General features: G+C 48.5%; 7 protein-coding genes and 13 non-coding genes across 24 annotated transcripts; 12 read left to right on the top strand and 8 right to left on the bottom strand.

Annotated features, from left to right (window-relative positions):
• Positions 1 to 1,437: 1,437 nt before the first annotated feature.
• Borcs6 (BLOC-1 related complex subunit 6) lies at positions 1,438 to 3,422 on the top strand. Its single transcript, XM_076869850.1, has one exon. The coding sequence runs from the start codon at positions 1,634 to 1,636 to the stop codon at positions 2,708 to 2,710; it is 1,077 nt and encodes a 358-aa protein (XP_076725965.1). The 5' UTR covers positions 1,438 to 1,633; the 3' UTR covers positions 2,711 to 3,422.
• A 642-nt stretch (positions 3,423 to 4,064) lies between these two features.
• Positions 4,065 to 4,138, bottom strand: Trnai-aau (transfer RNA isoleucine (anticodon AAU)). Its single transcript has one exon. It is a non-coding gene; the product is annotated as a tRNA-Ile (tRNA).
• A 363-nt stretch (positions 4,139 to 4,501) lies between these two features.
• On the bottom strand, positions 4,502 to 4,575 carry Trnat-agu (transfer RNA threonine (anticodon AGU)). The gene has a single exon. It is a non-coding gene; the product is annotated as a tRNA-Thr (tRNA).
• A 270-nt stretch (positions 4,576 to 4,845) lies between these two features.
• Positions 4,846 to 4,927, bottom strand: Trnas-gcu (transfer RNA serine (anticodon GCU)). The gene has a single exon. It is a non-coding gene; the product is annotated as a tRNA-Ser (tRNA).
• A 426-nt stretch (positions 4,928 to 5,353) lies between these two features.
• On the bottom strand, positions 5,354 to 5,425 carry Trnaw-cca (transfer RNA tryptophan (anticodon CCA)). Its single transcript has one exon. It is a non-coding gene; the product is annotated as a tRNA-Trp (tRNA).
• Positions 5,426 to 13,935: 8,510 nt separating this feature from the next.
• On the top strand, positions 13,936 to 17,053 carry Tmem107 (transmembrane protein 107). Of its 3 annotated transcripts, XM_076870381.1 has the most exons (6): positions 13,936 to 13,976; positions 14,571 to 14,660; positions 14,824 to 14,891; positions 14,991 to 15,091; positions 15,881 to 15,977; positions 16,219 to 17,053. In XM_076870381.1, the coding sequence occupies exons 2-6, from the start codon at positions 14,574 to 14,576 to the stop codon at positions 16,286 to 16,288; spliced, it is 423 nt and encodes a 140-aa protein (XP_076726496.1). In that variant the 5' UTR covers positions 13,936 to 13,976; positions 14,571 to 14,573; the 3' UTR covers positions 16,289 to 17,053. The 3 variants fall into 3 exon arrangements, with proteins under 3 accessions (XP_076726496.1, XP_076726497.1, XP_076726495.1); XM_076870382.1 differs by lacking the exon at positions 13,936 to 13,976 and having other exon boundaries at positions 14,475 to 14,660; positions 15,881 to 15,956; XM_076870380.1 differs by lacking the exon at positions 13,936 to 13,976 and having other exon boundaries at positions 14,475 to 14,660.
• LOC143411063 (U8 small nucleolar RNA) lies at positions 16,900 to 17,034 on the top strand. Its single transcript, XR_013092785.1, has one exon. It is a non-coding gene; the product is annotated as a U8 small nucleolar RNA (small nucleolar RNA).
• A 9,414-nt stretch (positions 17,054 to 26,467) lies between the features above and the next one.
• Trnal-uag (transfer RNA leucine (anticodon UAG)) lies at positions 26,468 to 26,538 on the top strand. Its single transcript has one exon. It is a non-coding gene; the product is annotated as a tRNA-Leu (tRNA).
• A 4,868-nt stretch (positions 26,539 to 31,406) lies between these two features.
• Vamp2 (vesicle associated membrane protein 2) lies at positions 31,407 to 35,207 on the top strand. Its single transcript, XM_076870721.1, has 5 exons — positions 31,407 to 31,528; positions 32,045 to 32,165; positions 32,638 to 32,796; positions 32,876 to 32,927; positions 33,546 to 35,207. Coding segments are annotated over exons 1-5 (351 nt in total). The 5' UTR covers positions 31,407 to 31,526; the 3' UTR covers positions 33,563 to 35,207.
• A 3,534-nt stretch (positions 35,208 to 38,741) lies between these two features.
• Positions 38,742 to 53,862, top strand: Per1 (period circadian regulator 1). 3 transcript variants are annotated; one of them, XM_076871273.1, is made up of 23 exons: positions 38,742 to 38,821; positions 44,244 to 44,657; positions 44,780 to 44,878; positions 44,973 to 45,127; positions 45,222 to 45,343; positions 45,432 to 45,633; positions 45,822 to 45,873; positions 46,002 to 46,144; positions 46,529 to 46,607; positions 46,685 to 46,791; positions 46,966 to 47,119; positions 47,227 to 47,335; positions 47,423 to 47,554; positions 47,793 to 47,898; positions 47,997 to 48,168; positions 48,257 to 48,387; positions 48,623 to 48,802; positions 49,427 to 49,669; positions 50,559 to 51,169; positions 51,591 to 51,777; positions 51,967 to 52,162; positions 52,472 to 52,622; positions 52,996 to 53,862. In XM_076871273.1, exons 2-23 carry the CDS (start codon positions 44,383 to 44,385, stop codon positions 53,284 to 53,286), a joined length of 3,897 nt encoding a protein of 1,298 aa, XP_076727388.1. In that variant the 5' UTR covers positions 38,742 to 38,821; positions 44,244 to 44,382; the 3' UTR covers positions 53,287 to 53,862. The 3 variants fall into 3 exon arrangements, with proteins under 3 accessions (XP_076727388.1, XP_076727387.1, XP_076727389.1); XM_076871272.1 differs by lacking the exon at positions 38,742 to 38,821 and adding an exon at positions 41,347 to 42,791; XM_076871274.1 differs by lacking the exons at positions 38,742 to 38,821; positions 48,623 to 48,802 and adding an exon at positions 41,347 to 42,791.
• A 556-nt stretch (positions 53,863 to 54,418) lies between these two features.
• On the top strand, positions 54,419 to 54,492 carry Trnat-agu (transfer RNA threonine (anticodon AGU)). Its single transcript has one exon. It is a non-coding gene; the product is annotated as a tRNA-Thr (tRNA).
• Positions 54,493 to 54,954: 462 nt separating this feature from the next.
• Positions 54,955 to 55,036, top strand: Trnas-cga (transfer RNA serine (anticodon CGA)). The gene has a single exon. It is a non-coding gene; the product is annotated as a tRNA-Ser (tRNA).
• Positions 55,037 to 62,554: 7,518 nt separating this feature from the next.
• Positions 62,555 to 62,625, bottom strand: Trnag-gcc (transfer RNA glycine (anticodon GCC)). The gene has a single exon. It is a non-coding gene; the product is annotated as a tRNA-Gly (tRNA).
• Positions 62,626 to 65,205: 2,580 nt separating this feature from the next.
• Positions 65,206 to 66,766, top strand: Hes7 (hes family bHLH transcription factor 7). The gene is made up of 3 exons (XM_076871016.1): positions 65,206 to 65,301; positions 65,908 to 65,995; positions 66,315 to 66,766. The coding sequence occupies exons 1-3, from the start codon at positions 65,206 to 65,208 to the stop codon at positions 66,764 to 66,766; spliced, it is 636 nt and encodes a 211-aa protein (XP_076727131.1).
• A 532-nt stretch (positions 66,767 to 67,298) lies between these two features.
• On the bottom strand, positions 67,299 to 67,385 carry Trnar-ucu (transfer RNA arginine (anticodon UCU)). Its single transcript is given in 2 exon segments — positions 67,299 to 67,334; positions 67,349 to 67,385. It is a non-coding gene; the product is annotated as a tRNA-Arg (tRNA).
• Positions 67,386 to 67,898: 513 nt separating this feature from the next.
• Positions 67,899 to 67,980, top strand: Trnal-uag (transfer RNA leucine (anticodon UAG)). The gene has a single exon. It is a non-coding gene; the product is annotated as a tRNA-Leu (tRNA).
• A 434-nt stretch (positions 67,981 to 68,414) lies between these two features.
• Trnaq-cug (transfer RNA glutamine (anticodon CUG)) lies at positions 68,415 to 68,486 on the bottom strand. Its single transcript has one exon. It is a non-coding gene; the product is annotated as a tRNA-Gln (tRNA).
• A 491-nt stretch (positions 68,487 to 68,977) lies between these two features.
• Trnak-uuu (transfer RNA lysine (anticodon UUU)) lies at positions 68,978 to 69,050 on the bottom strand. The gene has a single exon. It is a non-coding gene; the product is annotated as a tRNA-Lys (tRNA).
• A 1,141-nt stretch (positions 69,051 to 70,191) lies between these two features.
• Positions 70,192 to 90,382, top strand: Aloxe3 (arachidonate epidermal lipoxygenase 3). Its single transcript, XM_076870055.1, has 15 exons — positions 70,192 to 70,353; positions 70,921 to 71,125; positions 72,148 to 72,229; positions 72,764 to 72,883; positions 73,165 to 73,290; positions 76,096 to 76,199; positions 76,728 to 76,900; positions 77,666 to 77,809; positions 77,893 to 78,096; positions 78,190 to 78,276; positions 78,855 to 79,024; positions 79,608 to 79,729; positions 84,440 to 84,540; positions 85,088 to 85,258; positions 90,203 to 90,382. Exons 1-15 carry the CDS (start codon positions 70,207 to 70,209, stop codon positions 90,380 to 90,382), a joined length of 2,136 nt encoding a protein of 711 aa, XP_076726170.1. The 5' UTR covers positions 70,192 to 70,206.
• Positions 90,383 to 98,455: 8,073 nt separating this feature from the next.
• Alox12b (arachidonate 12-lipoxygenase, 12R type) lies at positions 98,456 to 109,921 on the top strand. The gene is made up of 15 exons (XM_076870846.1): positions 98,456 to 98,602; positions 99,578 to 99,782; positions 102,881 to 102,962; positions 103,099 to 103,191; positions 103,294 to 103,416; positions 103,714 to 103,817; positions 104,116 to 104,288; positions 104,514 to 104,657; positions 105,689 to 105,892; positions 106,084 to 106,170; positions 106,420 to 106,589; positions 107,033 to 107,154; positions 108,940 to 109,040; positions 109,387 to 109,557; positions 109,742 to 109,921. Exons 1-15 carry the CDS (start codon positions 98,456 to 98,458, stop codon positions 109,919 to 109,921), a joined length of 2,106 nt encoding a protein of 701 aa, XP_076726961.1.
• Positions 109,922 to 121,896: the final 11,975 nt, after the last annotated feature.

The raw sequence follows: 121,896 nt of genomic DNA, 5'->3' as shown, positions 1-121,896 counted from the left end.
ATGAAAGGTCGGCTATAGGGGTAGGAAGAATAGTAGAATGAAGTGGACATTATGACCCTATGTGCATTTATGAATAAATGACCAGTGTGATTCTACATCATGTACAACCAGAAGAATGAGAAGTTATACTCCATTTATGTATGACTTGTCAAAGTGCATTCTACTGTCATGTTATCTAATTAGAACAAATAAAGAAAAAATGAAAGGAATACAAGAACAGAATAAAGAAATTCAGGGGACTGCAAACTGCAAAGGACAATGTTGGTGCTGGCAAAAAGCAGGAGTAAAGATTCTATAGTGACATTATCTGAGGAGATTGTGTGAAATTTTCACAAAAGGATTAGTAAACCATAAAAAATATATTTTTGAAAAAAGGAACATTCATATCCATTATCAACTAAGGAGTGTTAGTGAGATGTTTTTAATAAACACCAGTGTCTCAGGGTCTTAGTTATATTTTCCAATGTCTGCTGTACTATTGCACTTGAAAGAAATCTCTGTTTCCTAACAGGAACTACAGGGCCCCTCCCTGCATGAGGTAGCCTGTGCCTGTTTCTTCGGTTTGTGGTTCTAAATCCTTCCCCTTGATCTTTTTTTTTTTTTCCCCCAAATGTCTCCTGCCCACTCCATCCCCATTTCCTTGAATATGTCAATCTTCCTCCGACCCCCTGAGATTTAGCACAACTCTTCCTTTTGCCGGGAAGGTGGCTTGCTCTTTGCGTTTCTTTTCAGTCAAATGTCTTCTCATCAAAGAGGTCTTGCTTTACTCCTTATCTAAACTAGTGCCTGTCCAGTCATCACAACCCTTTATATCCTAAAAAAAAGTACCTAGGGAGGGGTTTGGACGTGTATGTGTAGCTCAGTGACAGAACATGCTTATCATGCACAAGGCTCTGGATTTGATCTCCACACCAAAGCAAAATAAGTGCTTATCAGAATTTGTGATATTCTCGTTTGAATTTTACCTTGGGACAAAATCACACATCATCGTCCAGTGGGAGAGACAGAAAACACAGGAATGCCAAAAGTACGGGAAAGCCCATGGGCCCCTGAATCGCTGTCCACAATGAGTTGCTCTGGGCAGTTCATCAGCTAGGTCTGTCAACCCAGGACAATAGAACCAATTATTCATACTCTGCTGAGAATTCTGGTTGTATTTTTCTTGGTCAGGTGGGTACGATTCAATCCCTAGGATCCAAGCAAGATATACTGTTTCCATTCCAAGGGTCTCGGGGAACCCCGAGTCTGGTCCTTACTTGGTGAGTTTGCTAAGTAATAATTATAAACGGGACAATTATGGGCGGAAAGAGAGCTGCACTCCTTCAGGGCTCCGGTATTTCGGAACCTTAATCTTGAAGACCTGCCCCTTCAACTTTCTGAAAGGGCGGGGCAACGAGAGCAGCTGTCACCTCCTTCCCTACACCCGTCTGGCTCTCGTGTGTGTTCAGATGTTCAATAACAGCTCTTCTTCCGGGACTTCCTGGTCACCACAACCAATCAAAGTGTTCTTCCTGTCCAACCATTGTCAGTTTGGGGCCAATCAGCGCGGCTCTACTAACGCCCCTTAAAGGCGCCGCGGCTGCCTCCTGAGCCCCGGCGGACCAATTCCTCCGTTCCGGCCCCCACCCGCAGTATGGAGTCGTCTCGGGGGCGGCCCGGGTCGGAGGCGGACCTTCTAGCTCTAGCGGAACAGCAGGCCGCGATTTTCTGCGGTGGGCCGGGTGGAACGCCCTCTAAGCCACCCTCAGGCCTGAGGGTGTCTGGGGAGGAAGAGGCCAAGAACGTTGGGGGCGCGAGCCGCCAACCCAGGTCGTCCCCGAAGACTTCGAGCAGCAGCATAGTCCGCCGGCTGGAACCGGAGGCTTGGAAAAACGAGCCCGGCCCCCGAGCGACGCGGTCTGGGAGCCGGAGCCGCCGCGGGGAGCCAGGTCCCGAGTACGACCCGAACCTGTCCTCCCGACCCAAGGATCCTAAGCCGTCCGAGGACAAGCCTGCATCCGAGAGGATCGACCGTCGAGGGAGCCCGGGAGGCGTCGAAATGAATATGGAACAGCCGCAGCAGGAAGAGGAAGACATTGACGAGGAGGCGGCAGCGGCCGGCAGGGCTAGCCGCTCGTTCTCCAGCCGCCTTCAGGACAGCCGCAGTCTGGACGGGCTCAGTGGGGCGTGCGGAGGCGCGGGGTCCGCAGGGGGTGCGGAGTCCGGCGCGGGCGGCGGACGCCGTGCCACTATTTCCAGTCCCCTGGAGCTCGAGGGCACTGTGAGCCGCCACGGAGACCTCACTCACTTTGTCGCTAACAACCTGCAACTCAAGATCCGTCTGAGCGGCGTCGCTCCGCCCCTTCCCCCTGCTCCAGTGCGTCCCTGCCTAGCACCGGCACCCACTCCTACCATCCCGCCCATCGACCCTGACGTGCTGCGGGATCTGGAACGGCTGAGTCGCGATCTGGGCAGCCGGGTGGACCGCCTGCTTCGCGGGCTGGGTGGTGCGGTGCAGGAGCTGACAGCGCTGAGCGTGGGCTGCATTCAGACCTACCGCGATGCGGTGGACTCCTTAGGCGAAGCCGTGGACATGAGTATTAAGGGCATGTACACCCTGCTGGCGCGTTGCGAGGAGCTGGAGAGGGCTCTGCAGCCGGTTCAGGGGCTGGCGCGCCAAGTCCGAGACATCCGACGCACTCTGGAGGTGTTGGAGGCCCTGTGCAAGTGACCTGGAGAGATGAAGAGGCGGGGCCTAGCCCTGGCAGGGCCCAGCTGGATCCTAAGGACTCTTCCAGGAGCCTTGGTGGGAACTGCCCGCTGTGGGAAGACCTGGGTGTTGGAGGTTCTTCCAAATGCGTTTAGCTGGCCCGTGCCCTCTCGAAGGGTCTTAGGGAGGTGTATAAGGGGGAAGTTCTCCTGGTGGGATGGGATGTTGCCTTGCTTCTATTCAGTTGGCCATCTGTAGCTACCCTGTTCTTTCCAACTCTCCTCCCTAGCTAGAACACCAAGCCTGGGAACCCAGAGTCTTAGTCTCGGTTTGAGAGTGGGAACATGATTCCCATACAAGATCACAAAAAGGGAACAGAGGAGACCCAGCCCCATTGTGGCCATCCTGACTCCGGTGGCCACATCTCAGGTTTCAGGGGTTTTGGGAGCTTGAGTGGCCCCTGGCCACACACCATGCAGGCAAGAATGGATACCTGCAGATGTTTAACCAGCTGCTTCTGCCCTTTGGTTCCCTACAAAACCACTTCCCCAGCCAGAACTGGGGTGGTGTGAAGAGGAATACATTGCATGGTGGAGGGTAAAGTGGGAGGTGTCTCACTGCTCTCAGGGTTCAGGTTCAATTGTTGCTGGTATTGAAGTCCACCTGTTGTGGAATGTTCTGATCCGTTTTGGCTTTCTGAGTTTTTGTGGAATTAAAGTGCTGCTGCTGCTAAGGCTGAGGCTGCATCTCTGTGGGGTGGAAGGATTCCATTATCCAAAGGAATGGGAATATGAGGGTCATGGAGCTACCCTTGGAGTGGGGGCTGAGAATGGGGTGTGGGTCCCAGATTGGATGGGAAAGGATATGGGGGTTCCTGCTATAGGCAGCAGATCTGCGGGGAAATGTGAAACAGATAATCACACACAGGGGGCCAGAGAATGCAAGCAAGATTCTCTTGAAGAGGGGAAGCAATTATCTTCTTAGGTCTTAATGGACAGGCAGGGGCTGGCTGCTGGACATCTTGCCTGTGGAGTAACATGGGGAATACTTGACAGCGCTATTCCTGACCATTTGCCATACTCTGCTGATCGTGTCCAAATGTAATTATTTGAGACAATTTTGTCCCAATTCTTGGCAGTCTTCTGTTTACAGAACACAAACTAAGGTCGCCGTACACATTATAGGGATGAAATTTAGGTATAACAGAAAGAACTCATTTTCTCTGTATGTTCAAATTATCCAAAATGAACTAAACTAGAGTAGGTTTTGGGTATGAAATAGTCCCAGGTCCACGACATCGCTTTCCTTGTTTACCATTTCCCTCTTAGAAAATATTAAGCACAGTGATTGCCTTCCTGGCAAAACTATACCAACCTGGCCCGTACGGGGATCGAACCCGCGACCTTGGCGTTATTAGCACCACGCTCTAACCAACTGAGCTAACCGGCCACTTGACAAGCAGCTGAGAAAGTAAAGTTACATGAAGAGTTATTACTGGTCATTTGTTCTAGGAAACTTTCAGGATACAACTGCTTTATAAAACAAAAAAGTTGACCAGCTGAGCACTTATGCAAGTTAACAGCCAAACTGCTATACTGACAAACACAGGTGATACGACTACTGAAGCAACGGCTTCAGGATCAGGCATAAATGTGATGGGCACCAGGAGGAGCCTCAAAATAGAATTTGCCTGGTAGCGCCTAGAAGAAGGGGCTCAATGAACGTAGAGGAAATGAATATGGAGAGCTAGTCCATAAGGGACCATAACTCTTGCAAGGTCTGATATTTGTTTCAAAATACAAGAGACTAGGGAGGCACCGCTGGGATTCGAACCCAGGATCTCCTGTTTACTAGACAGGCGCTTTAACCAACTAAGCCACGGCGCCGGCCGAAGGTATGCATAGCCTTACTTTCCTGGCCAGGTCAATTCTGTACCAGGTAAATATAATGGTTTAATAATTTTTACAGTGCAGGAAATTGTAGTACAGAAGTTTATAATTTTTACAGTGCAGGAAATTGTAGTACAGAAGTTTCTCCGGGGAGAGAAAGAATGCAGGGGTGGTGCTGAAACATTGAATCTAGGCCGATGAAAGGAGGTAAGGGAAATTCTTACCTACACATTACAAAATTAAACGCAGATCTTGATAATCGCGAACCGACGAGGATGGGATTCGAACCCACGCGTGCAGAGCACAATGGATTAGCAGTCCATCGCCTTAACCACTCGGCCACCTCGTCTGTGTAGAAAGTCACTGCCTTCTTCTCTCTGGGAACTGAACTCTCTCCTGTTTTTACTCCTGCTGCTGGATTATGGTTGTTACAAAGAGAACACATTTACAGGAATCCTGCCCATCCCCACCAACAGATTTCACAAAGACCCAGCCATACCCTCAGGTACGCGAGTGCTCACCTTTCTTCCTTCTAGGCTGAGTAGTCGAGAGCTGAATCTGTCTCTGGGAGCCCCCTTGTCACAGAATTTTCTGGATCGACTGCAAAAAAAAAAATCCCAGCGAAATCACAAGGGTCCTTGGACGGGTTGGCCACGGAATTTCTTACCAGAAGCCTTCTCCTTCCCTCTCCTTTAAGAGAAGTTTCTTCTCCGAGTACTGTAATTGGATCAAAATTGAAAGCAGGGTTAAACCAAAGCAACTTTAGAAAAGCAACTGACCCCGACGTGATTTGAACACGCAACCTTCTGATCTGGAGTCAGACGCGCTACCGTTGCGCCACGAGGCCGGTCGGCCACAACGCTGGACAGGTCCTTTCATGACCATTGTACAGCTGGGCAGCCGACAAATGGAGATTGATAGACTGGAGTCGAAAAGCTTTACTGCGTTTCTAAAAACCCTAGGACTGGAACAAAGCTTCTTGAGCAGAACCGCGCCGGCAGCACCCAACAGAACAATAGACTCGGCCTCATGACCGAGTCCGAGGTGAAGATCTCCGAGCTCATCAAATGGGATATCAGAGCTCATAGTCCAACGGGGACGGAACTAAGTAGAACAAATTAAAGGAACGAGATGGAGCCGTGCCAGAAAAGGTGGGCGATCAATTCCTTCAGCAAGACTCAGATTCCCCATTAACAGTGTTTGGAGGCTTCCAAAATACCGAGCCCAGTCCATGGGTTCAGAGATTTTAACTTAACTCATGCAGAAAAGAACCATGGTATTTAATACTTTTGCAAAAATTGGTGCTCAAAATGTTTGAGGCATAGTTTATAATGAGAAGATCTTAAGTGTGTATTTTGATAAGTGTAGAGACATAAATTCACCCAATGCAACCCGAAATCCTTTTAAAATTGAGGGCATTTCCATCAGTCCAGAAGGTTATCCCATAAACGTTTCTTCTCAGTGGATCCACAACCCTCCTTCCCGGGGAACCACTGTTCCGGTTTCCATCACCATAAACATCTGTATTTTTTAAAGCTCCCCAAGTGAGACAGGGCTGAGAACTTCTAAAGAGGGATACCCCAAACTGGAAGAGACCCCGTTTGCTTCCTGAAGGAAGAGTTCAACAGGCCAAATGGGGAAGGAGGTCATACTGTATCTCACCTCTGCCCTTCTGACCCTCATTCCTGCACAGCAGCTCTCTAAAAAATTATCAAGGACACAGAGGTGTCAAAGCCCACAGATGCTTCCCCAGCCTGGCCTTACCTGATTTCCAACAACTTCTCTAAGAGCACACTTCTTTGATTGTCTTGGCACTGGGCTATTGGTCTTGACCTCCCCAACCAGTCTCTCTTTTTCTGTTCTTAAGTCCTTGTTTTTGTCAGGGTTTAGTCTTCTGTCCTCATGCTACAAATGTTCCCTAGCTTTTGCTGTCACTTCTATGTTCAGGGCTCTTGAATCCCACCTCCACCTCTGGATCCAAATGTCTAGTGCTTACTGGATACCTCCAGTTGATTGTGTCATCTCTCCTTCTCAGTCCTTCTGCACTTTCTCTGAGTGGCCAATATGAGGCAGAAAAACTCATCTTTGACTCTTCCTTCTCCCACATATCCCATTTCTAGTCACCAAGTCCTGCCATTTCCTTAGTAATTCTCATGTCAGTCCCCTTTTCCCATTCCCATTGACCCCTTGGCCAGTCTTGCTGGCTTATAGTTACACACTCCTCTCTGACCACTTTGCCTCCAGAATAGTCAAAGATTATCATCTTTTAAAAATGCAAACATGGCGGTTGGGGTTGTAGCTTAGTGGTAAAGTGCTTACCTAGCGTGGGTGTGGCACTGGATTCCAGTTTAGCACCACATAAAAATAAATAAAATAAAGGCATTTTGTCCCATCTACAACTTTAATTTTTTTTTTTTTTTAATGCAAACATGCTTCTGTCTCTCATTGGCTTAAAATCAGTCTCAGCTGGGGAGGTGGCACATGCTTGCAATCTCAACAATTTGGGAGGCTACAGCAGGGATGATTGCAAATTCAAAAACAGCCTGAGCAATTTAGGAACGCCCTAAGCAATTTAGTGAGACCCTATCTAAAAATAAAAAAAGGGCTGTAATTGTGGCTCAGTGGTTAAGTCTTCCTGGGTTCAATCCCAGGTACAAAAAAAAAAAAAAAAAAAAAAAAAAAAAATCAAGAGTCTCATCACCTTTGGGATTAAGTCTTACTTTCTTGTGTGGACCCACAGAGTCAAACAACAGAGTCCTACTGTTTGGGCTCTGGAACCTGGATGCCAGGGCTTATACATAGGTTTTACTACTTGTAGCTGTGTAGTTTGTGCTGCTTTTTTAGCCTCCCTGAGTCTATCTAGAAAGTGGTAAGATTCAAATATAATGCTACTAGTCTATTTGCTACTCAGTATTCAGATCCTGGCTGGTAATAATCCTTCAATTATTATTGTTAGTAGTAGTAGTAATATCTAATCTTTGCTTGATTTTTCAGCCACACATCCCTCACCTCCAATATTACAACTATACTGAATCTTTTTTTTTTTTTTTTTAACATGTGGAACCCCAGTGCATCACACATGCAAGGCTGACGCTGTACCGCTGAGGTACAGCCCCAGCCCAAGCAATTAATTTTTGTAGGTTGGTCTTACATCCGCTGACTTTTGTATTCATTTATTTATTCCAGGAGCTTTTTGATAGGTTCTTTTGAAATTTTCACATGGACAATAAAAGTAATCCATAAAAGTTAAAAGTGGGGCTGGAGTTGTAGCTCAGTGGTAGAGCACGTGCCCAGCACATGTGAGACACTAGGCTCCATCCTAGCAACACATAAAAACAAATAAATGGGGCTGGGGTTATGGCTCAGTGGTATTGCAGTCCTCTGGCATATGTAAGCCCTGGGTTTGATCCTGATCCTCAGCGCCACATAAAAATAAATAAATAAAATAAAGGTATTGTGGCCAACTATAACTAAAAAATAAAATTAAAAAAAAAATAACACAGAACCACTGAATTCAATGATATAAAAAGGTTTGTGGGATAACTATCAGAAGAATTATTTAAAGCAGTTGTTTTGATTGTTCATTCCTGTTAAAATAGACTTTAAGGATAAGACAAATCAAAAAATAATAACAGCTCTGTGGCACACTCCTGTAATCCCAGTAACCTGGGAGGCTGAGGCGGAGGATCAAGGTTCAAAGACAGCCTCAGCAACAGTGAGGATCTAAGCAATTTGGTGAGACCCTGTCTCTAAATAAAACACAAAATAGGGCTGTGATATGAAAGTGTCCCTAAATTCAATCCCTAGGGAAAAAAAAAATTGTAAGTATGAACTCAAGATGTATTTTCTCTTTAAAAAAGATAAAAAAGCATTTCTTAATGTTGTTTTAAAAAATGACCTAGAGACAATCATCAATCCAGCAGCAAAGAGCACCCCTACTGCTCAAATACTATTTCCTGTCCCTGAAATGAATCATTCCAGATGTGGGAAAGGTAAAGGGCTATAGATAGAATGTCTTGTCATATCAGATAGCAAGGAAACTATTGAACATGGTAATGTCATGACAATAATTCAGGGACCTGCAACAGAGGACATTTTCAAGAAACTAAAAAAGCAAAACAAAAAAGGCAAACAACTCAGTTTAAAAATGGTCAGAGAGGTGGGGGGGAATTGGGGTTGGGGTTGTGGCTAAGTAGTGGAGCGCTTTAGCACTCACCCAGGCACATAAAAATAAAGGTATTGTGTACAACTACAATTAAAAAATAAATAATTTTTTAAAAATGGTCAGAGGACTTGAATACACATTCCTCCAAAACCAACAACAAAAACCCCACAAATGGCCAATAACCACATGCAAAGATGCTCAACATCATCCATCACTAATGAAATAAAATTAAAACCACACTGTACAATATAACCAGGACCTGGTGGTTTAGGCCTTTAATCCCAGCTACCTGGGAGGCTGAGGCAGGAGATAGAAAGTTCAAGGTCAGCCTCAGCAACTTATCCAGACCCTGTCTCAAAATAAAAAGCTAAGAACCTCTGGAGGTAGACTCAGTGATACAGCATCCCTGGGCTCAATTCCCAGTACAGTAAAAAAAAAAAAAAAAAAAAAAGCCACAATGTGCTGGATTACAGATGGTGCACATCTGTAATCCCAGCTCCTGGGGAAACTGAGGCAGGAGGATTGTGAGTTTGAAGGTTCAACTTAATGAGACCCTGTCTTTAAAGAAAATAAAAAGAACTGGGAATGAAGCTCAGCACTAGAGCACTAGCATGCAAGAGAATTTTCAATTCCCAGTACTACAAAAAAAAAAAAAAAATAGGGGCTGGGGTTGGGGCTCAGTGGTAGAGCACTTGCCTGGCACCTGTAAGGCACTGGGTTCTATCTTTAGCAACACATAAAAAATAAATAAATAGATAGATAAATAAATAAATAAACTCACAATGTTAGCACTTCACACCCACTAGGATGGCTAGAATTTAAGAAGGAAAGGAAGAAGAAAAAAGAAAGAAGGTAAGTCTTAATAAATATGTGGAGAAACTTAAACCTTCACATATTGCTGGTGGAAATGTAAAATGGTACAATCACTGTGGAAAACAATTTGCCAGTTACTCAAAAAGTTAAACAGAGTTGCCATGTGACCTAGAAATTCTACTCTGATGTTTATTCCTCAAAGAACTAAAAACAGGTACTCAAATACCTGTACATGATCACAGTAGCACTATTCACAGTAGCCTAAAGGCAGAAACAAATCCAACATCCAACTGATGAATGGCTTAAATAAATAAAGTGTGATCACATGCATGCATAGAATGTTATTCAGCCATCAAGAGGAATGAAATACTGACACACTATGTGTATGAATCTTAAAAACAACACGCTGGGTGGTGTGCAGGGGCTCATGCCTGCAAGCCCAGCTACTCCTATAGTCCCGGAGACTCCAGAGGCTAAGGCAGGAGGATCACAAGTTTGAGGACAATTTGGGCAATTTAGTGAGACCCTATCTCAAGATAAAAAAATAAAAAGGGGGGGGGATTAAGGGATTTTGGATTGTGCAGAGGGGAGTGAGGGGAGGGAAGCAGGCTATGGAGATGGGCTATGGAGATGGGAAGGAGAGAGCAATGATGGACATGATTACCCTATATACACGTATGACTACACTGATTCCCCCTACTTCACTGTAAGTTCTTAGCTCCAATCTGGTCTAAGCCTCAACCTGTCCTTTCTAGATAATTCTGGGTGTTTCTCATTCATCTTCTGCTTCAAATCTTAAAATCTATTCTCCACTGGGTATGGTGGTGCATGTCTGTAATCCCAGCAAATCAGGAGGCTGAGACAGGAGGATCCTGAGTCCAAAGCCAGTCTCAGCAAAAGCAAGGCACTAAGCAACTCAGTGAGACCCACTCTCTAAATAAAATTCAAAAATAGAATAGAGCTGGGGATGTGGCTCAGTGGTCTAGTGTCTCTGAGTTCAGATACCCAAATAAAATAAAATATAAAAAAGAAATAAAAAATTAAATAAAAATAAAAATTAAAAGGAGCTGGGATATAGCTCAGTATTTCAGTACCCCTGGGTTTTCTTCCTCTTTCATCACTAGGCTTCAGAAACACTAGTTTCCTTTCTGTTTAACAAACACACTTGGCTCATTCCCACCACCTTTGCACTTGTTGTTCTCTCTGACTAAAATGCTCTTTCCCCAGATATTCACATAGCTGGCTGTCTTCATTTTATTCAGGGACCTTGGAAAATTTTGCAAAAGCAAGTCTAAAATTTTCTTCACTCTTGCCCTATGACACAGCCTCCTTCTTTTGATAAACTGTGACCAGGGGAACTCAGCCTGGGTTTTTTATTCCTAGGAGAAAATGCGTATATGTTTCTGACAAAGGGAAAAAAAACACAAACTCTTCAGTTTTTATATCTTTTCTATATCCTAAGAAAGTTTGCATATTTTCTATACTGTTAATTTCTGTGATGGAAGATAAGAGACATGCATGGCTCATTGTAAATTAGGTGTATCAGTGTCACTCATTTTTGGAGTCAAATGGCAACAAGGTCAATGCAAAAGAGAAAAGCAATTTTGTCCACTGTAGGAGATGAGGGCAATTTGAAATTATTTTCAGAACTTTGAATGGGATCCACAGTCAAGAAGAGAAATTTCTTAACACACTAAAGTTGAAGAACCTGTGTGGGTAATATTCGATTTTCACAGTTTTTATTTTATAGGATAAAGATAATTTTGGTGATCACACTGCCTCCATTATAAGGGAAAGGTTGTGCTGCCTTCTAAAGAGGTGGTTTTATATGAAAATGTCTTTAAATAATTTCAATATACAGGAATTTGGGGTAAGTTCAATGGAAGAGCACTTGCTTAGCGTGTTTGAGGCCCTGGATTTTACCCTCAGTATTGCAAGGAAAAAGAGTTTCAATATACAAGAGTTGAAAATATAGGGTCCCTCAATGCTAGAAATCATTCCTTTGTTTTATAATGTTATTTCGTGTCTCAATAATGATACTACATAAGACTCAGAAGGGAGGCTGAGATGTACCTCAATGTTAGGTTGCATCATGTGCAAGGCCCTAGATTTAATTCTCAGCACCAAGGGGGGCAAAAAGAATAAAACATTTTTAAATTTTATTTTTAAATTTATGTATTTATGTATTTATTTATATTACTGGGGATTGAACCAAGGATTGCTCTGCCACTGAGCTACATTTATTATTTTTTGAGACAAAGTCTCACTAAGTTGTCCAGGCTAGCCCCACACTTGGGATGTCCTGCCTCAGCCTTCTGAGTTGCTGAGATTACATTTGTGAGCCACTGCACCCAACCTCAATTTTTTAGAAAAGTAATTCAATTTACAGAAAAACTGCAAAAATAATACAAAGATTTTCTTCACTCTTGCCCTATGACACAGCCTCCTTCTTTTGATAAACTGTGACCAGGGGAGCTCACTCAGACCATGTTTTTTTCATCATTGTCTTTCCATCTCATTATATTTTTTTCTGAGCCATTTGAGAGTAATTTTTTCTGAGCCCATTTGCTCCTTAAGTACTTTAGTGTTTATGTTCTAAAGCCAGTGCAATAATCAAAAATCAGGAAACTGCAACTGAGGGAGCTCAGTGATACCGTACTTGCCTAGCAAGGATACAAGGATACAAGAGGGGTTTGATCCTCAGCACCACAAAACAAATAAGTGAGGAAAGTAACACTAATGCAATACTATATTGTAAGCTACAAACCTTATTGAAAAATTGTCAATTGTTCCAATAGTGTCCTTTATAATAAAAGAAAAAAAATTTTTTTTCCCTAATTCAGGATCTCATGTTAAAGTTGTGATGTCAAATTTGACATTTCTTTTTAGATTCCCTTGACTTGGAAGAGCTCCTCAGTCTTTTCATTCATGACCTTCACCAAAAGGCTTTGATCTTTTTTCTGGGGGTTGAACTCAGGGGCACTCAATCACTGAGCCACATCCCAGCCCGCTTTTGTATTTTATTTAAAGACAGGGTCTCTATGAGTTGCTTAGCACCTCACTGTTGCTGAGACTTGGCTTTGAACTTGTGACCCTCCTGCCTCAGTCTCCTGAGCTGCTGGGATTACAGGCCTATGTGTCCAGCAAAAGCTTTGAATTTTTTAGAAATTCTAATTTTTTTCACCCTTATTATTTTTGGGGGGTCTTGAGAGTCAGAAACACATTTCTTCTCATTTTTGGCCTGATTCCCTAAAACACAGTTTAAGGACAAATCTCCATTTTCAAAGAACCTTGCTTGGATCATATTATTCTAATATTTTCCTTTAACATTTTATTTATAGCACCTTTTACCTTGTGGGTTTGCTATTTGCATACATGTTTGTGGTTTACCTCTCTGCCTAGAATATAAACTAAAGGAAAGTAGGAACTTTTGTCTTGTTTGCCAATGAACTTCAAGAGCCCAGCACAGTGCCTGGCACTTATTAGATAGTCAATAAATATTTGTTGAATAAATGAATCAGAATGTCTCTTGGGTTTGTCATTTAGTCTGGTTTAAAGGCACTGAAAGGGAGTGGGGAGGTGAGCGATTGTTCTCCCGAAATAGGCTCAGAGGTCCCTTAAGGATGGGGCTCTAATGTGAACAAAGAACGTGGTGTGTCCCAATCCAGGACTAAAACACCCAGGTCACCCCGGGTGAACTAGGCTACACGAAATAATCACACAGAGACCTTTTTCTTTGGGTCCTGTGATGGCTCCTCTGATCTTAGGGGTCCATGGAAAGAGCGAGAGGAGCGGGTGCTGAACACTTACGGGGAAGAAGCCATTCAAATGAGGCAAGGGGTAGGATTACAAGGGAACTGGTGAGTGTAGCTCAACCCCTCAGGGTGCCGCCTACTCCTAGGGCCACGCTTTGTTATCCCTGCGAAGGAAAAGACCCCAGTCATGGCACTACCGCGCCGGAATACAGTGATCTTTCAGATGCCCCTGGTGCATCAGAATTTAAAGGTGCCTGCGTTTGGAGTGGCTCCCTACAGTGGTGAGAACTTTCCAATCCGCAGGGATTCCCCTTGAAGCCCAAAGGTTACTCTGGTCGTCCTTAGTAAGAGGTTCTTGGACAGTAGCTGGGCAACGCCGGGCATCCAACACCTCCAAGCGACAATGAAATCCGAGTTGGGTCTGAAGTAGACTTCTATTCCCTTCCTCCACTCCCCCACTCCCTTTTTGGTCCTGGTGATCCTCTCCGCTCCCGAAATTCGAACCTCATTCACACTCTAAATCCAAGATATTGGCTGTCTCCTGCATCCCGGCAAAAATCCCTCCTCAAACTAAGCCAAGTTATCTGGGGTGAAAGCAGAGCCTTCTTTAAGGAAGGCTCAGGTCTGGGGTCATCGACAACGAAGAGCTCCGTGACAACAGATGAGTACGGACAATCTAGGGACACCAGACTCCCCACGTTGAGTTTCCTTGCTTTCTCGGGCCCAGGGCAGTGGAAAGCCAAAGGGATGCAGAGGAGGGAAGGGGAGAGTATCCATATTTTGGCATGGTGGTAACCCAAGCCTGCGTGGAGGTGCAGCGGTCTCGGGCTACTCTTAGGTGAAGGGTCATCCTGGGCTAGGTAAGGAGACCGCACGGGTATCAGGGTAGGCCGGCCGGGTGTTCCCGGGCGGGGTAAGGGCGGGTCTCCATTTGCCGGCCCTAAGAGGGCAAATTCGGTGATGCGGGGCTTGCCACAGCGTCCACTCTCTGCCTCAGACCGCAGAACCGACGCCGGAGGGCAGCTGTAGCTGCGAACCACTGACATCCAGGTTCCCCTCCGCAGCGCGTGAGTTTGCTCCTCTCGCGAGGTTTTCGGAGAAAGAGGCGTGGCGCCGGCCTACGTAGTTACCAAGACAACTGGGTGGCGCTAGAGCGCGCGGGAAGTAGGCGTAAGCGGAGATTTTGCCCGCTAGCAGAGACTCTAGGAGTGATCTTCTTTATACTCCCATCCTCTGAGGCTGTGCCCCTGTCCCCAAAGGCCATGGGTCGGATCTCGGGGCTCGTGCCCTCTCGCTTCCTGACACTTCTGGCGCATCTAGTGGTCGTCATCACCTTATTCTGGTCCCGGGTAAGACACACAGCTGCCCTCCCTCCTTTCGCTCCCTTTCCCATCTCTGAGTCGCCCCACCCCAATCCTGCCTCACCCCTTTGGGGCCTTGCCCCTTTGTATCCTTCCATTCCCCGCAGTCCACCCATCATTCATTTCTCTTCCTTTCTTCCCTGCTTCCCAGGACAGCAACATCCAAGCTTGCCTGCCTCTCAGGTTCACTCCCGAGGAATATGAGAAGCAAGACATTCAGTGAGCTCTTGGGGCCGGGTGGTTTGACCCGAGTTGGTGGGAATGAAAGGGTCTTGAAGAAGTCCAGAAGTTCTGAGCCAATCCCTTTTCTCTTTGCAGGCTGGTGATAGCACTGTCTGTCACCCTGGCCCTCTTTGCAGTGGAGCTGGCCGGTTTCTTCTCAGGAGTTTCCATGTTCAACAGCACTCAGGGTCTCATCTGTATCCTTTCTGCTTTCGCGATTTCTTTCATCCATGTAACAAGTCCTTTTTAGCAAGCACAATGGTCTCTGCCCAAGCCAGCACAAAGAATCCAGTTGAAATCTTCTAAGGCAGTGTAGAGGATTTAATACAATTTTCAAACATTTGTTGGGGCTGGGGTTGTGGCTCAGAGGTAGAGCGCTCACCTAGCGTGCGTGAGGCACTGGGTTCGATCTTCACAATAAAGATATTGTGTCCACCTAAAACTAAAAAAATAAATTATTAAAAAACTTTGTTAAGCCCTGTTATGCACTGGGCACTGAAGATTCCCACATGGAAGGAGGCAGACACACAGACATGCATCTGTAAGAGTGATAAACAATTCCAAAGGAGGGTGTAAAGATATAAAGCCCTATGAGAATTCAGAAGAGACCAAGGAATTGAGGCACATGGATTAGGAAAGGCTCTTACTTTTGAAATGTAGACTAGGAGGACCAAGGCTCTGGAGGGTGATGCCAGCAGAGTGTGGCCTGGGGTAGGTAAAGAACCTACCTACCTTACCTCACCTGAAGGGTCTAGGCTGATCCCGAGGTATGCAATGGTGGCCATATCTGGCCAAGCTCAGCTCTGGCCTCTACTCACATGACTGTCTTAAAATTCAGAGACAGGGCTGCTGACTGTGGTCCTTGCAATATGATGAGGAAAGTGAGAGTTAACACCGGTTCAGGTGCCAGCCTCACTGATAGCCATTTCCGGTCCATTACTGCCTGTGGATCCAAAGACTTTCCTTGACCCTGGTGCATTTCCAAGCTATTGGGGCCCATTGTAGTGCATCTGTGGCTCTATCCTTCTTCATATTCGAGCGCTGGGAGTGTACCACATACTGGTACATTTTTGTCTTCTGCAGGTGTGATAGCATTCAATATTTGGGAATGGGGGAAGAAAGATTACCCCCAATCTGAAGGTTTCCCCTATATGGGGCTTTCCTCATGTATGATATACCATTTCCACTCAACATATTGTAGTCTTTTGAAATTGCATTCCTCACTCTCATCCCACTTCCTTAGACCTAAGGGGTGGAGTTTCTGGTTTGAAGATTTGAGTGTTATATCGGAAGGGACCCTGACCTCATTTCTTACCTTCCACAGTGTCCTCCCAGCTGTCACTGAAGTGGCTTTATTCGTCGCTGTCCTTGGTCTAAAAAAGAAACCTTTCTGATCACCTTCATGACTGGAAAGAAAGTAGGGACGAAGGATGCAGGAGAAAGAAGCTGCTAACCATTCCTGGAAGAAGGAAAGCATAGGCTTCAGTTTCTTCTCCCTCTCTCCTCAAACTATTTCTGGTAAAGGATGGCAGTGGGATAATTATCTCCCGAATACGAGATTAGCGTTTTCCTTAGTGCCTTGTAATAAAATATATTTTATAGTAAGAGCAAGACTTATGCAATTTGCAGGAGACAATTGGGGTAGTTAAACTGCTGGAGAAAAGAAAGGCTGTTTTTCAGCCTTAGGGTAAGATAACCAGTATCGCTTCTACTTTGATTTTTACGGTAGATGTCAGGCGGAAGGAAGTGGGCGGGGATATGTAAATAACTATGCGCTCAGAGCTCCGCACACGTATGTGAGCAGAGCATTATGGGAGAAATTAATTTCTCCCTTTTTGGCGCGGAAGGAAAAAAATTACTTTAAAATATTTTCGAATAAATTCAGTGTTAGCATTAAAAGACCCTTAAGTAGCTGAGTTGATCAGGTTGTCTTGTTATATATACTCACCGTAGTTTACAGCGGAATCTATTCTACTGAGTATGGACTAGGCAACGGGACTATGTATCGTCAGGTGGGATAATCCTTACCTGTTCCTCCTTTTGGAGGGCAGATAGAACATGATGATTGGAGTTTGCATGATACGTGATTAACGTCTCTGCGTAATCAGGACTTGCAACACCCTGATTGCTCCTATCTGATTCTTCCTGGCGATCTGATACCTTTTAATTTACAGTGATTGAGAGAGTAAACTTGTGTGTCAGTTTCAGTCTTCCAACGGGACAGTATGTCGATTGGGCTTGTTGTTCAGGGTTTTTTTTTTTTTCTCCTGATTTAAGATAATGCTTTCTTATTTTTTTATTGTCATGTACTGGGAAGTTTGCTGTATTGTTTTTTAAGTGCTGTATTGTCACTTTTTCTATAAAGTTTCAGTCATACTTACTGTTGCAAGTGGTATGTTGTCAAACGTTCAACATTAGAGGACTACTTGCTCAGTATAAGAGCCCGTTAGACATTGGAGTTACCACTCAGAAACCTAGTAAAATCCTTGTTAAGTCTGTAGTCTGATGAGAACACCCACACACCTTCGTACCTTTGCTGATAACAACATAGAAACACACAAATTACAGAAGTCAAGTGTTCTGTCATGTCACAAAATGAATATTCTTAAATTCAGTGTAGGTTGGGAAGGTTCTCTGTACACTTTTCAGTCCTTAATGGCAGAGACCACACCATTACAAAAATAAGCAAAACTCATACAAGGAGATACTCTCTAATGATGCCTTACACACTCATAACTTTTCTGTCTATCCTTATAGCAGGCCTTCATCCTTAGCATTCATTCAATACTTACTTATTGAGCTCTTACTGTATGCAAAGTGATGCAACTAGGACTAAGGGAATAGATGTGAAAAAGACCCATACTCAGCATTGACCATTACAAATCTTACGGCTAATACAGAAAAGAAACAATTTCTAGTTCACCCAGAGTGATTTAATTCTGCAAATTGTGAAAAATCCTATAAAATATATTTAAAGGTGCTATGGAGTGGAGATTAATTTGCCCAAGGTGTGGCAAAAAAGATTGCTTCTTAAACTCCTGGAGCTTAGCTGGAGCAAAGAGGGAAAGCCAGGAAGATGTGCCTTGCTGGCCATGGTTAATGCCTTGGTAGGAAAAGTCTATTTCATCCCCTTACAGTCTTCTCTGTTGTCCCCTAGTGGAGTGTTCCTACTGACTTAGGAAAGCTGATTATCAGCTTACTATTATTAAAAGTCATGTAAATTTACAATTAAATAACCTATAGTTAGGCTGAGGCATAACTCAGTGGAAGAGTGCATACTCAGAGACCTTGAGGCCCTGGGTTCAACCTCTGGCACCAAAAAAATTAAATAATTTAAAAAAAGTAATATAAAAAGAGATAATAAGTACCAAGTGCTTTCCACCCCGGTGATTTTATTATTATACATTCCTGTGATTATTTGTGTTTATCATATCTGTACGGTAGAAATAATATATAGTGATGTTCTAGCATGCATCTGTTCCCAACTAATTTATTGACTTTTAGCTGGTTTGAAATAGACATTAGCAGGAATTTTTACACTATGGAAACTGGCAAATGCTACAAATCAGGCTTTTTTATTTGTCTACATTTAAGAAAGTGATACAGAAAATGTTAATGGGGATTAAATTTAAAAGTGTTATGTCTGTAATTGTTACATTGTGAATAGCACAATCCAGATATTCTCAGGATGTAAACTGGGTGCTATGCACACCTGTAACCCTAGCAATTTGGGAGATTGAGGCAGGAGGATTGCAAATTCAAGCCAGCCTTGGGCAACTTAGTGAGATCCTGTCTCAAAAAAAAAAAAAAAATGGTGTGGGTGAGTGGCTGGGGATGTAGCTTAGTGGTATAGCACCCCTGTCTAATCCCTAGTACTGCAAATATTCATAGGATTTGAAAACTATTATCTGATTCAACAAAGAAGTCACTCAAGTCATTGACAAACCAGTGGGGTTTCAACATGTATCTTTATTTTATGTTGGAACTATACTTGTAGTTAGGCTACAATTCCATTTATAAAATCACAAATACAGGAATAGAATTTATAGTAAATAATATTGTATATTTTATTATTATCTATAAATTTTGTGCTATAATACAGTAAAGTTTATTTAAAAACTTGTCTATATACATGAATGCATATTTTAAAAAACAAACAAAAAATGCATACTCTTTGGCGGGAGAGTTGGTTGTTGAGCATTTACCAGACCACACCTGTTCTGCCATCCCAACAGATTGCTTAACACCAATGACTTCCTTGTTTGGGAAATGATCCAGGATCACTTCTTGGGCTTCAGTTTGACTTCTTTTCAATATGTAGTATACTGACTGCTCCCTTCTTCTTTTTTTGGTACCAGGGATTGAACCCAGGGGTGCTTAACCACTGAACCACATCTCTAGCCCCCCCCTTTTTAATAATATCTTCATTTGTTTATTTATTTATTTTTAGGTGGTGCTGAGAATCAAACCCAGTGCCTTATACATGCAAGGCTACCATTGAGCTACAACCCCAGCCCCCAGCCCTTTTTATTGATTATTTTGAGATAAGATCTCACTAAATTGCTTAGGAACTACTCAGGTTGCTAAGACTGGCTTTGAACTTGCAATCCTTCTGCCTCATCCTCCCAAGATGTTGGGATTATAGGCATGCACCACCATGCCAGGCCTCCTAGCACCTAACTTTTTACCAGGCAGTAGGGTTGTAGTGTAGTGTACTACTGATCTACCAAAGGAACCAAATTGTCTCAGCTCAGTTCACAGAAGTATTTCATGGGATTGTTAAGAAATTAATTGAGATAATCCAGAGGTTAGGCTGGAGTGTTAGTAGGGTGTTGGACCTCTGATAACTGGTAGGTGCCTGTTCCCTAAGTTGACTTAGATTTTGAGACTTTCCCATCATGGTGGACATCTGTTATTTTTGCCTGTTCAGTATCCATCCTTTTTACTGGTAATAGCACCCTTATTTTCCTTTGGGAGGCCTTCCCCCATTCTTAGTCCTCAGGGTTAGTAAGAGGCTGACAGCCATGCCCTCCCATCCCTCTCTCTGCTTCAGGGGTGGCTTTGAGGTCCAAGCCTGGCCAATAAAAGCATTCCATTTTTCTAGGCCACAGTGTTTGATTCAGACATACCTGATAAACCAGGACTTTTAATTTAATTTATTTTTTTCTATCTGTCAGTACTAGGTATTAAACCTAGGGGCACTCTACCACTGAGCCACATCCTCAACCATTTTTACTTTTTATTTTTGAGACAGGGTCTCACTGAATTGCCCAGGCTGGCCTCAAACTTGCAATCTTCCTTGCCTAAGCTCCTGAGTTTCTGAGATTACAGATGTGTGCCACTATACATAGGCAACCAGGAAAAGAGAAGCCTGGTCTCTGAGAAATAAAAGCCTGCTATAAAATACAATGACTAATCCAGTGTAGTACTGTTGCATAATTAGATAGGCCAATGGAACATACCAGAGAGTTCAGAAATAGGCCTAAATACATAGAATTCAGTGGATGATAAGGATATCATTTTACAACAAATAGGGAACTTTTATATATACTCAGAAGAATTGAAAGCAGGGACTTGAACAGATTATTTGCACAAATATGTTTATAGCAGCATTATTATAAGACTTCAAAACAGAAGCAATCCAAGTGTTCATCAATGGAGGAATAGATCAACAAAATGTGGTATGTACCTACAGTGGGATATTATTCAGCTTCAAAAGGAAGGAAATTCTATGGGGTACAGGGGGTGGAGAGAATGAATACAGAGATAGATAGACAACAGCAATAACTTATTTATTTATTTATTTATTTATTTATTTTTGATACCAGGGATTGAACTCGGAGGCACTCAACCACTGAGCCACATCCCCAGGCCCCTTTTGTATTTTATTTGAAGAGAGGGTCTCACTGAGTTGCTTAGGCCTCACTAAATTGCTTAGGCTGGGTTTGAACTTGTGATCTTCCTGCTTTAGCTGCTGGGATTATATGCATGTGCTACCATGCCCAGCCATGAGCAATAATTTCTAATGTTCCATAGCACAGTAGGATAATTGTGGTGAACAACAATGCATTGACTTTCTTTCTTTCTTCTTTTATAATATTTTTTGTTGCAGGTGGACATAATAACTGTATTTTATTTATGTGTTGCCAAGAATCAAACCCAGTGCCTGACACGTGCTAGGCAAGTGCTCTACCACTGAACCACAACCCAGCCCTACACTGACTTTCAAAACAGCTATTAGAGAGGATTTGGAATGTTCCCAACACAAAGAAAGTAGAGCTGGGCACAGTGACACACGCCTGTAATCCCAGAGGCTCGGGAGGCTGAGGCAGGAGGATTACAAGTTCAAAGCCAACCTCAGCAATTTATCGAGGCTGCTAAACAACTCAGTGAGACCCTGTCTCTAAATAAAATACAGAAGAGGACTAGGGGTGTGGCTCAGTGGTTAAATGTCCCTAGGTTCAATGTCCAGTACCAAAAAACAAAATACCTAAAGCAACAGATATGCCAGTTACACTGATCTGCTTATTACACATTGTAAGCATGTATTGTAATGTCATACTGGATCCCATAAGTATGTATAATTACTATGTGTCAATTAAAAGAAAAAAAAATTTTAAAAAGGGCCAGATGTAGTGGTGCATGCCTGTAATCCCAAGGATTTAGAAGGCGGAGGCAGGAGAATTGCAAGAAAGAGACCATCCTCAGCAACCTAGCAAGGTCCTAAGCAACTTACAGAGACCCTGTCTCAAAATTAAAAAAAAAAAACCTCAATGCCTCTGAGTTCAATCTCCAGTAACTGCCCCACCCCTGCAAAAAAAAAAAAAAAAAGAAGGGAATTCTGATATATGCTACAGCATAGATGAACCTTGAGGACATTATGCTAAGTGAAATAAGCCAGTCACAAAAAGACAAATACTGTATGATCCCACTAGCATGAGGTATCTAGAGTAGTTAAATTCATAGAAACAGAATGGTGAGTAGGGGAGATAAATAGTGTATAGAGTTTCAATTTTGCAAGATGAAAACAGTTTTGGAGATTACACAAGAATATTAACATACTTATTACTGAGCTGTGCACTTAAAAATGGTTAAGATGGTGAATTTTTTGTATTTTTACCACAATTTAAAAAAGAGATCATTTAAAAATAAGTCAATGGGAAAAAAGGATCAGTCAACAAAAGTTATTAGAACAACTGAGTAGCCATCAGTTAGGGAATAATAGGGATCAATACCTTGCACCAGTATTATTTATAGATCAGAGCTGGCGGTATGGGGTTAGGTTTGCAGCTCAGCAGTGAAGGATTTGCCTTGCATGTATGAGGCACTGGATTCAATTCTCAGCACTATGTAAAAGGTAAATAAAAAAAATAAAAGGTATTGTGTGTGTGCATGTGTGTGTATAAAGATTGCAATGTGAAAAATAAAAAGCAATCCAGATGCTTAAAATCCCAGTGACTCAGTAACTGGAGGCTGAGGCAGGAGGGTTACAATTCAGGGAGGCCCTAAGCAGTTTAGCAAGACCCTGTCTCCAAAAAAAAAAAAAAAAAAAAAAAAAAAAGCTGGGGGGTGATGGTGGGGTTCTGGCTCAGAAGTAGAGCATTCTCCTAGCAAGTGTGGGACCCTAGGTTCAATCCTCAGCATCACATAAAAATAAATAAATAAAATAAATAAAGGTATTTTGTTCAACTAAAAAATAAATATTAAAAAAAAAAAGCTGGGGCTATAGCTCAGTGGACAAGCACTTCTGTGTTCAATCCCCTGCCCTCCCCCCCCAAAAAAGTAAATGGTACTCAGAGAAACCTTAGAATTTTTAATCTTATTTTGGATAATTTTAGACCTATAAAAAAGTTGCAAAAATAGTGCAACATGTAACTTCTTCACTCAGTTCCCCAAATGTTAACATCTTTCATAACCGTGATTTATTGGTGGAAACCAAGAAATTTGCCTTGATACCACACTATTAAATAATCTACAATTTTTATTTGGATTTTTCTGTTTTTTCCCATTAATGCTCTTTTGCTGGTTTCAGATCTAATCCTGAATCTCATTGCATTAGTTGTCATTTCACATATTTTCCCAGTCTGAGACTGTTCCTCAGTCTGTGTGTGTATGTATGATTTCTTGAACATATTTGAAGAAAAATGGTAAGTTATTTCTCCTTCTCCTTCAGAAACCGTCCCTCCATTTGGATTTGTTCAATGCTTTCTCATCAGTATACGGAGATTATGCATTTGGATTTGTTGTGTGCTTTCTCATGAGTAGAAATGGGGTTATGCATTTTTGGCAAAAATACATAGAAGTAATGTGCCCTCAAAGAGAATTTTTAAAAATAAATTTGGGATGGGGAAGATATTTTTATATATGATAACAAAACACAAAGTCTGGGCTGGGGATTTAGCTTAGTTGGTAAGAGTGCCTGCCTCACATGTACAAGGCCCTGGGTTCAATCCCCAGCACTGCAGATAAATAAACCACAGAATCCATAAAAGGAAAATACTGGTATATTTAAAAGTATATTAAAAGTGTGGAAAGTTGGGGTTGTGGCTCAGTAGTAGAGTGCTTGCCTAGCATGTATGAGGTACTTGGTTTAACTTTCAGCATCACATATAAATAAATGAATAAAATAAAGGTCCATCAACATTTAAAAATATATTTTTTAAAGAAATGTGGGATCTGGGTACAGTGGGGCATGCCTTTAATCTCAGTGACTGGGGAGCCTCTGAGGCAGGGGGATCCTAAGTTTGAGGCTTGTCTTAACAAATTAGTGAGTCCTTAAGCAACTTGGTAAACCCTGTCTCAAAAAAAGTTAAAATAAATATAGAGGACTGGAGATATGGCTCAGTGGTTCAGCCCCCATGGGTTCAATCCCCAGTACCAAAATTAATTAATTAATTAATTAATTGGGGACTGTGGGTGTAGCTCAGTGATAGAAGTATGAACTTAGCATACATAAAGCCCTGTGATCAATTCTCAGGAAGGAAAAAAAAATATATATATATATATATATATATATGAATAGCCTGAACAGTCCAATAAAAATGTACAAAAATTTTCACAGACATTTCACAGATAAGAAAATACAAAGAGGGGCTGAAGTTGTGACTCAATGGTAGAGCACTTGCCTAGCTCCCATGAGGTGCTGGGTTTGATCCTCAGCACCACATAAAAATAAATAAATAAATAAATAAAAATCATGTCCATCCACATTAATATTTAAAAAGAAAAGAAAAGAAAAGAAAAAAATACAAAGAGCAAGGTGTGGTGGCGCACACCCATAATCCCAGCAGCTTGGGAGACTCAGGCAGGAGCATCACAAGTTCAAAGCCAGCCTCAACAATTTAAGCAATTCAGTGAGACTGACTCTAAATAATACACAAAATGGGGTAGGGGATGTGGCTTAGTGAGTGCCCTTGAGTTCAGTCCCCGGTACCCTCTCCCCTCGGAAAAAAAGAAAATACAAAGAACTGTCACACATGAAAAGTTGCCTTACATTCACAATATGAGAAATACAAGTCATGTCTAATTTTGTGTGTGTGTATGACCTAAAAGTTTCATAGGTAAACAGGCCTCACCTGTTTGTTGGTGGGACTAAAAATTGGTATCACATTCGTAGAGAGCAATTTGGCAAAGTCCATCAAAATCAAATCAGTCAAAATTACTAACACTCATATCTTTTGACTTAGGATTTTCATGTCTAGGAATTAACCCAACATTTTCACAGGGGTGAAATGGAAATGTGTAGATTAATCTTTGCCTTCACTTGTGTTGGCAAAAGGTTAGAAGCATCCTAAATGAGTGTCTACAGGAGATTTGTTGAATTATGATACATCCGTGCCATGGAATAGTATGCATCCAGAAACTAATTTGTGCACTGTGATGTAAAACTCTCCAAGATATATTAAGTGATAAAAGCAAGGTGCAGGGCTGGGGTTGTGGTTCAGTGGCAGTGCACTTGCTTGGCATGCGTGAAGCACTGGGTTCGATCCTCAGCACCACATAAAAATAAACAATAAAAATAAAGGCATTTTGTCCTTCTACAACTACACAGACACACACACACAAAACAAAACAAAACAAAACAAAACAAAACAAAAAAACCCAAGGTGCAGCTGAGAATGAGGGCTACCTGGGCAGATTAGCCAAATCCTGTCTCAAAATCAAATGATCAAATGTTAGCTGGGAATGGTGCCTCACACCTGTAATCCCAGTGGCTCAGGAAGCTGAAGCAGAAGGGTCACAATTTCCAGGCCAGCCTCAGCAATTTAGTGAGGCACTGAGTTAGTGAGAGCCTGTCTCAAATGAAGCAGGAAGGATCGAAAGTTCAAAGCTAGCCTCAGCAATTTAAAAAGGCCCTAAGCAAATTAGTGAGACCCTGCCTCAAAAAATAAATAAATAAATAAAATAAAGAAATAAAATAAAATAAAATGGGCTGGTAAAGTGCCCCTGGGTTCCATCCCCAATACAAAAACAAAAACAAAAATCAAATGTTAAAAGGAATTGGGGATGTAGCATATAGCTCAGTGGTAGAGCATTTGCCTAGCATGTCTGAAGTCCTGGTTTCAATCTTCAGAAAAACAAAATATTGTAGGGACAGATGAGGCAAGACACTGAAGATAGCAGGAAATAGTTTTATTTGGCTGCAGCCAGGCTCAGAGGGCCACAGCTTTTGCTGTAATCAATCAATCCCTTGAACTCCAAGTTCAGGTAGCTTCAGAATTTTATAGCTAGAATGTAAGGGGAGGGGCTCAGAAGTTCACAATCTGCAGAAGTGCACATAAAAGAAGCTTTTTCTTTCACTGTTCTGGGCATGTTAACCCTTCAAGGACAGCACCCGAGAAGGGGAGAGCTTCTCCCCTTTCTTTCCTTCCCTTGCCAGCTGTTACCATGGAGCCCAACTGGTAACTTCTCTTATCTTAGAAATGTAGACATCTCTGTGAACATCTCATGCTCAAGGCCAGAGGCCTTGTTTATATATCTCTACAATCTACTATACTGGATAAATGTTTGTGAAAAACTTCTAAGGGGGTGTCCAGCACCTGGAGTGGTGGTTTCTTCAGGCTAATGGCCAAATAAAACAGGGCAACGTGAAAATAGGAAGTTTATCTACATTGAACTCTTTTGTAGAGACTCTTTCGCTGACAGTCCTAAAATCAGCCATGGTGAACATTTCTGAAGAAGCCCAGTTAAGATTTTTGTGGAGGAGGGGGTACCACTACAGAAAAGCAAGATACAAGGAGTCAGCTGGCATTAGAATTAAAAGGTGGAAGCTAGGGCTGGGGCTATGGCTCAGTGGTAGAGCACTTACCTAGCACACGTGAAGCACTGGATTAGGTCTTTAGTGCCACATAAAAATAAATAAATAAATAAAATAAAGGTATTGTGTTCATCTATAACTAATAATACTTTTCACTTTTTGAAAAAGTGGAAATTATAAATATGATTGTATATACCAAGAACATTTTTGGTCGGGCACAGTGGTGCACACCTGTAATCCCAGTAACTTGGGAAACATCACAAACTCAAGGCCAGTTTCAGCAACTAGAGACCCTGTCTTAAACAAAACCAGGGGCTGGGGTGTAGCTCAGTTGGTAGAGTGCTTGTCTTAGAAACAAGATTCTGGGTTCAATTCCCAGCACCAAAAAACACATAAAAAACAAGTGAAATTCCTGGAAGGAGGCACAAGCAATGAGAGAACTGGTTGTTGTGAGGAAAAAGATGTTGCTGGATACAGGAGAAGACTTCTTCCTTCTTCTGTTTTGAACTATATGCCATTTTTTTTTTTTTTTTTTTTTTTTTTTTTTTTGGTGGTGGTGGGTTGGAACCCAGGGCCTCCAGCATGTTAGGCAAGTGCTCTACCAGTGAGCTGCATCCCCCAATCCCCTATATGCTCTATTGAACTTTTGAACATAACTTGTTTTTCTTTAAAAAAAATATACAAACAAGCTACAACATTTTTATCAAATGTGAGCCTGCAGCTGCTTATGTTGCCTATCTAGAAATGAAGCTAAGTCAGAGGAAAGCAGAGCTGAGGAACAGAGAAACATCTTTGATGACATCATTCCAGTACCCAGATCCTACTGTTTCTAGTTATGTGAGCAGCCACCACCAGATTCTACTCTTTCCTTCCTTCCTTCCTCCCTCCCTCCCACCCACCCATCCACCCTCTCTTCCTTCCTTCCTTTTTCTTTTCCCATTTTGGTGCTGAGGATGGAACTCAGGGTCTTGTACATGCTAGGCAAGCACTCTACTATTGAACTACATCCCTAGCCCCAGATTCCACTTTTTATTATTTTTAAGTGTAAAAAGAAAAAAAAAAAAAAACAGAGATTGAACGGAGGGTTGCTTAATCACTGAGCCACATCCCCAGGCCTTTTTATTTTTTTAGCGGGTACTGGGGATTGAACTCAGGGGCACTCAACCACAGAGCCACATCCCCAGCCCTACTTTTTTTTTTTTTTTTGTACTAGGGATTGAACCCAGGGGCGCTTAACCACTGAGCCACATTCCCAGCCCTTTTTTGTATTTTATTTTAGAGTCAGGCTGAGGCTAGCTTTGAACTCAGGATCCTCCTGCCTTAGCCTTCCAAGCTGCTGGGATTATAGGTGTGCACCACCATGCCCAGCTCAGATTCTACTTTTTAATTTTAACAATGTTTGAGTCATGATCATTAAGTCCATCACAACAAGGGCCACACAGTTGTTCCTGGCACTTATCTGATACTTGTGCAGGGAGAACCACACAGATTAATATAATTCCATTTTATGTGTGTATGTTATGGTTTAATACAAAGATTAAACCTATAATTGGAAAATTAAACAAAACAAACCAAAACCCTAAGGTACAAATCAATGTGCATAGTCTGTTAGCATTTTTATTTATTATTGTTATTATTTTGGTATTGGGGATTAAATTCAGGGGCATTCAACCACTGGGTCACATCCAGTTCCAGAGGCAGGGTCTCACTGAGTTGCTTAGCACCTAGATAAGTTGCTGAGGCTGGCTTTGAACTCATGATCCTCCTACCTCAGCCTCTCAAACTGCTGGAATTACAGGCACCACTGTGCCCAGTTTACCATTTGTATTTATAAAAAGAGAACCCCCTGCCTGTAATCCCAGCAACTCAGGAGGCTGAGACAGGAAGATGGAAAGTTCAAAGTTAGCCTCCAACCTCAGCAATTTAGAGAGGCCCTTAAAATATCAAATAGAAAACCTGGGGATGTAGCTTAGTGGTAAAGGGTCCCTGGGTTTAATCCTCAGTCCAAAATAAATAAATAAATGAAGATTAATAGATAAATAAAATAAATAAAGAGGGGGAAAAGAAGTATCTAGGTATATACTGTGTCTGCAACAACTATCCCCTGAGGATTTACACACCTTTAGACAGCAGCTGTTTAGGATGGGCCTGGGATGGCTCAGATCTTCTGATGGTTCACTACCTTCTTTGTATCTTTTGGATTGTTTACTATGGTTGAGTTACCTATTTAAAAAAACTGATATTGAAATTTTTAAATATAATTATCAGAGAGAAGATATTGCATTCTGGATTGAGAAAAATAGGTAAATGAACAAAAAGCTTTTATTTAGTTTTTCAAAGACAAGGACATCCAAAATCTTCTAGAAAGTAAAACAAAAGGATGTGGTGGCCAAGGGAACTTCAATGTTATGCTTAATGTCACATTATCTGTGTGATGAAAAACGAATCCACTCTGGGTTCCATCCCCAGTACCCAGGGCTTAAGGTACTCCGGTAGAATTGAGCGCTCCTGGAAATTCACCTAAAGCATCTGACACAGGAGCCTTTGGAGCTTCCCTCTCCTCCTGGAGCTGGGAGCTTGACAAGGTGTCCCCTGGAAACCATTAGGGCCAGAGGGCACCTTAGAGGTTACAGGATTTCTGCTGATCTCAGGCGGCTCCCCTCCCAGCCTGGGTCCCAACCACAATTCATCTGTTCTTAATTAAAAGACCTTTGCTGTACAAGCTGCGTGGAGGGTCACAAGAGGTCCCTGAAATTAATTACTAGTTTGGTCAGGTTTGACTCATGAGGATAGAGAAGTTTATGAGTAAGTGTGGCAAATGGCACAGCCCCCTTCCACCTCAACTTCGAAACCAGCAGTTATTTCAAGAGGGAAAAACGGTACGATCTCTATATCGCCCACGTCGGAATCCCAGGAAAGTTCTCCTTAGAAATGAACAAGAACGTCAGGCCCCCAGCCCACATCCTTAGAAGGATCCTTAGGGGCGGGGCCTAGAAATCCAGCCTTCAATCCCCCAGTAGGGAAAAGTGGAAACCACCATCTCAGTTTTGCAAATACTTTATTTATTTATTTTTATAATCGACTCCCTCTTTCGTGGATCTCCATTCTAACTGCTTGCAGAAAACATTCTCTTATTCATTTCCAGGTGAATTCAGTCATCCTACCTCATTCCTCCCGCCCCCCACCACCGATCTAATTTTGGAGTTTCTTGGCACCACAGCCTAGGTCGGGTGTGTTGGGGAGGGGTTGTGCAGTGAGTCCTCACTCTGAGGTCAGTCCTCCTGGGTTCCCCATCTCCATGGCTCATATGTGCTCTCATTTCTACTCTGCTGCTGCTGCCCCCCGCACCCCCATCCACATTGCAAAAGCAATGTATTAGCTTTCTAAGCCACAAACAATGGGCTCTCCCCAAATTTATGTGGGCTTCTGTCTTCCACATCCCCTGTACTTGGCCAGGGAAAATGGGGATCACCCCATTTCCTTGAACTAGTATTCAACATTATGCCAGGCTGTCCCCAGCTAGTGCAGGGTGTTGGGGAGGGTAGAGGGCTCTGCCTGTTTGTACCTACCTCCTCCTAACTCTCCCTGTCTTATACCCACACTTTGAAGCTTTTGAACTTGAAAATCTAGAATTTGGCATCTTTATTCTCTGACTAGAAAGGAAAGTGGTCTCAGGGCCAAAAAAAAAAAAAGTCATTTTTTTTTACAGCAAGATCTGAGACCCTATGGAAGATGCACCTTTCTTTCTTTCACATAAGCTGAGACAGCCCAAAATTATGTCAGTGCAAAAGGACCACGGACATGGCTGCTCCTGGGAGGCGGAAGGAGCAGACAGCATTTTAGATTTGGCTGAGTCCCGGCACCCAGCACATACACTAGCTGCTCACTCACCTCCCCCAGACAGCTGGGAAATGACACCTCTGGTGACAGAGCCAGTCCCTGGGCTTCTGCTAGGAGGGGGTGGGGCACTGCAGTGGAAGAAGATCACAGATTCTGAAGCCCTGGAAAGCCTGGGTGGGGGTGGGAAGAAGCCAGCTCCTGTTTGGCTCAGAGATCAAGGCCACCAATCTTCCTCCCCAAGCCTCCAGGGATGTAGTGAGTACCCCCCAAGGCAGGGACACTAGGCCTCCTCTAAAATGCCTCCTTCTCCCTGGCTTTGACCCACCAGTAACTCACTGGTTCAATCTTCTTTGAGAAGCTGGATGGGAGTGTGTACAGCTGCTGGGTCAGTTTAGAGGACCCAGATGGATGTCAGGGATGGACCAGGCCTGAAATAATCTCTTCCCATTACCCAGGTCAAATCATTGAACAAAGTTGATGTCTACACACGTAGTTGCTCCAGAGAGAGGATGTCCAAGGTCACATCTGTGATTGGAATCCCCATGTAAAGTAGGATGTATAATCTGAGTACTGCAGGTGTTGCCCTTGCCCTCTCCTGCCTGGACAGTCTGGGAAAGAACTAGGTGTTGGCTAGCCTGCAACCACTATGTGAAGCAGCCCTACGGGGCAGTCTCTGCCCTCCTCTCCGGATTCTTTAGCTTGCTGTACCTCAGTCACGCTTGCTCCAGCTTTGCTTACAGAATACCCTGGGCCTGAACTTCAACTGTGAGGATCCGCAGCTTTCAAGGGCCTGCAGGCTCTCCTAGGACTTGGTTGGGGATAGGGTTTTAGTTCATACCCTTTAGTGGCAGAGTATCCCATACCTCCCTTGAGACATCTACTTGTCCTATGATGGGGTAGGATCAACTCCCACCACTCCACTCTACCCCAGCAACAGGGTCCCAGCTACACACATTTCCGGGCCACCTGTACTGGCCCTTTCTTATTTCCCATCCTCAGCCCATTCCAGGTGCTTGAAGTTGGTTGTCAGGTGTTGGGAGACTTTGTGCTGTGAAGGGTGCGTGCAGACTCGTATACTGGATTCGCAGATGAGGGACGAAGTAGTTTAGGTGGAGTGGGACCCGTGGTATGCGAGGAGTGTGGTATGCCATACAGAAGACACAGGTGGCAGAGGGCTTGGGAGCGGTTGAACCAGTGGTTAGACAAGGTGTGGCGGTGGGTTTAGGGGAGCCGCAACAGTCACCTGGGGGCTCTCGGCGGTGCTGAGGCAGGTGCGGGAGCCCCAGCAACACAAGACCCCCGCCCGCCGCGCCCTGCCCCGCCCCGCCCCGCCCCCGCTCCCGCCCCGCCCCCGCTCCCGCTCCCGAGGTGTCTCCTGCCTAGCCCCGCCCCCTCCCGCAGTGCCCGGATGCGGGTGACGCGCGGCCGCCATCTTCCCGTCCCGGGCAGCCAGCGCCAGTCCGAGCCAGCGCGAGCCGCTGCCGCTGCTGCTGCCATCACTGCCGCTGCCAAGTCCTCCGCCCGCTGCCCCCGCCATGTGAGTCGGCCGCTCGCCGCCCGCACCGCGCTGCCCGTGCCGGCCGCTGCCTTTGGAAACCGGCCGCGGGTAGTGCCGGGGTCCCACCCGCACTCTCCGCGCCCGGGGGCCCGGCTGGCTCCATGACTGCGCGCGGGCGGCCGGGGAGACAAGCGTCCCCGGTAGGCCCGCGCGGGCGATGGCCGCGGGAGGCAGCGGATCCCGCGTCCTCCCGCCCTGCCCCACCCCTGTCACCGCGGCCTTCAGTCATTTCTGGTGGACCCCGGACTGTGACCGTGAGGTCGCCCTCATGTGACGGGCGGGGAAACTGAGGCCCGGAAGGGGGAGGGGGGGCTCGTTCAAGGTCACGCAGCTCTTCCGCGGCAGGGCGGGATAGAGACCGGTGATCCCATCGGGTGGCCTTCCTTCCGAAAAGGAGGACTGGAGGGACGATCCGTGGACAGGTGGATGGGCGGAGCCCTGACCATGGTGCTAGCGGCCTCAGGCCCTGGGTCTTAATCCGTTCCTGCTCCTCAGGTCGGCTACTGCTGCCACCGCCCCCCCTGCCGCTCCAGCTGGGGAGGGTGGACCCCCTGCGCCCCCTCCAAACCTCACCAGTAACAGGAGACTGCAGCAGACCCAGGCCCAGGTGGATGAGGTGAGTGTGGGGGACGGGTGTCAAAGACAGTGGGTAAGACTGGGATTGGCAAACAGTTGTGGAGGGCCAATCTTGGTTTGAGAGCGATGACAGTCTATGGCCTGTGGTTTTTGAGTCAAAAGACATGCCATGCCCAATCCCTATCTCCCTTTCAGCACACACTTGGAAGGGTGCTAGCCTGGGGTGTGCCTGCCTGGGCAGGTGTGTTCTGATGATGGATAGCCTGCTTGAGGCTTCATAGATATAGGGTGTTGCTTTGACATCTGAGATGTCTGGCTACCAGCAAACCCCTGATGTATGCTCCTTGCATGTCCCCAGGTGTGCTAGGCATGTTCTGTGTGTGTCCTTGGCATGTTAGCCTGGCAGCATCGGGGTGCATGTACCATGTGTGGCACAGTGGGCACATGTTCGAGGAATGCCCTTGTTCAGGCGGGACTTGGCACACTCCCTGCCTCCTGGACCCCTCCCCCAGGTGGTGGACATTATGAGGGTGAATGTGGACAAGGTCCTGGAGCGGGACCAGAAGCTATCGGAACTGGATGACCGTGCAGATGCACTCCAGGCAGGGGCCTCCCAGTTTGAAACAAGTGCAGCCAAGCTCAAGCGCAAATACTGGTGGAAAAACCTCAAGGTAAACGAGGGGCAGGTAGGAGGACTGGGTATATGGGGGTATCATGGTTTATCTTACTGACATCCCTTCTTACCCCCAGATGATGATAATCTTGGGAGTGATTTGCGCCATCATCCTCATCATCATCATCGGTGAGTGGGGCAGGAGTGGCCAGGGCCCTTTCTCTGGAGCGATTTCCCCTGTGGATTCTGGGTTTTGAAGGTCATTAACCTAGTTTTGACTTTTCAACAAAAGACATATGTAGCTGCTAATTGCAGTTCTGGTTCATCTAGAGCTGAAAACCTTTGTGTTGTTTAGCCTTCACTTTGCCTGTATATGGGCAATTTCTATTATGATTTTGAAAATAGGAAATCCGGTGGGTCCCCAGTATTCTATTGAGGACCCTTTGGGCCTAAGAGCCCAGTCTGGGAACTCTAGAACTGGGGAGAAGGAGATGGGAAAGGCCCAGAGACTTAAGATATGACCAGGAAGCCAGCTACCCCACTGTTTGAGAGCTTGTAGTTTCAGAGGCCCACAGAATTAGGGGTCTTTGATTATAAGACCATGCTATAGAGTTAAAGGGACTTTGGAACCCACCATCCAGAGCTTTTGCTTTATAGATGGAGATACTGAGGCCAAGAGAGGGGAAGGGACACCAAGCAGCTGGGGAGTGGAGTGGGGACGATTGGAACAGGGCCAGGCCTGACACACTGCTTTCTTTCTCTTTCTCCCCTCTCCCTCTTCCTCCTTCTCTTACCCTCTCTCCACAGTTTACTTCAGCACTTAAATCCCTGAGGAGTCTGCCCTGCCTAGAGAAGGGCCTCTCCCCCACCCCCAGCCGTTCCTTCACCTCTCAGCCATATCTTTCAGCACCCTTCCCCTGGATCCGTGTGTGTGTGTGTCCGTGTGTGTGCCCCCTTGTAAATAGCCAGCTGTTATTTATACATATATAATATTATATATATTTGGTCTGTTTGTAGTTTTATTACTAGAAGATTTTTCCGGTTGTCCTTAACACCCCTTCCTGAGGTTCCCATCTCCTCTCTCTTCCTCTTCCCTTTCCCTCTCTTCCTGAACAGTCCCAAGTCCCTACATTTGCATCTGCTATGCAATATTCCCTCTCTCCTTCTCCTTCCCTTGGATTTAACTGACCCTCTCCCCTCACCAGTCCCCCATGCAACACCCCAAAAGATAAAAAAGTACCTGTCCAGTCCTCCCTAGGTGCATCTTTGCACCCTTTGGGAGGTTCTGAGACTGGCCCTACTCGGTCCTAAGAATCCCAAGGTCTTCTGGGAGCTTCCAGCATGTTATTTAGCATATCATTTGCATACTGACATCTCTTTAGGTTTCCTTCTTCCATTTTTCTCTTCTCTCAACCTGTGTTTCTTTTTTACTGAGGAGTTAGTCCCCATTGGTCCTTGTATCACACTTTCATTTGCACGACATTACATGCAGGTGGTGGGGAGTCTGGGCTTTTGGGGAACCAGGCGGCCCTGGTCCCCAGTATTGCCCCCTCCTAGCCCCTCTAGTCCAGTTTGCCTTCCCTATCCTAATTTTCCAATCCTCTTGTACCCTCCTCTCCCTCCCCCCAGCTGGTGTGTAAGTGTCTTGGAGTTCAGTGTGTTATGATGGACCAATAACTCTGCCACTTGGGGTCTCTCCCTACATTCCTGCTCCCCAATTTTCATGTGGGGCACGCAACTGACATTCCCAGGGGTCTCCCTCCTTCCCATCTGCCTGATCTGCCTCCTCCTCCCACCAGGAGAGTTGGGGGTTGGCAACAATCTGATCTCTTTTGGGAGGAGTGGCTACCAGTGTGTGTGGGGGGTCATCACTGCCTTGGGGAGGAGTGGGACAGGGCAGAGAATCCCCCCAATTCCTGCCTGAAATCTCTGGCCTCACCCCTGCTGGAGGTTGGACTGAAACCTTCCTCCCCTGTTTGGGGGGTGTTGCCCCCATCACTGCCCAGCTCCTCTGACTGCCCCCCTGTATTCAGGGTGGGGGTATTAGTCACTGCCAATGTGTGTATGGGACTTGCTGGATGATGGGGAATCCTTGCCCTTTTCTGGTGCTGTTGAGCCCCAGAGAGAGCTATCCCCTCATTGGGTGAAGTGATAGAGGATGGGTCTAATGTCTTTTTAAATGGCACAATTTTAGGGGTCTGAGGGTGCAGTCCCTTAGCCTGCCACTGGAGGGGGCCCCCAAACTCCCCATGCCCCCACCACCACTCCAGGTTTTCTGTGTGGAGGGGGAGCAGGGAGATCTAAATTGTGGTGTGAAAGGGTAGGAGAGATGCTGGGGGTGGGGGTGCTGTGTTCTAGACCCCCCATATTATCCCAGTGTCCCCTGCCTTCCCTCTTCCCCCATCCCGTGCCCCCAATTCTGTGGCGCATCCAGATTGTGAAAATGTACAATAAATGTGTAATGAGTAACCAGGTAGTGTCTGTATTTTTGTGTGTGTGTGTGTGTGTGTGTGTGTTTTCTCTGCTAAGGATTGAACCTAGGGCCTAGCACATGCTAGGCAAGTGCTCCAGTATTGAGCTGCATCTCCAGTCCTTTTTATTTTATTTCCAGACAGTCTGGGTAAATCGCCCAGGCTGGCTTTGAACTCAAGGTCCCCTGTTGCAGATTCCGCAGATTACCACAGACTCCGGAGTTACTGGGATTAATCCTTTGTTAACAAGTGAGAAGGATGTTGGATCTACAGGTATAACTGGAGGTTGGGAAGCAGCTGGGCTTTGCAGGAGGCCCTGATCTTTAGCAAAGCAAATTGTGATTCCTCAGGTGGCCAACAGAGGGGCACCAGGAATTGGTAATGGCTGCTGAACTTCGAAGTTCTGGGGTTCCCAGCTTACCCCCTCCCTTGCCTGGGGCGAGCTTTTGATGTTGGACTCCTTTGCCCCCTCCTAGATTTAGGTGCTCTGTAGTTGCTCCCAGTGGTTATTCACTCCTAGGTCTGAGTAGATGGTCATGTCGTAAATGATCTCTTTCCCCTTTGTGCTCAGCAGTATGCCAGTGTCAAAGGGATTAATAAATACTTGATTTTGTTTGGTACTAGATATTGAACCCAGGGGTGCTTTACCACAGAGCTGCATTTCAGCCTTTTTTATATTTTGCAGGGACCAGGGATTAAACCCAGGGGTACTTAACCACCGAGTAACTCCAGCCCTTTTTCTTATTTTGACACAGGTTCTTGCTAAGTTGCTTAGGGCCTAAATTGCAAGGCTGGCCTTGAACTTTCAGTCCTCCTGCTGTAGCCTTCTGAGTTGCTGGGATTACAGACATGCCAGTGCTCCCTGCTGTAGTTTTTTGAAACAGGGTCTAAATTGCTTAGGACCTCGCTAAGTTGGTGAGGGTAGTCTCAAACTTTGGATCTACTGCCTGAGCCTCCCAATGCTAAATACTTGTTGAATCAGCTCAGGAAGACCCAGATTTATTACACACAGCAAACTGTAGTATTGACACAGTACATAGTATTGACATACTACATAGAATAGATGATGTATAGCTCTTGAGCGATATCCCCAGCTCTTTTTTATTTTGAGATATGTTGTCGATAAATTTCTTTTTTCAAATATATATATATTTTAGCTATACATGGACACAATATCTGTATTTTGTTTATTTTTATGTGGTGCTGACGCTTGAACCCAGTACCTCACATGCGAGGGGCAAGCACTCTGCCACTGAGCCACACTCCAGCCCCTGTTGTCGATAAATTTCTGAGGCTGGCTTTAAACTTGATTCTCCTACCTCCTTAGCTGCTGGGATTATAGGCATGGGCTACCATATCTGGCTCATGGATGCTTTTAAAGCCTCATGATCTACTGGCTGAGCTGGCTGGCCATCTTTAGAGCTGCTTTCAAAAACAAATTTTTAGAAGACACAAATTGGTGTGAACATACTTTATATACAACCAGAGATATGAAAAATTGTGCTATATATGTATAATAAGAATTGTAATGTATTCTGCTGTCATTTATTTTAAAAAAACAATAAAAATAGATTTTTAGGCCCCTTCTCTAGAGATTCTCATTGTCACATGTTTTCTTAATTTTTTATTTGTTGATGGACCTTTATTTTTATTTATTTGTATGCGGTGCTGAGAATCGAACCCAGCGCCTCACGCATGCTAGGCAAGTGCACTACCGCTGAGCCACAACCCCAGCCCCTAGGTGGTTTAAAAAAAAAAAAAATATTTTTTCCTGTACTGGGGAATGAACCCAGGGATGCTTAACCAGTGAGCCATGTCCCCAGCCCTATTATATATTTTTATTTTAGAGAGAAGAGTCTCACTGAGTTGCTAAGTGCCTCGCTAATCTGCTGAGGCTGGCTTTGAACTCAAGATCTCCTGCTTCAACTTCCCAAATTGTTGGGATTACAAGTGTGTACCACTGTGCTTGTTTGATAAGGTGGTTCTAAAAGGCTCAGGTAATTCTTGTAACCAGGTATACAGTCTATCTAAACTTCCACATTACAATATGCTAAGATTTTGTGTATGTTAAAAGCATCTCCTTTGACCCAGTCATCCCATTCCTTGGTATATGCCCAAAAAAGTTTAAATCCGCATACTACGTGAAGCAGCCACATCCCTGTTTATAGCAGCTCAACGCACAATAGCTACGCTATGGAACCAACCTAGGTGCCCTTCAAAAGATGAACGGATAAGAAAATGTACATATATACAATAGAATATTACTCAGCCATAAAGAAGAATGAAATTATGTATTTGCCAATAAATGGTTGGAACCAGAGACTATCATGTTAAGTGAAATAAGCCAATCCCTCCCCCCAAAAAGCTGAATGTTCTCTCTTGATATGTGGTTGCTAACATACAATGGTGCGGTAGGGTGGAGAATAGAAGTTCATTGGATTAGACAAAAGAGAATGAAGGGAAGAGAGGGAAAATGGGAATAGGAAAAACAATAGAATCAGACATAACTTTCTTAGGTTCATATATGAATACACATCCAGTGAGACTTCATATAACGTGCAACCACAGAATGGGATTCTAATTACAATAAGTTATACTCCACGTATGTATAATATGTCAAAACACTCTACTGTCATATATATAAAGAACAACAAAAGTCCTCCTGAATCCCTTGTAGATTTGTTTCCCTGGGCCCTAGAATATTCTTTCTTTGTGGTTTCAGGGGCCTGACTTCAAATTTTAGCTCCACTGTTGGCTATCGAATTACTTCGTACAGATTATGTAACCTCTGAATCAGTCTTATATGTGAGGAAGTGGGTAGCAAGCGTGTCGGCCTCCTTGGCGTTTTTGAGAAGCGCTTGGCCTGGCTCACAGAAAATAATCAAGAGGCATCTGTAATGTTATTCGTTATCGCCATGATGCGGCGGTGAGATCTAAAGACCGCTTCATCCTAGGGCTCGCGTCTTCCAATTTTGGGTAGTACCAGGGACATACAACCGCAGCTAAGCCCCAGTCACGCCAGGGTCTCTGTACAGACTGTCCCCACCTACGCCATCACCGCTTACATCTGCGCCTGCGTGCAGGTCACGCTCGATGCGCCTGCGCACACACTCTTGGGTAAATGTCGTCAAGGAAAATCCCCAGCTTCTGGGTAAACAAGTTGCCGCGTGAGATCTCCAGCACGTGTCACCTACATCTCCACGACCTCAGCCTATGAGAAAGTTTGGAGGGCCGGACTGGCGTTTGCGTCAACCGATATGGGTAGGTCGCGGGTTGTTGTTACAGCCAATAGAAATTCCGGAAATGGATGGAGGTGTGGCTTCCGGTAAGTCTCCCAATCAACGCACAGAGGCTGTCCCTCCCGCACGTGGATCTATCACTACCGGTTGTCACGCTGACCAATGGGAAGACGACGGCAACTGAAAATTCCAATGGAGGCTTTGCGAGGGCGGGGCGGCTGCACGCGGCGCGGGGCATGGGTCGGTGTCTCTAAGCCAATAAGATGGGGAGGGCGTGGCATCCTGGGCGGTGGGCGGGCCTGGTGAAGCCAGTGTAATCGCTACCTTACGTCCCACTGGTGAAGAAATTTGGATTCTGCGTGCGCTTCGAGCGGTGAGTACCCCGGGGGTGGAGAGAAATGAGGAACGGGCTATATGTGTTTTTCCGGAATGGTGTGTTCGGTCAGAAGGGGTATAGTGGAGTGGAGGGATCTTGCAAATGCATGACTGTCGCTCTGGGAGGTCTGATGGTTGTGGACAATAGAGACCGCGAACTCGGCTTAGGACATGGGTGGGAGTTACTAACATCAGTTCCCTCCACTACCCTAGGGTACCTAGACTCGAATGTCAGGGAAGGGTGTCCAGAAGCTCTCAGCGACTCGATGGAAAGGAAGCCCCTGTTCCGGGGGAGGTTCGGGGATGGTACCCCTGAGAATTGATGGGGAATGTTCCAGTGCATGACTGCGGTTTGGATAGGTGCCTTCAGCACTTGAAAGAGGCAGAGAAGAGGTTTTGAGGCTGGAGGGAGGTCCTGATAGGGCGGATGGGAGGGTACCCAAGGGCTGGCCTGGGATTTGAGAAAGGGTGCTGTACTGATTAGTGTGACCTAGAGCCAGTCTCATCATGCTGTGGTTCTTTCTCATGTGTCGAGGGGAGAATTTGGGTCTAGGAGCCATCCCTGGGAACAGAGGTGGGGCAGCAATTGTTGGGTTATGAGAGGAGGACAAATTAGGGGTTTGTGCAGATTGGCTGTGCACAGATCCTCCTGAGCCGCCTGAAGTGGGGAGGCACCAAGAGCTTGCTCTAGTTAGTGTCTGTACAAATAGCAAGGCCTATGGTAATGTGGCCTGGAGTAAGGTGAAAAAATGAGGAAGTGAGGTTCCTAGGAAACCTTTGAGGGGGGACTACTGGCGTGATCTCAGCATGGGAAAATGGGATACAAAAAGTGTGTGGGGAGTGTAAACAACGTTTGGCGATTGAACCTAAGGGGAAGAAGGGGTTAGATGGAATCTGTGTTCCAGGCACCAAACTTAGCTGGATATTTGAGAGGCCCAGGTTTGTCATTTTTTTTTGCTGTAATGCAGCTTAGAGGTTGAATAACACCTCACAGGTTCAGAGGGTTAAGAAGTCAGAATGACCAGCCATCATTTAGAGCTCACACTTGAACCCTGAGCTCCATTTGTTAAGAGGCTGAGACCATGTTATAAGGCAGAAAATTAGACAAGTTTAATAAATTATTAGTAGTCCCCCCATAAAGTGGAGGTAATAATGCCTAATTTTTTACAAGACTTTAATTAAAAAAAAACTCAACAAAAATATATAACCAAGCATTTTATATAATGCATAATAATACCTATTTCACAGGTTTTTTTTGGGGGGGGGATTAAATGAGATTAATGCATGTATAGTGCTCAGTACAAGGCCTGGGTTATTATTTTTTTTTTTTTAATGTAGCTTAAAAAATGGCTGTAGGGTGACAAAACAACTGTGACAGGGTGAGAGATTTATGTGAATGTTGTGACTGGGAATTATTCTCACATTCTCATGTTTTTCTGCAAGTTTTGATGACTCCCCATTTCCCTTCTTCCTGGTTCTTCTGGTCTTCAGGCACCAGCCCAAATTTCTTCATTCCTCCCTGTCCTTCTTCCAGGATCCAGGCCCCAGACTGGGCTACTTGCTCTGTCCCAGTTTGATTTCCTCATCCTAGACCCATTCACCTCCTTGCCCCTCCTCCCTCTCCTTCTCCCCGCCCCTACCCTGCTGTCATAGTAACAAGAGATTTGGGCTCCGAAGGGGGCCTCTGGGAGGGAGCAAAGGTGCGTCTTCTCTCGCAGAACTTGGGCCTCCACTTCTCCGCCCTGGCTCTTTAGTACTGGGTCAGCAGCAGTGTGCAGTTTGGGAGAGGGGGAAAGCCAGTGCCAGGAGCTGCTAGGAGCGAGCTGAGGGGCCAGCAGATGCGAGTTCCAAAAGGAGAGCCAGGCCTGGGGGCGGGGAAGGGGGACCCCCTCCTCCTAAAGCTCTCTCCAGGAATCCCTGGCTTTGGGACAGGACCGCTGTCGTTGGGTTGGGGGAGGCGTCCAGGCTGAGTGTATGTCCTGGGCCAACAGCCAAGAGAACACGATGTTCCCAAGTGCGCTAGCCGCCGCCCTCTTGGGCTGGCCGCCTCCCAAACCGCTGCCTTTCCAGCCTCCCTGCCCCACATTCCCCGGCTGCTTCGCCCCGCCCCCTTCCTCCGCTTTGACGTCACCACTGTCTCCCGCCCCCTCTTCTCCATTGACGGCAGCAGAGCCTGGTTGCTGTGGGGACCGCGAGGCAGGACAACCGGGGCCTTGGGAGCAGGTGGGGGCTGCTGGAGCGCTGGATCCTTTCGTCTATGCAAAATACAGATGTGGAGGTGGAGGTGGGCGAGCAAGAACTGCCTGGGTCTGGGGAGATCATACCTAAATCCCTGAAGAGAGCTGGAGAGGGAGAAAATCGTTTTCATAGAAGAGGATCTGAAAATGAGACAAGGGCAGGGACACAGTAGGGGTGGGTGTGTTGGGGGGGGGGGGACCATTTTCAAGAAGAGGAGGCTGAGAATCCAGGTTCCTGTATCCTTTGTTTTCTGTGTTTTCCTGTCTTGGTTTTTCTGGGTTATTTTATAACAGCCCTGTGTCCCAGCTTTCCCTCAGAGGCCTTGCCCTCACCCCTCAATGGGAAACACCATTGTTAAGAAAAGCTTAGGCCACGTGACAGTGAGGGGTGTGCATCTACAGCTGATTATGTCAGCAGTTGCGTGGGGGCCTCTTCACTTGCTACCCACGTTTCCAGGGAGTTCTAAGAGGGACTACTCATCACAGTGCTGGATGGAGGGGCTGTGTAAGAACAGCTTTCCTGGACCCAGACTGGCGCTTTATTTCCCCAATCAAGTCCCTGTTCTCTTTTTTAGCACTCAGTACTCTGCTCTTTCCTTCTTTAAAAAAAAAAAAGTAGTTCCACTTCTCAGGTTCCTTCACCACCTCCCACATTTATATCCTTAGAAACAAAAATTATCATATTTATTGATCACCTACCATGTGTCAAATCCTTTCCTGGGTGATGGAGGATACAGCAATTGAGATGGATGAGATCCCTGTTAGGCCCCTGTATCTTGGCTTTCTCTTTTTCAAGTAGTGGGGATATGAATTGATTGCCACCCCACCTTTCTCTATCGAGGGCTCTAGCTATCCTCTTTTAACCTCTACTCCCCCTTCATCTCTCTGTTGCCCTGGCTTCCTGGCCCTCCACTTTGGGGGCAGCCCTAAATGTGGGTGGCTGTATCCTCTGAAGAAGCACTAGTCACCATGTAGGCTGCCTGGAGACCTTTTCTCTGATTGGTTATGAAAACACCTGGCATTGTTTCCATTCACAACTCCTATTGGCTCTGGCTGTCCCTTGCATTGTCGGCATCTTCCCTCCACCTACTCATCCCCCAGTCACACGTGGACCCTCAATTGACCTCCTCCCAGGATTTGAGTGTCAGAGGAAGGCGTTGGTTCATTATGTATGGTGACAAGATTGAGGAGGAGAACCCAGGAAAGGCCAAGCGAGGTTTCTGTCTCCCCTTCCTCCCAGGGTCCATCCAGCTCATCTAGCTTCATCCAGGTCCCAGGGTCTACATTCTCACCTCGGGGCAGGCCAAGATGTTTTGCTGGTTAATCCCGGAAGTAGACATCTCTTGGAGTACCTACTGTGGCTTGGAGGCATTTTCCCTAAAGAGGGACAGCTTACTTCCTCTTATTTCCTTCCTTTATTCACTGTGCAAAGCGTCCTGCATCCATTGGCTGGGCGGTGTCTGGGGCCCTTCAGCCCAGCTCCAGCACCCAGGTCCACGTGCGCCGGTGTGTGTGACACAGCCCTGACCTCAGTGGGGGCCAGTAGCCAATCAGGGGCCGGGAAGAGATCCCCAGCCAATCGGGGGCGGGGCCGACAGCTCTGCGGGCAGGGGGCCAATGAGGGGCAGTGCCTGGCATTATGCAACCCGCCTCCTAGCCTAGCGGAGGTTCTACTCCGCAGAGGGCTGAAACAGCAGCGGGCAGGCAGCTGGAAGGCGCTCGCACCGCCAGGTAGGAATCTCCGTCGCCACCCTGGTCAGTCTCTGTTCTCGAGTCAGGCCGCCGCCACTTCCAATCTGATAGGACACTCAACCCGGGCACTCAGCACAACAGCAGTCCGCCTTCCTTGTGGCTGTTCGCCGGGACCTAGGTGCTCCTCTCAACCTGCACCGGGTGTCCACACTCCTGACCCTTTCATATTATCTCCACCTTTGCTCCCCGGTTCCAGCCACCCCGACCCCACAACAGAACCTCAATGGGCATGTCCCATGTCTCTTTTCTTATCATACAGGGCTCCCCAGGTTTGCCTTGGCCCCAGGACCTCTTCAGGCTTTTGGAGCTCCTTGCCCTCCCCCTTCCAATCCCTGGCCTCGAGCCGGCCGTGATGTCAGCCCGCTTCAGGCTGGAACATCCCGTTCCCGGTGCTAGTTCCTGCTGTTAGCCAAAGCCTTCCCTTTTCTTCTGGCGCTCAGAAAATGCTCGGGATGGGGGTGTGGTTGGACGGGGAGCAGAGGAAGAACTATCTGTTGGCTGTTTAGCGTCCCCTGCTCCAGGCTTGGAATGCGGGGAGGGGGAGGGGCGGCTGGAAAAGTAGGAAACTGAGGGGAGAGGATTCCTTGGTCCTTGATAATGGCAGGTGCCAGCTTCAGTCCGTTGGTCCGGAGGGGGGTCAGGAGCCAGAGAAAGAAAGGATGTACCGTAGTGACCATAGTGACTGGGATCCAGGCGCTAGCCAGGTTGGGGGGCTTTTTCGCGAAGGGGCGGAGGCGGTTGTGTTTGATTCTAGGGAGGCCTGGACCAGCCCCTGGAATCTCTCTAGGCCATTCCTCTTCATAGGGCTGTCCGGGGACTTGGGTTATTTTAGGGTGGGCGACCCCGGGCTGTGACCGCCAGTGGGGGAGTGGGTCGTTCCCTCACTTCTGCGGGGGGGTGGGGGAGATATGGGGGAGGGTCGCCCCTCCCTTGCTCCCTTGGTCCCTCCAGCAACCGCTGAGCTCAGCGGCTGACGTCGGTTTCCCTGGCGACCGAGGTGGCGGAAGCGCGTGGTGGGGCCGCGCGCACTTCGTTGCGCATGTGCAGCGGGAGTAGTGCCGCCCCCGGATAAAATTAGCCCGGAAGCCTAAATTTAGGAGGCGTTCAGCTAGTTTTCTGGCTCTGCGGTCTTGGAGTCCCAGACCGACTTGGAACTTGATGGGAACTTGGGAATGGGAAAGGTCCAGGTATTGGTCCATAGCCATAGGTCTAGTCGACTGCTCAGGCTCTATTTACCCACGCCATAATGGCTAGGGAAGTGGAGAATAGTCTTGACTCTTTCCACCTGTAGCACCCGTATGGGGATAGGAAACAGAAATATCTTGGCCCCCCATTGGGAGCCCCAGGCAGGGGAGAGTCGCATAATGTCGGAATTCTATGATGTTAATAGTCCAGCTTTCTCCAAACCTTCCTTCCTGTTCTCCCCCTTAGGTACTGGCTGTGAACGAACTTCTCAAACTTCAGAAACACTTCTTCCACCTCACTCACAAGCCAGGCCTCAAGGCCACCTTGTTCAACCGTTGTGGCCTCTGCACCTTCCCTGTTCTCCTGTCCTTCCCATGGCCCAGACATGAGTGATCCCCTAGAAGAGGCTGATGGGGGAAGGGACCCCAGGCCCGGTGAATCCTTTTGTCCTGGGGGAGTCCCATCCCCTGGACCCCCACAGCACCGGCCTTGCCCAGGCCCCAATCTGGCTGATGATACTGATGCCAATAGCAATGGCTCAAGTGGCAATGAGTCCAATGGGCATGAATCCAGGGGTGCATCTCAACGGAGTTCACATAGCTCCTCCTCTGGCAATGGCAAGGACTCGGCCCTTCTGGAGACCACTGAGAGCAGCAAGAGGTATGTATGTATTTTTGTGTGCTGCAAAATCTGGGAGTATTTTGTGAATGAACTGAGGTAGGTAATAGGCTTCATGCTGCTAGTCACCTGCCCCTCATTTTGGGCTGTTGCTTCTCCTCCAGCACAAACTCTCAGAGCCCATCCCCACCCAGCAGTTCCATTGCCTACAGCCTCCTCAGTGCCAGCTCAGAGCAGGACAACCCATCTACCAGTGGCTGCAGGTTTGTGGGGGTGAAGGCTGGGGGAGAGATCTGGAGGCCTGGGCCACACTCTTGGACTAATGTCTTTCCCACTCCTTTCCCATGGGCCCTGTAGCAGTGAACAGTCAGCTCGGGCAAGGACTCAGAAGGAACTCATGACTGCACTTCGGGAGCTCAAGCTTCGACTGCCACCAGAGCGTAGGGGCAAAGGCCGTTCTGGGACCCTGGCCACACTACAGTATGCACTGGCTTGTGTCAAGCAGGTGCAGGGTGAGTGATGTTTCTTAGGAGGAAATGCCAGGGCTTAGGTCATTGTGGGGGATCAGTCTTCTTACTGAACCACACATGTGCTCTCACCTTGCAGCCAACCAGGAATACTACCAGCAGTGGAGCCTGGAGGAGGGTGAGCCATGTGCCATGGACATGTCCACTTACACCCTGGAGGAGCTGGAGCACATCACATCTGAGTATACACTTCGCAACCAGGTCTGTAGTAGCCTGGCTCGTCTATCCAGTGCACTCCCATCCCGCTCCCACAGCTCCTAATCCGTTCTTATTCTTACCCTCCTGCTAGGATACCTTCTCGGTGGCTGTCTCCTTCCTGACAGGCCGAATTGTATACATTTCGGAGCAGGCAGGAGTTCTGCTGCGTTGCAAGCGGGATGTATTTCGGGGTGCCCGCTTCTCAGAGCTCCTGGCTCCCCAGGATGTGGGTGTCTTCTATGGCTCCACGGCCCCATCTCGTCTACCCACTTGGGGCACTGGGGCCTCTGCAGGTGAGATGCCCATGTGCTTGTGGGGAGGGATGAGCAGCCCCAGGATGCTTTTGCTGGGAGGGTCAGGGGAACAGCCCCAGGATACTTTTGCTGGGAGGGTCAGGGGACCCAAGCTTTCCCATGATGGGTTCTTCTTAGCCCAGGTAAGAGATAGGAAATGTGCTCACTGCTTTTCTCATCTGTCCCAGGTTCAGGCGTTAAGGATTTTACCCAGGAGAAGTCTGTTTTCTGCCGTATCAGGTACGTGGGGCAAGTAGTAGTAGGCCTCTCTTTCTTAATCCTCCCCATATTTTGCTTTGTGGGCCATGACCTTGAGGGACCAGTGACTTTCCATTGCAAGTCCCTAAAACTTTTCTCTACTTTGCTAGAGGAGGTCCTGACAGAGATCCAGGGCCTCGGTATCAACCATTCCGCCTAACTCCATATGTGACCAAGATCCGGGTCTCAGATGGGGCCCCTGCGCAGCCGTGCTGCTTGCTCATTGCAGAACGCATCCACTCGGGTTATGAAGGTAGGTGGGCCAGGTCCCTGGCCTGGTGGGGAGTAGGAGGAAGGGTTTTTCTCTAGGCTGTGGGTAGGGTACAGGATGTAGGACTGGGAGGCACCAGCCAGGTCTTTAGAAATTTGGAACAGAAGGTGGTGTTATTAGAGAGGGGTTGACTCTTTTTTGGGTGTTGGGTTGGATAAGGGCTTTGAGCCGGGACAGAGTGAAGAAGCTTTGGTGGTTTTCAGTGTTATTACTAGTACAAGGCACAAGAATGGCCCAGAGCCTTTTAATGGGCCATAGCCCCTGGAGCTAACTGCCAGGAGGCCATCCTGGCCCCAGGTAGAGAGGAGGGCTGAGGAGCTGGACCATTCTGGATGAAGCCCAACAGCAACACATTCTGTGCCACAGCTCCCCGTATCCCCCCTGACAAGAGGATTTTCACCACACGTCACACACCAAGCTGCCTCTTCCAGGATGTGGATGAAAGGTAGGGTCAGCACCTGGATGGAAGGGAGTGGCTAGGTCTGAGGTTCATAGCTATTCTGACACCTCTTCCCATTGCAGGGCTGCTCCGCTGCTGGGCTACCTACCCCAGGACCTCCTGGGGGCCCCAGTGCTTTTGTTCCTGCATCCCGAGGACAGACCACTCATGCTGGCCATCCATAAGAAGAGTAAGTTTCTCTCAGCTTGTTCTCCTTTCCTGGCTATCTCCTGGGCTTTTTCACTGCTCTCATGGTGATATCTCATGGGTGCCTTGGTCTCTTGGATCTCCAGTGGGGTGGCCCATTACCTTGCTCATCTCTCCCTCCCACTAACCACCCCACCTTATTTGTCACTCCTATTAGTCCTACAGCTGGCAGGCCAACCCTTTGACCACTCCCCTATTCGCTTCTGTGCCCGTAATGGGGAGTACGTCACCATGGACACCAGCTGGGCTGGCTTCGTGCACCCCTGGAGCCGTAAGGTGGCCTTTGTGTTGGGCCGCCATAAAGTACGCACGTGAGTGGTCATTTAGATAACTTTGGGGATGGGGAAGTGTGGGAGGGGGCAGGGCTGAAGACTGGACTGGGGACACACGACTGGACTCAACTTTCTGAATTCCGCAGGGGACCCCTGAATGAGGATGTGTTCACTCCTCCGGCTCCCAGTCCAACTCTGTCCCTGGACTCTGATATCCAGGAGCTCTCAGAGCAGATCCATCGGCTACTGTTGCAGGTAAGAGCTGAAGAGAGGAGCTTGAGAGGCATGAAGAGGGTGGGAAGCAGACTGTAGATATCTAACCTGTCCTTCTCTCTGCCATAGCCTGTGCACAGCTCCAGCCCCACAGGACTCTGTGGAGTTGGCCCCTTGATGTCCCCAGGCCCTCTCCACAGCCCTGGCTCTTCCAGTGATAGCAATGGCGGTGATGCTGAGGGGCCTGGACCACCTGTTCCAGTGAGTGACCCTCTCCAGTTTACCTAATTGCCTGATCTCCTGTCCTTCTTGGAGTCAGCACTGCCGTACCCAGAGCTTTTCCTTGTGCCCCACTCCCTCTTCCTTCCTTCCTTCCTTTCTTTGTCTGTTCCTGTCCAGGCCTCATGCTTTTTTACTGATACCTTTTATTTTATTTCATCCTTGGCTTCTGGCACTAGGCAGGTACCCTAGTATGCCCACTGCTCTGCTGTGCCCACAGGTGACTTTCCAGCAGATCTGTAAGGATGTGCATCTGGTGAAGCACCAGGGGCAGCAGCTTTTCATTGAGTCCCGGGCCCGGCCTCCACCCCAGCCTCGCCTCCCTGGTGAGTTGGTGATACTGTGGGTAGGGGTGAGGAGTGAGACCTGAGGATCCCCTCTCCCTCACCGCAGACCCATTTACCTTTTTCTCTCCTTGTGCCAGCTACAGGCACATTCAAGACCAAGGCCCTTCCTTGCCAGTCCCCAGACCCAGAGCTGGAGGCAGCCCCTGCTCTGACCCAGGCTCCACTACCCTTGGTCCCTGAGGAGGCTGAGAGGAAAGAAGCCTCCAGCTGTTCCTACCAGCAGATCAACTGCCTGGACAGCATCCTCAGGTAAGGCCTGTCTGGCACCTTCCCCCTCAGCCCTTGGTCTGCCCCACCCCAGGCCTTGCCCTGATGTCCCTGCTGCATCCATCCGCAGGTACCTGGAAAGCTGCAACATCCCCAGCACAACCAAGCGTAAATGCGCTTCCTCCTCCTCCTATACTGCCTCCTCAGCCTCTGATGATGACAAGCAGAGGACAGGTCCAGTCCCCATAGGGACCAAGAAAGGTAAAGATCCAGTACATGCCCAGCTCCCATTGCCCTGTCCTGGCCCAGTGGTCCTGGGTGTCTACACTTCTGCCTTGGAGGCCCCCACCTCGCTCTGCCCTGCCCTGCCCTCTTTCTTTGCCTCCTGATCTTCAAACTCCTCCCTATTGTCCCTCTGTCTCCCTCCTCCCTGGGAACCCCTCTTCTGACCTCCCAGTGGGGTGGGGGTGGTAACCAGTGCCATCTCTCTGCACAGATCCATCATCAGCAGTGCTGTCTGGGGAGGGGGCCGCTCCACGGAAGGAGCCAGTGGTGGGAAGCACCTTGAGCCCGCTCGCCCTGGCCAATAAGGCGGAGAGCGTGGTGTCCGTGACCAGTCAGTGTAGCTTCAGCTCCACCATCGTCCATGTGGGAGACAAGAAGCCCCCGGAGTCGGGTATGGGCGTGGAGTGAGGGGGGCATTGCCTGATCCCCCAGCCAGAGTTCCTTCTTACCTTCCTTTTCCCTGCCCTTCTCCCTCCATCCCCAGTGGAGAGAAGAAGGTTCCCTCTTAGCTTGGGGCTACTGCTGCTTATTTTCCACCAGCCCCTGCTACTTGCCCCTCCTTTATTCTGCTTTCTTTTTTTACTGTCAGTTGAAATAAAAATATGGAATGTGGAAGGGGGTTCAGCCCCAGGGTACTGACCACAGAGGTCTGAGGCAAGGAATGTTGAAGTTCCTTAAAGGGCCTTTAAGTATTGACTTCAAAAATGTATGAATAAAGGGCAAGGGGTAGGTTTCATTTCCAATAAGCTGTGATGGTGTCATCCCTAGGGGTTCCTGGCACAGTAGTGGCCACTGGAAGGGATTGAGTATCTCTCTGTCCTGGAACAACTTTGCATGGAGAGGTGGGCCTTGGGCCAGCCCTCAGCAGAGAGGTGGCCAGGAGATGCACATGGGCCCAGGTTTGGCTAGGGTAGAAGGCCGGGGTGGGTGGGGTCATTGCACAGGGAGGGTGTGATGTGGATGTGTTGCCCCCTGAGATGGTTCTGATGTCCCTTCTCCATCTCACTTTCCTTAGACATCATCATGATGGAGGAACTGCCTGGCCTAGCTCCAGGCCCAACCCCCAGCCCGGCCCCCAGCCCCACAGTAGCCCCTGACCCAGCCCCAGATGCCTACCGCCCAGTGGGCCTGACCAAGGCCGTGCTGTCCCTGCACACACAGAAGGAAGAGCAAGCCTTCCTCAACCGCTTCCGAGACCTTGGCAGGCTGCGTGGACTTGACAACTCTTCCACGGCCCCCTCGGCCCCTGGCGAGCGAGGTAGTCACCTGGGGCTTCCCTGAGCTGCCTTCTGCCCAGACTAGGGCCAGATGGTTGCATGGTGGGCATTGAGGGAGATGTGCCTGCTCCAGGGACCCAGGCTGGTGCTGCCTTTACCACCAGGGACCTGTCTAGGGACAGGCCCCTTGCTAGCCTCTCCCCCTTAGGCTGGGGTTCCGGGCTGCAGCCAGAGGAGGGCAACCTGGGGGGCTGGCACTGAGACAGGAGGGCAGAGGTGCTCTGTTCCAGGTAAGCTACTTTAGGCCTAACCTGGGGGCAGGGGCAGGAAGTATGCTCACCTAGGTCTCAGATGTTGCTGATCAAGAGATCTGCGTAGACTCTGGGCCAACTCCCAGTGGGGTTGGAGCTTCAAGGGCAGATGAAGGGCAGCCCCTCCAGGGGCCTGAGGGAGGTCCTGTGCAGATGGATACAGGACTGAGGGCTCAGTCCTGGGGTTTCCCACCCATCTCTTCACTCCACTGCAAGCCAGACAGCACAGCCTCGACTGGCAGGAGGAGGACCTAGGCTGGCAGTGCCTGCAGGATTTTGGCAAATGGACTGGAGCTGCCTTCCTTTTCGTCTGTGGACCTACTCTGCCTCCTCCCATCTGCCAGTGTGCCTCTGTCCTTTGCACATCCCCATCTTGACCCCTCATGTAACCTTGCCTTTCCCTGGCTCCTTTCTCAATAAACCCCCCTCTCCCTGGCTCCTGTGATTCTTCCCTGAAGGTGCCCCTACCTCCTGAGTCCCTTCTGTTCTGTCATGCCTGAGAAGCTCTTTCTGGGGCCTTTCCCTGCCCTCTCCCTGGTCAATGTGTCAGAGCAGTGGGAGTGGCAGGGGCACTAACTGCCAGGCTGAGGCCCTCACTAACCCTAGTCTTTCCCCACAGGCTGCCACCATGGCCCAGCACCCCCCAGCCGCCGACACCACTGCCGATCCAAAGCCAAGCGCTCACGCCACCACCAGACCCCACGGGCCGAAGCCCCCTGCTATGTCTCCCACCCCTCACCTGTGCCCCCCTCTGGCCCTTGGCCCCCTCCTCCAGCCACCACTCCCTTCCCAGCAGTGGTCCAGCCTTACCCACTCCCAGTGTTCTCCCCACGGGAAAGTCCCCAGCCTATTCCTCCTGCTCCCACATCTGTGCCCTCTGCCACTTTCCCTACCCCCTTAGTAACTCCAATGGTGGCCTTGGTGCTCCCTAACTATCTGTTCCCGACTACATCTAGCTATCCCTTTGGGGTACCTCAGACACCAGCTGAGGGGCCTCCCACCCCTGCCTCCCACTCACCCTCCCCATCCCTGCCCCCACTTCCTCCCAGTCCCCCACGCCGCCCAGACTCCCCACTGTTCAACTCAAGATGCAGTTCCCCACTCCAGCTCAATCTGCTGCAACTTGAGGAGCCCCCCCGTCCTGAGGGGGGCACTGTTGCAGGGGGTCCTGGGAGCAGTGCTGGGCTCCCACCTCCTAGTGAGGAGGCCGCTGAGCCTGAAGCCAGATTGGTGAGCTTTCACCCCATATGCCCTGCTACCAGTCCCCGACCCTTAGCCCTTGTCCCTCTTCCCCCTGGTGCTACTTCCTGCCCTAGTGGGCTGGTGTCTCGGCTTCTTGGAAATGGGAGACGGGGCAGGAAATCCTAGCTGAATTTCTGAATGAGGCAGAAATGGGCTGCCACCCCCATGAAGGGACAGTCTTGTCTCTCTGACAGGTGGTGAGGACATCTCAATAAGTGCTGAAAGGGCATTTGCCACTTGGAAAGGGTCTGGTGTCACATCCCTACTCTTTGTTAGCTTTCCTGTCTCAGTTTGGCCCTGTGTCATGGAATGGGGAGCAGAACTCTTGGTTGGATGTTCCTCCTCTGGCCCCTCCAGTAGAAGCAGTTGAAGGGAAGCCCAGGTGCTAACCCCTTAACCCCTCCTTCAGGTGGAGGTAACTGAATCCTCCAATCAGGATGCACTCTCTGGCTCCAGTGATCTGTTGGAACTGCTACTGCAAGAGGACTCGCGTTCTGGTACAGGCTCTGCAGCCTCAGGCTCCCTTGGCTCTGGCTTGGGCTCTGGATCAGGTTCAGGCTCCCATGAGGGTGGCAGCACCTCAGCCAGCATCACCCGTGAGTGCCCACCTTCCAACACCTCTGGGATTAGGACAGTAACTGGGGAGTTGGTAAACCAGGCCTCATCTAGGCTGAGCTTGCCAAGGACAGTGGGCTGAGTGTGTGACCTTCGAGGGTGGTTTGATGAGGCCCTGGGTTGGACATGCTGACTAGACTGGCTCCACTGGCCTGCCCCCTACTCCATAGGCAGCAGTCAGAGCAGCCACACGAGCAAGTACTTTGGCAGCATTGACTCTTCAGAAGCTGAAGCTGGAGCTGGAGCTGCTCAGGCCAGGGCTGAGCCTGGGGACCAGGTCATTAAGTATGTGCTCCAGGATCCCATCTGGCTGCTTATGGCCAATGCTGACCAACGTGTTATGATGACCTACCAGGTGCCCTCCAGGTGAGTTTCAGAGGCCACTTCAGCCTCCTCTCAGAGGTAGTAGGGAGACTGGCTTTCCTTCATTGCCCAGAAAAATTTGGGTTCCCTTTTCTGGTATGGCTCCGACCTGGATGTTCCCACACTACCCTCAATCCCTTGGAGCCTTACCGTAGTTCTTTCAACCTGAGAGCAGGTTGACTGAACTTGAAAGGTACCTATGGTTCAGGAGAGGACCAGAAAACCGTGGGTGGGGGCTTTGGTAGAGGAAAAACATTAACTGGTCCTGGTCTGGATCCCAGCGTCTGCCTTCTGAAACCTTTCCTTGTGCAGGGACATGGCATCTGTGCTAAAGCAGGACCGAGAGCGGCTCCGAGCCATGCAGAAGCAGCAGCCTCGGTTCTCAGAGGACCAGCGGCGGGAACTGGGTGCTGTGCACTCCTGGGTCCGCAAGGGACAGTTGCCTCGGGCCCTTGATGTGATGGTGAGAGAAAAAAAATGAGCTCATGTTCAAGGGATAGAGGCTAAGGGCTATCCTTAGTGTCCTTGGATCGTTGATTCTGAAGGATGTTAATGCCACTAAATTTGCTGCCAAGTTATATGGTTATATTAGACCACATGAGCTTTTGCAGAACCTTTCCGAACCCCTCCCATGCTAACATACATTGTAACTGTCCCATGGGGAGTCTGGGTGGAACTCAAAAGGCATTTTCCAAGCTTGTTGGATCCCAGGTGCATCCCAGGACTGGTTTCTTGGGAGCACATTTTGGGAAGTACCACAGGGTTGCGTGGGAAATTGGGCTGTTGATTAGCAATGAGGATTCTGCCTAACTCAATTATCCCTTTCTCCTTCTAAGGCCTGTGTGGACTGTGGTAGCAGCTCCCAAGACCCTGGCCACTCTGATGACCCGCTTTTCTCGGAGCTGGATGGACTGGGGCTGGAGCCCATGGAGGAGGGTGGAGGCGAGGGTGGCAGCAGCGGTGGTGGTGGTGATGGTGAGGGTGGCATTGGTGAGGGTGGTGAGGAGGCCCAGGCCCAAGTTGAGGCCAAGGTCTCAAGCTCTCAGGACTCTGCCATGGAGGAGGAGGAACAAGGTGGGAGCTCGTCCAGTCCAGCCTTATGTGCAGCAGAAAATGGCACCAGCTAAACTCCATTTTGGGGCCACTTCCTGGAGTCCATGCAAGGCATCCTTCTTCAATGTTTCAATTCTCAGAACTCAGATGTGGCTGGACCAACCAATAGAAAACTGCCCCAGCTTCTCCCACCTTAGGGAGTGGGACCCCCATCACCAGCCTGGGATCCAAAGGCTGCCTCTGGCTTCTTAGTGAACAGAGGGTGGAACTTTTCAGGCCAGCCAAGAGGAGGGTCACCTCCCACCCCTGGTGGAGGCCCTTCTTCTGGATAAGGTTGCTGACCCGCTGCTGAAATGGGCTCGCCAAATCCCAGCTGAGCCTGAGTCCCAGTCCCGAGGTTTGGGGCTGCACTTATTTATTGGGGGAGACAGCTCTCTCTCCCACCTCCTCCCTAAGTGGGGGGAGGGGAGCCTGGGGCCCAAGGAGGACCCAGGGGTTTGAACCCCTAGCTGCTCCAGGGTGGGGGAGGTTGGTGGACCATGGAGTCCCTGGTGCTGCCCCTCAGGTGGGACCCAGGCGTTCTCAGCTCTTCCCTCTACCAATGGCATTTGTGTTTTTGATATTGTGTCTGTTATTATTTTTTTAATACAAAAAGAAAGAAAACAAAAACCCAGGACTTTGTGAAATGAAGTTTGGGATTTGGGTGAGGGGAGGAATGGCTCTGCTTCCAGGAGGGTTGTAGTGAGGGTGGCCACTTCCATCTCACGCCACTGCATGAACCTGTTCCTCTCTCCTGCACATACCTTCATTTGAAGGGCTCTACTGAGACAACTAAATCTGCACCTAACTCAGAACCCTCCACTCACCTCTACCATTACTTCTGCTGGGTTTGTCCTGGGAGGGGGAGAGAGAGGTAAAAGGATCTGGCCAAGCTTCAACCATGGGTCACTGTGTTAGGGGCAGGAGGAAGCCCTCTTAACCCCGCGATGCCCTGAGGCAGTAGAGAGTTTAACTTTTATTTTAGTATCTTGGTCATCACACAGGAGATTAGATAACTAAGGCACATGGAGTAAGGTACCCATTTAAGGAGGGTGGAGCAGGGCTGAAAAGGAAATCACTGGAATTCCATTAAATTTGGGAATGGTTCACCACGTGCTGGATCCCACTAACACCTGATCTACCGCGAGGCACAACCCACGGCTTGGCGGCGCCGTGGCTTAGCTGGTTAAAGCGCCTGTCTAGTAAACAGGAGATCCTGGGTTCGAATCCCAGCGGTGCCTGACCTAGTGAATGTATGGTATATTATTGCTGCGATGAGAATGAATAACCCCGGTCTTGCAAACACCTTGTCAAGAGATTCTTATTCTTACCAAGTCAATACCTCTTTGGGATTCTGTTCCCGTGCACTTTTAGTGTGTATTTGGAAGCTAAGACACACTTCGCCTTCGAAAGCCATAATCCCGTGGCCCTCTCCTTCCGTTATCTTCCCCCAAGGACGTGGGGGAACAACTCTGACTTGAGCTTGTTTTGTTGAGAATTACTGTGACTGCAGGAGGGGAGGCAGGTCAAAGGAAGCTACCGCTCCAACCCCGATGCTAACTTGAACTTGGTCAAGGCGGGAATCCGCGCCTCATCCTGGGCGGGCGCACGCGCGCAGTAATCTCCAGCCAGAAGGATGGGGCTGGCAGGAGGCAGGCACGTTGATAGGCAGCTATAGTTGCGCAGGCCCGAGGCCGCACGCGGCTGTGATGGCCGAGTGGTTAAGGCGTTGGACTCGAAATCCAATGGGGTCTCCCCGCGCAGGTTCGAATCCTGCTCACAGCGTTGGAAGTTTTGGCGGTGGGTATTGCCTCCTCTAAAGGAGGTCACTAGTTTGTTTTCTAGACCTTTCCTTCCCTTGAAGAACCTTACCAAAGTCTTGAGAAGGTCACAGGTAATCAACCCCGGACCAGCCTTCCAGCGCCCTCTTCCGAGGCTCAGCCTCCTACCGACCTGCAAAAGCCTTTTTATGGCCAATTTCGATTCATAATTCAATTTTCGATTTCTTGCTGCTACTAAGCAATTAGATTACATTTCCCTAATCCGTTCAGCCTCCTTCTGATCTATACGACTATCTCATTTCTTCTCTCACCACAGCCACGATTCTCTTCATCTCTCTTCGGCTTTACCTCCCGTGTCACTAGGAAAATAAAGCATTCTGAACGGTTTCCCACGGACATCCTCAACCCCGCTACTTACCTACCCACCTGCCTAAGTCTGACCACAGACTTCCTTTCCCTCTCGGACCTCCTGAACCCTTCCACTGAACTAACCTCTAGACCTATTAGATTTCCCATCCTCTTGGGCCCACCCAAGAGCATTGCTTTTTTCCTATACCATCAAATTTCCCTCTCTCCTGGATTTTCCTACCAGACATTGTAATTTCTCTCATTTAGAACAAGCAAGACAACAAAAACCATCTACTGAGACTTAAACGCGTCCCCCAGAAATGCACGTGTTGGAACCTCAATCCCCAATTTCACATGTTGATTGGAGGAGGGGTCTTTGGGAGGTAATTAGGATTAGAGAAGGTCATGAGATTGGGGTCCCAACAGTGACATTAGTAGCTTTATAAAAAGAGGAAGAGAACCATCGCTGCCTAGGAGCACACTTGCTCACTTGCTGTCTCACCATATGATGGCCCTCATCAGATTGCCCAGGAAGATGCCAATGCCACACTCTTGCACTTCCCAGCCTCCAAAACCATGAGCTAAATAAAACTTTATAAACTATCCAGTCCGTGTTATTGAGGGATAGTAACAGAAAACAGACTCTATCTTGTTGCCACAGGCTCCTCCAACTACCACTTAATTTCTCTACTCCTCTCTACAACAAGCATAATAAGACATACTGTCTCCAGCCTCCCATTCTACTGTGAGCCCTCTCCAACCAGGTGTTCTTTCCTACACCAAGGCTTCCCTGGTTAGGGTTACTTACCAAATGACCATCACATTGCTAAATCCACCCATCTCTAAACTAGTTAGCAACACTTGACACAGATGCCTCTCTCTTTTCTCGGGGTGCTAGTAACTGAAGCCAACCCTTGTACACACTAGGGGAGTGCTCTACCACTGAGCTATAGCTACAGCCCCCGTCCTGTACTCTCTTTTATAATACCCTCTTCTCTGGCCTTGTAGGCCGCCACACCCCTCTGACATTCCTTCTTCACTAGCAGCTTGATCACAGACTCCTTTGCTGGTTTCTCATCATCTACATCTCTAAATGTTTGGTTCCAAGCCTCAATCTTTCAACTGCATCTTTTCTCTACCTGTACTCACTACCTTGATGATCTCCAGGCCTGTGGCTAAATCATCCCACATTTGCATCTCTAACTCCAAAACGCTCCCCTGAATTACAGATGCTTCTTTCCTGTTGCCCATTTGTCACCTACACTTAGATATCTTGTAGGAACCACAAACTTAAAATGTGTAAATTCTACTCCTGGCCTTCTCCCCAAAAGCTGCTTCATCTGTAGTCTTTCCATTTGAAATTCCAATCCCTCAACTGATTAGACTAAAATCTCCATAATCATCCCCGAATTCTTCTTTTTCTCACACTCCACATTTAATCAGACTGCAGTTTCTTTTCAAAATGTGTCAAAAATCTGACTACTTGTCACTACATTCACCACCCCGCCCTGGTCCAAACCACTCTCCATTCTCACTTAGATTATTGCAAGATCAGCTAAATTATTTCCTGATTTCCATTCTTATCCCTAGTTACATGACGGTGTGTTTGTAACACATTAGGCAGAGAGGTTGATCCTTATAAAAAATAAATAAGATTCTGTCATTCCTCTCCTAATTTTCCAATGGTGATGTCAATGTGAATTAATGGTTTTCATGTGCACATAGATATAGAAATAAATGTACACACACACACACACACACATTCACACGTTCCCTAGCTCTGAACACTGAATGAGTCTAGAAGCAATCATACACCAGTAGCAATGAGCACACCAAGAGCCTCCATCTTAGCTACCAAATACTGTTCTCTACTAAAATGAATTTGGAGAAAAGGTTGATTCCAGCCCTGGGTCTGGAGAATTATAAGATTATTTTGAAACATTTTGTTGCAACAGAAAGCAAAGAAGTGCTCAAAGAATAAATATCAAAAAGATACAGTATCAAAGGACTACAGCAGGCTGGGTTCCAGTGGCCCCCACCTGCAATCCCAGCAATTTCAGCAATCCCAGTGACTGGGAAGTTTGAGGCAGGAGAATAACAAGTTCATAGGCCAGCCTGAACAATTTAGCAAGACTCTTAGCAACTTAAGCCCTTCCTCAAAATAAAAAATAAAGTGGTCTGTGGATGTAGTTCAGTGGTAAAGTGTCCCTGGTTTCAATCTCTGGCACTAAAAAAAGAAAAGAAAAAATGTTAGGGTTCTTTTGTAGAAGGGGACTCTTCACAGCTTCTGGCCCTTGTCTTCCTGGGTCTCCTCTCTTAGTTGTTTTTTTTTTTTTTTTTTAATTTGTTTTGGTACTGGGGGTTGAAAGCAGGGGGCTGCACCAATAAGCTCTATCCCCCAGCCCCTCCCTCCCTCCCTCCCTCCCTTCCTTCCTTCCTTCCTGCCTTCCTTTCTTTCCACCTTTATTTATTTATTTTTACGTGGTATCAAAGATCAAACCCAGTGCCTCACAAATGTAGGCAAGCACTCTACCACTGAGCTACAACCACTGTCCCATCTCTGGTCCTTTTAATTTTCATTTTGAGACAGGGTCTCTCTGAGTGGCCCAGAGTAGCCCAGAATTTACAATTCTCCTTTCTCAGCCTCCAGAGTAACTGGGATCACATGTAAACCCACCACACCCAGTTCTCCTCTTAGTTTTGACTCCTAAGGTAAGTAGAGAGAGACAGGACACCAAAAGTTTGCCTGGTGGGCTTAGAAATCTCTCTGGATTCAGCCCTTGGCTCAGGACACTAGTCCTTCTACTTCCCAGTCCCCACCCTCCAGACTCTCCTACCCAGGACCCAGGGGGTCCCAGGAAACTAGCCTTCCCTTTGAAGAACCGAAGAGGGAGGAGCAGAGCCCTGAAACCCAGGCTTGAGGAGAAGCACAGTAGGAGAGGGGAAGCTGGATCACTTCACCAGCTGTCTCTGTTCCTTCCCACCCTCTGCTGCCCTATCGCATGTGGGACTCCAGCTCTCCTCCCTGAGTCCCAGTGTAGCCCACTGTTGGAAGGCAGCTAGGGAAAGACCACTGTGTTTACAGACATAGGCCCTTGCTAACAGAGCCATTTAAACCCACTTGGAAACACACCTTCCCCAACAGACACCCTCACACACATACTCGGTGGGGACAGGAATAGGGGGCATCCTCAGAGGCCATGTCTGGACCTGAGATTACCCAGTCCATTCAACTCATTTCACCCTGCAGCAGCTCTAGGTTTTTAAAGATTCTTTCTTTCTTTTTTTTTTTTAAGTTGTAGATGAACACAATACCTTTAATTATTTATTTTTATGTGGTGCTGAGGATGGAACCCAGTGCCTCACATATCTTGGCAAGTGCTCTACCACTGAGCTACAACCCCAGCTCCAGCTCTAGATTTTGAGGGCCTGAAATTTGAATAATAATAATAATAATAATAATAATAATAATAAGGTATAGAAAGTAGCATTTAGAATAAAACAAGAGCACAACAAGTTACCGATTTAAAAGGCTAATAAATAGCTGGATGAAATGGTGTGCTCCTATCATCCCAGCTACTTGGAAGACTAAGGTGGGAGAATTGCTTGGGCCCAAGAGTTAGAGATCAGCCTGGGCAACATACCAAGGCCCAGTATCAAAAATAATAATGAGCTGGGTGCAGTGATACATGCTTGTAATTTCAGCAGCTCAGGAGGCTGAGGCAGGAGGATGGAGAATTCAAAGCCATAGGGCTGAGGGATGGGAGGGGAAGGGAGGGGATGGGGGTTAGAAATGATGGTGGAATGTGATGAACATCATTATCCAAATAAAAAGAATTCAAAGCCAGCCTTAGCAATTTAGCAAGGCCCTAAGACCTTCCCTAAGACCCTCCCTCCCTAAATTATAAAAAAGGGCTGGGGATGTGGCTTAGTGGTTAAGCACCCTGGGTTCAATCCCTGGTTATAACAACAACAGCAAGGTGTGGTGATGAGTGCCTATAATCTCAGCAACTTGGGAGGCTGAGGTAGGAAAATGGCAAGTTTGAAGACAGCTTGGGCAACTTTGCAAGACCCTGTCTCAAAATAAAAGATAAAAAGGGCTGGGGATGTAGCTTAGGGGTAAATTGTCCCTGGGTATGATGCCCAGTACCACATTAAAAAAAAAAAAAGATAATAAATTAAAAATAAAAGCTGACAAATTCTACAAAGTCCAGAAAAACAACTTACTTGTATTAATTAACTGTACCTCTATACTTTCCAAAGACTAGCTACTGCCTCTATATATTTCAAATCTTGCTATTCCTCTAACTATACAGATACTTAGAGTGCTAAGAACTCTTTCATATCACATGTACCCACTGGCCCTGCACCCCCACAGGCACAGATAACAAGAATATTCTGGAAGCCATTTCTATACCAGAGGTCTAGGCTAAAATAACAATGTGAGAATAACTACAAATCACAGAAACAACCCAGGAAACTGCAAATCTGATGTTTTCGCACCTTATCTTCTCCATAACCAGAACTCTAAAATGTACACAGCCACTCCAACACAATGGGGAGTTTGCAATGGAGGGGCAGCTGGAGTAGAAAAAAGATTGGTCTTTACCACTTGCACTTAAAATATATAATGTTTGCAAAAATTTACAGAAGCCTATGACCTGGTGAACAGATTGCTGGAGTGCTCCCAGAGTCTGTGTAAGTGAGTGATCCTGGATTTCATTAGTTTCATGGTGAATGGCCTGTGCACTTGAAATTCTTGGTTGTATATTGCAAAGCAGCTGTCAGCCTGCTTAGAAAGCCATAGTCTCCTAAAGGGCTTGGAAGCTTATTTTTCTGCTTTTCAAAATGAGCATTTCATACCTTTTTTTTTTTCTCAAACAATCTGTAGCACTTTGGATGCTGATGGGAATAATGCAGACCCCAGGGTTGTGAGTAGACCCAGCGGGGGTGGAGAAATCAGCCTGGGTAGCAGGGAAGACCCCCTCCCATAGTGAGGTGGGGGAGACAGAGTATGGCAAATAGAAGAACAATGGATCCAGTTAGGATGCCTTTTTTTTTTTTTTTTTTTTTTTTTTTTTTTCCCATTAGGCGGGGTCTCATGTTGCCCAAGCTGCCCAGGAACTAGAGTACCTGGAACTATATATAGGCCTGCACAATTACAATCAGTTCAAAAAAAATTTTTTTAGTTGTCATTGGACACAATATCGTTATTTTATCTACTTATATTTATATGATGCTGAGGATTGAACCCAGTGCCTCCCATGAGCTAGGCAAGCACTCTACTATTAAGCCACAACCCCAGCCCTCAAAAGTGATCTTTTAAACATAAGTCAGAGAATATGCCTGTCCTGATGAAGATTCTCCACTGGCTCCCCATTGCACTTAGACTAAAACCCAAACTCTCTAGGAGCCTCCAAAATTCTGTGTGTTGGGCCATGCCTGACCCTCCCATATTATTTCTGCCACTCCCAAATTCTCTGTCCTAGGTTCTTTGGCCCTCTTTCTCTAGCTGCTTCCATCAAAGCCCTTTCCTATCTCAGGGACTTCCTATTTGCTGTTCCTTTTTCCTGGATTCATGGCCTGGTCAAATTATCACCTCTTCATAGAGGCTGTCTCTGACCACCTGTACAAAACTTAGCACCGCACTCTCATTACCAAAAATCGTCCTCCACTCCCCACAACTTTATAACCATCTGAATTATCTTTTCTTCCTTCTTGATCATTTTCTGTCTCCCTGTCCCCCACTATATTGCAAGTCTCAGGGGCGCCCCGATCCAGTGGACTCCCAAAGCCCAACCTAAGAGGCACTATATAAATATAGGCTGAGTGAATAAATATAGCAGCTGCGCTTATAGTCATACAGATGCCCAGATTGTTTTACAGTTCCCCCCTGGGGCCACTGTCACAGCTCAGAGCTGAGAAGACAGTATTGCCAGTTACTGACACAATCTAGACGGAGACTCAGACCTCTGCTCAGATGAAATATGTTGAGACAGGAGACAGAAAGCAGAGAAAAGAAACGGATCGAGAGAGAGAGAGAGAGAGAGAGAGAGAGAGAGAGAGAGAGAGAGAGAGAGACTGAGATAGACAAAGACCAGACCCAGACTCAAAGAACAGGAAACCTGGGCCCACAGAAGCCCCAGCAGCTATGGGAGACACTGTCAGGAGGAGGGACGCGGAGGGAGGCGGCGGAAGGCGCTGGAAGGCGGAACCTGCTGGAATCCAGCGGAAAGCTAGCGCGGCTAGTCCAGGAGACCCGGGCCGCCCCTGGCCCGGCTCCCAAGTGGCCGCGGCAGGTGGCCATGCGCCCGCCAGCCCGCCCGCTGGCGCGACGCGTGCGGGATCAAAGCAGCCGGGAAGGGGCGGGGCGGGGAGGTGTCAGGAACCTGGAGGTGCGAGCGAGCGAGCTTCCCGGCCCACCGCGGGAGCGTGGGAGCGCAGAGTCCCGGGAGGCTACAGAGATCTGGAGAGACGGCGAGACATCCCGAAGAGACCCAGAGACAGGACGAGAGAATCCCAGAAACCCGAGGGAGACAGACACAGATGCAGAGACCGGAGAGACCACGGAAGAAACCAAGAAATCGCTAAGAAACCTGAAAGAACGTGAGAGATCCAGAAATAGAGTCACCTAGAGGCATTCAGAGACCCGAGAGACAGCAAGAAAAAAAAAAAGAAAAGAAAAGAAAAAAAAAAAAGGCCCGACGTCCCAGGGACACGGGGAAAGGAAGCACACTTTAAAGAACAGGAAATAAAGCGAAAGGAAGAGATGTGGGAAGAGGGAGGAGGGCGGGGAGACCTCGCTCCTCCCCCGCCGAGGGCCGCTTGGACCCCCGGGGTGGGGATCCGAGGGCCGGGTCCTTTCTCAGGGTCACGCCTGTGGAAGTGCAGGCCAGGGGAGGAGAAAGGGGTGTGGAGGCAGCAGGATCCCCGGTTGAGAGAAGGGAAGTATGAGGACGTGCGAAATTTGGGTCTAGAGAGTAAGAGGCTGCATTTAAATGTTCGGTAGAAATGTTTAAAGAAAGATGTTTTTTAGAAATATCATCAAATACATTCCTTCCCCTTCGGAGACAGAGGAAAAGGAAAAAAGGAAATACTATGTATTGTGTGCTTTTTAGAAATATCATCAATCATATTCCTTCCCCTTCAGGGACAGAAGAAAAAAGGTGTACTGTGCATTGGCCGGGAATCGAACCCGGGCCTCCCGCGTGGCAGGCGAGAATTCTACCACTGAACCACCAATGCAGACAGGAAGGCGGCCTGTGATCACCTTATTTGAGCTTGGAAAGACTGATGCAACTGTAAGCCCTGGGCTCAAGGAAGGAGAGGCCCCTAATGGTTAACGTGGGTGGAACGCCAGGTCATTCTTCCTCCCGCCTGGATCCGGCCACCCCGCCATAAAACCAGTCCATATGGCCAGGGGCGGCCCCACACCCGGGTGCGAACAGCCCAGGCCCCCGAGCCTCGCGTGCAGGTGAGAAAAACTCAACCCGAGCCCAGGTTCCCAAGGAGGGGGGCGGCGGGGGCGGATGGGGCCATACATCTGCCTTCCCATTTGGCCCAGGTAGGGGGTTGTGGGGTGTACTGGGAGGTGGGGAGCCCTGATTCCAAATGGAAGCCCCCTTCTCAAGGACTTGGCCCGTTCAGACTAGGACTTTGGTAAGACAGGCTCCGCGAAAATACCAAGGTGTGGAGGGGCGCTGGAAGGGTTTGGAGGCAGCTCCACTTGTCTCTGACTCCACAGCTATCTTCCATCTCTATCAGTAACCGTGTCTTTCTGTGTCCTTGTCACAGTCACTCTTGATGGCTCATCAAATTTTTTATTTTTCTTCTCAGGTATTTCGTCCTGAAGTCTCCAAGTGTTCACCAATCCTTCTGCAGAGGGTCATGTTCTTGGTTTGAGGTGGGTGTTGATTCCCTTTTTGTATCCTTTTCTTTCTTTTTTAGGAAAACTTCCTGCTCCCCTACAGTCAGGAGGGTCCTCCAGAAGCAGGCAACTCAGGCACACTTGTGTAAGGTGTCCGGGCAGTGAATTTAGTTTTAAACCAAATACTTGTAAGTGGAAAGATCTTAACTCCTCTCCATACTTTAAAGACTAAATTCTTTAAAGAATAGATTTAACACTTTAAAGACTAGATTCTTCCTTTTTGAAGTTCCCCCTGTCCATCTTCAGTCAAGGTACTTTTCTCAGAGTACTTACTTCACTTTGTTTCCACTAGATCTGCGGGATAAACTAGGCCTCTTGTTCATGTGAACTGTCCAAACCTAGATTAGTGGCCCTTGTGCACAATGAGGGCGCAAGATATTGGAGAAGTGAATGTAATTGATTTAGAACAGAGCGCTTTTTCCACTCCCAGGCAGAGGCCCAGCACAGTTGGGTTGTTGCTCTCTACATGAAGCAGAAGAGGTACTTGGGAGGGAAGGTGTATAATATTCAGTTTGGAGGCTGAGAAGTGCTTTTATTTCAGTGCTAGTGGGGGTACAATGAGCCTACAAAAAGGCTGCAATTCTAGGAGAACTCCCAATTTCATCCTTAAGTGAGGTCTGTCCTAAATTACTTAAAACTCCCTCTCCCCCTAATACCTCCTCTTTCAGCTGGGTCCCGCCTCTTTATACAGCCTTATGGTCCTTATACCAGCCGGTGCCTCATTCCCCCATCACTTCCCACACTTCCAGGCCAGTTCCCCTCCCCCTTTCACTCCTAGTCTTTCCGGGAGCCTCGTGCCGGGGTCTTTCCCGGGTGGGATCTAGGTGCTGAAGGGGGCGGGGCCGTATTCTATCCCTCCTACCCGGGCGCTGCGGGATATAAGGATCCAGACAAGCAAAGACCCGGTCCGCGCCAGGGTCCGGAGGAGCAATGGTCACCCGGGATCGAGCAGAGAATAGGGACGGGCCCAAGGTGAGAGGCGGGAGGGGTGGGAGTAGAGGTCCTTGGTCCGGCCGGGGGAACCTGGGCACTGACACAGTGGGTCGGTGGTGAGGCCGGGACACAGGGCTGAAATAGGAGAGGTGTCCAGGGGACCCAGGGAACCAGGAAGTGGAAAGGAAGCTGCAAAGTGTGAAGGAGGTAGTGTCTGAGTAGGACCTGCGTGGGCGGTGGAAGGAGAGTTTTTGGGGTCTGGGTAACCTGGTCATTCAGCACCTTACGGCCTAAGGGAGTGGGAGGGGGCCAGAATTTCAATAAAACCAAGAGGATACAGTCAAGGGCTGAGGTAGGAACAAAAAGAGAAGAGGATGGGCATTCTCCACTTAGGCCCCGAGCCAGGACTGGCCCAAGGCGGTCTTGGAGAGAAAGCCCTGGGTTTTTGTCCCAGAGGTTGGAGATCCGGTTGAAGATTTTAGGGTGAGCAAGTGGAGAAGGGTGACGGCCTAGACGGGTTTGAGGGAGAGGAGGAGGCGCGGTCGCGCTAGGTGTCTCCCTTTCTACACTCAGGGCCGCCAGCTCTGAGCCCCGCACCGTGCGGCCCACTTGCCTGGGCGCAAAGAGGGTCTCCAAAGTTCTCCACTGAGACAGAGACCGCACGAGATCGAGACGTAGAGAGAAAAGAGGAGAGACACAGAGAGGGGAGGAGGGAGGACGAGACTGAGAGAGGAGAATGCAGAAGATCCGGGAGAGAGAGGAGGCGAGCTACAGAAGCGGATCCTAGGGGCGTCGGGGTGGGGGCGGGGGGAGCGGAGGTGGAACGAATGGGCTCCGCCCTAGTCAATCTGGGATCCCGGGCAAGGGGTGGGAGGGGGCTTTCCCAGCGGCGGGATCCCGACGCCGGTGCGGCTGCGCTGAGTCTCGGTCCCGTGGGCCCGCTCTCCCTTTCCCGCTGGTCGCAGATGCTCAAGCCGCTTGTGGAGAAGCGGCGCCGGGACCGCATCAACCGCAGCCTGGAAGAGCTGAGGTTGCTGCTGCTGGAGCGGACCCGGGACCAGGTCAGTCCCTCCACCAGCCCCGGACCCCCAAGCAACCCGTTCCCGCGTCCCAGGGATTCCCACTGGGATTGGGGGGGGGGGCAGAGGCTGGAGTGGCGACCCTGGCCCCAAGACATCCTGACCCGAGCCCGGTCTTTGGAATCCTATCCCAGACCCCCCCCCCCCCCCCCGCCTCTCATTCTCAGAGGGCAATCTTCTTCGCCACCCCTCGGGTCTGTAAGTTTCCTTTCAAGTTCTGTGAATTTCGCTCCCAGGGTGGGTCAGTTTCACCTTCGGGTTTCTAAATGCCCCCTTTCCATACATTCCCCAAATCAGCCAGCGTCAGTTCTACCGGTGGTTTTCACTCGCTGGGTTGCTCTTTCAAATCTCCTCACATATTGGGTATTGGTTCCATCCCCTGGGGCTGGACAGTTTTCGTCTCAGGGTGGGACAGGATCATTCTTGGTCATCTCACTCCACATTCGGTCGCGCGTTCTATGGGCAGCGCGCAATTGCGTTCCGGGGGCACTCCCAGCTCCGGTATCCGCCCCTCCCTTCTTCTCCCTGCCACTTTCCCCCTCTCTCCCCACCCCTTTCTGTCTCTGCGCCCTCCCCTCCCGTCTGTAGAACCTCCGGAACCCGAAGCTGGAGAAAGCGGAGATACTGGAGTTCGCCGTGGGCTACTTGAGGGAGCGAAGCCGGGTGGAGTCCCCGGGTACAGCGCCGGGGTCGGGTAGCTGAGGGAGGGAGGGAGGACCTTTGGAGGCTCGGGACGGGGAAGCTGGGGCGGGCCCTGCGGTGGACGGTGGGCTTGGGGAGTGGCAGACTCTACTCCTAGGCGAGGTTAATAACACCCGCGCGTGTCTGTCTCTGTGTCTCTGTCATTTTCTCCCTCTGTACATCCATCTGGCTTCCTGTCTCTATGCGCCCCTCTGATCTCGGTATCTCTGCGCCCGCCCCTTCCCTCACCCCTGCTGGGCCCCTGCCCTGCCCGCCTGTCCTCCCGCCGGCCGCACCCGCCACCGCGGCTCCAGGGATTCCCCGGTCCCCAGCCCAGGACGCCGAGGCGCTCGCCAGCTGCTACTTGTCCGGTTTCCGCGAGTGCCTGCTCCGCTTGGCGGCCTTCGCGCACGATGCCAGCCCGGCCGCCCGAGCCCAGCTCTTCTCCGCGCTGCAAGGCTACCTGCGCCCCAAACCGCCCCGGCCCGAGCCGGTAGATCCCAGGCCTCCAGCGCCGCGCCCACCGCAGGACCCCGCCGCACCAGCCCTTGGCCCCGCGCTACACCAGCGCCCCCCAGTGCACCAGGGCCCCCCTAGCCCGCGCTGCGCCTGGTCCCCATCCCTCTGCTCCCCCCGCGCCTGGGATTCTGGCGCGCCGGCGCCCCTCACTGGACTTCTGCCGCCGCCACCACCGCCTTACAAACAAGACGGGGCGCCCAAAGCCCCGCCACTCCCGCCGCCCGCTTTCTGGAGACCTTGGCCCTGAGCTTTTGGGGGTGGGGTGGGGGCGGGGGCTGGGGGAGGGGTAGAGACTCCAGCCGGAGGGCAGCAGAGGGACCCGGGCATCCGGGCAAGGTGTTGGGGAGGGCGGCGGGGCGCGCGGGCTCAGCGCGCGGGTGAAATGTGGTCTATATTAGAGTATCTATATAAATATATATTCCCTGGTTCCTGTCCCTTTTCCCTGCCCCCAACCCCGCGTCTAGGATTGTACCTTTCTAACCCCAGCCCAGCCCCAGCCCCTTCCCGAGTCCCTAGTGCATGGAATAAAATGGTTATTAAATCCCGGTGTGTCCCGGAGCCGGGGGCCTGCCTTTATCTCGGCGTCCACGCCCACTTTCCCTTCCCTTCTGTTTCCCATCCCCAGTCCTACTCTCCAAGGCCCAAGCTCCGGGGTAGACAGGTAAGTAAAGAAGAGAGCAGAGCGGATACTGAGGTTGGAGCTGAGACCAAGACGAAAATGCAGATAGGGCAGGGGGAAAAGGTCGGACAGAGAGAAAAGAACAAACTTGAAATAAAACCGACTCTGGTGGGATTCGAACCCACAACCTTTGAATCGCTCTTTCGTCACTAGAAGTCCAATGCGCTATCCATTGCGCCACAGAGCCACCTGGCGGGCGGTAGCGTCTCGTAGCTTACGGGTAGTAGCATGGGGGAAGGGGCAGAATGACAGTGTTGTTGACAGGAAATTGGGCGGGGTGTGTTAGGAGCCTATGGTTAGGATCTCCGAGGCCAGCCGGGGAGAAGTATGTTGCTCAAGCACGTGCGCTAGGTGGGAGTGAGGGCGCACAAGTGTTCCAGAAACAGGGAGGGAAAGCAAACAAATAGGAGCGAGCAAATAAGTGCAGAGCTTCGGCTGCCCGCTTGGAAAGTGCTTCCAGCTCAAGTGCAGTCCAGTCCCACGTAGCCCCACTAAATAAACTTGTTTTGCTATAAATTTCTGAGTCCCTGTCTTTTGGTTTGTTTTGCCATTGTCACGATGCAGTTCAGAGGCTCGACGGTTCCCTGTTCTTGAATTTTAAATGTGAAAAGGGAAATTAGTCAATTTAACGTTATCGTCTCTAGCCCCATTTTCCTTCTGCTCTCTTAGGAGGACAACGAAGACGACGAGTTCCCATGCAGGTAGCGTGGCCGAGCGGTCTAAGGCGCTGGATTTAGGCTCCAGTCTCTTCGGAGGCGTGGGTTCGAATCCCACCGCTGCCAGGCCAGAGTTTTTCCCTTGAGCTTTATTATCGTGAATGAGTGCCAAGAGCACACCAGGGGTGTATAATTTTATACAAGGATCGTCGATAGGTGTTTTAACTGCTGACTGTTCTCTTTGATTTCCGAGGCAGATAGTGGATATACAACCATACCCCAAGCCAAGATCTGACAGAAACTGTTTGTGTAAACGTGTATTTCATAGTTGGTCTTCATTTTGACATCGTCCCCAAGTATCTCAAAATTAACACGATTTCCAAAATATCTCAATATCCAGTAAGTTATCCTTGGATGTCTGTTATAGTGGCTGCAACTATCCTGTTTGAAGACTTCAAAGAAAGGTCTTAAGTAGTTTCTCTCGGGTCGCATGAGAATGTCACTTACAAAATCAGCAAATAATACATTGGGTGTAGTGGTATCAAACCTAAGAAAAGTTAAGGTTCCACCGAGATTTGAACTCGGATCGCTGGATTCAGAGTCCAGAGTGCTAACCATTACACCATGGAACCCCTCTTTTGGGCCCTTCTTCGAAGATTATATACATTACTTAACACCCTATTTTGTCATTTACGGAAACCCGAACAACCGCTCCTGGTTACTGAGTATCTGAAATGTTAATAAATATGTACTGTCAATGTCTAACGCTTAAGGCTGTACGAAAAAAGAAAAAAAAAATTATTAGAAATGCATATTAAAATAAGAGTCGGGAGATGGGGTTAAGTAAAATATATTAAGATATTTCACCCTATTCTTTTTACTCTTTTTGATGTGGTTACTAGAAAATTTAAATATATGTTTGCGTAGCTTTTGCTACCTTCCCTCGGGCATTCGTTCGACTTTCTTGAAAATAAATCCCTGACCCACCTAACAGCATTTCCTCGTAAAAGAAGGTACTGTATTTTTCTTTTTATCATGCTTTTGTTGAAAGGAGAAATGTAATATATTAGCTGTATTCGAAAACAAACCTCACAGATAGTGGGAGGGGAAAAAAAAAAGCAGACGCCCGAACAGGGACTTGAACCCTGGACCCTCAGATTAAAAGTCTGATGCTCTACCGACTGAGCTATCCGGGCTCTTGTCAGAGGTGCTTTCTCTTATCTACAAGAGGTTTCCCGTATGAACGCGCAGGCTTGTAGAATGGTTTAAGAACTGTGTGCTTTTAGGCAAAGGACCCTGACACCCACTTAGAGAAAATGGTTGTGGCGCACCAGCTGCTAATTGAACTTTTTTCACTTTCCTTCTTTAGAACGCTGTGAAGGCTGAAACTCGGGCTGGAGCTTCGCGGAGTCTGAAACCTTAGATGCCCGGACTGGCCCCGCGGGGCCGCTGCGGGCTACAGTCTTTTCTTCCCAAAAGGTTCCTCTCTGGCCCCTGTGACCTGCATCCTGGAAATCTCGGGCTCTCGGGCTCTCGGGCTCCCAGGATCCCGCCCATCGGCGGCAATCTGAGGGCGGACCAGGAGCGAAAAGAATGCCACCTGAAGCCTTTAGATACTGTGCACTAGGACTCTATTTTATTCTCTCCATCGGCCCTTTTCCAAGGGAGAAACTGAGATCGGGTGTGCCAAAGGCTGGAGATAGGGCTGAGTGTGCGGAGTGGTAGGAGAGCTTTTGCTGACCTCCCCGTGGTGTGCTGTGCTGGGATGAGTCTGCCACTCACCTGCAAGTGGTTATAGTCACGTGTGATTTATGACCGTAAGCGGCTCACCTGTGAATAGTGAGTGATTCACATGGATGATTCACGTGTAGGAATTCGGTTCCTCTGTGCTCAGTTCTGTCTGGGAGATAGGAGAAAAGGGTCTTGGAGGAAATTGAGGAGCGAGTATATAAAGGCCCCAGGGATCAGTCGAGTCTCCTGAGTCCCAGGAGAAGAGCAATGTTCCAATGATACAGGCATCATCTCCTCCCTAACTTTGTTCCTCCCTCCCCAGTGGACCCAGGCTCCTGATATTCATCTGGGTGAGCCAGCCAGAGGGACCGGCTGTGCAAGCAAACAAATATTAGGGTGCAAGTCTGTGGGCGGGGAGAGGAAGTCCAATCCAACAGCCAGAATCTTCGGTGAGAGAGGAAAGCAGGTGCATCCCAGAGAGAGCTGGGACCTTCCTCAGGCCTACCCTTCCCTAGCCCCTAGCCCTCAGCATCCCACCCTGCCGCAACTGTCGGTCATCTCCTCCAGGCCATTTGCTGCTGTGGCCGGCGTTGCCTGGGGCATTCTTCCTTTCCTCCCACCATGGCAGTGTACCGCTTGTGTGTGACCACTGGTCCCTACCTGAAGGCGGGCACACTGGATAACATCTCTGCCACACTGGTGGGCACGTGTGGTGAGAGTCCGAAGCAGCGGCTGGATCGAGTGGGCAGGGACTTCGCCTCTGGATCGGTAAGTACAAAGGAGAAAGAGAAAAACCTCTGAGGGGAAGGTCCCGCAGACACCCTGAAGGAGGGGAGGGGTTGGTTATCCCTGCTGGACTCTCCCGTTTTTGCTGAACTCGGGATGCTCGCCCTGACCTCTTTTCTGGGATGATAAACCTTTCCCAGGCACTAAGGTACAGAGGAAGAAGTACAGGCAGAGGCTTCCTGGCTCCTCCCATAATGGACAGTGGGCTTTGGGCAAGTCTCTTTCCCTCTCGGAGCCAGTTTTCCCTTCTTTAGAGCTGATCGCCTGCCTTCATCAGTCTCAAGGTTATTTGCTAGTGGCCTACGTTAGTGTGTCCCACCAACCAAGATGACTAGGGAAATCCAGTGCCAGCTCTGCTCACACATCCCCTGCTTCTACCTGGATGAGGGGCTGCATTTTTCTCATTCACAAAGGAACTGTGTGTGTGGGTCAGCAGCAGCTCAGGTTTATAAATTGGCATAAGCCGAGATGTGGATGCACCTTGCAGAGTGCAAGGTTGGCCTTGCCAGTTACCTGCCTTTCACCAGCTTGCTCCCTTGGTCATCCCAGGTACAGAAGTACAAGGTGCGCTGCCCAGCAGAGTTGGGCGAGATCTTGCTGCTACGCCTTCACAAGGAGCGCTACGCTTTCTTCCGTAAGGACTCCTGGTACTGCAGCCGCATCTGTGTCACTGCCCCAGATGGTACCATTATCCACTTCCCCTGTTATCAGTGGATTGAGGGCTACTGCACCATGGAGCTGCGGCCAGGAACAGGTGGGCCAGAGGGTAGGGCTGCTCTATACTCCAGAAAGCATCTTTTGAGATTAAGGATGGTGTCTCCCTGTGTGCAGAATGTATGACATAGGCATGGGATTAGGAACTGTGCTTCCACAAAGATGTTTTCTGAAAAATATGCTATTAATACCCTGAAATACAAAGTCTTTCTGGGCAATATTTACTCCTCTGCAGGCACACACAGACTCACACTCTTACACACACACACACACACACACACACACACAGCTAAGCAATTTGTGTTCCACAGCCTCCATCTGCACTCTTTAGATAATTCATCTGGAACCCAGAAGGAACCAGCAAGCTAATTAGATTTCAATAGGTGGAGAAGCCCTGAATGTATAGACAATGTATAGACAATCCCCCACTTTTAGCTTTTCTAGAGAGAATGAATGAAATCCCTGAATGAATCCCTTGTTGAATTTGTGGGGTCTTTTCAAGGATATTGGGCTTGAGTCCCTCCTGACTCCAGAGCTGGCATCTCCACAGAGGAAACAGCAGGCTGCTCTGTTTGTCTCACACATCCCTGAGTGTCAGGGATGAGTGATGATATTCCAGGTCAAGGGTAGTTGAATGAACATGGCCTCATAGACTTCACTATGAAATGCCATCCTTCTGCACAGTGCATCCATTAATCCTCAAATATATTTGTTAATTTATTAGTTGTTTCCGAAGTGCCTGTTATATGCATGGTGACTGGGGCCATGCCAACTGCGGTGAATACAAAAAAATGAATAGAATGTGACCTGCCTCCAAAGAGACAACAGTCTAGAGATGATTTTTTTCTTAAAGGAAAAAGTTAGAAAAGTGTTATAATTTGGGGATGTAGTTGACTCAAATCCCTGATGAGTGCATGAAGAACACGGGAGCATTCCCCATGTAATACACATGAAGATGGCTATGAGATTGGGCTCAGGTGTTAGGGGGTACAGGCTGTGTTTGTAGGAGGAGGTGTTATTTGAAAAGAGACTTATATGAAGAATAATTTTCATTCCCTGCAGCAAAAACTATTTGTCAAGACTCCCTTCCCCTTCTTCTGAATCACAGGAAACAGGAGCTCCAAGCCCGACAAGAATGCTACCGGTGAGGGTGGGCTAATTTGACTTTTTTTTTCTCTCATCTGTATTCTGACTTCAGCTTTAATCAGATCGTTCCTAACTCTGACATGGGTTTTAACCTCAGGGGCCCAATTCTGATCAGGACCTCATTTAACTCTAACCCCAAGCCAGGCATGGTGGCACTGGCTTATAATCCCAGCAATTACAGAATCGGAGGCAGGAGGATTGCAAATCTGAGGCCAGTCTGAGAAATTTAGGGAAACACTGTTTCAAAATAAAAAAAAAAAAAAAAAAAGAAGGACTTGAAATGTAGCCTAGTGGTAGAGCATGTGTTGAGCATGCTTGAGGCCCTGGGTTTAATCCCTAGCATTGGAAAAAAAAAAAAAAAATCCTATCAGGATCTGAAGCCCAGTGCCTTCATTGAGAAATTTCCAATTCTCTGTTGCTTGCCCCCAAAGTGAGTGGTCTCTAGAGTTTTAATCTGAAGTCATATTTTTAAAAGCTAAAGCTTCTGTTTATCCCAAGTTTGATCTGCCACTTCTGGTCTTTCTCTGGGCAGCTGGAAGATCTATGCCCCTGGTTTTCCCCGAATGGTGGATGTCAGCAGCTTTGAGGAGATGGAGTCAGACAAGAAGTTTGCCTTAACCAAAACGACACCTTATGTAGAGCAGGAAGACAGGTGAGGGCCAGGGCTTGGGAAGGAGGTGGAGGGGTGTAAAGTTGGGAGTATGGGGGCCGAGTGGCCTAGAAGGAGGAGTCTATAACAAATACAGTTTAATTCAAGTATCAGGAGCAGAGGGGGACCAGGGATGGGCCTGAGGGGTCTAGCAGAGAGGGCAAGGGAGGAGCCAGGAGTGAGGGGAGATGTGAGGTTAGGACTGAGTGAGGTAATTAAGCGGAATGGGTCACAAGTTCTACTGATTGGTTTCCATCCTTCCTCCTCCCACCATCTCTTCGCAGCCCTGGGAATCGTTACCTGCCTGGCTTCCCTATGAAAATTGACATCCCATCCCTGCTACACATGGAGCCCAATATTCGATACTCAGCCACCAAGACCACCTCGCTGATCTTCAATATCATCCCTGCGTGAGGCCACTGCCCTCTCTGCACTCCTGCTTGCTGTCCCTTCTGCCCCACCCCTTTGATGCACATCTCACATCTTTGCCCCAATACCTCTCCCTGCCTTCCATTTTCATCTCCCGCTGATCCCAGGCTCCCCCTACCTATTCCCCACCTCCCTTTTCCTTATCTCTCTGTCTCCCCACTCTCTGCCACCTCTGCCACTCTCAGAGCACCTACTCTGAGTGTGGACTGAGAGATACTGGTGAGACCATTGAGCAGGACAGAGGCCCAGTCCTTAAGCTATAAGTAGGTGGAGCCAGACCACCTCCAGCTCAAATCCCATAACCAACACTTTCTAGCTCTGTGTCCTTGATTTCAACTTTAGTCTCTAAAGAATCTCCTCACTTGTAAAATGACAATAATGCTGGGTATGGTGACACACACCTGTAATCCCAGCTACTTGGGATGCTGAAGCTGGAGGATCAATTTTTCAAGGCTGCCTGGGTGACTTACTGAGATTGTTTCTCAAAATGAAATGAAAAGGGGCTGAGGACAGAGCTCAGGCAGTAGAACGCTTGCCTAGAATGTGCAAGGCCCTGTGTTCCATACCCAGGACCACAGGGGAGAAAAATTATCCCTACCTCATAGATTTTGAGAAGCATTAAGACAGACATCCAGCATATAATAATCTCTCAATAGATTTTCCTTAGTAGTAGTATTCAGAGACAGCCTTTGGAGGGAGGAATTCACAGGGCCACTAAGGAGGCATTCATGCAGTTAATTAGCCATCAAAGGAGTCAGCAGTTTAAGTCAATAACTGGAACTCTAAGTGTGATATGGCTGGAATCCAGTTAACCCTCTGGGTTCCTGGAGAGGAGAGGGGTCAGTTGAGTCCAGGCAGTTCCTTTTGGGAAAAGAGGTGGGGTTGAAGCAGGCTGGGGAGAGAGATGAGGGGAGAATAGGTGGGTCCTGCCAAACCCTGGGTTGGGGACAGAAAGCCAACAGCTTTGACAGGAACAGGATACTTAGCTGGTCACCTGTGCAGGGGCTGTATGTGGCCTTCCAGAGAAGGCCAGGACAAGGAGCTGGGCCTCCATTTCTTGAACCTCTATGTCTAGGATGATTCTTTACAAAAGCAATAGACGGAAGGGAGTGCAGAGGCGGGGGAGTGGACATACTGGAGTGTGTGCAATGCTTGAAGTGTGTAGGCAGTGTGTCCTGGCTTGGCCTTTAGGACAAGAACACCTTGAGAGTCCCAGTTAGGACTAGGGACCAGAGGAGCATCTGAGAAGGCAGAAAGAGTCCTTTCATTGGTTCTCAGATATGCAGGTTTAGGCAGAAAAGGGTCCAGGAATCCATTAGAATCACCATTCTGGGGCTCAGAGAAGGGTCAGAGGGAAAGGGAGCTGATGTTTTGCTCCATCCAGGAGTTTACAGGGAATTGAGCATGGGGTGACTTCAGGGTGTTGTGAAAGAAATTTGTGGCAGGCCCTAAGAAAGGAAAGATATCTCTCTCTCTCTCTTTCTCTCTCTCTCTCTCTCTCTCTCTCTCTCTCTCTCTCTCTCTCTCCCCCCTCCCTCTCTCCCTCCCCTTTATTTGCCTCCTTAGCCTCTGCTTTCATGATTACTTTCCTGCCAGTTTTTTTCATCTTCTGGGTTTTGATTGGCAGGCATTGAGCAAATATTTGTGGGATGAATGAGCAAGTGCTTAGTGAGTCCAAGTGGTCATGAATCCCTCCTTCTCCTCTGCCTTCCCCAGTTGCTCATACTCTTTAGGGCACATTAATGTCCTTATGTGGGCTAACTTATTGACTGATTGCCACAAGCTGACCAGTTCCATGCTCCATTCCCTTTCTTTTGGTTCAGTCCACTTGATAAGTGCTTATTAGAAGCTGGGTATCTTGGGGCATACAGACTGAGTCTTGCCCTAAAAAGCTCACCGTCTAATGGGGGTGAAATATATATCCTACCCTCCGACACACACTATGTTGATAATGAATGCAGGAGATAGTGGGTGTTTCATGCAAGACCCAAGGCATATTTTGGGGAAGCTGAGTCAGGCAAGACTTCATAAGGACTTCACATCAGAGACGCATCTAGAAGAACAGATAGATCTCATAGTAGGTAGAGATGTAGGATATGGCTTTTTAGGAGAGGCCCAGCTTGAATGAAGCTCAGAGGCAGGGGAATTTAATCTCAAGCATTTTCCCCCCGACTGTAAAATAATGTTCACTATAAAAAAATTTAAACAGTATACACATTTACACAAAGTCCTCTCAGCTTGCCAATTCCACTTTCACTAGTCCATTGTAGAAAGTTCATCTTTGAGCCAGGTGTGATATCCATGCCTATAGTCCCAGATACTCAGGAGGCTGAGGCCAGAGGATCACTTAAGCTCAGGAGCTCAAGGCCTTGGTTAGCCTTGTCTAGTGCGCAGAAAAAGCTGGAAAGGTTGATTGAAACTGACTGATGGGGAGCTTCATGGACTACTCAGGCTTGGCACTTGGAGCTTTGTTCTGTAAGCAGAGTGGGGCCAGTGAGGGTCTGGGACAAGATGGAAGGTTAAATAAGGCAGCCCAAAGTACCAGTGAGCATGACTTCTCTGTATCTGGGGCGAGGGCAACACTTTTGCATGCCTGCCAGGGATGTTTGCTTTTGAACCAGGTACCCCCCATGCTACAGAGCCTCACTGAAACCTAGACTTTTTCTCCCAAGTGTATTGTTAAGCACTTTCTACTCTGGGAAATGACTCTGTCAGTTCTTTCCAGGCAGGAACACAGTGGCCCCCAACAGACCCCAGGCCTCACTCTCACCTTCCCCATCCTTAAGGTCCTTGGGCATGAAGATTCGAGGGCTGCTGGACCGCAAGGGCTCCTGGAAAAAGCTGGATGACATCCGCAAAGTCTTCTGGTGCCACAAGACCTTCACCTCAGGTGTGCAGAGCTAAACAGGGGATGCCCACCCTTCAATTTACCTCCCATTCAGACCTCTTCCTCCCCTTCCTGGGACACAGTCCTCTCCCAGTTCTCCCAGGGAGACTGCTGGATTCAAGTGGGAGAAACGCCTGGTTCCACTGATGGTATCCTCCAGATTCTCCTCTGAGGAGGAGATAAGAATAGGGAAGTGAGAATAGAAGGACACTGTCTTCCCAAAATAGGTTCATGGTCATTTAGGAGTTCTGATCTTGATCAGGGGCACACAGTTCACTCCTTACTCCTGCTACCAGGTGTTCTGAGCTTTGGGTTCAGAAAGTCTTAGGTTCAAATCCCTGCTCTACCATTCAAGTGGGTAAGTCACTCCATCCCTCTGACCCTCTGTATCTAGCATTCAATTAAAGATGTAATTGTACCTACCTCATAGAGTCCCTGGAAGAAAAACCTAAGAATGAGTAAGGGCTAGGCAGGACCAGGACCTAGGGAAGTAGTTTTGAGACCTACTGGTCCCTTCTCTTGCTCCCCTAGAGTATGTCACAGAGCACTGGTGTGAGGACAACTTCTTCGGGTACCAGTACCTGAATGGCGTCAATCCTGTCATGCTCCATTGCCTTTCCAGCTTGCCCAGCAAGCTGCCAGTCACCAATGACATGGTGGCCCCCTTGCTGGGACCAGGCACCTGTCTGCAAACAGAGTTAGAGGTTGGTGAGGAACTTAGCAGTGGGCCTAATAAGTGGGACATGGGTGGGTTGCCATGATGGACAAAGGGTGTGTGTGTGGAGGGTAAGGTTGGAATGGCCCAGGCCTGTGAGCCTCAGCTTCTGCACAGCCCTGGGCCCTGCACCTTGTTCAAGTAGAGCAGATTTTGGACAAGAGCCAGATGGGCTTGGGATGGTTTGAGGACTGTTGGGGAACTCCAAGATCCCTGGTGCTGAGAGAAAGCTGCTTTAGGATAGGTCAATGGCAGGGCCAACAGAGATAGTTGAAATAATAATGAATGACTAGGAGCTTCGAGAATGTAGGAGTAACAATGATTCAGTCTCTCTAGGGCAGCCAAGCCCTCAGGAATTGTCCAGAAGGTTAGAGATGTCGTTGGTTAATTTTTTTTTGAGTGTTGATTTGCTGTTATTGGATACACAGAGGTCAGACCTCAGAAGGGAATTACATCTGAGTTGAGAGAGTAGAAGGACCAGGTATGGTGGGGAGGAGAGGACGTTGGCTTGTCCAAGTCGAGAGGCCAGGGGAGAGATTGCTCAAAGACAGACTCACCTCGACCTCATTCCGGACATTCTGGGAAGGGTGCGGTACCCAGTTTATGGCTACCCACTTGGCCATAAGTGCAGGCACCAAGAATTGCTGAGGCTGGAAATGGGGACATCAGCTCCTCCTTGAGGCAGGCAGAGAACGGAGAGGGAAGATGAGCACTGGTGGGGAGGGTATGCTAAACCTCCGTGCGCCTTCTCCAGAGGGGGAACATCTTCCTAGCGGACTACTGGATCCTGGAGGAGGCCCCAGTCCATTGTCTAAATGGTCGTCAGCAGTATGTGGCAGCCCCGCTCTGTCTGTTGTGGCTCAACCCCCAGGGGGCGCTGCTGCCCTTGGCCATCCAGGTGAGCCTGAGGATGGGGCTTCGGAGGTTGGGGCCCCCTGAGGACAGTCTCGAGTCTCGCCTCCTCCTTACTCTTGGGTGCAGCTCAGCCAGACCCCCGGGCCCAATAGCCCCATCTTTCTGCCCACTGACTCCGACTGGGACTGGCTGCTGGCCAAGACGTGGGTACGCAACTCTGAGTTCTTGGTGCACGAAAACAACACGCACTTTTTGTGCACGCATTTGTTGTGTGAGGCCTTCGCCATGGCTACGCTACGTCAGCTGCCACTCTGCCATCCGGTCTATAAGGTCCGTAGCAAAGCGGTCTAGGGACGAAGGGGGCGTGGCCCGGGCGGCATTTCCCCCTGATCTTTAGTTCACGTGACCTCTTTCCACTCGCAGCTCCTGCTTCCCCACACTCGCTACACCCTGCAAGTGAACACCATCGCAAGGGCCACACTGCTCAACCCCGAAGGCCTGGTGGACAAGGTGCAGCCTCCCTGCCGCAGCTCTGAGGCCCCACCCTTGAGTATGCTTTGTCCCGCCCATAAGCTTTGTTCAGCCTGGAACCATTCCGCAACCCGGCTGGCTGCTTTCCACAAGCCCCGCCCCTCTGTGCCAGTCTTCCAACTTGCCGGATTTATAAACCGTCCGCATTTGCCAATTTTCCCACAAAATCTCAAAGTGGAATAAACAGCAGTGGGGATCTGGGGGGTCCCCACTAAGACTCCACCCCCACCCCAAGCCACCGTTTTTTTCTAGGCAGTACACCTCCAGCTCCAGCACTACCCTCATCTGATTGCGCTCAGTCAGGCTCCTACCTCCCTGGCTATTAGGTCATATTTTTAGTTATCAAATATTTCAGGATCTTCCCTCTGCACGTAGCGGAGCTGCAACCTGGGCAGCCTGTGTCAGGGAGGCCCATCTGGATGCCTGATCTGTGATCGTGGAGGGTTTGGCTAACCTCAGAAGCCCCTCCCTGGACCAAGTCGCTAGCCCCATCTCCTATCCAGGCCCTGGGGTGGGGTTTGGGCAAGCCGGAGAGCCAAACTGTTCTGTGTCTGCAGGTCACGTCCATCGGGAGGCGCGGTCTCCTCTACCTCATGAGCACGGGTCTGGCCCACTTCACCTACACCAATTTCTGCCTTCCCGATAGTCTGCGGGCCCGTGGTGTCCTGACCATCCCCAATTACTATTACCGAGACGATGGCCTGAAGATCTGGGCGGCCATTGAGAGGTGCGGTCCCAAACCATCATCCCCTCCAGACCCAGCTCCTGGTGTCTGGGCAGTGTGGGGCCCCTGTGTGTTCCTTCCAGTTGAGATCCTTGGGGCTGGGGATTCCAGATATTTTCAGACTCCAGACCAGGGAGGAATTGGAATTGGGGTGTCTTGTGAAATGGCAGCTAGAAAGGTATTGAGTGTAGTGAATGCAGTGGATGAAGGGAAAGGAAAGGGGGTGTCCAGAGGAGTCAGAGGTCAAGACTTTGTCCAACAGCTCAGGAGAGCTGTGACCTCCAAACAGGCAGGCTCCCTCCCGAGTGGTGAATGAGGAGGAGGATGCAACCTGAGGCTGTTGGTGCATTCTCCCCCAGGACCCTGTGCAGAAAGGAGGACCAAAGCCTCTGTGACTCAGGACAGGAATGATATTTCAGGGAGTACTGGGCCCTCAGGTCCACACTGAGCTCCCCCAAACACTGGGGGACTCTCAATGGACTCTGACAGCCTGCCTCTCCCCAACCTAAGTAGCAGTGGACCTTGGTGTTCTGGCTAGGCTTGGGCTCAAGGTCACTTCAGGGGCATCAGCATCTCTTTCCTGCAGCTTTGTCTCAGAAATCGTGGGCTATTATTATCCCAGTGATGCGTCGGTGCAGCAGGACTCCGAGCTGCAGGCCTGGGTCGGTGAGATTTTTGCTCAGGCGTTCCTGAACCGGGAGAGCTCAGGTATTCCTTGTCCGTTCCCATCCCCACCCCAAACCCCTACAGGTTCTTGATGATCCAGTTCTCCCTCTGGCTTCCTGGCTTCCATTAACAAATTCTTATTTTTACTGTCCCACTTAGCAGATGAGAAAATAGGTTCAGAGAAACTTACAGAGGCAGAATTCTGATCCTTCCACCTTTATAAAAACTCATCCATTCACTTTCACTTACTGAACTCTGAACGTGTTCAATGTGCAGCATGCAATGGTAGGAGCCATCTCTGACTTAAAAGGATTCTCGAACCTTCTCTCATGTCTTCTCATGCCTGTCCTGACAGGTGTTCCTTCCAACCACCAATGTCTCTTCATTTCCTGTGGCCAGAAACTTCTTCATGGTGTAGGTTGGTCTTGTTGTTGCCTGACTCCTGACTGACATTTGTCACCTAATCTTAGCTGTCCCCTGTCTTCTGGCACTGCCTGAAAGTACTCAACCACCAACACCAGTGGTGCCTCTCAACCTCCTTTCCTTAAACTCAATGCCAAGCAGATGCCCCCACACCACCCTAATTTCTTTAATCTTCCATTAGCTCCAGGGAGGTTATGGCCTCCTGACATTCCTATTTCTTCCTGAAATCCTGCAGTCTCCCCATCCCAGAATTTGGCTTGCCCTGGCTCTCTGACTTCTCTTTCTACCCCTCTGCGATGGAATGAGCTCTTCTCCTATTTCTCCTCTGTGACTGATTTTCAGAAATCCCATATTCCCCCTCTCTGAACGACTTTTCTTTTTGGCATCCCACTGTCACCCTTTATAGAGGAACTTCTGACCTTGCTTGGGTTAAAATGGTTCCAATGTCCATCCTTCAATTTTCTCAGCCCAGCCTGAGACTTCTCTCAGCATGGTTGTAGCTTTCAGCTGGCTTACTGCTTCTGGTGGCCCCACAGTGGAGTTCCTGTCTTTGGAGATCCAGGGAGGAGAGGTGGTCTCAGATCACCTTCATATGGAGAGAATAGCTGTTGCAGTTCTATCTGGGATGAGTTGGGGCTTGGAGCTTCTTTTTTTCTTTGTGGTACTGGAGATTGAACTCAGGGTCTCACACATGCTAGGCAAGTGCTCTAACACTGAGCTACATCCCCAGCCCCTACTTTCTTTCTTTTTTTTTTTTTTAAACAATAACAACAAAAATTTTTTTCAAACATATAGCAATGTATAGTATAATAACCCTTTTCCAGATTCAACAACACTATTTCTTATTAATCTGTTGCTTTTGTTTATTGATGGAACTTTTGCAAGTAAATTATAGTCATCCTATTTCACCCTAGTTAATATGTCTCTTAAAATATAACATTTTTTCTACAAAACCACACGACTATCTTAATTTCTCTTTTTTGCCTTCCTGGAGATTGAACGCAGGGCCTCATGCATAGTAAGCACCTAGGTAAGCACTGAGCTACACCCCCCAGTCCTACACTTACAAAACTGACAATAACTTCCAACGTCACCCCACATCTAGTCCACATTCAAGTTTCCCTACCTGTCCAGTTTTCCCCCAGTTGATTCCATTGATTCAGGAATCAATCAAGGATCACATGGTACACATTTTGTTAGTTTTGCCTCTAAAGTTGTTTTTAACTCAGAAGGACACCGCTTCCCCGTCTGCTTTTTTTTTTTTTTTAAAGAGAGAGAATTTTTTTAATATTTATTTTTCAGTGGACACAACATCTTTATTTTAATTTTATGTGGTGCTGAGGATTGAACCCAGTGCCCTGCGCATGCCAGGCAAGCGCATTACCACTTGAGCCACATCCCCAGCCCACCCCTCTGCTTTCTAAAATCATATGACATGGCCTCACGGAAGAGCCCAGACTAGTTGTTCTGCACAATGTCTCACCTTCCAAATTTCTCTCATGGTTTTCTCTTGATGTCATTTATCTTGTTCCTTTGTCTCCTGTATTTTGTAAACTGGAAGAAATACATAAAGGTTGTACATTTTTTGGCAAGAATATTTCTCAGGTGATGCTGTGTCCTCTGCATTGCATCATCCTCGGAGGTGCTTGATGTCAGATTGTCTCAGTGGTAGTGATGCCAACAGTGATTTCTAGGTTAAGGTGGTGACAGCCACCTGTTACTTGGATTTTTTAAAAGGTGACCTTTCCTGGTGTTCTGCCAACCTAATGTTGATAAGAGTCATCCTGATCTGCTTCTCCACCCTACCTGGTGTTGTTTTTTGTTTGGTTTTTGTTTTTCCTGTTTAAAAACTAGACCAAGTGGGCAGGTGGTGCACACCTATAACTCCAGTGGCTCAGGAGGCTGAGGCAGGAGGTTTACAATTTGGGGGCCAGCCTGAGCAACTTAGCAAGGCCCTAAGCAACTTAGTGAGACCCTGTTTCAAAATAAAAAATAAAAAGGACTGGGGATGTGGCTCAGTGGTTAAGCACCCCTGGATTCAATCCCTGGTAGCAAAAAAAAAGTTTGCAGGCAGAAGTATAGAGGTATAGTAATGCAGATACCCTGAGGCTGGAGCCTGTTGGTGTTTTTGAGGGCTATCAGGAAGGCCTGTGTGGCTGGAGTGGAGTGAGAAGAAGAAAAGTTGAGAAGGAAAAGAGAAGGAATGGGAACCAGATCATCTAGGGCCATGATAAGGTGAGTGAGAGATTAAAAGTTTCTAGCGAAAGGCAACATCATCTGATTTATGATTTCTTTTTCTTTTTTGTGGTACTGAGGATGGAACCCAGGGCCCTGAGCATGCTATGCAAGTGCTCTACAACCAAGTTACACCACCAATCTCTGATTTATGATCACTTTGGCTGTCATGTAAAAAACTGGCTGAACAAGGTGAAACTAGTGGGATTCATCCAGGAGAGAGATGATGGCAATTGGGTAGTGGTGGAGATGGAAGAGAGATGAGATTCTGAAAATCTGTGCCAATATGTATGGTATGAGATAAAAAAGAGGAGCAAATGCACATGTTTTGACCCGGGCAACTGGATAAAGAATGCAGTTGTCTCTTGATATCCAAGGGGATTGGTTCCAGAATCTCCACAGAGACAAAATCCTCAGATGGTATAGTATTTGCATAGAACCTACACACATCCTCATGCATACTTTAAATCATCTCTAGATTACTTTTAATACCTAATGTAGTGTAAATGCTATGTAAACGGTTGTCATACTATGTCTTAGGGGATAGTGAAAAGAAAAAAAAGTTTGCTGTTTCCCCCCCCCCCCCCAGATATTTTTGGTCTAAGTTTGGTCTAAGTTTGGTTGAACCCACAGTTGTGGAACCCCCTGTGCCGAAAGGGAACCACTGAGGGAAGGCTAGGATGGAGAGTTGGGGGAGTCAAGCATTTGGTTTTGTATGGTTAGATTGGAGGTGCCATGGGGATGGGGGGAAATCAGGGAAGCAGTTGCAGGTTTATGCTCACTGCTAAGTCAAGTTCAGGAGCCAGGAATGTGAATCTGGGAGTTGTCAGTGAGTGGGAGCTGGGCAAAGCCACAGACTGGGGTGTGGTACAGAGAGGAGGACAGAGGGCTGAGCTCTTCTCCCTCCAACTCTGACAGGGCTTCCATCTTTGCTAATCCCCCGCCCCCCCCCACACACACACTTTTTTGGGTACTAGGAATTGAACCCAGAGGTACTTTACCACTGAGCTACATTCCCAGCCCTTTTTATTTTATATTTTGAGATAGGGTCTCACTAAGTTGCTCAGGGCCTTGCTAAGTTACTAAGGCTGGCCTTGAACTTGCAATCCTCCTGCCTCAGACTCCTGAGTCATGCAATTACAGGTGTGCAGACTGCACCTACTCATCTTTGCCAATTCTTTTTTGTTTTTAAAGAGAGAGTGTGAGAGAGAGAAGGAGAGAGAGAGAGAATTTTAATATTTATTTTTTAGTTTTTGGCAGACACAACATCTCTGTTTGTACGCGGTGCCGAGGATCGAACCCGGGCCGCACGCATGCCAGGTGAGCACGCCACCACTTAAGCCACATCCCCGGCCCCTTTGTCAATTCTTTTCAAATTGTATTTATTTACTCATTTTTGAGATGGTGTCTTGCTATGCTGCCCAGGCTGATCTTGTATTCCTGGGCTCAAACAATCCTACCTTAGCCTCTTGAGTAGCTGGGACTACAGGCATGCACTGTTGTGCCCAGCTTCTGTCATCCCTTAACTTTGGGAGACCCCTTCTTTTCCTCCAGGAAGGTCTTTCCTAACCACTGTTGCCGCAGTGCCTGTTTCTGTCCTAGTTGTCTCTCCTTCAAAAGTCAAATCCTGGCCTTAGATATTTCTTTCTTCTTTCATCACTCTGTGCTTTTAAATAACACTTGGTGGTCATCTGTTTCTGCTATCAAGCAGAAGATGATTTATTATGGGGTGTTTGGATAGATCTTGGTAAATTGAGTAAATTAAATCATTAAGTGCTAATATGGGCTGCAGAGTTTTAGAGGTCAGAAAGAGGCAGCTTGGTGCTGGGCTTGAACCTGGCTTCATCATGAACCCTGTCAATCAAACATCTTTTTCCATCTCAGCACCCAGCTCCTATGTAGACCCCCTTCAGAAACCACAGACCTTGGTGATGGCCATCCCTAACTTCATCCCATCCAAAATCTTAGTCTAAAGACAGTTGTGGCCCATGTCCAAGTCCTTACTCTCCATTTGCAATGGGCTCCTGCCCTCAACTGCCCCTAGGAATTCAGTCCCTCCCATTCCCACCCTCTTCCTTTCCTCTCCACACCCAGGCTTCCCAAGCCGCCTGTGCACACCAGGAGAGTTGGTGAAGTACCTCACTGCAATCATCTTCAACTGTTCCGCCCAGCACGCTGCTGTCAATAGTGGGCAGGTAAGGTTGCAGAGAGTAAGCTTCATAAAAGGTGTGTTAGGCTTGGCAATGGGTTTGGTGCCAATGTTCAGGTTGAAAGCATGGGCAGATCAGGTTTGGGTGATTTTATGATCAGGGTTGGGGCTGGAATGGCAACTGGGCCAGTGATGGGTGATGGCTGGGTGGAGCTAGGTCCAGGGTTACAGTGGAGACTCAAGTTAGAGTTATGTTGGGAGTAGAGTTTGTGGGCTACTATCTTGGTCAGGACTGGACCAGGTGGAGTATCAGGTTGGCTCTGTGGCATGATAGCCCAAGGCCCTTTTCTAGGATTACCTACTCTCTAGGTCCTCCTCCCTCCCTGGTGACTCACCCCACCCAGTCCTGGAACATTGGGTAGGGAATGACAAGTGGTGAGCTGGGCTCCTGTCCCACTCCTGGGATTTTCCATAATCCCCTAATTTCCCAACAGCAAGACCTGGGATGGTGGAGGTGGGATTGACAATGATGAAGAGGAAGCTGGTCCTCATCTTCTGGCCAGCTGATCCGACTGGGGTGGGTGTCTCCACAGCATGACTTTGGGGCCTGGATGCCCAATGCTCCCTCATCCATGAGGCAGCCCCCACCTCAGACCAAAGGGACCACCACCCTGGAAAGTTACCTGGATACCCTCCCAGAAGTGAACATCACCTGTAATAACCTTCTCCTCTTCTGGTTGGTCAGCCAAGAGCCCAAGGACCAGGTGTGTATATAGTAGCGTGGATGAGGAGTGGGTCTTGCAGGGCCTGGGCTGTGGAGAAGGTGGGCAGTGATTGATTCCCCCAAAGACACACATTAAATCAAATACCAGTTTAGTGGCTGTGTTACAACTTCCATCTAATTCAGAAGTTTACCAATCCATCCATCCATCCATCCATCCATCCATCCAATCTTTCCCTCACCCATCAGTTACTCATACATTCTCCCAAACATTAAACAAAAATGTTTGGGTACCTCCCACACATCAGCACAGCATTGAGTGCCAGGCATTTAATGTTGAGTGAGACTTTCCTGCCTTTTAGAAACCTGTGGTTTAGTTGAGGAGATATGGGTAAATGAAGAAGGGCTGTAGGAAGTATACACATGTTAACTCCTCCATTTAACATGTACTTCCTGAGCAGTGTGCCAGATACTGGTGGGCAGCCACAGGCACCTTGTCCATGAGCTTTAGGGTTTAGGGACAAAGTAAAGATAGGGCCCTGTGGAAGCTAACAGGGTCTAGGAGAACCTGAGAAAGTTTCTTAAAGGAAGTGACATTGAAGCTGAAACCTGTGGGACAGATAGACAAAGGAGGGGCAGGGTTGGTTTCTAGTCAGAGGGAAGGATACAAGCAAGGAGTGGAGGGGAGATTCCAGTGATGTGTTTGTAGGATCATTATGGTTTAGTGCAGCAAGATGGCAGGTGGAGAGGAAGGTGGGTCTTTGCAGAATATTCGTTCAGAGGAAAATGGACAATAAGGGGGTCACTCAAAGGCTTTAAACCAGATATGACATGACTCAATTTGCTTTAGCAAGGGTGCTTCTGTGGCCATGTGAATGGGTGTTAGGGACAATTGTAGACTCAGGAGACAGAGAGGAGGCAGTTAAGTATCAGAGGCCAGATGAGTAGCCCTTTAATCACCAACTGCTGTCATTGCTATTCACACATTATTTTATCAGTCATGACTCTGCCTTCCAAGTCTTGCTCACAAGTTCTTCTCTGACACGTGAGCATCTTCTTTCTCTCATGCTTAACTCCATTTGTTGGTAGAAAGATTGAAAATATTTTATCTCCCTAGAAAATTTTGGTTTTGTTTTTGGAGACAGAATCTTGCTTTGTTCAAGGCTGACCTTGAACCTCTAGACTTAAGCAACCCTCCTGCCTCAGCTTCCAAGTAGTAGGGCAGGCAGGTGCCACAACCCCTAACTAAGAATAATTGTTTTTTCAGTGCCAGGGATGAAACCCAGGGCCTCAAGCATACTAGGCAAGCACTCTACCACTGAGTTACACCCCAGCCCTTCCTAGCAAGTTTTAACCAACCATCTTCTATCCTAGGAATGGCAGGATCTTGTCCCTGAATCTTGCCTTTCTCTGTTCCCAGAAGAATGAGTAGGCAGGAGGATGAGGGTGGAGGGTTCCTTCCTCATAAGCCAGTGAGAAGTTTAACTTGGAAACTTGTAAGGACAGCTGTCACTTACTGAGGATCCATCACTTAGTCATTAAATCAGATACTTTGCACACACTGTCTTAAAATACAAAATAAATTGTAGCTATATTTAAAGTGTTTAGTGTAGTGCTGGCATATAAATGTTCAATAGATGGTAGTTCATTTATGGGGGAAAAACTGAGGTTCAGAGAGATTAAGAAATTTGCTCCAAATCACTTAACTAAGAAGCAGACTTTGAATACAGCCTGTTGTATTATTGTGTTCAGCTCATCTGATGACTATGATACACTTTTAGAAGTTATATATCAGTCTGGTGAATAAGACATAAAACTGTTTCTTTGATAAGACCAATAATATAAAGAAGCTATAGAACTTAAATACACAACTTTAGGAATGGGGAAGGGAATACAGAGTTTTGTTGTTTTTTTTTTGGGTACCAGAGATTGAACTCAGGGGCATTTGACCACTGAGCCACATCCCCAGCCCTATTTTGTATTTTATTTATAGACAGGGTCTCACTGAGTTGCTTGGCACCTCACTTTTGCTGAGGCTGGCTTTGAACTCGAGATCCTCTATGTCACCATCCTGAGCTGTTGGGATAACAGACATGTGCCACCACAGCTGGTCAGAGGCTTTTAAACTATAAGAAAGTACTGATTACAAATTACATTGCTACATTCCTTCTTAGAATAAACTGGACTCCGTAACGTCACATTATTGTTTTACTATACACTATTGGCCTTCATTGGCTGGTATACTTGCTTACAGTTTTATACAAGCAAACTTGGAAATCTAGATGAAAGAAATTATTTTTTCTAGGAGAATGTAAGCAATTGAAACTTTGGAAGAGATGAAAACCAGATTTAAGTGTAAAAGTTTATAAAAGAGGGGCTGGGATTGTGACTCAGTGGTAGAGCTCTCGTCTAGCATGTACAAGGCCCTGGGTTCGATCCTCAGCACCACATAAAAATAAATAAACAAAATAAAGGTATTGTGTCCAACTACTTTTAAAAAAATAAATATTAAAAACAAGTTTGTAAAAGATATGATCTCTTGGAACAAGTTCTTCCTAAGTCATTCAAACTGCTTGAAAGCATAGAAAAAGGTGGAAGCCTCCTGAATAATTTCACTGAATTATAGAACCCTGACTCCAAGATGGGCAAAGGCAATAATATTTTTTAAAATATATATATTGTTAGCTGTGCATTGAAACAACACCTTTATTTTATTTATTTATTTTTTTATGTGGTGCTGAGGATCGACCCCAGTGCCTCATATGTGCTACCACTAAGCTACAATGCCAGCCCCCAAAGACAGCAATCTTTTTTAAAAAAATATATTTATTTGTATTTATTTTATTTTTATGTGGTGCTGAGGATCAAACCCAGAGCCTCATGCATGTGAGGCAAATGCTGTACTACTGAGCCACAACCCCAGCCCAAGACAGCAGTCTTTAAGAAGAGAGGAGGGTCTCATTAGAGGGCTCCAGTCTCAGATTGACTTACCACCTATATGACCTCAAATATATAATTTGTCCTCCCTAAGCCTCAATTTCCTTATCTGTCAAGTGGGCATGGTAAGAGTACCTGTCTTAAGATTGATGTACCCTTGTAATGGTACATGTAAAGTGCTTTACATGTTAGCTGTTATTAAGAAAATGAAATTATAAACTCCTTCCACTCAGCTACCACAATCTGAAAAATAAATCAGCCAATGAAGATCATAATGTCTAGTAGAACAGTAATGTGCCATGACAAAGTATCCTTTATTTTAGGAATGAAAGGTTGGTTTGGTTTAACCTTAGGAAATGTAGCAATGTAATTTGTTACATTAACAAAGAAGCATACCATATAATCATTTCAATATAGGATGAAAAAAGCATTTGATCAATGTGAAAAACATTTTAATAAAAACTCAGTGTCAAACGAAACCACTTGAAGGGTTTTTTTTTTGTTTTTTTTAATTGATTTTATTTTTTAAAATATGTGACAGCAGAATGCATTACAATTCTTATTCACATATAAAGCATACTTTTTCATATCTTTGTATATAAAGTATGTTCACGCCAATTCATGTCTTTATACATGTACTTTTTTTTTGAAGATTTTTTTTTAAAAATTGTTTTTAGTTGTAGGTGGACATAATACCTTTATTTTATTTGTTAATTTTTTATGTGATGCTGTGGATTGAACCCAGTGCCTCATGCATGCTAGGCAAATGCTCTACCACTGAGCCACAATCCCAGCCCTCCCCCTGAAGGGTCTTTGATAAAAATATGTTTAAGAAAATGGTGGGGGCTGGGGTTGTGGCTCAGACGTAGAGCACTTGCCTGGCATGCGTGAGGCACTGGGTTTGATCCTCACACCACATAAAAATAAAATAAAGATATTTAAAAACAAAAGAAAAAGAAAATGGTGGGACTGGGGATGTAGCTCAGTGATACAGCACTTGCCTAGCATGTGTGAGGCCCTGGATTTGATCCTCAGTGAGGGGAGGAGGGAGGGAGAGACGGGGAGGGAAAACTTATGATGAAATAATAGAGGTCTCCTCATTAGAATCTGGGACAGAAAATAATGCCCACTATTACTGCTATTATTTAACACTGATCTGAAGAGCTTCATCAGAGCAATAAAAACAAGAAACATAGTAGTACTGACAGCCAGTTTGTATGAAGGTTATATCAGGCCTGATGAGTGTGCTTGTTAGGAGACTGGGCCTGGGCATTGTGCTGGTGCACTAGTTGTATGAAGTGATGTGGAGAGAGGGACAGTTCTGCACACAAGTGGCATTGACACTAAAGGTCATTGTTCATTGTAATATTTTTTTTTGTTTGCTCTTTTTGGGGGCTAGGGATCAAATCCAGAACCTCATGCACATGGGGCAAGCATCTACCTCTGAGCTAACACCCCAGCCCTCCTGGTGACATTTCTTGATAGTGGTTAGCCATGTCGTAAAGTGTGACAGTGTCATGGTGATTGTGTTGGCAAAATTTCCATTATGTCAGTTCATTGTAAGGATGCCTCACAATTGGGATTCTGGTTGCTCTCAGGGGCTGTATTCTTGGATCTATTTAAGTACGTCTATGCTTATCTCAGTTGCGTGATGAACATGATTGTGTTCTTCTACTTCAAAAAGTAGCTCAGGGCATTGGAAAGAAACTTTAAAGAATATCTAGTTCAATTCATCCACTTTGAGATGCAGGAATTAAGTCTCAAAGAGTCAAAGTCACACACAAAAGGTCAGCAACGGGAACACTGAATTTAAGTTGGCTGGCTCCCAAATCTGTCTCTTATACCTTGTGGGCTCTGGGTGTTGGGAGGCTGTTTGGAGTCAGGCTGTATGGAGTGATGATTTGGGGTGGTGGTTTGAAGGATTTGTTCGCAATGGCCATCATGGGGTCGTGCCTGTGACTGCGAGGGTTGCCACATGTGATCCTTCTTTATCCTCCATGCTATGTGAACATCATCCTGAACTGTCATCTGTATTTTTTTTTTTTCCCAGAGACCTCTGGGCACCTACCCGGATGAACACTTCACTGAGGAGGTCCCACGCCAGAGCATTGCCACCTTCCAGAACCGCCTGGCTCAGATCTCAAAAGATATCAGGGAGCGGAACCAAAGCCTGCCCCTGCCCTATGCTTACCTGGACCCTCCCCTCATTGAGAACAGTGTCTCCATCTAACCCCCTCCTCAGACCACCCCAGAAGAAAGGAAGATCAAAGCTTGAGGAAGTCAAGTTTCTCAGGGTCTTCCAGACCCTTCCATCCTCCCTGTTCTCAGCCTGAACCTTCTTTTCTGCAAATGGGGAACTTTTCAGCCAAGATGGCTCTAGAATCATATGAATGGGCCATGAATTGTGAGGGATCGGGATAACAGTGCGTGTGTGTGTGGGGGGGGAAGCCGCTGACTAAAGCCAAATGCACAATAGACTTCTAGAAAAGGAAGGAACCCTTGTGCCCCTTGCCCTACTTTGGGCACTTCCTGTTCCAGTCTCTTGTGGGAATCTACCTCCTCCCATTGGGATGCCCAGCTTGGGTTCCCAATCTCTCCTTCCCAGTCCTCCCTATGCCCATCCTCTTTCTCATACTGTGGCTGTTCGATTCCCCTTGTCTCCATCCCTAGGACCAACCAACCCAGCTTCCCTCTCTGGAAGAGTCTGGAAACTAGACACAGATGGGATGTGTGCCTGGATCTGTCCTGTGGTCCCCTCCTAGTACCTTTAAGGAGAGAGGAAGAATCGGAGCCCAGCTCACCTGGAGTAACTGCAATTCTAGGGGACAGGCCCCTGGGTGTGTATGTGGTTTCACTCTCTTTCATCCTACGTCAATCTAATCCAGTTTTTTGTTTTTTGTTTTTTTTGTCTTTGAGCCTATTAAGTTCAATAAAAGCTAACATATTTGGCTCTCATTTCCTTTTTGGTGTGTGTGTGTGTGTGTGTGTGTGTGTGTGTGTTAGGTGATGGTAGAGCAGCTGCAAATCCATGGGTTATCTTGGAGACAAGAACTGCCCCCACCCGCCAGCTCAGTTAACCAGCCAACTGAGCCCTGTATTTCTGCCTTCACTTCTTAGAACAATATCTGGGCTTAAGATACTGGTAGGAAAAAAAAATGGGCATTTTGCAAAGACTCAAAATCGAGCTTCTGGGTGTGGTACTTGTTAGTGTTACCACTGAAATCCAGTTCTACTCCTGGACACATGGACGACTCACCCCTGGTCCTCCTGTGGATGGGTGGAGTCCCGAGATGAGTTTTGGCTGAGTTATGTGCAGAAGTGTGGTTATCTTCAGGTTGGAGTGGAGGCCCTCCAGAACTCTATCTGCCTCTCCATTCTGGAAGCATATGTTGATATGGCACTTGCAGCAGTTCATGTGTCCAAAGGACTAGAGCAGAGGCCCTGCTGAGTGAGCTGGACATGGAACTGAATGATAAATGTTTGTTGGGTGAAGCCATTGAAATTTTGGAATTGCTTGTTATTGCAGCATAACATAACCTCTCCTGACCAAAATGACCAAGGTCTGGAGAGTCTGACTTTCCTCCCTTCTAGTCACTCGTCCCTTAAAAACAGAGATTTGTAGAACCCTCAATCAGCCATCCACATCTCTCCACAAGTGCCCAACACCTTTCTTGTCTCCTGCTTCCCTAGACCTCATACCCAGTCCACCTGAGTCAGACTCTGTGCCTGACCAATCTCAAGTCTCGGCCTCTCTCTGGCCAGAGTCACAGTGTCTTTGAACAATGACAGGGTGATGGTTCTTCCATTCCTATGGTGCTGGCAGAAGAGGAATCAGCTTTAGGATCAAAAATAATAGGTGTACAGGTGATTCCCAATCCTCAGCCTCACATAGACAAAGCTTTTGCCTGGGATGCCATCATTTAAGGAACCAAAAATTGCTCTCTAAATGACCACAGCTCCACAAAAAGCTCTGGATCTTTGCTTTTTAACTCATTTGTCACCCAGGGGCCCCTGCTATGCTGAAATTTTGGAGCAGCTGTTGTCCCACAGATCTAGGAAAACACACTGTCCATCATTTCCCCATCTCTTTGTAATCCCACACTCTTCTCCCTGTATAACCAACCCCCCTCTGTCTTTGGGACAGTGGGCGTGTTGTGTGTGTGTGTGTGTGTGTGTGTATGGGGGGGGTCAGGGGACGTTTTTGTCTATACTAAAGTTTGAATTTTCATTTCTGGCATCTGTGATGCTTGCAGAAGAGAATCCCCGTGCCTCTGTGCATGAAGAAGTGGTTTGGGGGATATCTCACCCGCAGATCTCAGTCCAAGAATTTAACCACCATCACCAGGACTAAGAAATACCCAGTGGTGCCCCCTTGTGGCCATCTGGGCTGTGGTCAAAGCTGGAAATGTGGACCCCCTAAACTGTCTTGACTAGAGCACTGCCCCACCAGGGTGACTCCCCAAATGATGAACTCTTCTCATCCTGCACAAAGGTTCCATTGGAAGTCATGCTCATCCTAAAAAATGCTCCCAAGCCGGAGAGGGAGGGACCAGGGTGGATCACTGGAATCTAGTTTCCCAGAAAGCCAGCTTGGAGGGAGGTTTATTGGGAAGACACACCCAGCTGCACATAAGACTTCTGCCTTGACTTTGGTCATGTCTGGACATAGGATGTGGGGAAGGGGCTCATGACAGGCTGCTGGATCGCTGTCAGATAGGGGGTTTCTCCCAGCATGCACTTTGGATCTCTCCATGCTTTTTGATCAATCTGGAAGGATGATTGGCACAGTGGGAAACTCGCCAGCCCCTTTCCCCCGATTGGCCTTGAACAAGTTCCTCCACGACGTCATCGATGGCCCAAATATGTCAGATAAATGGGCGGGACAAAAAGACCTGGAAAGTCCCTTCCTGCATTGACATTCTAGGATCTGCTTGCATCCTGGCTCCTGCCTCTTTAACTCTGTTCTTGACCTTGGGGAAGCAGCTGTAAAAGCCCCAGACAGGATCCCTGCTTGCACCAGCTTCCAGGTGGAGGGACACAGCACACACCAAGAGGCACATTGAGAGAAATCCTTCCATGGGGTGGCTAGAGCGGTTGGGAGATACAACCAGGTGGTGTGTGCTCTTGTGATTGAGGGGGGAGCATTAAGTGTGGTAATTAAGGTAAGTAATTCCTTTCTCTGAGGAAGCTGCACTGGAGCTGAGACCTAGATGCCAAACACAAAATATTCTTGAAGAAGCTTCAGGGAATGGTGTTATATACTAAGTCAGGGTGAGAGCAAGGGCACATCTTTGAGGAAGGGAGGGTGGCTAAAAAAATGTGTTGGTCATTTAGTCCATGGCAAAGTCTTTGGATTTAATTTCTTTCTTTTTTTTTTTTGAGAGAGAGAGAAAATTTTTTAATATTTATTTTTAGTTTTTCGGTGGACACAACGTCTTTATTTTATTTGTATGTGGTACTGAGGATCCAACCCAGCACCCCATGCATGCCAGGGGAGCACGTTACTGCTTGAGCCACATCCCCAGCCCCTTTAGATTTAATTTTAACGACAACACTCTTTTAAGCTCTGGTGAATTTTAAGCAGGGGAGTGACCTAATTTAGGTTTTTTTTTTTCCCCCTCTGTGTTCTAGGGGAGTGGGGCCCCAGGAGTTGCTCTCTGCCTTCCAGGGCATGGGGTTGGGCAAGGTAGAGGGTGTCCCAGCAGTGACGACTTGGCTTCCAGTGTGGGTGGGTGACATGAACTACCCCTGCGAGTGTGCGTCTGTACCAGGGGCCTCTCATACTCTCTGGGTCCCACCCCCGCTCCAGGAGAACCAGTTCTTCAGCGAGTGCTTACCCAGAGTTATGTGTCCACGTTTGGGTCACAACTGGGGAGTGCCCCAATCACATCCGTATACCTAATCCTTAATCCTCTCCACATCCTCAGCCCTAGCCCTGGCCCCACCCATATCCCCACCAGACCCAGGGAGAGGGATTGACTAAGAGAAGACCTATTGCTAGTGGGTCATGATTTAGGAAGATGGTTTTCCCCATCCTCTTGTGCACCTAGGTCCTCTTTTCTGTGTCCTTAGAGCCCTCTCCTACCCAGTCCTCTGGGCTGCCTATGTGACCTGCTTCCTCCCTACCCCCCATGCTGAGTCATCTTACCAATGGGTAGAAAGGTTAAGGGTGGGTCTATCCTTCCAAATGCCCCTGGACCCTGCATCCCAGAGGGGCCCGGCAGTACTGTTTCCCAAGTCCCTGAGCTCTAAATTTCCTTCTTCAACACTCCGCTCTTCACTATACTTTAGCAGCCCCCTGGAGGCACAGTCTCCAGGATAAGGGAGAATTTGCATGTGATTTGTCTCTTGATGTGAAAATTTGCATAATCAGTTTCCCAGCATCCCCCAAGAGTCATCAGGGTGACTGAGTAGAGCCCAGGAGGGCAGGCCTGACCAGCCTGGCAGCTCCTGACCTCAACCCAGGACGGCATTGTGCCAGGGGAATGGGAAAGCCTGCCAGCCAGCCAGAACTTAAGCATAACCCTCATCTTCATGTTTCTCCCTTTCCTCCCTCCATCCCCTTGGCTCATATCACTTCCGGTACAATCACCCTTAGCCCAATCCAGCTCTCTGAACCTTCACCCTAATTCTGAGCCCATTCATGATTCAGTCCCTAACCCTGATCTTGTTCATATCACTACTCCCCTGCCCCCACCGCCCCCAACCATTAAGAATCATGTTTCAAGAGCTGAATGTGGTGGCACATGCTTGTAATCTCAGCAATTTGGGAGGCTGAGTCAAAAGCATCATAAGTTCAAGGCCAGCCTCAGCCACTTAGGGAGACTATATCTCAACATTAGAAAGAAAGGAAGGAAGAAAGGAAGGACTGGGGATGTAGTTCAGTGGTGAAGTAGGTTCAATTCCCAGCCCAAAAAAGAAAAAAAAAAAAAAAAAAAAGAATTATGTTTCAAGAATCTCCAAAAGGGGCTGTGGTTGTAGCTCAGTGGTAGAACGCTTGCCTGGTGTATGTGAGGCACCGGGTTAGATCTTCAGCACCTCATTAAAAATAAATAAATAAAATAAAGTTATCGTATCCATCTACAATGAAAAAAAGAGTCTCCAAGGTACAGGTACTATTCCATGAGATGGGGAAAAAAAAAAAAAAAAAAACCAGATCAGATTTGGACAGTCTCATCTAGTAGATAAAACAGACATCAATCAAAGATATTGGGTATAGAGCTATGAGAGCCACTAATAGTTAAATTTGGCCTTCCTTGGAAAAGTAATGATTAAGCTAAGATCAGAAAGAAGAGGCTTTAATTGAGTTCAAGAAGTAGTAGGGAAAAGCATGTGCAAAACCCCAAATGTAGGAAGAAGCAAATCTCACTTCCTTTGTCTTTATTTAAAAAGTTCATTCCCAAAGAGCTCTTCCTGGCCACTCTATATCTAAAATTGCTCCCCGAGACACACACACACACACACACACACACTTCTTTTTTTATATTTTTGTGGCACTAGGGATCAAACCCAGGCGCCTTGGCATGCTAGGCAAACACTCTACCACTGAGTTCCACCCTTGTACTTACATAATTGTTCTCTGCTTTGTTTTTCTCTTTGGCCCTTGTCACCATTTAACATACTATTTAATTTATTTGACTATTAAGTACTATTGTCTATTTCCCTCATTAGGATACAAACTCCAGGAGTTCAGGGGCTTGTTTTAGTTATGTTGTATTCTCTGGGTCTGGCACGTGCTGTGTATACCGTAAGGGCTCAGTTAGCATCTGCTGACAAATGAATGAAAGGCACATCGTATTATCCCAAAGGCAAGAAGAGTCACAACTAGGTTTGATCTGGCTTGGGGCAGGGTAGGGATGACATGTGCATTTTGGGGTCTTGAGAAGATTGTCTTAATACTTAACTCCAACCACATCCCTATTCCTAAATGAAACGTGAATTGCAGTCTCATCCCTATTCTTCTTTCAACACCCAAACCTACAGGAAACTTCTCTCCATCTTGGAATCCCAACCCTCTCCAGCCCTAACTCAGCCTGGGAACTGCATGACCTTCCCTTGATGGTGACAGGTGGGTGCCACCAGGGAGGAAACCAGGGCTGGTGCTTCCTGGTTGGCAGGAGCTGCCCCTGGGAGGCGGAAGGAAAGAGGGCAGGTCCGGAAAAAGAGGACAGGAACGTGACTCTCTCCTCACTCTCCCTGGATCCCAAATACTATCTGCCGAGAGTAGAACTTGGATCCTCTCAGCTGCTCCCACCTTAGTCCTGATGACTCCTCCCTATCTCAGGCTGACCCCATCCCATCCATTATGACTCTGGCTGCTGGGGTTCTATCAGAAACCAGTCCCATTCGGGTCCCAACCCTGGGGTTTATTTTCTTCAGAACTCTTAATATTCAGAATTAGAGCGAAGCTCCATGCATCTTTCATTTATCTTCTTTATTTTTGCAATTCTGAGGACTGAGCCCAGGGCCTTGTTCATGGTAGTCACATGCTTTGTCCCTGAGCTACCTCCCCACCCTTGCATTTTTAAACTTTATTTTGAGACAGGCTCTCACTACATTGCTCAGGCTGTCCTTGAACTTTCTGTCCTCTGCCTGAGCCTCCTGAGAAGCTGGGATGCCAAGCATGCACCTCAATGCCTGGTTACTTACTTTCTTCTTTGTATCTGCAGTACCTACAACATGGTGTTAATCCTGCTCAATATACATCTGTGGAAGGAAGGAAGGAGGGGTGTAGTTCTTTTTTTTTTTTGAGAGAGAGAGAGTGGGAGAGAGAGAGAGAATTTTTTAATATTTATTTTTTTTTTTAGTTCTCGGCGGACACAACATCTTTGTTTGTATGTGGTGCTGAGGATCAAACCTGGGCCTCACGCACGCCAGGCGAGCGCGCTACCGCTTGAGCCACATCCCCAGCCCAGGGGGTCTAGTTCTTGACAAACACAATTCCCTTGAAGACTATCCCTCATTCGGGCTCCCCATTCCTAGCTTCATTCTTTGATTTTTTTTTTTTTTCTGGTAAGGGTGTATCCTTTATAAAATCAAAAGATAACACAGATATAGTAAAAATGCATTGAGTGCCCTATATATCACCCAGATGGAGAGAGAGAGAACACGTCCAGCTGCCTACGTGTTCCCCCATTCCAGAGATACTCATTAATCTGACTTGTGTAAGATGTGTTTAGTTTTACCTCTTCTGGAACTTGTGTTGAGGGAATACCTGGCTGCTTTCTTTCCAGATGATCTTTGTGGGATCCATCCACAATGTAGCCTAATTCTATTTTTGCTTTTTTGGAGGTGGGATTTCATTGTATTGTCTAGGCTGGCCTTGAACTTGTGATCCTTCTGCCTCAGTCTCCTAGGGCACTGGGGTTGCAAGAGCTTTAGTTTAATTCTTTTTCTCTTTTCTTTTCTTTTCTTTCTTTCTTTCTTTCTTTCTTTCTTTCTTTCTTTCTTTCTTTCTTTCTTTCTTTCTTTGTCTGGGGATTGAATTTGGGGGCTCATGCTGGCCTGGCAAAGGCTATATTATTGAGCTCCATCCCAGCCCTTTAGATTTATTCCTGTGCCCCAAATTTCAATTGGATTGTCTTCGAATTGTATATTCAACCCCAGTCCCTCCTCAGCTCATCCTGACCTAAAAGGAAGCAACACATACCCCCTCTCTGACCTGCCATCTTTTCTTCCTGTAGCATCTCTAGAGCTGTTCTGCACCTATGTGGTCCCTGGGCCTGGGCTTTAACACCAACTTGTCATGAACTATGGGCCCTAGGGTTGAAGGATGGACTCATTTTCCATAGCAGATCATCTGAATGTCAAGTTTGTTCCACTCCCCCTCCCCTCCAATACAGGTCACCTCTACCTAAGGTGCTGCTCAGCAGGGGTACCTGGCAGCCAATGGGGGCAAGCAGGAGGAAGGAGCTCATTAGTCTGATAAAGATCTGGGGGCCCCGCCCCACCCCCTCCCCCAACTTCCCTGGGGCCCTGGCTCAGGCTGGACTGGCTCCCACACCCTGAAGGCTCCTTGAGCCTCCTTCCATCCGCCCTCTCAGAGGCAGGCCCAGCGCCCTACCTGCAGTTCCTCCCCACCAGCACCCACTGGGCTAGAGCCCAGACGCCTGCTCACTGCTACCAGCTCGCTCCACCCGGAGCAGCTCACATCCCAGCCCGCCAAGGGCAGCTCCCGTGAGCCAGTAGTTCCTGCTATCTAGCCACTCTGCTACAGAGGCTGGCCTTGTCCACTCCTCTCTGTGCCTGGGACCTCCACACAGTGTCCAGGATTGAGTCCCCTCTTGACTCCTGAAGAACATCCATGGCCACCTACAAGGTGAAGGTGGCCACAGGCACTGACTTCTTGTCGGGAACCCTGGACTCCATCTCACTGACCATCGTGGGGACCCAAGGAGAGAGCCATAAGCAGCTGCTGAACCACTTTGGGAGAGACTTTGCCACTGGGGCGGTGAGTGCTTGTGGCCCAGGAGGGATGGAGGAGTGCCGGAAGAGAGCCAGGGACACAGCTTGACCAGGAGAGGCTGCAGAATCGAGGCTCAGCTCTGAAGGCTGTGGGTTCCTAGGTGGCTCTGGATGCCTCACCCACACGTCTCCTGACCCTTCCCACCTTGCTAGTCTCTGGGCTCTATCTCCTCTGCTCCCTTATCTCTTATCTCTCTCAACCAATTTCCAATCCTCTCACTTCATCTCTCTTCCTCTCTCTCTTCTGTCACCTCTCTCCCACCCCATCCCTTCCCATGGCCTCTCTTCCCCTCCCCATCCCTCTCCCCTTCTAACTCACTCTTCCTAAACCAAGTTACATCATAACTAGCTTAAATTTGCATTGGATTCTCTGTGACTTAAAATGGCATCAGACCAGCCTGTCCAGTGGGGACCTGCTTGCCCCATGATGGAAGTCACTCTTTGCGGGCTCTCACACCTGATTTTGAGTCAGGCCCAGCCAAAGGCTACTGTGTGATCTGATTGGTCCCTCTATCTTTGGGGTGATTTCTGAATTCCAACATCTTCATGGAGAAGTATGAGAAGGGTTGGCTGGACCATCTCTCTCCAATCTAGGACTGTAAGAGGCTTAGGAAGTCCCACTCCCTCTTGGACTGCTTTGTACACCAGCTCCTGGGTGTCTGTGTGGTCCCTGAAGCTTCAGATGACTAGGAAAGGGGATGGGAGAGGAGGACAGGACGTTGGGAACTGGGGAGGGAGGGATGAAAAGGCCTAGCCCAGGGTAAATGGACCCAGCAGAGAATAGTTAAGTTGGAGGAGTTAGAGGAGAGCCTAAAGATTGGGTCCATGTCCCATCTCTCTGCCACCGCAGTTCAGAAAGTGAACAGCAGGAGCAGAGCTTGGTTTAGGGGCCAATTCAATGGGAGACTGGAGGTACCAGAGTCCAGTCCAGTATGCTCAGTGAGGCCTGTGTCCTGCCCAGGTGGATGAGTACACTGTCCAGTGCCAACAAGACCTGGGGGAGCTCATCATCATCCGTCTGCACAAAGAACGCTACTCCTTCTTCCCCAAGGACCCCTGGTACTGCAACTACGTGCAGATCTGTGCCCCCAATGGCCGGGTCTACCACTTCCCTGCCTACCAATGGATGGATGGCTATGAGACCCTGGCACTTAGGGAGGCCACAGGTGAGCCCACATCATCTCACCCCTTGCCGTGAGGGCCCTCACTTCAGCCTGACCACCGCAGAATGATCACCCTGGGCTCCCATCAAGCCAATCAGGCAGCAGGGACTCCTGAGATCTCCTACTACTGTCATAAATTACCACTGCTTCTCTAGGCTCAGTTGGGACTGCATTGTTGCAGAACTAAGAATAGTGGGGTCCAGGGGTTACCCTCAGCATCCCAGAGTCAGGCAGCAGAGAGCATATCCAAATCATGCTTCCTCTCACTGCTCCCAGCCTCACTTGGAATCCTGCAGGGTGCCCAGCCATCCTGAAATGACCCCTTCTTACTCTGTGCCCAGGCTGCTCAGCACTCTTGTAGGATGTCCTGTCTATTATGTCAGAGTCCTGCAACCCCCAAAAGCCTGATTCTCCAGTAGGATTCTGTTACGACAACAAGATGCCCTGTTACTCTAATAAGTAACCCCAATATTCCAGCTGTAGCCTTCTTGCTCCATTCAGAAGCCCTGTTACTTCAACAGCTCCCCAGGGCACCAGGGCCTTGTATATGATCTTACACACACACACACACACACACACACACACACACACACACATATATATATATGATTCCCCCCAACTACTGGGGATGAAACCCAGGGCCTTACAAATACTAGGTGAACGCTCTACCACTGAGCTACATCCCCAGCCCTATAATTGTTTTTTAGATTGATGAGCTATTCTGTTGCCCCAGAGGATACTTTATTTCTCCAACAGGACTCATTGTTACTCCAAAATCCGCCACTAAGGGCCCATTCACCCCTATAGGAGGTTCCATGAGGGCAGTGTGGAATTTTCCACTTGTATTATGTTGGCACTTAAAAAGTTTCAGATTTTGGCGGATTTCAGATTTTGGTGCAAACTGTCAACTTCTCCTGGCAGTGGGTCAATGCTGCCTTGCTGTTTGCTGAGCTGTGTGGTTGCTCCCATGGGACAGGGACAGGATCTGAGTGCCTGAGCTCCATGCATCAACCCTTGCCAGAACTCTCCATCTGACTGGGTCAGCTGCCTATATGTGGCTGTGACGTGAAGACTGGAGGTCTATCCTCTATAATCCCCTAGGCTCTACCCCAATCCTCTGCTGGCTTCCCTTGAGAAATGTGGAAGGGAGAACAGCTTTGAGGACACCAGGGGAGTCCCATCCTCCTCTTCTTTTTCATATTTCTGTGCTGGAGTCTTTTCCCAGGGTGGGAGGGAACAGGGCCTAAGCTGGGGAAAGGAGAGGCAGGGGCAAAGGGAGACTTGGGGAAGGGTGGGGCTGCCAAAGGAAGAGTCTCAGTGGAGATGCAGAAGTGCCTTCCCACGGTGATAGGTCTGTGTGGCATGGAAGCAGGGGACGGGCAGGGTGACACTTGGTGGCTATGCAAGAATGGGGTTGGGTAGGGTGGCTGCCATGCAACACCAGGGCAGGGAGACTTGAGTCACCTGTTCGGCCCTCGAAGGAGTGAGGCTCCCGCCCTGGGACAAAGCCAAGTTGGGGTTCTGGGTTGTACCACCCCAGGAGGCGACATCCACCCAGAATGTAGCATGAGCTGAGGCAGATAGAGGATGGACAGGGTGGCAAAGTGAGGACCTTGAGGGGAAATGATGGGGCTGCAGGAATGTGCACCAACTAGCATGGGGACAAGCAGTCAGGATGCTGGAGAAAGATAGGCTTGGATTTGGATGTCCATCTCAGTGCCACCATTTACTCTCAGGACATTTGGGCACATTTTCACATTATTCTAAGCTTTTGGACCCTTATTTGTAAAATGGAGCTAACCATAGGGTTGATGTGAGAATCCAATGACATAAAGGAGTATCAGGAACAACTGTTGTGGGTGCTACTGGGGGGATAGGGGGAGGTCAGAACAGTCTACTTTGCATCAAATCCCAGCTTGATTGCTTTTTTCTTGCACAATAGTCTCTCTTTTATCCTTGTAAAATGGGAACAACAATATAGTCCTTTTGTTGAAACTGTTGGGGCCAGAGGCGTTTTGAAACTTGGGTTTTCTTTTGAGGCTGCACATGTGAATATGTTCATATGTGTGTATATAATAGATACATACAAAATGTGTATAAATATACACATATGCATATTTATCTCATCCATTCATCTACATGCAGGTTGAGTATCCCTTATCTGAAATGCTTGGGACGTAAAGTGTTTCAGATTTCAGACTTTTTAAAAAATTTGGAACATATGAGATATTTTGAGGAAAGGACAAAAGTTTAAATGTCTAATTCATTCTTTATACACAAATTTATACAAAATTTATACACAAATTTATACAAAATTCACACTTTATACACAAGGACTGAAGGTAATTTTATATAATATTTTTAGTGCTTCAGCATTTTTACTGTGACCCACCACATGGGGGCAGTGTGGAACTTTCCACTTGTCTCATGTTGGCACTTAAAAAAAAGTTTCAGATTTTGGAGTATTTCAGATTTTGGATTTTTGGATTAGGGATACTCAGCCTGTCATGTATACAGATGTACCACATATCCACCTCTGGGTATTCCCCATTCAACACACTAATATCTCTCATCGAAAACTGAAAAATGAAACCAAGCGAGTTAAATACTGTATCTAGCCTCAGGTAAATTTAGAGCGCGCTTGGCTCACCAATGAATTTGTTATGAAACAAACTTGGATTTCCACAGCCTTTTGTATTTCGGAATTACAGGAGAGGGCTGGGGACCTATAATAATTAGTGACTCGCCCCATAAAGTTGTTCTTGTCTGGCTTGAATCATTAATACAAGTGCAGTTTTTAGGAAGTGCCTGATACCTAGTGAGTCTTCCACAACTGTCAGTTATTAATATAGTTCACTAGTGTTTAGAAGAGGCACTTTTCCCAGCAGCAGAGCCCAACTTGAGGATAGAGTAGGGATGGGGTCCACTATTACTGGCAGGGGACGCACCCTCTGTCTTCCAGAGTGGGCCTTCCCCATCCTTAACCATGCACCCCTTAGCTCACCCTGGGGGCTACAAGCCAAACTCCTGCTCTCTAAAGTTGGCAGGAGCAGGCAGAAAAGGGGGTCAGTGCTTGAGCGTCCTCCTTGGTTTCCCTACAGGAAAGACAATGGCGGATGACTCACTCCCCATCCTTCTGGAACACAGACAAGAAGAGATCAGAGCCAAGCAGGACTTCTACCAGTGAGGGGGAGGGTGGCAGGGTCTCGGGGAACCTGCAGGGGTCATGGGAAGTCAGGGGCCAGTGTGGTCTCTGGCCCCCTGTGCCCTAGAATGGTACCTAGACATCAGGGCTCACCATCTTGGCTTGTTCTTGCAGTTGGAGAGTCTTTGTACCTGGGCTGCCCAACTACGTGCACATTCCCAGTTACCACCCTCCTGTCCGGAGGTTCCGCAACCCCAACCAGCCCGAGTAAGGACCTGAGGCTCTGCTGGACCCCTCCCATGGCTGCCCTCTGAGCCTCTGCCCCCTGAGCCCCAGGTGCCAAGCCCCAACCCATGCTTCTCCCTGCAGGTGGAATGGTTACATTCCAGGATTCCCGATTCTCATCAACATCAAGGCCACTAAGTTCCTGAACTCAAACCTCCGTTTCTCTTTCGTCAAGACTGCCTCCTTCTTCTTCCGCCTGGGTCCCATGTGAGTGGCTGTAGTGAGGGGAGAGTGAAGGCACTGGGGACTGTCCCTTCCTGCTGTTCCATGTCCACCTCCAGGACAGCCCCAGAGTTGGAATGGCCAGGGCGGCAATGGGAGGCAGATAGAGTGTAGAAGACCTGAGACTTGACACTCAGAGACCTAGACGCACAAAGACTTTGGGACTTTGAGATTCAAGAGACCCTGGGACCCCAAGACCTCAGTGGGTAGGCAGTTCTGCCACCTGTCCCAGCATACCTGGCAGCCTCTCTGACCACCTTCCTCTGGCATCCCACCTCCTAGGTCACTGGCATTCAAACTCCGGGGCCTGGTAGACTCAAAACGTTCATGGAAGAGACTAAAGGACATTAAGAAAATTTTCCCTGCCAACAAGACTGTCATCTCTGGTATGGGGTGGAGCATCCCAAATCAAACAAGGGGCATCCAGGTGGTCTCTGGTGTAAGAGGCAGGCCCCTCATGTGGGGTCAGTGGGCTTAGTGACCAAGAGAGCAACCCAGAGTCAGGTGTGTACACCCTCCTGGGGCTTCTCAATCCTGGGCCCCTCCAGCTGCTCAAGACAAAGATGAGGGCTTAGTTTTCCTCCCTGAGTCCTCTTGGTGTCCATGGTCCTTTTTCTGTCCCATGCCTCTATGTCCCTGGGTGTGGCTGGATCACGTTGTGATGCACCTGCACCGTCCCCCTAGAGTATGTGGCTGAGCACTGGGCAGAGGACACCTTCTTTGGGTACCAGTACCTCAACGGCATCAACCCAGGACTGATATGCCGATGTACAAGGATCCCAGACAAGTTCCCTGTCACAGACGACATGGTGGCCCCGTTCCTGGATGAGGGAACATGCCTGCAAGCAGAGCTAGAAGTGAGTCCCTCTCTGGCAGAGGTCCTGGCCGGGTTCCCAGCCTCCTTCTTAAACATCCTTGTGTCTCCTGAGACCCACCTGAGTCCCACCCATGCCCACATGTGCCCCACTTCCCCAGCCCTGTCCAACCACGGAACTCTGAGGCCAGTGCACTCCGCACACAAGGCGTGGGTCACATGCCCCGTGTTGGTGCCAACCTGCCTTCCCACTGTGGCTCCCCTGCAGAAGGGGAACATTTACCTGGCAGACTACCGCATCCTGGAGGGCATCCCCACCGTGGAGCTCAACGGCCAGAAGCAGCACCACTGCGCCCCACTCTGCCTGCTGTACTTCAACCCCCAGGGCAACATGATGCCCATCGCCATCCAGGTGTGTGGGGTGCAGTGGGGGCTGCTGTGTGGGCGTGATGCCAGGGCAGAGCCCCTCTGAGCCCATGAACGTTCCTCTGTGTGTGTGTGCACGCACCTACGTGAGCATGTGAGCCCGTGTGTACACTCTGTGTCCTGTGCATGTGTGTCTGTGCGGAAGCTGTGTGTCCACAGGAGTGTATACCCGTCTGGTTGCATCTGAGTCCACCTATGCTAATGCATGTCCCAATCTGTGTGTGTGGCCATGGTGAGACTTGGGGGTGACCCTTGGGTGTGGCCCTGTGTGTAAGCCTGGTGTGAGAATATGCATGTCCCTATGATAACAGGCACATCTGTGTTATCATTGTTTCTATACACCCATGCGTGAACTTGGGTCCCTTTGGTAAGCTCATGGTCACATGTACATGGTGACCGGAGGGGGCGCTTGGTGGCTTGAGCTTGTCTCCTTGACTTCATTCATGCATTTACTTGAAAAAAAATGACCTCTACTGTAGGCCAGGCCTCTGCTGGGAGTACTGAGCTAATCAGACTTAGCTGCTGTCTGGCAGAAGAGGAAATTGAAGTATTCCCTTATCAGAGGTCCCCACAAGCATTGTGATACCCCTCTGAGGCTATCAGCCATGTCCTAATGCTTCTGGTTTATTACTGGAGCAGTGTAGGCTGGATTTCAATGACAGTCCCCCATCACCTGAGGGCTAGGCACCCTTGCCCTTGTACAGTGCACAGCTTGCACAACTGAATGTGGCAGCCTTGGGGATGAGGGAAGGATGGCTTCTTAGAAGCTGCATCTCAAAGAATGAGTGGGAGCTGCCAGGTGGAGACAGAGACTGGGCGAAAGTACAGGCAGAGAGCGCAGCAAAAGCAAACATGGGGAGGAAGGTCATGGTGTGCTCAGGGGACCAAAGGGAACTGCAGTACAGTGGGTGTGGTTTTTACCTCCTTGAATTTCCTTCTGCCTCTTTCCTGGAGCGGCAGCTTTTATGTGTGAGGGTCTCTACGCTCACCTAACCCTCCTTCTTTCCCTGCCCCCAGCTGAGCCAGACCCCTGGACCTGATTGCCCCATCTTCCTGCCCAGCGATTCTGAGTGGGACTGGCTGCTGGCCAAGACGTGGGTGCGCTATGCTGAGTTCTACAGTCACGAGGCCATCTCCCACCTGCTGGAGACCCACCTCATCGCTGAGGCCTTCTGCCTGGCCCTGTTGAGGCAACTGCCCATGTGCCACCCCCTATACAAGGTATGGGCTTGGGGGGAAGGGGCCCCATCTCTCTGCCTTGTAAGCCCTGGGAGGATCTGGGGACTCACCCCAGAGAGGACTTAGGGAGGGGACTTTCCAAAGTCAGGGGTCTGATGTTGCAGAAATGGGGATGCTGAGGTCCTCTGGGGGCATCCTCAGCCCTGTCTTGCCCTCCTTGCTTTCCCGCCCAGCTCCTCATTCCCCACACCCGCTTCACCGTCCAGATCAACAGCATCGGGCGGGCCCTCCTCCTCAACGAGGGGGGCCTCTCTGCCAGGGTAAGACTTCTGCCCCCAGCCCCAACTAGAGACTTGCTTTCTTTGGGTCTTTGCAGTTAGACTAAAAGCAGGACTCCCCATTTGCCTTTGGATCTGGGGATGGGTGGTGGGGGGCAGAGAGGGGACTGGTTAAAGTGGGCGCTGTGACTAGAATGGTGCAGAGGCAGAGGGCCTGCCGTGGTGTGGTCCTCAGGGAGCAGGGCCTGCAGGGATGCCATCCAGCTCTGGGCTCTCCCCCCTCCCCCACAGGCCATGTCCCTGGGCCTAGAGGGCTTTGCTGAGGTGATGGTGCGGGCTCTGTCTGAGCTCACCTACGACAGCCTCTATGTCCCCAATGACTTTGTGGAGCGTGGTGTCCAGGACCTGCCTGGGTATTATTTCCGCGATGACAGCTTGGCAGTATGGGATGCAATGGAGAGGTGAGGTGGGGACAGCAGTGACGACACTTAGGGTGGAAATCCTGGGCTGTGGAAGGGGGTGTGGGAGCTTTTCAGAACCCGAACTTGGATGTCATATAGGAACTTGGCCTTGTGGATGGGGTCTGGGCTCTCTGTCCATCACACACCTGCTCCTTAGGCCCACAGGGCCTGTTCCTTGTTTTGGACTCCAGCCCTCCTTTGCGGGTCAGCCCCTTCTGGGCTCTGAGCTGCCTGGGGGCCTCCTTGATCTATATTGGGGATCACGTGAGTGTCTTCTGACCTTGCCAAGCCACCTTCTCTACCTCCGTCCTGAAGGACTTGCCTCCCTGTAGGTCTGAGCCAGCTAAGGCCAGAATGATCTGGGGGAGGTGAGAAGCATGGTTATGGAAGGAGAGGGGAGGGAGAGATGAGGTTCTAAACTGAGGCCCTGTCCCCTTGATCAGGTATGTGACAGAGATCATCACCTATTATTACCCGAATGACGCAGCCGTGGAGGGTGACCCGGAATTGCAGTCCTGGGTGCAGGAGATATTCAAGGAGTGCCTCCTAGGGCGTGAGAGCTCAGGTACGGGCCTGAGAGCCCAGTGGGGACTGGGGCCAAGGTGTGGTTCCCAGGAAGCTCCACTAGGGCCCTGCTGCTTCTGGGCCAGACAAATCTCCTTATGGGCCGAAGGATACCAAAGGGCTATCTAGGATTTTCACAGGGACCTGCTTTGGACCCTGGAGCAGTGGTATCTTGGGGGAGGCCAGGGAAGAAAACAGGGCTGACCTTTGGTGCCTGTCTGAACTCAGGTGCTAAGTCATCTCTGCAGAGACCGAAAGTGGCCTCTGTGGACTGAGAAATGGGGCGTGAGTTCTAACAGGAAAAAGTATGCTGGAGGCTGAGGAGGTAAAGGGAGAATCGGCAAGCTCCAGGAAAGGGGTGGGAGGTGTCCTGAGGTCATGCTACTTGGGCACACACTCAGCAAATATTTAGGGAGCATCTATGGTGTAATGCTGGGCTGGTTATTGAGGGGACTAAAGGAAAAAGACAGAGGCAGGTGCCCACCCTCAAGGTGTTTGATGCCTGGGGCTGGGGGTGTTTCACTTGGTGAATGAGCAGTGTGTTATAGCAGAATTGGGGCAGTTTGGGGAAAGCTGAGGATGGGCTAGAGATGCCCAGGGAAGGTTTCTAACCCAGCTAGGGTTGGGCTGGCAGAGACAGGGAGTGGGGAACAGTAAGCTAAGATCTAGCTGAGATCAGACTTCTTGGTTAACACCTAGCTAAGATCTGCCAGATGAGGTTAGCTATGAGGTGACTGACAGGGGCCTGTGGCGGGTGGTGGAGATGGAGTTGCTGATTGGGAGCTGCATGTGGAAAGGTCCCAAAGCTAGAGGCAGCATAGTGAATTCTGGGAGCTGCTTCCTGGGATCCAGTTCCCTGCAACTAGAGCTGAGGGTGGAGGTGCTCAGGCGCCTGATGGGTTAAGGCTGAAGCCAGGAGTAGGGCCAGGCTGTCAGGCAGGTAAGGAGTTTGGAATTACCCTTGGAACCAAAGGGGCACATCAAGGGGTTTCACAAGGAGATCAGATGTTATGTTAAAATATCAGGCTGCCGTGCTGGTCAGGAGAGTTTAGGAAGCTGGTATGGTGTCCAGGAGGGAGGTGATGGGGACTTGAATAAAATGAAGGTTGTGGGGACACAGAGAATTCCAAAGCTAGCTGAGAGCTAGACATGACAAGACTTGGTGATTGGTTTGGGTTTGGGGGTTAGGGAGGGTGAGAAGTAGAGGGGTGACTCCCAGGTTTAGGGCTTTTTCCAGTTGGTTGGATGGTATGTGTCATCCTTTGAGCTGAGGGCCTTGAAGGGGGCCTTTGGGAAGAAAATACTGAGTCTGTTTTGAATGCGTGGGTCTTTTGTTATGGGGTAGCTATAGCAACCAGGGCTGGCTGCTCACCTGGTATGATCAGAAAGAAACCAGCAGCTTAGTTGGGAACAGGTGTGAGGGAGAGAGCCAGGCTACTGAGAAATTTATCTGGAGTGAGAAAAAGTCTGAAAGGAGGTGGGGAGAGTGTGTGTTGGGGTGTTGTGCTGAGTCAGGGTGGAAAAACCAGGACTCTTGCCAAAGGAGAGAAGCCGCTCCGCTTCCTAGGAGAGCTGGAAGAGAGATCCAAGGGCCTCGATTTAGCTGTGAGCACAAGTAGCCAAGGCCAGTCAAGCCCCCACCCCCAGCCTTGTCACACGGACTTGGGGAGAAGGAGTTGTGGAGCTTGGAGTGTTGGCAAGAGTGTGACCTGGGCTTGGAAGCGCCCTCTGCTGGACGCCCAGGACTAGGGCAGGACTGACACTGCTTGGTCCATCCACCCGCCAGGCTTCCCCACTTGCTTGCGAACGGTGCCTGAGCTGATCCGATATGTCACCATCGTCATGTATACCTGCTCTGCCCGGCACGCAGCTGTCAACACGGGCCAGGTACCTGTGCTCACCAGCCCCAACCCTAGTCCCAGACTTCCTAAATTTAGCCCTAGCCCCAACCTCAAACCCTACCTCAGCCTTTATCTCTGGTCCAGCCTCAATTTGTCTGAACCCCTGATTCAACTCCAGTCTCAGCTGAAATCCTTTCAACCCAATTCAAATCCACCCGGACTACACCCCCAACCCAGCCCCCAATATCCATTGGCTCCAGCACCACCAGTCTAAACCAACCCAGCCCATTCTCAGTCCACTGGGGCAGGAATCAAAGATGGGAGAGAGGGATCAGAGCCTGGTGGGTGGGAACTGTTGGGGTGCTCTCTGAACCCCTGTACCTCACCTCCAGTTGGAGTACACCGCCTGGATGCCCAACTTCCCATCTTCCATGCGGAACCCACCGATGCAGGCCAAGGGGCTGACCACGTTGGAGACCTACATGGACACGTTGCCGGATGTGAAGACCACTTGCATCGTGCTCTTGGTACTCTGGACCCTCAGTCGCGAACCTGATGACAAGGTGCGGCGTGGGGCTCGGGGACTCTGAGCGTGGGCAGACTGGGGGTTGGGGAGGGCAAGGATAATTGGAGCTGTCAAGGGGCTGGGAGTTTGCAGGGGGCAGCGGCTGAAAGGAAGGTGCTAGGCTGTGGGTTGGTTGGGGGGTGGGCCTGGCTTCATCCCAGCGCTGGGTTCTGTGTCCTCAGCGGCCCCTGGGCCACTTCCCAGACATTCACTTCGTGGAGGAGGTCCCCCGGCGGAGCATGGAGGCCTTCCGCCAGCGCCTGTCCCAGATCTCTCACAACATCCGACAGCGCAACAAGTGCCTCGCTGTCCCCTACTACTACTTGGACCCCGTGCTGATTGAGAACAGCATTTCTATCTAGCCTGGCCCTCCCTGCTCCATATTCTTTGTTTTCCTATTTTCGAATAAAATTACTTCAAATGCTCCCTGGGTCTCTGAGTGCCGGGAGCTGTTTTGGGGGTGCAGGGGGCGCTGGGCTGGCGCTGCGGGGTGCGAGCTGAGATGCTCAAGCTGTGAAGCTGTTCGTCACCACCGCCAGCTCCAGGTAGGCCTAAGAGAGCACCAGGGCCCCACTGCACTCCCAGAGGCCTCGCATATCAAAACCGAATGGCTTTGCTGCGGGCCTCCTTGGTGAAGCGCTCCTCCGGGTTCAGAAGCCTCTGGGGACGCCGCAGGATGGGTGGTGGGGCAGGGGCAAGGCTAGGAACTAGACCCTCACGATGATTCTGGTCCATCTGAATTCCTCCTACCTGGGGACTTAGTCCCACCTAGGGGAACCAGATCACCCAAGACCCAACTTGAAACATAAACTACCCACTCAGATGGGGGAAAGCCATCACCCTATAAGAAACCTAGACCGCACCAAGATAAAGCCCGCTTTGCAACCCAGACCACTCTCTGAGCTCCACCTACTAGGAATCTGTACCACCCTATCCCACACCCCTCAGCCAAGGAGTCACTCCAAGCCCTGTCCACCTAAAAGATGCAGCCTGCTAAGTGCACCCTCCAAGAAACCCTTTCTCCCCAAGATCCTTCCTCACCTCACCCACTCTCCTGAGACTTGAGCCCCTTCTCTCTATGTCTCTGACCTTGGTTTAATTGCTGATGCTCCAGAGGATCACCAGGGTGTGGCATGTGGCATTGACCTCAGGGATTGAGGCTATCAAGTCTGTTTGGCCTTTGATGGTGGGTGGGGGAGCCACATAGGGCAGGAATATTGGGCATCTAGGAACTGACTTCAAACCAAGGTCTCCCTCCCAAATTCAGTTAGCTCAGAGCTGTCAGTTCTCCTGTTAGGCCCCCTCCTCCTGACCCTGTTTGTCCCTGGGGTCTGGCACTGGCTCCCCTGGCCACTGTTGATGGTAGCATATTGGGTTGAACAGGTGAAGATGATTGTGGTGAGATACTCCCTGGGGCCGGCACAGCTGTCCAGGGTGGAGGGACCCCTAGATGGGAGTGAGGTGGAGAGAATAGAGCTGAGACCTAAGGGGCTGATGCCCTGGGAAAGCAGGGCGTGGAGGACAGGGAACAGGGGTGGACCCCTCACCTGAGGTCATGTGGCTTAAAACACCCTGGTGGAAGAAGTCCCTGACTTGGGCCTGAAGCTCCAATCCCTCCTCTTTGCCCTATCATCATTCCAGTAGTAGATGTTAACAGTATTGGTCATAAAGCTGGAGATGCAGGAATACTGGTCACTACCAGTTGGGGGTCAATGCTGCCCAGGGCTGTGGGTTGGAAGAGGCCAGTGAAACCTTCCCCCAAAAGGAGAAACCTGAAACTAAGGAAAGAAAATAGCCAACTACACAGAATGTGAACTTCAGGGCTGAGTTTCACACTTAGAGGCTGTGATCTTCACCAGGGGTGAAGGCCTGAGGGCCTCATGTGGTCTACAGATGTGTTTTAGTTTTTTTGTCTTAAAAAAGGCATGCTAACAGGGGCTGGGGTTGTGGCTCAGTGGTAGAGCGCTTGCCTCACATGTGTGAGGCACTGGGTTCAATTCTCAGCACCACATATAAATAAATAAATAAATAAATAAATAAAATAAAGGTCCATCAACAACTAAAAATGTATTAAAAAAGAAAAAAAGGCATGCTACCAGAATCTGGTAAGCAAGTGAGCTTAGGCAGTTTACTTTTCAATTTTTTTTTTTTTAGTTGTAGATGGACACAATACCTTTATTTTGTTTATTTTTATTTTCATGTGGTCTGAGGCTCAAACCCAGTGCCTCATACATGCTAGGTAAGTGTTCTACCACTGAGCCACACAACCCTAGCCCTTCAGATGTGTTTTGATTGACTGGCAAGTTCTGTTGTTTATTTTTGAAGTTAAATCACCAACATTTAAATATTAGAAGATGTCTGATTTCTCTTGGAAAAATCTGAAGATCTAGCAACAGTCATGCTGTTTTAGTCAGCTAATTTGTTGCTGTGACTAAAAGATCTGACCAGAAGAATTGTAGAGGAGGAAAAGCTTATCTAAGGGCTCACAGTTTCAGAGGTCTTAGTCCATCGAAGGCTGGCTCCATTCCTTGGGGCTCCAGGTGAACTAAACATCATGGCAGGAGAGGGTGGTGGGAGGGAAGCAGCTCACATCATGGTGATCAAGAAACAGAGAGAGAGAAACACCACCCTCCAGATACAAATATATACCCCAAAGCCATGCCCCCTAAGATCCACCTCCTCCAGCCACACCCTACCTCTTCAGTTAGCACTAAATTAATCCCTATCAGGGTATTAATTCACTGATTGGGTTAAAACTCTTACAACCCAATCATTTCTCCTCTGAACCTTCTTACATTGTCTCACACATGAGCTTTTGGGGGACACCTCACATCCAAACCATAACACATGTCTGTGTGTCCTTTGTCCCCATCACACACACATGAGTTCTTTCCACTGGCCCCAGTCTCAGTTATCTCTGGCCCACGTCCCGCACGGAAATGGGGTTCACCTCCGTGGAATGGGATGGCTGATAAAGAAAAGCTAGGAAAAATAGAACAATGAAAAAACCATAGGACTCAGAAAGTAGATTCAAAAGCAGGGGCAGAAAGGGCAAACTGATGCAGCTTCTAGACTGTGGCAAAATGGAGCCCAGCATCTGCTTTATTTATATCAGGAAATATCAAAGGCATTTCATAGAATGCTCTTCACCAAAAAAGGTTAAAGTTGGGCTGTCCATTTCCCAATGAGTTACACCCAATTTCCAGAGCTCCTATGAAGTACCTTCCTAGCAGAGCAGAGATAAAGATCACATGCATTGAGCAATCTATTGCTGAGGGAGAGCCACAGCTAGTTTGCAATGCCAAACCTAAATCTCCCTGGCTTCCATACTGAGAGAGAAGATCCTCATGTAATTCACGGATGGCTTCCCACAGTTATCCCCTCCTCCCTAGCATTTTCTACTTGCCTGTCCTTCAGACACTGGAGTTCCTTCCTTTTGAGCTAGACCAAGCCACAGCAAAGGGATTAGACACTAGGCTGGTGCATTGGTACAGTCTTAATTGGGTCCAATTCCTCCACTGATTCCTGAAGGACCATCCATCCTTAGCCAGAGAAGGGTTCAGGAAGGGCATGCAGAGCCACTGCTAAGAAGGGTGTTGGCAAAGGCAGCTTCTGCTGGGGGCATTCATACAGGTGCAATCCTGGAGGACTTCAAGGGGGAGGTGGGGTATGAGCTGAGCTCAGAGCATGGGTGGTGTTTGAACAGGGAGAGAGGGAGAAATTGGGGGTGCCTTGTCTCTCTTGACCTGGTGTGTGCTGCAGAGGAAGAATGGAAAGGGAGAGAAGAGGTAAGAAACTGGGAGCCATTTGAGGGTCATGGGCAGCAGCTGCATTGTCATAGACCCCAGTGCTCGAGGGAGGTCATTATCAGCCAAGAGGTGGGGACCTACTGGAGGTCAAATGTCAGGAGGATCTGACCCGTAGAGTGGAGGCCAGAGCTATACCCCAAGGAGACTTCCTATGAGAAAGATTTAGAAGGAAAAATTGGAGACAAACTGATTATTTATAGGATAAACAATGGTACTAACAGCTAATGCTCTTCCTATTTGCTGAGGTTTGTTCTTAGGGTTTAACATTTAATCCTAATAAAGACCTATGAGGTAGGTACTCTTATTACCCATGTTGTTGGATGGAGAAATAGGCACAGAGAGGTTAAGAGACTGGCCCGAGATCTCACAACCAGAAAGAAGAAGTGAGGCAGGAAGGCTCGGGGAGTCAGCAGGGGTTCCGGCAGGAGGTGTGGGAAGGTGATGAACAAATCAACAGAGGAGCAGTGGAGGGTGAGAGGCGCAGGCCCTAGAGAGCTTCATCTGTCTGTGGCTGCCAGATCTGGAGTGCATCTTCCAGGTAGTATGCCAGTTTTCTGTTCTCACGACTAAAAGGCTCAGGGGTCACTCCAGGTAAACTGGACTGACTGGGCTGCATGAAATAACCACACAAGAGACACAAATACCTTTTTCTTTGGGGTCGCTGTGACGGTTCCTTTGAACATAAGGGTCTGCAGAAAGAGAGAGCGAGAGCCTGCGCTGACCCCTTTCATTGAGAAGCTATTCAAATGAGGCAAGGGGTCAGGTTTCAGGGGGCTGAGACTATCTTCATGATGTCCACTGTCAGCAGGTTGATTGACATCTAGGAAGGCCACACCCAAGGGCAGAGTAAGAAGGGGACACACACAAGGCACTTCCATGGAAGATTCTATCCTAAACAGGGCAAAGGGTTATATTACAAAGGAACAGGTGAGCATAGCTTCACCCATGGGGCTGTAGCAAGACACATTCATGCACGAGACACCGACCCTCGAACCCAAGAAGGGTGGGGAAAGCTCTGCCACATTTCTGTGACTCAGCGCCTAAGCACCCAGCCGGGGAGTGTGATTCAGTCACATGTAAGGTTGGTCTCCCACAGTAGTAGAAGTGGGGGAGGTTCTGAACCTCATGGTCAGCCAGCTGGTGAAGCAGGCAGAGGAGCCATAGGTGACAGTTCTAGGCCATCCGTTCCAGCCTCATTGGCTGTAATGAACAGAGCCCTCTGCTGTCAGGGGTAGAGGCTCATGATGAACCCTGCCCCCTCTGGCTCCTTCTGCCAGACATTGTGATCCCAGGGCTCCGAGGCCTTGAGCTGGCATTGAGCTTTCCCTGTGCAAAGAGCTCAGTGCAGGTTTGGATACTGATGTGAAAAGTGTAGCGGAAATGAGGAATGAGCAGCTGGAGAGAGCCAGAGCCGGAGAGCAGGTGAGGAAGCCCCTGGTCTCCCACAGCTCCAGGCCCTGTGATGGGGGCTCCTCCCTACCTTGAAAACGGAGCAGCACACAGGCAGCTGCCACAGCATGCCCAGAGCAAGGGTCTCTGCCACAAAGTGGTTTGGAAGCAGATCCGTGAGTATCTTGTGTATGAGGAACTCTGAGTGTTGCACCCAGATTTTGGCCAGGAGGCCGTCCTTAGCTGGGTAACTGGGCAAGAGGATGGGACTGTCTGGGCCAGGTGTCTGAATGAGCTGAAGTGACTGTACAAGGGAGGTCAGGTATCAGGCAGAATCTGAGAAAGGGTAGCCCAGGACTATGGCTGCGGAGCCAAATCACATAGTCTACTCTCGGTCTAGCTGTGTGCCCTCAGGAAAGTTAATCAATCTTTCTGAGACTCAGGTTCCTCACTGGCAAAACAGACTTAATGATAATCTCTCCGAGATGTGAAGTGAACCAAGGTTACCCACTTCCTACCAGAACAAAGTCATGCAGATCTCCAGTCATCTGCAGCCAAGACTGGAAGGATCGGAAGGGATGACGCAGATATACCTTCCAGAAGGGTCATGGTTTGGTCTGTGGGTGACTTCATCAAACTGTCAAGGGTGTGTTTTTCAGTAGAGTTGATTTTGACACCCATGTTAAGGTGCAATTTTTTCTCTGACACTATCAGAGCCTTTGCATCAAGATAGAAATCAAAGAGAACAAAATAGAAAAAGCAGGAAAAAAAAAAAACAAACTAGGGGGGCTGGTAAGATTAGAGATTCGACGTCTCCCACTGGGAATGGCAGCAGTGGGAGGAGACCACCTTGCAGTTGTCCTAAGGGTATGACGTGTTCCCCACCCAGCCTACCAATCCAACAGTTCCAGGGACCCTGGCCTGTTGGCCTGGATAGCAGGGGGCAGCAAGGGCCACTGCTGGGGCACTGGGTACAGCAAGGTCAGGGCTTGGTCATAAATGCAGCCTCCCATTAATGATGCTGGGTGGAGGTCCAAGAGGATGGATGACTTGCTCCACCAGGTACGCAGAGCTCCTCTAGGAGAGGAAGGAGGAGGAGGAGGATGGTTGAGGGAGGGAACAGACCTACACAATTCAGGGAAGATTTGGGAATTGTTGAGGGAGGGAGAATTATTTAGAAGCTGAAAGTAAAAACGTGGATGTGTAACCGATGTGATTCTGCAATCTGTATTTGGGGTAAAAATGGGAGTTCATAACCCACTTGAATCTAATGTATGAAATATGATAGGTCAAGAGCTTTGTAATGTTTTGAACAACCAATAAAAAAAAAAAAAAGAAGAAGCTGAAAGTATTTCACTTAAAAGCATCTCATTCTCTGGAGCCAGTAGTCTGGCCTCTGGGTTTCATCCCAGAGCCACCTTCTGGTTCCAGAGAAAGAGACTTCTTGCCCAAGTAGGGGAAATGCCTCTGCTATAACCAGACCCAGCCACAGTGACAGGCAATGAGGGAAGGGAGCCCAGCCGGAGGTCAGCGCTACAGGATACAGAGGTTCTTTGCTGGGCTTAGGGCCCATCTCATTCCAGTAGCTCAGACTGGGGTGTGCTCCGGTGACCAGCTGTAGGGTATTCTCAGTAACCATGACAACCAACTCATCACCAAGATTTCTGAGCCTTGGGGCCACTGCCAATGTGTGGAGTTGGACAAAGTGCCAGGAGGGGTCATTCTCACCCAGCCCTCACCATCTAAGGGTTATGTGTCTTCCTCGAGTGCTGAGCAAGAACCACTCATGGCCCAGAGAAAAATGGTTAGCAAGCTGCGACTATGGAGGCTTGACAGGAGTGAGAAGGGATGAAGAAAAGCCAGGGCTGGGTGAAAGAGACAGAACAGGACCCAGGTTGTGTGGGTTCCTGTTTTAGCCAGTTTTTTCCTTGCTGTGATCAAAAGATCTGACAAGAACAACATGGAGGAGAAAAAGGTTATTTGGGGATCACAGTTTCAAAGGTCTCAGTCCATAGACAGCCAATTCCATTGCTTTGAGGCCAGGGTGAGGCAGAATATCATGGTGGAGGAAGTAGCTCAGGACATGGCAGCCAGGAAGCTGACAGCGCCGCTCATCAGGGACGAAATGTAATTCCCAAAGGCATGCCTCCAGCGACCTGCTGCCTCCAGCCATATCCCACCTGCCTACAGTTACCACTCAGTTAATCCATCTGTGGATTAAACCACAGACTAAGTGATACCTCTCGTAACTTGATCATTTCTCTTCTGAATATTCTTGCATTGTCTCATGCATGAGTTTTTTTTGGGACACCTCAAACCATAACAGCTCCTAAAGGCACCAGGAGATCAGAGAAAGGAGACTGGGTCCCCTCACCTCTAGTTCAGCCTTCAGTGTTGCTAGGCTACCACTCCATCAGTGACATGAAAGTTCTTTTGGGAGGCAGTGATAGTGTTGGGTTAGGACAGGGTTGAAGCTATTCAGGACTGTCGGTGCTCAAACACAGGAGTGGACATAGGGATGGTCACCCTGGTCCCCTACCTCCAGCCCTGCCATTCTGGGACCCATCTCCAGCTTCCCAGTGTGGTCACTTCCTGATGCTAATGAGTTCTCTTCCTCCCTCCTCAATTGGTTGAATGACCACCAGTGAATGGTTTCTCAGAAAACAAAGAATTAGAGGTTTGGGTTCTACTTGAAAAGTCACCTGATCTCCCTTGGCCCCATCCATTTTGGGGAAGCCTAAATGTTGTATGCATTGAGATTATCTCCAGGATGAAAGAGTTTGAGAGCCCATCCCATCCTTCCCAGTTTCCACTCCATAGGGGTCCTTCCAATTCAGTGTTAAAAATCACCAGTCCTGGGGCCCATTCTCCGGAAACTTTGCCAAGAGACACTCTGGGTAATATGTTAAACCAGAGTGATTATTCAAAAAGAGTTTTTATCACTTTGGGGCAAGGTATTGGTGCTAGGGATGTTAAACTGACAGTTCAACATTCCTACTTTGAACATATAATACACCCAACGGGGAGAAGGATATCGGAAATGGACACACCTGAATCCCTGAATCAAGTTTCAAGTGTGCATCCCAAGACTCCAACTAAATAGGTGCAATTTTGAAAGAGCTTTTATTTCCCTAAATTGCTCAGGATATTCCCGAGATAGGTTTTTTTTTTTTTCCCCTAATTGTTCAGTGTTGGGGACAGCTTGAAGAAATACATATGAAGTTGGAGAGGAAATGTTTTAGGAAGTTTTTTTCATCATTTTGACCAAACCTGACAAGAACAACATAGAGGAGAAAAAGTCTGTTTTGGCTCCCAGTTTCAGAGGTTCGGTCCATGGTTGGTGACTCCCTGGCTCTGGGCCAGGGGTGAGTCAGAACATCATGGTGGAATGGGTAGAAGAGGAAAGAAGCTCAGGATATGGCGGCCAGGAAGCAGAGAGAGAGAGAGTGCACTGCACTCACCAGGGACAAAATATAACCCCCAAAGGCACACCCCAGTGACCTACTTCTTTTAGTCAAAACTACCTCCCTACAGTTACCACCCAGTTAATCCATATCAGTGAACTAATCCTCTGATTAGTTTAAGGCTGTCATGACCCAATCATTTCACCTCTCATAACCTAACCATGTCACCTCTGGATATTCTTCTATTGTCTTAAAACAAAAGCTTTCTATTATCTTAAAAGCTTTTGGGGGACACCTCATATCTAAACCATAACAGGGTGTGATCTGCAAACAGGCTCCAAGGCTCTCACTTAGTTTCCCCAGCTTTAGAAGCTTGGTTGCTACATGGGACAGAGGTTGCTGGTGTCCAGACAAGGCGAAAAGGAGAGTTTGCACCAGGAAGTGCATGTAACTCCTGGTTCTGAACCAGGAAGAACTTACTTTGTGGCCATCCTTTCTGAAGCCTGGAAGTGAGAATGGCTAGACAAACCATATGGAAGGACAGTTGAAGTGAGGCATCCTCTAGGGTCCCTAAGTCCCTGCCACCTGTTTTCCCCACATTAGAGGACAGCAGCCAGCCCTGGGTGACAGAAATAGGGTTCTGTGCAGGACAGGGAAGGGAACTGGTGGCTGTGAAAGACATGGTCTGTAATTTCCAGAAAGTTTCCATTCTGGGTCTCTAGTTCTCAGTCACACAAGTTCTCAGTCACACTGCTGAGGACCCTTTGGTCCTGCCACATCCCTGTGCACATGGCAAACGTGACACTGGGATGAGGAAGAGGAAGAGTTAGATGCATTGAATCTTTTTTTTAATATTTATTTTTTTTAGTTTTAGGTGGTCACAATATCTTTATTTTTAATTTTTACGTGGTGCTGAGACTTGAACCCAGTGCCTCACGCTTGCTAGGTGAGCACGCTACCACTTGAACCACATCTCCACCCAATGCACTGAATCTTATTCTGGTTTCTCCAGGGCTGTCTACTGTCCTGCTGTCTCTGTAACTTCAGCACAAAGTTCCTGCAGAAAATCGGCAGACACCAGCTGGGGAGGGAACCAGGTACAGAGAGAAAGATGTCTTGTGGTGTGGCAGGGCAGGCTCATGGGGAGGTGAGGTAGAGTTTCTGGTCTACTTGTTCTGTTCCTGAGTAGTGAAGGTTGGGATCAAGCTCCTTGAAGTTCTCAGCATCCAGGTAGTGGAGCATCCCTAGGGAAAAACTCACTCCACCTGGGCAGGGGCAGAGGTGGAGATGGTAGTGATTGGCTAGTGGCTGGACTGTCCACACTTTGAGGATTGGAAAGGGATACAAGAGCGGTTCCTTGGGCCTGGTTGTATAGGGAACATTCTAGGACAGGGATTCTTGAAGGAAATATGCCAGGGTTCCACATATGCTGTTCTTGGTCAGATCTGAGGCTCAACTGACTTCAGAGGGCAAGAGCAAAGGAGTCTCTTTGTTTCCCCAAACTAAGCAGGCATGTGCAAGAGTTGGGGACTCCAGGGATTATTAGTCCAGAATTCTCCTGCTTCCAGATATTTCTCCTGCCTCTCCTTGATCTCAGTCTGGTGCTGGACAGAGTGTGGCTGGCTGTCTTGCCTGCCAGATGATTTTGTCTGGGAGAGAGAAGGAATGAGAAAGGCACTTGCCTCTAATCCCTCCAACACACTAACCTCTTCCCCTTCGCGGCCTGGGGCAGAGGCATCTCTGAATTGGAACATGGGACCCAATCACCAACCTCCTTCCACCCCTTCCTCCAGGGAAACAGGCCATTCCTATCACTTGCTCGCTCCCCCTTCCATCCAAGGCAGATCTTGCCTCCAAAACAGAAGTTTGCCCTATATCATTCATTGACCACCCCCAACTCAACAGTAGACAGCAGATGTCATGGGGCCCAAAGAGCAGAGATGTTAGGAAGAGAAAAGAAGGATCTTAGCCACTCTCCATATTGGGCTGCATCCTCACTCTGCCTCTACCAACTTCACCTGAGCCTTCCTGAGAACTGGTCTTCTCCCACAGCCCCATCCCCAAGTATGATTCCTTTCAGCCATCCCATCTCTTGCCCTGTCTCTCTTGTCACCGTTAGGCCAGACCCCCTCCTGTAGCTCTGGCCCACCATCTGCTGACTCCTCTGCTCCGCCCTTCATAGCTCCAGGTCCCGCCCCCTCCAGCTCCAGATTGCAGGGGCTGCGGAAGGGGTCCCCCAGCCGCTGCCTCCCCAAGGAACCCTGAGTCAAGGATCCAGAACAGCGTGGGGGGAGCTTTGCGCGCCTGCAGCAGCAGCAGCACCCGGCCCACGTCTTAGGGAAGCGTCACCTTGAAGTCATCCTCCTGGGGCCAGTGGGCAGAAGGAGAAGACCAGCGTGGATGGAGGGCTGTTCAAACGAGCGAGCGAGGATCCCTGGTGGCGCGGGTACTCAAACGAGCCCGGGTTGAAGTTCTCCAAGTTGTCCAACAGCATGGCACGGCTTTCTCCTGCAGATTCCATCTGGAGCAGTCCCAGTCCCTGAACCCAGAAAGGAGCCAGTGGCCACACAGCTGCTACCCGCTGGTAGCAGGCAGTCAAGGGGATCAGGGGTACAACAGGAGTTGAGGCAGGGCTGGCCCGGCTGAGGGATCAAGAGTAGGTGGAGAGGCAGAGCAGACGTCTAGGAAACCTGTGCGCTTTGCTCAGGCTCCAGTGACCTGCACTCTCCAAATGTGCCCACATCCAGAGGCATCGCTTGAGTGCACAGCGAAGCTTGGGTGGGACCCAGAAAGCTCCCTTCCTGGCTCAGCCCCAGGAGCTGAAACCCAGGAGTCTCAACCTCAGCTGCTTTCGTGCTTGCTCCCACCTCTATGAACCTTAGAGATCTGGGTCTCTTTTTAGTTCAGAGGATACTCCCTATCCCCTCTTCCAGATAGCTCCAGTTGGCTCCCCACTAAGAGAACTGGTGCTTCCTTCTCCGTGTCTCCACCCTGTCCATGCCCACCCATGGAGGAGTGTCTCTGTAAATCACTAGAGTTGCCAACACTGAGGTAGTCGGTGTGACCTCCCACCCCTAGTCCTTGCTCTTAACTCGGTCCAAGGCCTGAGCACTTTCCAAGTCAGTGAGGGAGGGAAGGAGTGGGTATGGGCATGACCAATTTCCCACCCTTCCCTGGGAGTGACCAGAGACATTTGGGACATCCAAGATGGTAAGGAAAGGGAGGAGGCTGGAAGAGGGCCCAGCAATGACCAAAGAAGGGACTAGGTTTCTAGTTCCTCATCTGGGGTGACACATGAACACTCCCTCCAATCTGTCAAAGTATTTTTTTTTTTAAGATTAATAAGAATAATTGAGGGGCTGGCCATGTGTAAGTGATGTAATAAAGGAATGTTAAGATATAATTGCTGGCTTAAATACAAAATTCTCCGTGTCCTACAGGGCAATAAACTGTAATCTTTGGGGTTATCTTTGTAAGCAAAAATAGCTAACATGGTTTCAGCACCATAATGAAAATACAAATAACCAGGAGTTAGCAGACCTCAAACGGATCATCAAGCTTTTCTTTATTCCTCAGCAGTCAATCAATCAGGCACGGGGAAAGCTCAGTTTCTGGGTATGGAAATGGCCACCAAATTACAGTTTTTTATAGTTTCTGATGAGGGTGAATTAATATTAGAGACTGCAGAGGTGCTGTCCCGACAGTCAGGGACCTAGCTGTACAGGCTACAATTTT

This window comes from Callospermophilus lateralis, chromosome 11 (genome assembly GCF_048772815.1).
Source record: "Callospermophilus lateralis isolate mCalLat2 chromosome 11, mCalLat2.hap1, whole genome shotgun sequence".
NCBI lineage: Eukaryota > Metazoa > Chordata > Mammalia > Rodentia > Sciuridae > Callospermophilus > Callospermophilus lateralis.
Note: the sequence above shows the minus strand (reverse complement) of the source record. Positions and strands in the feature narration are given on the sequence as shown.

Excerpts from the sequence above, each read along its gene's own strand:
- Hes7 (XM_076871016.1), top strand. The coding sequence starts at position 65,206 with ATGCTCAAGCCGCTTGTGGAGAAGCGGCGCCGGGACCGCATCAACCGC. Across the intron at positions 65,302-65,907 it reads TGGAGCGGACCCGGGACCAG|AACCTCCGGAACCCGAAGCT; the intron begins GTCAGTCCCTCC and ends TCCCGTCTGTAG. Across the intron at positions 65,996-66,314 it reads AAGCCGGGTGGAGTCCCCGG|GGATTCCCCGGTCCCCAGCC; the intron begins GTACAGCGCCGG and ends CCGCGGCTCCAG.
- Borcs6 (XM_076869850.1), top strand. The coding sequence starts at position 1,634 with ATGGAGTCGTCTCGGGGGCGGCCCGGGTCGGAGGCGGACCTTCTAGCT.
- Tmem107 (XM_076870381.1), top strand. The coding sequence starts at position 14,574 with ATGGGTCGGATCTCGGGGCTCGTGCCCTCTCGCTTCCTGACACTTCTG. Across the intron at positions 14,892-14,990 it reads TATGAGAAGCAAGACATTCA|GCTGGTGATAGCACTGTCTG; the intron begins GTGAGCTCTTGG and ends TTCTCTTTGCAG. Across the intron at positions 15,092-15,880 it reads CAGCACTCAGGGTCTCATCT|CTATTGGGGCCCATTGTAGT; the intron begins GTATCCTTTCTG and ends TGCATTTCCAAG.
- Aloxe3 (XM_076870055.1), top strand. The coding sequence starts at position 70,207 with ATGGCAGTGTACCGCTTGTGTGTGACCACTGGTCCCTACCTGAAGGCG. Across the intron at positions 72,884-73,164 it reads TATGTAGAGCAGGAAGACAG|CCCTGGGAATCGTTACCTGC; the intron begins GTGAGGGCCAGG and ends ATCTCTTCGCAG. Across the intron at positions 78,277-78,854 it reads CCGAAGGCCTGGTGGACAAG|GTCACGTCCATCGGGAGGCG; the intron begins GTGCAGCCTCCC and ends CTGTGTCTGCAG.
- Alox12b (XM_076870846.1), top strand. The coding sequence starts at position 98,456 with ATGGCCACCTACAAGGTGAAGGTGGCCACAGGCACTGACTTCTTGTCG. Across the intron at positions 99,783-102,880 it reads GGCACTTAGGGAGGCCACAG|GAAAGACAATGGCGGATGAC; the intron begins GTGAGCCCACAT and ends GTTTCCCTACAG. Across the intron at positions 103,417-103,713 it reads TTCTTCCGCCTGGGTCCCAT|GTCACTGGCATTCAAACTCC; the intron begins GTGAGTGGCTGT and ends CCCACCTCCTAG.
- Vamp2 (XM_076870721.1), top strand. Across the intron at positions 32,166-32,637 it reads CCCAGGCCCAGGTGGATGAG|GTGGTGGACATTATGAGGGT; the intron begins GTGAGTGTGGGG and ends CCCCTCCCCCAG. Across the intron at positions 32,797-32,875 it reads ACTGGTGGAAAAACCTCAAG|ATGATGATAATCTTGGGAGT; the intron begins GTAAACGAGGGG and ends TCTTACCCCCAG.
- Per1 (XM_076871273.1), top strand. The coding sequence starts at position 44,383 with ATGAGTGATCCCCTAGAAGAGGCTGATGGGGGAAGGGACCCCAGGCCC. Across the intron at positions 46,792-46,965 it reads GCTGGCCATCCATAAGAAGA|TCCTACAGCTGGCAGGCCAA; the intron begins GTAAGTTTCTCT and ends CACTCCTATTAG. Across the intron at positions 47,120-47,226 it reads GGCCGCCATAAAGTACGCAC|GGGACCCCTGAATGAGGATG; the intron begins GTGAGTGGTCAT and ends TGAATTCCGCAG.